Genomic DNA, 144,179 nt, shown 5'->3' with positions numbered 1-144,179 from the left:
ACTGGATGGTCCAAAGCATTAAGAAACTCATCAAATATCAGATTAGCTATCACATTTCCATCGATTTGTTCCATCACTTTAGATACTAAAGCATCATCATTTTCTTTCAGATAATTATGAGTGAGGTTGTCTGCATTAAGAAGGGTTTTTGCTGCTGGACAGTATTGTCGCACAAAGTCACCAATAGGCCCCTCTGCAATTAACAGCGGCTGTCCAGCAAAACAAAGAGCATGCATGAATTCATTGACACAATCATGCTGTGTCCTCTCTTTCATTAAAGCCCTGGTGAAAGCTGCTGATATTGACCTGTTTATCCCAAAGCTCACTTTCTTCTTTAAGCTTCTTTGTCACTTGCTTTCTACAAACTCCTTTATTCTGTCAGCGCAAGCACTGACCTCAATGCTGCAGTCAGAGCCGGCCTTTGGGAGGCAGGAGAAGTGGAGCAGCAACGGTGTGCTCGGGGAGGGGGTGTAGCAGAGGTGAGCTGGGGTGGGGAGCCCTGCAACAGCTCCCCCCCGCTCTGAGGCATCCCCACGGCAGCTCCCCCCCCCCGGCCCGGGAAGCTATGCGGCAGCTCCCCACCCCAGCTCACCTCTGCTCTGCCTCCTCCCGGAGCATGCCGCCCCCGCTCTAATTCTCCTCTCCTCCCAGGCTTGCAGCGCCAAACAGCTGATTGGCATTGCAAGCCTGGGAGGTGGAAGAAGTGGAGCGGCGACCGCACACTCAGGGAGGGGGTGTAGGAACGCTGTAAAAAAAATTTGGGGCACTGCTTTTTGGCGCCCCCAAATCTTGGTGCCCTAGGCAACCACCTAGTTTGCCTTAATGGTATCACCAGCCCTGAGTGTACAGCACATGGTATGTAATCAACCAAAGCATTGCACTCTTTTATCTTTGCCTGCATCCCTGAATATTTCCCACTCATAGCTTTGACCACGACAAAGGCTGATGTCAGTCCTATTTTCAATGAGGAAATCAAGTAGGTACAAGGCAAGTTTGTCCCCAGTGTGGCTGGTAACATTTATGAAGGCCATGAAATGCTCAACTGGTCCACTGGGTAGCACGTAATGCAAGATGATAGTCAGCTGATCTACATGTGACACATCCAGTGTTGGGTCGATGGACACTGAAAAATATCCCACACCTTTGATTTCATCTACAATGACTGATAGCATCTTCTTTACCAGCAGTGCAATGAATTAATCACAAACAGTCTTTGATAGATATTTTGTATGGCCTTTCCCATGATTTGCATGTACATTGATGTGCTGAGCTAAGAAAGGGTCAAACTTAGCAATTAGCTCTGGTATACTAAGGTAATTGCCTTTGTGTTTCGATTCAACAGCTCCATCTGAGCCACAGAATGGCAGACCACTCTCAGCAAGAAAAACTAGATTTCAACTACGCATCTGAGAACATTCTTCCAATAAGCATGAGCTTCCAAAAAACTGGTTTTCCATTTAGGTATCAATTCTGCCACTAAGTTTCTTTCAGGCATGGTAGCTGCTAACTGACCATATATGCTGTTCACTCATAGCATGATAGGTAATGTATGCAGTATTCTTCCAATCACTGAAGCCTTTGCAGAACATTCCCCACATTTGGTATCAGGAAACAGGCAGCAATAAAAACAATACACTTTCTTTTTAGAAGGTGAATAGATGAGCTATTCTCGCTTGTCAATCTGTTTGTTACGCTTCACATATTCAAACATTGAATTGGTCAGATAATGATTCCGATTGGTGTACTCTTGCTTTGTCAATGAAAAGTCAGCCTCTAGATTCTGGCATTTCCGTAGGCCCTACTCAGTCCAATATGCAATGATATCTTGAGAAGTCATGTCCTACTCGTCTGGATTATTGGAGAAAGATATTTTTGTATTACTATCACTGGGAAAATCTTCAGAAGAGTGGGGTGAGACTACAGCTACAGAAGTCACAGGAGGTTCACTTGGGCTGGTATTCACTGGACTTCCTCACCACCAGACTTAGTAGGAGGAAAAATCATTAGGAGAGAAGGAGTACCTTACAGCACTACATCTTGTCTTTTCTGTCTTTCTTGGGCCTCCTTCAATTTCTGCCATCCTCCTTTCTTCAACATGGTTTCTATTGTCCAGTGTAGGCCTACTGTGTACAAAGTTCAGTATTGCATACCCCACAAACACTTACTTAGCCCACAAAGACAAAAATCACAATCACCATAAACTGAATTCACAATCTTGATGGATTAATTTGTACAAAGCAATATCTAATGAGACAAAGTTTCCGATAGACCTGCTACCATCGCTCAGCTGTTACTTCAATATGGAATGGAAGGCCTACAGTAGGGCCTAAAAATAGGAGGGCCTAAGGCTATAGCCTTATTAGCCTATGGATTAGTTTGGCCCTGCTTGCCTGGGGTGGGGGGGGGGGCTGAAAGCAGCCTCCTGCCCATGTCCCCACCACCCCGGTCCCCTGCCCAGGGCAGGTGGAGGGACCCAGGCTCCCCACAGCTGCCCACCCAGCTCTGTCCCCGACCCGGCTCTGGTCAGGGGGTGGGGCCTCAGAGCCGCAGCCTGGCCATAAGATATACGAGCCGCACGGAGCTGCAGCACAGACCCTCCACCTGTCCTAAGCAGGGGCCCCCCCGAGAGCAGCCCCTGGCCCGTGTCCCTGCCCTCCAGGCCCCTCGCCCAGGGCAAGTGGAGGGACCAGGCCGTGCCTCCCCACATGACTCTTACCATGCTGGGCTGCAGCTCCAAAGGCCCACCCCCTCGCCCCCTCCCCGCTGCAGCTGGATCAGGGACAGAGCTGTGTAGGCAGCTGTGGGGAGCTGGCCTGGAATTGTGGACCCTCCACCTCCACCTGCCCTGGGCCAGGCAGGGATCTTGGGGTGTGGAGACACGGGCTGGGGACTCCTCTCAGGCTCCCCACATCACGGGCAGATGGAGTTCCCACAATTGCCTGTGCTCCCTGATTGGGCTCCAGGCTGGCCTGGCTGGGGACCACAGGCGGAAGAGGAGGGGAAGGGGCAGGGTCATGGACAAGTCAAGCCTATCCCCTTTCAAAAAGTGGAAGGGCCATGGCCCACTGCCCCCCCCCCCCAATTCCAGCACCACTGTTTGAGGGTACTTGCTGTGTAAGAGACAGAACAAAACAGGGACATCCCCTTTTAAAGACTAAGTAGGTGGGAAGAAATTCTGCAGCAAGAGAAGAGCATTTCAGGAGGACTGGCCTATTAGGGAACCACAAAGTTTATTCCAGTGGGGAGGGGGAAGGGGTTATTCCAATAGTTCCCCTAAATTATGTTCCCTGGGTGTCTACCTTGCCTTTGTCTGGTGCAAGACCATTCCAGAAGCCAACTGCAATGTGAGTATGCATGGCCAACTACACTCATTAAACATCCCAATGTTCTTGTGCCATGAAGACAGAGTTGTATCCAACTATTTACACAGTATATGCAAAACACAGTTTCATTTGTCATAGAGTTATAGGAGCAAAAGCATTAACCTCTCACTTAAAGGAGTAAGACACCGTTATACTGATATACTTAAGCCTAACCCAGTAATTAAACTCCAATGGCTGAGACACAGGGAGCTTCCCAGGGATTCATGACAGACTGGAAGAGTTCACCTCAGGTCAGACATTAATCCTAGGAATGGATTAATCTTTGAGGTCTTCACTGTTATTGTAACCAACTGCATTATTATTAGGGTTTTTTTGGTTGTTGTTTTTTTAATACTAATCTGACTCCCCCTCCCCCTCCCCCCCCAACTACGCAGTTTGACACTTCTTCAGAGTCAGAGGAAACAGTAATGTGAAAGACTGATTTTTATCAGGCATCTCTTAGAGAACAGTTGTCAATCACACTGCTACTGAATTTAATACTATTCTAGTCGGATTATAATAAATATATATAAATTAAATAATTTACAGATGCTGTAAATTAATCCTCCAAAAATACACTTTTGTGAGATTATTTATCAGGTCACACCATACTGTAATTTATTTATTTATGCATCATTTCTGTAAAGGAACTCTTGGATGAGAAAGTAATCATAAATATATTTCATGTTATTTTAAGAAACACTATAGCTTTGAGTTTCAAACCAGCATGAAATGGAATGCGGAGAACCCCAAAAGATTATAATATCTGTCAGATGCAGTTTATTCCTGTTCAGGCAACTTGAAAAAGGAAAATGGATCATGCCTTTTCATTTTAAACAGCAGTCTGAAAAAATGGGATAATCAATCTAGGACTTGGAAGTGCTCACTAGTCCTATGTGACACATAAGTTATCATGTCTGGAAGTGGATATTGTAAGTGAAATGGCCTAAGCCTGTAGGAAGACAACAACATATCATAACATTGGCAACCCCCCACCCACCCACCCTCTATAGCCAACGGACAATGATCTTGCATTTTACAGCACAGAAAAGTATTTAATTTATAATCACTCACTTTTTGGTGAGGATATGAGTGACCTTTTATTTCTTGAAGGACCAAAGGTGAACCACAGGCAGCAGTTTTGACAATATTGTTTTAAGCCACCATACTTGTTTAAGTGTCAGACAATAAACCAGAATAAACTAAATCAATTAGATTTTATTAATCATTAAAATTATAGGGGTTAGATAGATGCAAAGAAACAAATGACACTCTGATCATGTATAAGATTGAATAAATCTATCATACAGCCTTTACTCATGCAAATTGTCCCATTTAAACTAATGGAACTGCTAACAGGAGTAAAGTTTGTAGGATCAGGCTCTAAATTGCTTAGTAAGTTTAACTATAATTGATTTAATAAGTGGCAGGCTCATTTTGTTACCTCATCCTCCCCTCCTTGTCCATTTCATACATCTGTTGCAGCCTGACTGACAAGTAGGCCCCCGATCCTGCAATGTGATCTATGCAGGTAGACTGCTTACGCAGAGCCATGCTGAAATCAGTGGGGCTCCACAAGGGCAAAAGATTCTTCCCATACAGAACTGAATGCAGGACCTGGGCCCATGATGTTGAGCTCTCTAGGACAGGGAGTATCTACTTCATTTGTATGTTGCCTAGCTCAATGGGACTCTAATATTTGAATATTTTCTTTTCATGTGTTGTTCAAATATATCCAATTTAAATATTTGCAATTGATTTAACTCAAGAACCCAACAAATGCTGCTTCATGAGTTTACTGTAGTAAGTGATATCAAATGGAGGAGAAAAGAGACATTTAGTTTATTTTTAAGTAGTCATTCTGGTTTACCATCCTTAAAGGTGGCTATCTGTATCAGCTTGCCAACCACGCAAATTTAACATTGCCTCACGATAATATATACAAGTTATTAGATTATTGAAAATTCATCTCTTGAATGAGAAATGGTATTTTATAATCACTTTGTAATTTGTTGACCTTTGCATGTTTTTTTTCTTCAAAATTTTTTGTCTATAAATCATGCAGGGTGATGAAACATGAGGGATTATATGGTAGTGAAGGACTTAGACATTCATTTCCAGATATTTTCAAAGTAAAGTTGGGGCAGAGAAGGAAATCAGACTAATCATGGGAAGCTAGCTTCAACTTAAGAGCAGCAAGAAGCTACTGAACTTGCTTTGCAAAGTAAAGGCAACAGCTTAATATTTTGGTGTGATTCACAAGCTCTCTCTGACTCTTCTAGGTACCTTGTTTGACAAATATTCATTTAGCTCTTTGGCGATGAAAATCTTTTGCACTGAAATTTCCTGACGTACATTTATTGAGGCTCAAACGGCTTGTCAAGTTCTTTTCCAAAGTGGTCACTAAATTTCAGGGGGAAAGTGACAAATATTGAGTTATTCAGGTAACAACTTTGATTAATGCAATGCTGCTGTCCCCAGAGAATCAGCTCTGTGCATTAACCAAACTGCTCACATCCCAACTTTGAGGGACTGGCTGCTAAAAGTGAATTTATCTATGGATGTGTACAACATATTCCAAACACAAAAGCAAAACAGTGATAGTTTATAAGTCATTTGCAAGACTATGCATGTTTTTAAATGGAAGCCCAAAATGACTGTAATTATTACCATTGAACAGACATCCATATAATTGTTAAACAGGAAGTCACTTTTACCAAAAGAGACACCTCACAATACATTTAGTTTAGTTAATACAGACCAATGCACCTCGTCACAATGTAGGTTTGAGAATCAAATCAGGTGCATGTTGTAATGGTGTGTTATTGCCCTGCTAATATTGATTAGATTAGTGTTTAAGGTATACATTTGGTTTGATTCTTCTTTGTGTTGCATCTTGTGTAGTCATTTACAGCTGTGATAAGGGAGCACAAATACTACCAATCTTATTTTATGATGTACTAAACCATTTACATGGGTGCAAGTGATTACTCAAGTCTACAAAAGCAGAGAATCAGTAAAATAGGGAATTAGGAGAGTCAACTGCTTTGAGATCTTTGGAGAAAATGCATTATACAAGCATCTGTTAATGGCCACATTAAGACCACTAAAAAGTATGAACAGTGTAACCTCGTACAGCGTAGTTACACTTCTTGAAATTGCAAGTGTCATGAAACATTAGTGACTCTGTTTTCAGGATTAAAAAGAGGGGGACATAAGGACAGACAGACAATATCTACTAACCTCTGTCCTAGGAAATCCTGAGTCATTTCTCCTCTCCCTTTCACCACTAAGTCAGGAGTAAAACCACTGGTAAAGAGGACAAAAGTACCAGGCCCTTGTGTAAACACTTGTTTTCCTTTTTGTTACAGGCCAGAAATACGGGTTGGCTTGTTTTCTTTTAAACTAAAAGCTTCAAATCAAGTGGAAATCAATTAACTAAAGTTTAACACCTAAATAAAAAAGTAGACAAAAGTCAAATTACCAGATAGTAATATAAGTAATTTCAGAACCAGCTCTTGAGCATTTCTGAAGTACTATGTCCTCCTGCCTTGAAACTCCTTTTGTACTAAAAAAAAGAACAGGAGTACTTGTGGCACCTTAGAGACTAACAAATTTATTAGTCTCTAAGGTGCCACAAGTACTCCTGTTCTTTTTGCGGATACAGACTAACATGGCTGCTACTCTGAAACCTGTCCTTTTTTACTGGCTTTTATGATCTCTCATATAGTCTCATATTTAAGTAGAAGTTACTGCATCTTTGAGTTTCCATTATCCACAACTAAGGTAGGCAGGATTTAGTAGTCACTGCTAAATAGGAATTGCATTCTCTCTCTAGCCCCAACCACTGCTTCAGGGAAAAATTCAAACAAGTCAAACTAAGAGCTCATAGAAGAGTAGACTCACAGCTGAAGTGCTCCCTCCTGGCTGGGTGCGGTGTAGCAGGCTCATTCCACTCTAGGGGCCCCTGCTGACAGCTGCTTCAGGCCTATGATGGTCTGACTCTTCTCATGACTCAGCCTTCCATCCAGCTCAGAACTTAGTTCTACATCCCTTTTTGGGTAACAAAAGTATAACTAAGAATCCCCAAACATCCCAACACAAGAGATCTGTCTGCCCCCTCCTGGCCTACTCTTCAGCCTGTCCTTGAGGCTCTATCTTCAGTCACACCCTGCTGGGTTCAGTAGTCCCTATGTCAAGCTTATATGCCCCTTACTCAAAATAGGAGAACCCAGGGTTCTATTAGACAGCTAAGCCTGTGGTTTTGCTGTTTCCCTGGGCCACCTCCTACCTCTGAACCCCTGATCTGCTTCCTATAGCTTGGCTTAACCCAGTCTCTCCTCTGGTTTCCTGGCTTCTCCTTAAGTCCTCCCAGCTCCTTCTTTCCTTTGTTGGAACTCCAACCACTCTGGAGCACCTCTCCTTGCCTTGCCTCTTTCCAGGGCCCACCACATGGATTAATTCTGTCCCTATAGCCTTCTTTAGTCTGCTTCAGTAAGTCTTCCCACAGAGAAGGCATTTCCTATCTTCTGTCTCCTGGGTGTCTCTGTCTTGGATCCCTCTCCCTGACCCTCTTTTTACTAGCCTGTGCTCCTGCCTTTATGAAGACCCGGCTGGATTTGATCATCAATTATACCTAATAATCCTTCAGCTACCACCCAGGGTGTGTCCATATTGCACTGGAGCTCAAGCAGTATAGACATTGTGGCATACCTGGGGGGCTCAGGCAGGGCTGTAGCAACAAAGAACGTGGCCCCCTCCGAACGGTGGCCCCCTCCGAACATATGTCCGGGTGGGGCCCCTTACAATGCAGAAACTGGAATGCGGTATTTATTTTGCCACTTTTAGGGGCCCACTTCCTTGCGGGGCCCCCTCTGGTCAGAGGGTACGGACGGCGCTCGCTACGCCTCTGGGCTCAGGCTAGCCAGCCAAGCTTAGACCAAAGTGTCAGATGGGCTAGAGCTTGGGCCGCTAGCCTGAGCTGCCACCAAAGCTGAAATGTCCGTGCTGCTATTTTTAGCTTGCTACCGCAAGCAAAACTGTCTACCCAGGCTGGGAATTCCACCTCTCAGCTACAGTACAGACATATCCCCACTGGCCTCAAGTTCCTGTTAAGCCGTTTAACCTGTGTGGGGTTTATACACATCACGAGAGCTCTTTTTATTGACAAATCCTCATCCTTCTTTCTGATATCAATGAATCTAGAGCTACATCATGCTACACAATTAGTCTGTCTTACAAGAGCTATGATTATTAAGAGATTTTCCTAGTTTTGGTGGAAGTTAAACATACTGTAGCATTTTAACAAGAGAAAGAAAATGTTGGCTACATTATATATACATTCACTAGCACACACACACATGCACACAGATTCCCACGACAGAAGATGAGCTAGGCAGCCAAAGAAAGACATCACCAGAGTCCCAGTGAGGGGATAGGCAAAGCTTTCAATCCAGTCTCCATCTGTTGCAGCCACATGCCTAGAAATCCTCCTACATGAAACATGCATCTTCTCCTAAGAAAATTAAGAAACCATCTTGAAGAGACAAATCTGTCATTCTTCCTTCTCCCATTCTGCTACTTTCCTGTTTTAAGAGCTGACATATTCTGTTCAAGTATTTACACATTCTTACCCCTTTTCCCTTTCCTTGTTTAAATGTACTTGCTTATAGCTACTTCTCTGTACCAAAAAGCCTATGTGTAGGAGATTCTAGGAAAAACAGAACCAACAATTAACTTATAAATAATTTGATAGAGTCCCTATAATTTAGTAGTTTAAAAAGAAAATGCATATTGGTAATTTCCCCAAGAATCTTATCGTAAGGAATGAGCCTTTGGGAATACGTACCTTAGAATTGATTTTCCACAACCTAAGGACTCTTTCCTTTATCTCTTTGAAATGCAGCTGGGAGGTCCAGATATCCATCTAGTAGAAGTGGGAATACAAAAGTGAGTCATAGGCTCTTTCTTAACAACAACAACCTGAGAAAATTCTTATAGCAGACAGGTTTCAGAGTAGAAGCCGTGTTAGTCTGTATCAGCAAAAAGAACAGGAGTACTTGTGGCACCTTAGAGACTAACAAATTTATTTGAGCGTAAGCCTTCATTGGCTAAAACCCACTTCATCGGATGCATGCAGTGGAAAATACAGTAGGAAGAGAGATATATACACAGAGAACATGAAACAATGGGTGTTGCCATACCCACTATAACGAGAGTGATCGGTTAAGGTGAGCTATTATGAGCAGGAGAAAAAAAAGCCTTTTGTAATGATAATCAGGATGGCCCATTTCCAACAGTTGACAAGAAGGTGTGAGAAACAGTAGGGGGAAAATAAGCATAGAGAAATAGCTCACCTTAACTGATCACTCTCGTTATAGTGGGTATGGCAACACCCATTGTTTCATGTTCTCTGTGTATATATACCTCTTCTTATTGTATTTTCCACTGCATTCATCCGATGAAGTGGATTTTTGCCCACAAAAGCTTATGCTCAAATAAATTTGTTAGTCTCTAAGGTGCACAAGTACTCCTCATTCTTTTTGCTTATAGCAGACAATCTCTCAATACAAAGTGCTCAAGAAAGGAAAGTTCTGTATAGGAAGAGTTCTCAGGGAAGCTCAAGTACAATAAAAACTAAAGTTCAGAATGAGCAATTGGAGAAGCCCTGCTCTGAGAAGCTATTAGAGTTGTCAGTAAGTTTTGGGGAAATAAATATATTTATTTTCTCATCTCCTCTCACCATCTGTATTTATACACCTGCAAGGTTCATATCATTTTTAACCCTGTTTATTAAAGCTCTGTTGTGTTTTTAAGCTCTGTGCTGAGCAACACTTATTACAGGAGCTGCTATTAGAGTTGTCCAAAAGTTTTTCAAACAAGTTTGTTGTTTGGAAAACAGCCTTTTTTTAATTCAAAAACTGCTGTGGAAAAGTTATCTTGAAACTTCCCTCCTTTTTTCCAACAAAACTGGAAAATGAAGTTTAGTTGTTTGGTTTTTCATAGAATCATAGAATATCAGGGTTGGAAGAGACCTCAGGAGGTCATCTAGTTCAACCCCCTGGTCAAAGCAGGACTGACCCCAACTAAAACATCACAGCCAGGGCTTTGTCAAGCAGGACCTTAAAAACTTCTAAGGATGGAGCTTCCACCACCTCCCTTGGTAACCCATTCCAGTGTTTCACCACCCTCCTAGTGAAATAGTTTTTCCTAATATCCAACCTAGACCTCCCCCACTGCAACTTGAGACCATTGCTCCTTGTTCTGTCATCTGCCACTACTGAGAACAGTCTAGCTCCATCCTCTTTGGAACCCCCCTTCAGGTAGTTGAAGGCTGCTATCAAATCCCCCCTCACTCTTCTCTTCTGCAGACTAAATAAACCCAGTTCCCTCAGCTTCTCCTCATAAGTTTTAAGTTCCATGTTTTAAGTAGAAAACAAAAGTAGGGATAGGAAGGTAGAAGAGAATCAGAAACAACCATTTTGAATAAGTCAAAAATCATTCATTTTCACAACCTACAGAACAATAATTGCTAACTTTTTTATTCCTCCCAACCCCCCACATCTTAATGAGCTTCAGCTAGTACTAAGACAAGTCACCACAATCATCCTTCCTTCCACATGGGGTGGGGCTATATTAGTTAGGAGGAGGCACTAGGACTACATACCTACAGCTGAAGCAGTGACAAATTATTATTGTTATTTATTATTTGTATTACTGTAGCACTTAGAAGCCCTAGTTGCAGACCAGGACCCCATTGTGCTAGGTCAGGGATCAGCAACCTTTGGCACACAGCCCATCAGGGAAATCCGCTGGTGGGCCAGGACGGTTTGTTTACCTGTAGCATCCACAGGTTTGGCCGATTGCAGCTCCCATTTGCCGCGGTTCGCCACAGGCAGCAAATCCCTCGGCCAATGCCGCTTCCCACAGCCCCCACTGGCCTGGAACGGCGAACCATGGCCAGTGGGAACTGCGATCGGCCGAGCCTGCAGATGCTGCAGGTAAACAAACTGTCCCGACCTGCCAGTGTATTTCCCTGATAGGCCTCGTGCAAAAGGTTGCCGATCCCTGTGCTAGGTGCTAGTTGCTAGTTGCCTTTCAGCCTTGTTTATGATGGGATTTTTCAGGAAATTTCCCACTGGGGTACCACCACCAGATTATTCTTTATCTCTTTCAGCTTCAAGTGCAGCATTATTGGTTACCTCTCTGATTCTATTTATACTCTTTTCAGTATGCATTTTGTTCTTTTGCTACCTTTCTTTCTTGTGCTGGTTTTTCCTCTCTCTCTCTCTCTCCTAGTCCTCCTGAAGTCATCTTCTTTTTCTCTTCCTCCTTTCCCCTCCCCCTTCTACTTCTCCTTTACTCCCATCCCTTTGACAGTCCCAAATATATTAGTGCACTAAGAGCAGCCATTAATCAGGCTGAGTTGCTCATGCCATACTGAACCTTGACTTTATGCTTCTCAGCTGTGCAAAGAACAGCAGATGTTTCTCCTCTGGCTATCACACAGGAGTGGGTTGGGGAACATGCTGCTAGCATCTGGCTTTGCTGGGCCGTATTTCTTTTTGTTCTTCCCATTCTCTGTAGCATGTGTTGTTGTATTCTTCTAGAACTTTTGTTGGTGCATTGTAGGGCTAACCACACCTTTTCAGAAAACTGGTAAATAAATCCACAAACATAACAATATAGGGAAACATGAGTGCATGTGCTGAAGTGGGTAGATGAAGTAGAAGAAAGTGCCAGGATTTTTTTTAAATTTTCATAATTACTATTTAGGTACTGGTATAGGCCTCATTACCATAGTATCCAACTGTCCCACAATTTTTAATGTGTTTATCATTGCAACACCCCTGTGAGGAAGAACTATTCCTAATCCCATTTTACTGGGGGACTGAGGTGCAGAGAGCCTAAGACGAGGTCTACACTAGAAACTTTTGCTAGTATAGTAATATCTGTTAGGAGTGTGATTTTTTTTTTTTTTTTTTAATGAGACAATTCCATACCAGCATGTCTTCTTAATATAGACACAGTTATACTGGCAGTGGTGCTTTCATCAGTAAATCTTATTTCGCTTGAGGAACTGGTATAAGTTATACTAGCAATAGGACTTTGCTGCTGGTATAAAACTGCATCTACGCTAGGGGCTAGGTCCACAAAGGTGACATAGTCTCAGCATTTCAACCGTTAACTTTAGGCTCCCTGCCACCCAATGCAATCCACAGTCTGAATTGGGTGCTGAAGCTCTCTACACAATGCATGAGGAAAATAAGGAATCTAAGAATGATGGACTTCACAAAAGCCAGCAAGCTGAGCAAGGAGCCACCCAAACTAGCCAATAGGAAATGCCAAAGTTTAGGCCTCAGGCAGAGGAAGTTATGTATCTTAGTTCAGATGGGAGGAGCTCCTCCCTCCACAACCATGAACCATCCCCTAGAGTTAACTGCCTAAACATTTTCTCACAAAAATGACAGTTATACCAGCATATCTTTTCTAGTGTAGCCCTGGCTTAAGTGACTTGCCTACTATCATACAGGAAGTTTGTGGAAGAGCAGGAAACTGAACCTGGGTTTCTGGCACTCTCAACTCTGGACCCTCCTTCCTTCCACAGGAAAGAAAAGACATTTGTATTAATGTGGTTGTTGTTAATTTCTTGTTTTAATGCAATAAGAAGAGGTCAGCAGAGTCTGGAGACAAGTGACAATGAGAAGCATAAGAATTAGGAAAGTCTCAAAACATATGTAGCACACTATTTTTAGACTACTGTTCAGAATTGGTTCCCACATGTTCAGTAATGAAATCATTGGTGTAAAATTCAGACAGTGAAGAGAAGAAACATATCCGTACAGAAGATAAAATACTAGAGATCTATCTCTAAGATAAGGGAAATTCAGAACTAGGTGGTTCTTTATTCTGTAAAGGGTCACACATCGCTGGCATTTATGGCACCAAATTCCATGCTGAACTTTGTATACAGAAGTTCTATGCTCCATCAATATAATACATCAAATAGCTTGGAATGATTTTCTCCAGTGTCTCCTGGTTGTGAATTGGAATCAAAAGTATTTCTCCACTAGAGGGACCCAGAATCTGTTATTACTCATTGCCAGGCATCTGAAGCAGAATTAAATGTTATGTGTGTCTCATTCCCATTTCTCTAGTTCTTTATTAATTAAGGTGACCAGAGAGCAAGTGTGAAAAATCAGGATGGGTGTGGGGGGTAATGGGAGCCTATATAAGACAAAGCCTCAAATATCGGGTCTGTCCCTATAAAATTGGGACATCTGGTCACCCTATTATTAATAGTTATTGTGACAAACAGACAGAAGCTAAAAAAATTAAAGCAATGTCCCTAATTTGAGTAGCAATGACAAATTTACAAGAACTGATGCACTTTGAATTTAAAGGCTTGTTTTAAAGTGACAGATGATGTTTAGGGAAGAAAAAGGAAGTTATTCTGTGTCTGAGCACCTCAGCTATTAAACCATAATCAGAACAAAATTATTAGAGCATAAGCTTTCGTGGACTACAGCCCCTTCTTCGGATGCATATAGAATGGAACATATATTGAGGAGATATATATACACACATACAGAGAGCATAAACAGGTGGGAGTTGTCTTACCAACTCTGAGAGGCCAATTAATTAAGAGAAAAAAAAAGGGCTGAAGGTGACAGCTAGACAGGCCCAACAAAGAAAATAACAGAACATCACTAGCTGTCACCTTCAGCCCCCAACTAAAACCTCTCCAGCGCATCATCAGAGATCTACAACCTATCCTGAAAGATGATCCTTTACTCTCACAGATCTTGGGAGACAGACCTGTCCTCGCTTACAGACAACCCCCCAACCTAAAGCAAATACTCACCAGCAACCACACATCACTGAACAAAACCACTAACCCAGGAACCTATCCTTGTAACAAACCCCGATGCCAACTCTGTCCACATATCTATTCAAATGACATCATCATAGGACCTAATCACATCAGTCATACCATCAGGGGCTCGTTCACCTGCACATCTACCAATGTGATATATGCCATCATGTGCCAGCAATGCCCCTCTGCCATGTACATTGGCCAAACCGGACAGTCTCTACGCAAAAGAATTAATGGACACAAATCTGACATCAGGAATCAAAATATTCAAAAACCAGTGGGAGAACACTTTAACCTGTCTGGTCATTCAGTGACAGACCTGCGGGTGGCTATATTACAACAGAAAAACTTCAAAAACAGACTCCAACGAGAGACTGCTGAGCTAGAATTGATATGCAAACTAGACACAATCAACTCCGGTTTGAATAAGGACTGGGAATGGCTGAGCCATTACAAACATTGAATCTATCTCCCCTTGTAAGTATTCTCACACTTCTTATCAAACTGTCTGTACTGGGCTAGCTTGATTATCACTTCAAAAGTTTTTTTTTTCTCTTAATTAATTGGCCTCTCAGAGTTGGTAAGACAACTCCCACCTGTTTATGCTCTCTGTATGTGTGTATATATATCTCCTCAATATATGTTCCATTCTATATGCATCCGAAGAAGTGGGCTGTAGTCCACGAAAGCTTATGCTCTAATAAATTTGTTAGTCTCTAAGGTGCCACAAGTACTCCCGTTCTTCTTTTTGCGGATACAGACTAACACGGCTGCTACTGTGAGAACAAAATTGTTTGCCAGGCCTCAAATCCAAAAAAAATACTATGTAATTCAACTTACCTTTATCATGCCTTGTTCATACAAATACCTGATATTGTATAGCAGTTACAGCAATGGAAATCTCTAACTACAAGGCACATATGAATTGGGGGCAATACATAAGGAGAGACATGAAGGGATAATAACGTGTTGGGGATGTGTGGATAATTTATTGGCCATGGGCCAGTGAATTTTAAAGTGCATTTTAAAAGGGGATAGGGAAATTATTGTGGTTGAAAGAGAGCCATACAGCCAGTTTCAAGCAGCTCGTGAGTTGGTTGCATAGGATATACCAGTAGCCACTACAGAAGTGATGTGAGAGGGGACTGTGAGGAGGCCAGAATGGTAGCGAAGTACTGAGTGGGAATACAGAGGTAGATGGGAACATAGATATGGAGGGACCTGAGGAAATTATGTTATAGGGGCATAATAGCAGAGGACAATTTTCAGAACAGGAATGAGGTGGTCGTATTTATGAGTACAGGTGAGAAGTTAGGCTGTATTAAGAACACTGCAGTGTAATTGCCATAATCACAGAGTTCAATCTGAGTAAAATGTTTATGGAGTAAGTGTGCAGGACTCCACAGAACCTTATCTGGCCTACTAATAAATGTACATAAGGCCATATGGACTGTTTTATAATGCACACTCAAAGTGAGACAATTATACTGGGGGAAATTTACAAATGTATCTTGCTGCTAAATTCTATATTTTTTTCATAATTTCAATAGCATTTTGCCCAAATATCAGAGAAATGTTGACAAATGTATGTGTCCTAGTCCATCTTCTGCTTGCTACTGTGATGAAGTCACAATACTGAATTTGTAATCTGGTTGGCAACAGCTGGCACAAACAGAAGATCAGGACTGGATTAGGATTAGGAAGGAGAAGGTTATTCTTACAAAAATGTCTCCCAAAATATAAATCTTCAGAAAGTTACTGGAAAAGAAAATTGCCTTTATGTAAATGTTGTTATATATATTTTTTCATCTTTACCCTGTCCCTCTTTAACATGAGAATCGTTTTGCCTTCAGGCTGTATTGTTGTATAGATTATGTGGGCTGATGCCCCAGTGCATCATCGCCCCCCTTTGTCAGACAGAGTGTTGCACAGTCTGCTCAGATTGGTAGAGTGGTCAGCCGGCCCTGCCTGTCTGAGTCTCTATGCTCCTATTCTGGAGGCAAGGATATTATTTTCTGTCCTCAGGTCCCTTAACCCTGGCAAACAGAATCAGTCCTCAACAATTCTCCTGCTGTACCCTGTGCTCTTTCTTACCTCTGTAGGCTTCTGCAGGCTGCGGCTCTGGTCATCCCTTCTTGGGGTTGTTGTCACTGTGGGACAGCTTCTCACCAGCTTGCTGGCCGGACCTTCTGCTTCTTGTCTAGCAGCCACTCCACACCTTTGCTACTCAGCTCTTTTATTCTCCTGGCTGTGATGAGCCTGCTAATCAGTATTGGCTGACAGTTCCTGTATTAATTCCTTCGTTACCATACCCACATGGGGTCTACACACCCCATGACAATTATCTAGAAATAAGAAATTCTCAAATCAGCCCTTTTCTGATACATTCATGGCTTTCCTGAGACATCTTACACAGTGAAATGGTCTTGAGAAATAAAACTTCCAGAAAGTGGAATCTTCCCATTGAGACCTGAATGCTAACAAATCTTAAAAAATGGAAATAAAACCTTCTCACCAACTTCTACCCAGGGATCAAAGTATCATGCTCTGTGTCAGGCTGGATATTAATTGTTAAGTGTGAAAGAGTTACACCTAGGAGCAGACATCTTTTTTGATGTTCCATACTATACTGCTCTAATTCTTTAGCAATAACTTTTCATTTTATTTACAATTAATTTTTAAATGAGAAGTTTTTGCTGCTGTCTGACTACTTTTTAAAATAGAGATGAGGGGAGAAAGGAACAAATTCACACATACAGAATGAGAAGAGACTGTCTAGGAAGGAGTATGGCAGAAAGGGATCTAGGGGTTATAGTGGACCACAAGCTAAATATGAGTCAACAGTGTGATGCTGTTGCAAAAAAAGCAAACATGATTCTGGGATGCATGAACAGGTGTGTTGTGAGCAAGACACGAGAAGTCATTCTTCCACTCTACTCTGCGCTGGTTAGGCCCCAACTGGAGTATTGTGTCCAGTTCTGGGCACCGCATTTCAAGAAAGATGTGGAGAAACTGGAGAGGGTGCAGAGAAGAGCAACAAGAATGATTAAAGGTCTTGAGAACATGACCTATGAAGGAAGGCTGAAAGAATTGGATTTGTTTAGTTTGGAAAAGAGAAGACTGAGAGGGGACATGATAGCAGTTTTCAGGTATCTAAAAGGGTGTCATAAGGAGGAGAGAGAAAACTTGTTCACCTTAGCCTCTAAGGATAGAACAAGAAGCAATGGGCTTAAACTGCAGCAAGAGAGGTTTAGGTTGGACATTAGGAAAAAGTTCCTAACTGTCAGGGTGGTTAAACATGAATAAATTGCCTCGGGAGGTTGTGGAATCTCCATCTCTGGAGCTATTTAAGAGTAGGTTAGATAAATGCCTAACAGGTATGGTCTAGACGGTATTTGGTCCTGCCATGAGGGCAGGGGACTGGACTCGATGACCTCTCGAGGTCCCTTCCAGTCCTAGCATCTATGAATCTATATATCTTACACTAATAAATCCAAAGTAACTTAACTGAAACCAATGGAACTACTTCAAAATTATATTGGTCCACTGAGAGCAGAATTTGGTCTCTAGACTTCCATTGCACTATGCCTTGACTGTCCATTAGCAAAATTACACGTTCTTATAATATCTTGAATTGGGTCATATTTAGCACTTCAAAAATTCACCTACAAGAAATAAACATGAATTTTGTGAATGGGAGGGGTGATGGGGGACTAAGTTACAAATAAAAACATTTAAAGTGAAATGGTGCGGCCTCTCAGAGTTGGTAAGACAACTCCTACCTATTCATGCTCTCTGTATGTGTGTATATATATCTCCTCAATATATGTTCCACTCTATATGCATCCGAAGAAGTGGGCAGTAGCCCACAAAAGCTTATGCTCTAATAAATTTGTTAGTCCCTAAGGTGCCACAAGTACTCCTGTTCTTTTTGCGTGATCATGTAAACCACTTCTGAAAGTCATACAATTTTATTTCTACATGTAAACCAAACCAAAACAACATTAACTTTAATAGCTGAAATTTCCCTAAAAAAATGTAACACTTCTAACAATGTCTGCTTGCAAACCAATACATCAGTGACTGAGAGTAGTAGTGGCTGAGTAGTAGTAATGGCTTTTATTATTAATGTCTGCAAATCCCAATTTAGGCCCATCTACCCTGAGGATTTGGGAAAATCTTCCACTGTTGCTCTAGCACTGGTCTCATTCTGTTGGTACTAGCAAGGTTTGGAGTACTCAGGTAGAGCAGCCATAGGTAGTTTTACAGCCATCGTGCCTGGAATTGCTCTAAGCAGAATTAGAAGACATTGTGGTTAAAACATTGATGTCCAGTCTAATACCAGCACTTCTACCACTGGAGCTCCCTTTCTTTGTGTAAATGCAATGCAGCTTGCACTGATTTCAAAGGCTGATTTTGTGTGAGCGAGGACTGCAAAATCTTGCCCTTAATTTTGCATACTCGAACTGTGCTCTAACGCAGTGCCTTTCAACTAGGGGGCCCCAGCAGGTTTCACCCGGTCCACCAGGCAGGGCCTGCATTAAACAGCCCAGATTGCTGTGGCCCAGAGCAGAAAGCTGAAGCCCCACTGCATGGGGCTGAAGCTTGAGGTTCTAAGCCCCACCACCCAGGGCGGAAGCCAAAGCCTGAGCAACTTAGCTTCACAGGGCCCCCTGTGATGCAGGGCCCCCCGGCAACTGCCAAGCTTGCTACTCCCTAACACTGCCCCTGCCTTTTATATCTAGAAAAAGACTTGTTGTGGCACAGGTGGGCCAGGGGCCATGTTGGGGAGGCCTCAGAAAGAAAAAGGTTGAGAACCCCTGTTCTAAAGTACTTTAGAAATCTAATAAAATTACAGCGAGAGAAATTCTGAGGTATAGACAAAGGAATAAAGATGTCATTTTAAAATATTCTAAAGCCTGTCCTGTATATTACCTACTTGTGTTTGGCTTTTAGTACGCTCTCTGGTTCAAGACAAATCAGCTCAAACAAGGAAGGGTGAAGATATATATCAAACCAGTCTGCCCATCCCTGTCTTCGAGCCTGTCTACAAAGCCATTAAGAATCTGAAACACTGTTACTTTAGCACTAGTAATATCACCAATAATAGTTCTAATAGCTTTGTACATGTCATATTTATTTTTGAGCAAACATTCAGTAAATGAACTGTAACTAACAGTAGAAAAGCTGGTCTTTAAAACATTATGCATTCTCAGGGTATCCACTGTAACAGAAATTAGGGCATCATTTTTACTTTGTCCCATCATTATGAATTCATCTGATAGTTATTGAAAGAGCTCTTTCCATAATAGCATTTTCTATTCTTATTGATGTCACATGTCTTTCCATGTATGTTTCATTTTAATTTACCATTAGTTAACCATTAGTTAATGAATGCATCAAATAAAATGTGATGGAGATTAGTACTCAGACATTAATACCTTCAGAGCCATCATCTATATAAAGAAGGGGTGGCACTAAGCATCCAGGTCTTTTTTAATGTGACCTAATCCATTATCTTGTCTTTTTTTTTTTTCCAGCCTTGAAATTCCACATTTAGTTTATTTTACATACACACCAAGAAAGAAAACTGAGAGGAAGTGAATTCTCTTGTCATATAACACAGTAGTATAATAATGGAAAGCAACAAAGGCTTTGAATAGTTGGAATTATATACCACATGTAAGTTTTTTAATGTAAATTTAGTTTTAAAATTAGTAGATTTAGGCCAGGCTTTAAATAACCTATGAATTTTATGTACCTGTAAGAAATATTGGAAGTTATGGTTTTGATTAATAATTAATAATGTTAATCACATTTATATTGTTCAGCCCAAAACACTCTTTTTTAATTTAGTATTTCATGCCTTCTTGCTAAGCAAGATCAAGGATTTGCATCACTAATTTATGAAAAGCTATTAATTGGAAAGTTGTTATTGATAAGTATCAGTGTCCCTGCTCTTGGTAAAAATAGTGCAGGGATAAATATTTGATACTGACTTTGATGTTATTTCCAGGAGTGATCAGGGCTGGCCTTACCATGAGGCAAACTGAGGCGGCCGCCTCAGGTGCCAGACTGTGGCGGGGGGCGCCACGAGGACCCAGTGTATAGAAAATTGTGTCTGCTGCTGGTGCATACTTATTCTCTCTGCTCTAGAAGCACAGAGACGGTGGAGTGCTGTGCTGGAGGAAAGAGGGCAAAAGAGACATAACAGGCAGGCAGGAGAAAAGGTGAGAGGGAATAACAGAAAGCAGCAGGAGCTGCAGGGAGAGAGAGGAGGAGGAGCCTCTTATGTACCTCTCTAGCACCCCCAGGAACCTGGACTGATTAATACCAGCTTCTCAGGGAGCTTCCTGTGTCCTGCTGCTTCCCTGAACCCACTTGAGGAGAACAGGCAGTCAACTGAAGTAGTAGGAACCAGTTAGGCCCTTAAGACGCAGATATCTTCCCTCACTCAGGCCCTGATACCAGCCTGCTTATTTGTCCCCTTCAACTGAGTGTTGAGAGCCACTATAGCTGGCACAGTACAGCAGTCATGAGTGAAAGAATGCCCCTATGGGGCAGCATTCAGAAAAAGAAAGAAAGCAAAGGAAGCTTTTCTATCTAAGCTGGAAGGAGCTCTCCTGAGATATATAGACACAAATGTTCACGGTGAGCCTTCCAGCCGCAGTGAGGATGTGAGTGCTGAGGAGATGCCTGATCTTCCAGTTACAGTGCAGGTGACCTGGCAGCTACTGCAGCATCCATATCTCCATCTCAAATGGATGTAACCATGCACATTCCTGAAGAAAAGTGTAGATCAGAGAAGAGTGTGGTGGAGGCGCAAGAAACAGCTGCTGCTGAGTTTAGTTCCTTAAGTCTAGATGATCCAGGACTGTGGACCCACTTGAGCAGTAGCCTGAGGGACTTCCTTGTAGTGCATGAGTGACAGCAAGTGAAAAATTTCATGTTCCCCAAAGACAATGAAAATAGAAGTTTCCATCCAACACATTACTGGTGTGAAAGCCCCAATGGTGACAAAGTGGAAAGGCCATGGCTTATGTACTCAAAAACCCAGAATGCTGCATACTGTTTTTGTTGAAAACTCTTCCAGTCTAATGTTCCAGCCACATTGGGTTCTACAGGAACAAAAGACTGGAAAAATCTGGCTAGAAATTTGGTATGTCATGAGAAGGCAGCAAATCACCAGAGAGCATTCCATATGTGGAAAGAGCTTGAGATGAGACTAAGGTTAAAGGCCACCATAGATGATCAGCATCAAGAGAAGATTGCATCAGAGTCTTTTTACTGGCAAAATGTTCTGAAAACGCTCATTGCCATTGTGAGAATGCTTGCTACCCAAAACAATGGAAACTTCCTTAAAATTGTGGAGCTGATGGCTGAGTTTGATGCTGTATTCCAGGAGCATCTAAGAAGAGTCACCACCCAAGAAATGTACACACACCACTACCTTGGGAAAAAAATTCAAAATGAGAACATACAGTTACTGGCAACAAAAGTCAAACAGAAGATTGTGGCAGATTTGAAGTCGGCAAGATATTACTCTGTTATTCTGGACTGCACACCTGACATCAGCCATCGGAACAAAGGACTTTAATGGTGCATTTTGTAAAAACAACAGAACCTAGTGAAAATGTCCCTGCAATGGTGACTGTCAGAGAGCATTTTCTAGATTTTATTGACATTGATGATACTATAGGAGCTGGTCTGGCAAATGTGCTTCTTAAAAAGCTGGAAGATATGGGAATTGCGATAGCTGGCATGAGAGGTCAGGGCTACGATAATGGTGCCACCATGAGAGGAAAGAACAGAGGAGTGAAGACACGAATCCGAAAGTTAAACACTCAAGCTTTTTTTGTCCCATGCAGTTCTCATTCATTGAACTTGGTGGTCAGTGATGCAGCATCAGCTTCTAGTGAGGCTGCTGTACTTTTTAATTTCATTCAAAGAATCTATGTCTTTTTCTCTGCATCAACTCATCGATGGCAAATTTTGAAGCAACATCTGGGAACATCCTCTCTGACACTGAAACCACTGAGTGCCACACAATGGGAAAATCAAGTGGAGGTGATAAAGCCTATCAAACACCAAATTGGGTATATAGATGATGCCATAGTTGCCATTATGGAGGATAATGCTATGTTAGGAACTGTTCGTGGGAGAACAGTGGCAGAGGGAAATGGAATCACCAGAAACATACATAACTTCAAATTTCTGTGTGGCTTAGTGTTGTGGCATGACATACTTTTTGAAATAAACGTAAGCAAGAGACTCCAAGGTGTTGACCTTGATATATCTGGAGCAATGGAACAGCTGGACAAAGCAAAGTCATACCTACGGTCTTACCGATTAGATGAGGGATTTCAAAATGTTCTGAAGAGTGAACAGAAGTTGGCAGAGGAACTTCGCACTGAAGCTATTTTATCACTCATTCAAGAATACAAGAGTCTCCGAAGAAGACGACATTTTGGTTACAAGACACGGGATAATCCCATAAGAGACCCCAAACAACAATTCAAAGTTGAATTCTTTAACCAGGTGCTAAATTGTGCAATACGATCAGTTGAAGAACGTTTCATGCAGCTCAAGGAACACGGCAATATTTTTGGGATGTTATATGATATTCCAAAACTCCTCACTATACCTGAAGAAGACCTACACCAGCAATGCAGGGCACTAGAGACCGTGTTGACACATGATGACATGCACGATATTGATGCAAGTGATTTAGGTGATGAACTGAAAGCCCTTTCAAGATATATTTCAGCAGAATCAACTCCAATGGCTGTTCTGGAATATATGTGCACAAATAAGATGACCACACTCTTTCCAAATGCTTTTGTTGCTCTGCACATACTTCTAACACTTCCTGTAACAGTTGCCAGTGGAGAACACAGCTTCTCCAAGCTGAAGTTAATAAAAACACATCTACATTCCACAATGACACAGAAGAGCTGGTCGGCCTTGCAACCATCTCAGTAGAGCATGAGCTGGCCCAGACTGTGGACCTTCAGGAAGCAGTTCAAATCTTTGCAACCAAGAAGACATGGAAAGCACCACTTTGATTATTCAAATAGATAAAAATGCCAGTGTTTACTATGCAGACAAGAAAAGTTACATTTGCTGTTCAGGCGTTTGAAAGTTAAGTGTTACTTAAAATTTTTGAACCAAGGCATTTTAAGTTGTTAGTTCTCCTTTATTGGGGTAGGTAGCAGAGCAGTACCTTGAGAGGAGTAGAACAGGAAGAAGGCAGAATTGAGATCTTTCAAAGTTTTGGCCCAAGCGAGGAGGCATGTGGGCATCATTTGAGCTCCCCGCCTCAGGTGCCAAAATGTTGTGGGCTGGCCCTGGGAGTGATGTAAAAAGGTATTGCTCCCTACTGTACCTGACACGTCCACAGAATGTAGGTAAATATAAATTTTTGGTTTTATTTGATATGAATCAGTCAGCCCCAGAGGCAATTCCTTTCTTACATCTGTATGTCTTATGTGTTAGTTAATATATTTAATATAGTGATTTCCATTGCAAAAGTATCCCACAGCACTTTTCAAACATAGAGCCACTGAAATGCAGCTATCTCTGGGATGGAGCACACAGCATAATATTACAGGAGGATCAATGTTGACTAAAGACATCAGGGTAAATCCCTTTTCTTTAAAAAAAATGCTATGGGATATGTATAGAAGAGATAAGACATCACTCCAAGGTCTCATCCACAACACCCACAAATAGTAAACTGCATGGTTATTAATTTATCTACCTTTGGAAGGTCAAATATTAAGTCATAGATTCACAGATTTTAAAGCCAGAAAGGACCATTGTGATCATCTAGTGTCTGACCTCCTGCATACACAGGCCAAAACACATCACCCTGTTATTTCTGCAGTTATGAGCCATGGCATATCTTCTAAAAAGGTATATCCAGTCTTGATTTAAAGACTTCAAGTGATGGAGAATAATAGCCCTAGGTAAACTGTTCCCATTCTTATTTACCCTCCATGTTTAAAGGGTGTGCCTTATTTCTACTCTGGATTTGTCTAGCTTAAGCTTCCAACCATTGGATCTTGTTATGCCTTTTCCTGCTAACTTAGAGAGCTGTCTACTATCAGAAATTTCTTCTCCATAGTACTTGTAGACTACAAGGAAGTCACCTCTTAGCCTTCTCTTGAATGAACTAAATAGATTGAGCTTCAGTCTCTGACTATAAGGTACACTTTCTAAACTTCAAGTGATTTTTATAGCTCTTTTGTAAACCCAATCTTGCTGGGATTTGATCATGTTGTGTCAGGAAGTCTAGCTGGTGTTCAGCATATTGGACAAAATTACATTGATAAACAGCAGGGCCGGCTCCAGGCACCAGCTTCTCAAGCAGGTGCTTGGGGCGGCCACTCCGGAGAGGGGCAGCAGGTCCAGGTATTCAGCGGCAATTCGGCGGACGGTCCCTCACTCCACCTGGGAGTGAAGGACCTCCCGCCGAATTGCTGCTGCAACTGTCTGTTGTCCATACACCAACAAGTCAGATGTTGTTCACACTAATGAAAACCCCACTGCCTAACATTTAAAACAGGATGAACAAAGCACTAATCAGGGATTTCCAAACTTTTTCATAGCCTAGGCTATATTTTAATAGAGAAAATGTTTCATAAAATACCTTCCCACCCATTCACAATCACACAGACCGCTTAGCTCTCCCATAGTATACAGTGTCATTATCATCACAGAATTTCTTAGAGTGAAAAAACAACGTGACTTTCACAAACTGGCTTTATTTGAAATTCAGCAAGAATACATGTCAAAACTTAGAACTTGGCATTAAAAGCACCTTTTGCTTTTAAGTTCTGTGATCTTTGAGTCATTTTGATCATTAAGTTAGCAGTCAGTGTATCAGTTTGATCACTTTTAGAAAGATTTCCAGTCAATTCATAAATGTCCCATTGAATAAAAGAGATTTTTTTGATAATTTATTTAATGAAAGCTCTGGCATTTTCTGCTTGGTTTCTCTATTACAGGCTGCCATTAGTAGATTGAATGAAACTGAATTAAAATGTTAAATCTTACAGAAAGATGTGATTATTACATTGTATTTTTCCCTAATATATATAAGGAATAATGTACAGAATGAATCCCCTTATCCAAACAGACATAAAGGCAATATTCTCTTCATTGGTCCGAACTATGGATCTCATATCCACTGCTCTGCATATATTTACTCTGCATTAGAGGTGAGAAAATAACTGATTTTTGGTTCACTGGCAGGTCTGGAAAAAAATAAATAGTTTGACACAAATCCAAACATTCTGAAAAATTCCAGAGAATTGCAGAAGTCGACAAATTTCATTTCAGCTCAGATGAAGCATTCTGCTCAACCCAAAACAAACTATTCCATTTAGTTTCTGGGCACTTTGTTAAATGCAAAGGAAATAAAGGTGAAGATTCACAGAGAAAGAGGAGGAGGTACCAGAACCTCCATTATAACTTTTAGTCCATTGGCTGGGATACTTATCTGTATGTGGGAGATTTGGTGTGGAGCAAAGCTTTGAACTCAGGTTTTTCCTACTCTACAAAAGTGTCCTAGACACTGTGCTAAGTCTCCTGCAAGTCCTCTATGGTAGTTGTTCTACTGTGTATTGGTACTTAGTCATAGGAATAGGAGCTTGAATTTAGGTCTCCACTTCCTGGGTAAATGCCCTTACTGTCTGGCTATAGTCATTCTTCCTCTAGCCTACTAACTAGTCGGATATTTTATATGGACTGGAACAGCCTCCAGACATTTTGTGAATGGTGTGTTAGTCCCAAATAAAATTTATTTGCATCAAATTCACAAATAGTTTCAGATTGACCAAAACTGCAATATTTGGCAAATAAAGTATTCATCTGAAAAATTTCATCCAGCTCTAACGTGCTCAAAACTCCTATTAACATCAGGTTCTAGGTGAACAACTAAGAGGTTTTAATAGATCTTATGAGGATGGAAAGAATCTGTTGGTTTGATATAGGGCTGGGGGAAAAATAATCCAGAACACCTTTGGTATGTGGGGTTCACATTGTATTTTAAGTAAAATCCTGTGCGCTCACATGTACAGAGAGCTGTTGTTGAATTCAGTAAATATTCCTCCAATGGTCAGATTTAGCCCTTAAGTAATCTAGACCAGGGGTCAGCAACCTTTCAGAAGTGGTGTGCCGAGTCTTCATTTATTCACTCTAATTTAAGGTTTTGCATGCCAGTAATACATTTTAACGATTTTAGAAGGTCTCTTTCTATAAGTCTATAATATATAACTAAACTATTGTTGTATGTAAATTAAATAAGGTTTTTAAAATGTTTAAGAAGCTTCATTTAAAATTAAATTAAAATGCAAAGCCCCCCGGCTCAGTGGCCATGACCCGGACAGTGTGAGTGCCGCTGAAAATCAGCTTGCGTGCCATCTTCGGCACGTGTGCCATAGGTTGCCTACCCCTGATCTAGACAAAGCTAAAGGACTTGTTGATCTCATCTATGCTTGCTTTTTGCCCTAATCCTGCAATAATATCTTCACCAGATGATCTCTCCTGTACAGTGCCCCATTGACTTTATTTGGGGTCTATGTATGGAAAAACATAATAGAAACATGCAAATAATAACATATTTGCAGACACCGACTTAATGCCCTTCATTTCTCTTTTTAATAATATCTTAATTTTTAATATCTTAATATTTTTAGAATAATTAGAGCTATGCAAATAACTGATTTTTTGGTTCTCAGGCAATCCTGAAAAAATGGGAAAAAATCATTTGGGGTTTGTCAAAGTCAGATTCAGGACTCACAATTTGTCAGACCACTCTGTTTATTAGCGAAGCACTTTGCTAATACACCCAGATAATGTGAGCCCCATGCAAGACTCAAACTATCTTATTTATACAGATAAAAGGGCGCAAACTTAACAAGATAACAAAAGGAAGCAGAACTGATAAGTTTACCTGGGGCTAGATATACATATCTTATTTCCTTACTAACTATTACCAATCTCCTGTTAATGTCCCACCATTAGCTTAAGTGGACCCATTGTTTCATACCTTAATGTTTCTCTTCCTGACAACTATATTTCAACATTCCTTATTCCTGCTTAAAGAAGCATACAGCATTTCTTTAATCCATTCTATTTTTACAATATAATTCATTCTACTTTCACAGGTTGAAATGAAAATATTTTAAATTTTTTTTGCCAAACCGAAAAAAAATGTCTTTTGGTGTGATTTTGAATATTTTCAATTTTATTTTTAATACATTAAAGGACATTTTGAAAAAAAAATTGTTTCAAACAGAAAATATAAAATCTTTCAACAATGTTGCAACAAAACACTGTGATTTGGAGGGTTGGAAGTTTCCAGCTGAAATAATTCAGCAAAACTGACACAAATTTGAGTAATGTTTTGGTTGATGAACATGTGTTTATTGTTTTTAAAAAAAAAACTGGGTGAAAATTGTATGAAAATTTCACTTAGCTCTACTTTTAAAATGCTTCTAACAAATGTGTAGTTTTCTGTAGTATCATGTTTTGCATTGCAACTAAAACAGCACTGGTGACTTCTGTGAAAGCTGAAATTTAATAATACATGATTTCTAACTTATTTGAAGTCCATTAGCTTTTATCTAGATTACTTACAACAGCATTCTCCCCAGACTGTTGTTCCTCCCTCCCAAAGTTATAAATCTCTTTAAGCATATCTAAAGGGATATAATCCTTGCACTTCAGAGAGACGGGGTGGGGGACTGGACTACAAGGAGAAAACAAAAATCTCTGGATGCATTGCTGCATATTCATGTCTAAACATCCTAGCATTTTCTTGAAGGTAAAAATGGAAGATGAGGAAAAGACATTTGTACTACAGATCAATTTTCATCAAGAGAATGGCCTTGTTGTCACTATGTATTTTTAACAGGCGTTAGTGTAGGGAAGTTCACTAGGGAGCCAGCAGGCCTAATGGGCAGGCTGCAACTCAACAATCTCCTAGACTCGTAGGATGGCCTTGTTGATCAGTCTGAGACCCTGGCAGTCAAGTTACAGTCCTTTATCCACCAGTGCTCCCTGGGTTCGCTCAGTTGGCCAGAGGAGGAGGGAAGGGTAGGGGGACCTGGGTCATCCTTCTCCATTGGTCTCAGCCCAGGGTCCAAGGAGGAAGAGGTGAGGAGAGTCTCAGTCCCCTCTCAGCTGATACACCAGACCTGCCTCCTCAGGGCTACTTCCTACCTCCCCTGTTCTCCCTTCAGTTTGGGGCATGGTCCAAGCTGTCTGCTTCTTTCCCACCAGAGGGTTGCTCACACAAACTCAGCAATTCAGGTAGTCAGCTGGGGTTTATGCAGTTCCCTTTAATATCTGGTTGTTCCCTCTTGTCAGGGAGAAGAAAGGCAGGCGGGAGGGAAGAAGGGACTCAGGCCCCTGGCCTTCTAGTCAGGTCTTACCCACAGTCCAGGCCCTTCTGTAGGTCACTCTGTCACGGAAGTTACAGCCTGGCTGCCTTCCTGCCTTCATAGCATGCAGCCATTGAAGGGATGCATGACCTGTCACAAGATGTAATGGCTGGAGTGCTTTGATAGTTCATTTCACTGCCAAGTCCTCATTCTCAATTACTGAGTACGCAGCTTCTCAGGAGAACAATTTCTGGCTGAGGTAAAAGATTAGGTGTTCTTCTCCTTCCATATTCTGGGACAATACGACCCCAGGCTGATGTCATAAGTGTCCATTTGCAAGATGAAGGGTTTTGAAAAATCAGGATGGAACAGAATAGATTCCTGAGTCAGTTGATCCTTAAATTTTCTGAAGACTGTGGCACAGTATTTAGACCACTGGACTTCCTTGGGGGGCCTCATCCTTCACTAGGTCCATCAGTGGGGTCACAATTGTGGCAAAATCTGGAATAAACCATCTATCCCTGGAAATGTTATTCCTGCCTCTTTGTTGTGGGCTCGGGCCATTCCACTAGGGTGTAGGCACTCACCAATGGGTGTAGGCACGCACCTCACTACCATATAGCCCTGGTATGTTACCTCCCAATTAGTTACGTGGCACGTGAATGGGTTAGCTGTAAGTACTGGGGTTCTGAGGGCCTGCAACACCACTGCCACATGCTTTAGATACTCATTTCAGGACTTGCTATAGATGGTGATGTCATCAATTGGGGGGGAGGGATAGCTCAGTGGTTTGAGCATTGGCCTGCTAAACCCAGGGTTGTGAGTTCAATCCTTGAGGGGGCCACTTGGGAATCTGGGGCAAAATCAGTACTTGGTCCTGCTAGTGAAGGCAGGGGGCTGGACTTGATGACCTTTCAAGGTCCCTTCCAGTTCTAGGAGATGGGATATCTCCATTTTGGTCATCAGGCTGAGGCACCTTATCAGCCTTTGGAAGGTAGCTACAATGCCATGTAAGCCAAAGGACATTGTCTTAAACTAGTAGAAGCCAAATGGCATGTAGAAAGCTATTTTCTCCAGTTTCTGGGGTCCAGGGGATCTGCCAATAACCCCTGATAGGCTGAGGCTGGTGATATAACTGGCAGCCTCTAACCACTCATCCACACTTTGCATTGGGTAGGCATTGAATTTTGACACTACATTGACTTTTTGGAAGTCTATGCAGAATCTGGTACCAATGCTATGGGACTTTGCCGCTCCCTGCGTGGCTTCTTGACTATTCTGAAGTAGTGTAGCCTGCTGCTCCTTCCACGCTGTTTTGCACACGTGTCTCAGCAATGGTCTAAAACTCTCTCACTTTTCCCCCTGGCTCAGTATTTATGTGGTGAAACAACAGGTGAAAAGCAGGTGAGCCTGTCCAGGCACTGCAGAAAAGATAACAATGAACAACTGGGCAAGTTTTCACATCTTCTTCTTTTGTTCTGTCTACAAGTCCTCTCTCACTGCAGCTTGGTCAGAACTGGGGGCTACAGAGGCCTGTGGTCCAGGTTCTAGTTCTGGGAGAAAAGGTGTTACCTGGAGCCCCTCCCAAGCTTTCCAGGCATTTAGCAGGTTGACATGGTATACCCTAGAGTCCTCCCTCTTACTGGTTGGCAAATCTCATAGTTTACTGCCCAATTTATCTGATCACTTAAAAGGGGCCTTGTGATATGGTCAACAGTTTGGATTCTGAAGTGGGGCGCATAAGTAATACCTAGTTCCCTAATTGGAACTCCCAGATGCAGATTTCCTTGCTGTAGGCTTACACTTTTCTCTATTGCACCTTCACTAGATTCTCCCTCATGAACCACCAAAGGTGTTTAATTTCTTCCTCAACCACAGTACATACTGTACCAAGTTAGTGGCTTTGGAACTTTGTTCCTCCCAGGTCTCCCGAAGGAGGTCTAGTATTCCCCTTGGCTGTCTTCCGTACAGTAATTTGAATGGAGAGAACTCTCATGATGTTTGCGGAAACTTGCAGATGGAGAACACAAGAGGTGGAAGCAATTGGTCCCAGTGGTGAAATTTCAGAGGTACAAACTTTCACAGCGTATTTTTCAGAGTCTTATTAAATCTCCCCACCAAACCATCCAATTGGTCATGGTACACTGCCATCCTTAAGAATTTTATTTTCAACAAGCCACACAACTCCTTCATAATGTGGGACATAAAGTTGGTACCATGATCCATAATTATCTCTTGAGGGATCCTCACCCAGGTGAATATTTTCACGAGCTAGGGGAAAGGGCTGCCACCTTTTGGAGCAGAGCGGAATTGCCTTGGGGTACCGTATGACATAGTCTAATATGTGCTGCACTCTTCTCTAAGGGGCCCATTAGGTCCATGCTGATCCTCTCAAATGGTATCCATACCACAAGAAGGAATATCAGCAGGTCCTGGGGTACCTTCTCTTGACTGGGCAGGAGGCGCAGTATTCTTGTACCACCTTGTGGACACCTGGCCTATAGAAGCTAAGCATCACTTGATCAAGTATTTTCTCCCGACCAAGAGATCTCCCACAGAGTATTACATGTGCCAATTGTAATATTTCCCCGCAGTACTTCTTTTGGATAAGAAGTTGTTTCCAATCTGATGACGTTTTATTTCCCTTTTAACTCAAAGGGCGGCCATTGCTTCAGGAATTATTGTTCCACTAACTCCCTGTTAACCCACATGAGCTGTTCATAGGCTTGGCTTAACATTAGGTCATTTTTCTGCTCTTCCACAGAAATCAGTCTTGTCTGAATAGAGATCAGTCTGCATTACCTTGCTTAGTCCCTCCTGTGATTCATCTACCCTGAGAGAAGTTTGGCCTGCCCCCTAGTGGAGGTATTGTCTGAGTATTCCGATGTTCCTTCCCCTGGGTCCTCATCCTTCGCTTCACCCAGTATAGCTTGAACTCCCACTGCCCGTCATCACTGGCATCATTGCCTGTCCCATTCTCAGGCTTTATTAGATCTCTAAAAAACCTCCAATCCCACCTGATTATCAAAGGGTATGCATGGTTCCAGGCTACTCCCATGCAGCTTTACTCACTATAGTGCCGCATCCTCAGCTTCATCTTCTTCATAGGGTAATGGTGCACATCCCTGTGGATGCACTATAAATAGGTGGTGCCAGTGGAAATTGTTTCCCACCGGACTCGTCCTCACCAGAATTTGGCAGAAACCTAAATCTATCAGTCCTAGCACCTTCACACCATTGACTAGTATGGACACTAATAGTTCCTTCTGCCCCTACTTACTTGACCAAAAAGACACTCTGTGTATGGGCAGTTTTGGTGGAAGTTGCCTGCATGCAAAGCAATCCCATCATTGAGGGGGGCTCAGCTTGGTATCCTGTACCTGCTGCCAGTTGAAGGAAGTGGCTGCTCACAAAGCCAACCACACTCCCTAGGCCCGGACACTGGTGGGGGAGTGTCCATCCACCACTCTTGATCCACAGCTCTGTCCTTGCTGGGATCAGGTTGCAATTCCTTCTCACATCCCCTTTTCTTGTTCTCCCTTCCACTGCCTGTGTCAGCTGAGGCAGAGTCACACTACTTGATGGAGATGCTCTGCCATAGGCCTCATAGTGGGATAATTCTCAGCTAAAGTGATGGCCTCAGATGGGGGATTCAGAATGGTGTTGCATCACCCACTCCTGTCCCCTGGCCAGGAGAATCTGGGTAAACTGCTCAATTGGACTATTCTTTTGGTTACTTACTCTCCTGTTTTCTCATCGGGCTGAAGCCATCACCAACAATGTTCTCTCAGGCACTGGGCCACCGTCCGGGGTCATGCCCCATCACTGGTGGTGAGTGTCAGCCAAAATATTGAAGGTGTCTAAGATGGCCAGTAAGTTGGGGGTAGACTTTGTTCAGCCATCACATTGAGACTCCAGTACACAGTCTGGGCTGTTCCTGTTAAGTAGGGGGCTAGCAGAGTGGCCCAACTCTCCACAGGCCAAGGGGCCATCGTAGCAACCCTTTCAAAGGTTACCAGGAATGCCTCGGGGTTATCATCTGGCCCCATTTTTGTTAGCTTCAGGGGGAGACATGGAGTCCTGCACTATCCACAGCTGAGTCATAAATACCCACAACATAGTTTACTGAAGAAAGAAAAGAAAAGAAATTACAACTGTATATTAGATTAGCACATGAATCAAGTAATTCTAAGCAGATGTTTAAAACATGCCTCAGTTGACAATTTTCATTGTACTTTAGCATTAGGGTTCCTTACTTTCCTGAAAGAAATCCAGGACGTTGGCCTCAATACAGTCCTCAAAGCCATTTTAGAAAGTGGATAATAGGGTCCTCTGACAGGATCTTCAAAGCTTTATGGGTCAGATCATGTCCTACACCAAAAAGACCTGCAGAAGACTCAAAAAACACTGCAAGTTTCAACTCACTCAGGTTCCTTCAGATCAGATCAGATCTTGAGCTATTCTGGAAAAGTAAAGTATTTATTAGAAGTCACAGTTTTTCCATACTACTTCCTCAGACTCCTTTTCCTAATGATAGTGTTGACCCCTTTGAAAAGGATAAAAACACATTCCCCCCTCTCCCCACACCGGTGAGGATGATATACTAAAGCTAAGAGGGGGAGCAGAATTAATATTATTCTTTGTAAGAAAACTCTTGCAGAAACTTTCCTCTGCCCTTGTTTACAATGTGGTTCAAAGACCTGAGCTGAACTTTCCCTAAGAAAGTTATAAAACTGTGTTTTCCCATCCACACTGGCAATAAACATTTGTATTATTTATAACACAAGCTCCTTTAGCCAAGGCAAAGAACTATGTGCTCTCATACTCATTCTTGTAGCGTAGGTGGGCCCTATGCTTTCTAAAAATATCAAGCATGTTGTCAGTGTTGAATAAAAAATAGCTTTCATGAATAATAAGAGTTAATAGTTCTTGTTTGGAGGAAGAGAGACAAGAAATTACAAGGCATTTTATCTTTACGCAACCCACTGTGGTAAGCTGCCTCCCTTCCTTGATCAGGTTGTTACAAAACAATGTCTCATCATTCTCCGAAGTCACAATTTGTACATGGGGTTGAGTGGGCAGCAGTGGAAGGGAGTTATTTTCAGTTTTAGTCTTTATGGGAAGTTACTGTGGGCTTTTTTATACTTTGGCCACTATAGTGGCAGAGCTACGGTGCTGTAGCACCATAGTGTAAATGCTTCCTACAGCGACAGAAAGGGGGTTGCCAACACTGTAGATAATCCACCTCCCTGAGTGGTGGTACCTAGGATGATGGAAGCATGCTTCCATCAGCTTGGCTGTGTCTATGCCAGGAACTAAGTCGGCATAGCTACAGCACTCAGGGATGTGAATTTTTCACACTCCTGAATGACATAGCTATGTTAATCTAAATTAAGTGTAGGCCAGGCCTGTGAAAATATTGCATCCAGAAACTTAGTTTAAAAAAATCTGATTTAAAAGTGGGGACATTATTTTAATTATCTAATTTTGAAGCTAGACTTCTACTCTCTTATGAAAAACACTTTTTCTCATCTAAAAATAGAAATTGAAAAGACCATCCCTCTTCCTTTCTGGATATAAGTGACTGACTTCATAAAAATCTTCAATGTAAGGATTGGGAATGAGGTACTTAGAAGAGGTACGTAATCAGAGAGGAAGCATCGTCTTGTGGATAAGCTTCTAAGGAAATCTGGATTCAGGTTCCAGGTTTGCTGTAGACCTCCTGTGTGACCTTGGGAAAATCACTTAAGGCCTTTTCCTCCTTTCACTTACATTGGTGAAAATTGGGAATTACTTCACTGAAGGCAATTGAGTGTCACTTGAGTAAAAGTCAGGTGAGAATCAGACCCATTATCTGTCACATGGAGATAATATTAAATTTGTCACACCTAGAAATACTCAAAAAATGTCAAACGTTTTTTATCAACATTCTTTGTTTTGTTTCAAACTTCCAAATTTTTCATGAAAAATTGTCCATTTTAGAATTTTTTCACAAAATGTTTCATTTTAAAAATAGTTTAACGGTTTTTATTTCTCTTTGTTTTTCTTTTTTTCCAAGTCATTTTCAAGAAACTTTTTTTAATGATTTGGGGGGAAGGAAAAAGGAAAAATTATACAAATTTTTGGGAAAAAAGCAAGGGAATTCATTTATTTTACATGAAAAATAAATAATTTTCAATCCTGAGAAACAAAAACAATGTTGAAATTTTTCACAAAATTGTTTGTTCATTTTTTGACCATCTGTATTTCCGTCCTTTGTCTGAGCTAGTCTCTGCTACAGAGGCTTTGCTGATATAGCTATTCTGGCTTACAGGGCTGCCCAGAGGATTCAGGGGGCCTGGGGCAAAGCAATTTCGGGGGCCCCTTCCATAAAAAAAAGTTGAAATACTATATTCTTGTGGGGGCCTCTGTGGGACCCGGGGCCTGGGACAAATTGCCCCACTTGCCCCCCTGGGCAGCCCTGCTGGCTTTACTATATCGACAAAGCCCTGTAGTGGAGATGCTGCTCCTAGGGGCAAACAGTTATTTTGTGTGCACACTTAAACCCCTTCCCCAAACAACATAAATTACTCCAGTAAAAGGACATACCACTAACCAGCGTAGTTATGTTGGCAAAACTTTGTAGTGTAGACATGGCCTCTTTTTGTCTATTTAGGCCCTGATCCTGCAAAGACTTATGCCAGATCTACACTACAAACTTTCATCAGCATAGCTAAGTTGGTCAGCTGTTTGAAAAAATGTGATTTGTGACTGACATAGCTGCACTGGCAAGTGTAGATGGCTAAATCACACTTTTGCCAGTGTAGCTTATTTTGAATGGGGGGTGGGATAGGGGTTAAGCTTTGCCAGTACAAGCTGCAACTACACAAGAGCATTTGTCAATATAGTATACTGTTATAGCTATGCTGGCAAAGCCTTCCAAGTGTAGCCCTGGCATTATACATGCTTAACTTTATATGTTGTGAATAGTCCTATTGAAGTCAGTGGGACAGCTCACAGAATGTAAAGTTAAGGACATGTGTGAGGACTCAGCTACATGTAAAAGTTACTGCTTTAGCTCTACCAGTATAATTAAAGCAATACAAGTCCCCAGTGTGGATGTAGTTATATCAATATAAAAGTGCCTCCCTGTATAAGCTTATTCCCTTAAGGCAAGGGAAATAATAATACTGGTATAAATCACCTTTATACCAGTATAACTGTCCACAGTAAGCCTTTTTCTGATATAATAATTCTCTAGCCAAAATAGTTATAGTTTTAGCATTTTTAAGTGTAGACCATGCCTAAGTACTTGCAGGACTGGGGCCTTAGATTGTAAAACTATTGTCACAGTTTAAGGCAACTACACCTGTATCTTCCCTCAGTGGTTCAGCAAGGGCAGCCATTCTCAGGCTTCCAGCTCCCTAGCTGTTGCCTTTTTGGATAAGGAAATGAGTCTCACCCTCTCACCATGGTATTTTCAGCCTAGGAAATCCACTTCACGCATATTGTTCCACAAAGACCCTTGAACTTCCTCAGATCTTCCAGAGATTGCATTAATTTTGTCTTCTGCTAAAGAAGTTCCGTACAAGCTCACAATAGTAGATAAACATTTGCCTTTCCAACAGAATGTATCCCTAAGGTATTAACCCTAATTCATTAAGGTTTAATTTAATTCAAAAAGGCTTGTTCAGGATATTACAAGATACTGTCAATCTGTCACAACCATCACTAAGGCTATGTCTACACTACAGAGTTAAGTAGATGCAAGTTACGCCGATGATAAAAAAAAATGATATAATTACATTGCTTGTGCATGTTCACACAATGCTCCATCTGTCAGTGGAGTGAGTCCACAGTTGATGCTCTAGCATCGATAGTGAGAGCAGTGCACTGTGGGTAGCTATCCCCCTATGCAACTTGCCACCTTCTGCAGCTAGGAGTGTGGGAAGGTGGAGTGGATGGCAATGCATCATGGGTGTGGGATCAACGTCCCATGATGCAAAGTCCATGGACTTCGGACTACATTTTGTGCCATTTTTCAATGGACCCTGTTTACTGTATGTCTGCCATCTCTGCCTCAAACGATGGATCCTGCACTGCTCTCTACTGTTGTGGTCAGTGTTATAAACACAATGCGACTGATCATGCAGTGTATCATGAGCTCCAAATCTGAACAGGAATCTGTGGTGCCTACCCTGCTGTGTGTCATGGAAAGAAACAACAACAGTTATTTTTGGCACCTATGGAGCAGCTGCACATGGTGGACTGTCGGTAATAGGCTCAAGAAACAAGCACTGAATGGGGAGATCACATCATTATGCAGGTCTGGGATGATGAGCAGTGGCTGCAGAACTTCTGGATGTGCAAAGTCACCTTCCTGGAACTGTGTGCAGAGCTTGCCTCAGCACTGCGATGCAAGGACACCAAGATGAGAGTTGTCCGCTCAGTGGAGAAGCGTGTGGCGATCGCTATGTGGAAGCTGCCAACTCCAGTTTGCTACCGGTCAGTCACAAAGCAGTTTGGAGTCAGGAAGTCCACCGTTGGGGTTGTGTTCACGCAAGTGTGCAGGGTCGTTAATCACATCCTGCTATGAAGGACTGTGACTCTTGGAAATGTGCATGAAATAGTGGATGGCTTTGCGGCAATTGGATTCCCCAACTGAGGTGGGGCGATAGATGGCACACATATCCCAATTTTGGCCCCTGACCATCTTGCGATGAAGTACATCAATAGAAAGGGGTACTTCTCTATGGTATTGCAGGCACTTGTGGATCACTGGGGTCATTTCACTGATATCAGCACAGGGTGGTCAGGGAAGGTGCATGGCACATGCATCTTCAGGAACACTGGCCTGTACAGAAAGCTGCAAGCAGGGACTTTCTTTCCAGATCAGAAGATTCCAATGTTGGAATGCCATAGTGATCCTGGGAGATCCAACATACCCCTTATTCCCATGGCTTATGAAGCCTTACACAGGAAACCTGGACAGCAGCAAGGAATCCTTCAACAATAGGATGAGCAGATGCAGAATGACTGTTGAATATGCGTTTGGTAGACTAAAAGCTCGCTGGCACTGACTTTATGGCAGGTTAGACCTAAATGAGGAAAATATTCCTATGGTTATAGCAGCCTTCTGTACACTGCATAATATTTGTGAGGCTAAGGGTAAAAAATTTCCCCAGGCATGGAGGCAGATCACCTGGTTCCTAATTTTGAGCAGCCAGATACCAGGGCTATTAGCAGAGACAATGGGGAGTTATTTGAATCAGGGAGGCTTTGAGGCACCATTTTGACAATGAGCACCAGTAATGTGTCTTTCTATAAAGCATTCTGCCATGCTTTGTTAACTTGCCCCCTTGCATGAAAATTGGGATGATTGCTTCTTGACTGTGATTTGTAGTCTGCAAATGTACCAATTGCCACTGTTTATTAATTCCAGCAGCAACCACTGTGTGTAGGAGACAAATAAAGATCGATTATCTTTCAGAGAGTTTTTTTTTTACTAAATAGCAATAAAAAACACACACAGAAAACATTTGGTTGAAAAGGAGATAACACTGAAGGGCACTCCCCCAATGGAGGTTCTCATAGCTGGGTGTAACTCCAGTTATCATTTTGGAAGCTGTCTAAAAGGGTGGAGTGAATGGGGTACTGCAATGGGCTGGGAAGATGCAAGGAATGTGTGGGAGGAGTTTGGGGAGGGCATGGAAAGCAGTCCTGTATGGGCTGCGGGGCATGATTAGGGGCTTCAGCATCTTTGTTTTCTGCTCCATCACTTTTATCATCCACTGCTGGTGCTCCTTCCTCTCCTGCCTATCTATTTTAAAATGTTCATTAACTGTCTCTCTTCATGCCCTGTGTTCTTGTTTTGCAGAGTCAGAGGATTAGAAACATGTCCTCCTTGCTTCTTCTCAGTCACTTCCTTATCTGGCAGAGGTGCTCGACCAGTGTGTAGGGGGTTCCCCTGAAGGCCACAGGTACAGAAGCACCAGAAACAGTAAACAGAAGCATGATTGTTAGTGCATTCGCAGCATTGAATCATAATAGTAAAATACACCTCTTTCTCACTGTCCCTTGGCAAGCACACAGCTCGGCGAATGCCCTAAACATGGTGAGTTTGGCCCAGGGAAAGAGGGGACGTTCAAGATAATGCAAAGAGTCTTTGTGGTTTTTTAAGGGGATCACTGCAAGCGACTAGGGACAATATCGTAAATTCTGCCACCATTTTCCACAGATTGGGGTCATTGAAGCTGATATCTCACTCCTGTGATTAAGCAAGGATGCATCTTCTACATGCCTGATGCTTCAGACTGGGTCCCTATGCTGCTCGCCTGTGTGCCGCTTTGGTCCCTGCTCAACAGATTGCCAATTGGCACGGGAAAGTTTCCTACAACAGGGAAAGGAACAAAGCAGTTCTGCCAAGGAACCATAGGCATAGGATTGGTGAGTACCTCCAGGAAAGTTTCCTAGAGAGCTCTCTGGAGGATTCCCGTGAAATCTTGGTGTACATTAACACACTATTCTGCCTCACTGCTTAGCTGTACAGGAGAATGTGAAGCAGATGCAAACACAGCTAGTCTTGTACATTTCTATCTCTTAACCCATTTCTAGTATATAACAAAGCAAAGAACAGCTCTACCTCATGTAACCGAGCAGCTCAAAATGAAAAATCACTCAAAATGATCATTTATCAGAGCTCCCATTCCTATATCCTGCACACCAGAGTCAGAGTGCTGGGACCGGCATTGGGGTTGAGAAGAGGTCTTGGCTTGCCACAGTACCGGACAAACCTGTCGTCTGTCCCATCTCATCCTACAACTCCACTTCCTCATCCCACTTTGTCCTCGGGGTTCAGTCTGCGGGCTGCTGTTCCAGCCCCTCCAAAGTGTCCATGGGGCTCTTGGTGGTGGAGATGGGGTTGCCACCGAGGATGGCGTCCAGCTCCTTATAGAAGCAGCAGGTCTTTGGTGCAGCACCTGAGCAATGGTTTGTCTCCCTTGCCTTCTGGTATGCCTGCCTCAGTTCCTTTATCTTCGTATGGCACTGATGCATGTCCCGTTCATAGCCCTTATTGAACATGCCACGAAAAATCTGACCTGAGGTATCGAAGTTCCTACGGCTGGAGTGGAGCTGGGACTGCACAGCCTCCTCTCCCCACAGACCTAGGAGATCTAACAACTCTTGCGTGCTCCAAGCAGGAAAGCATTTGCTGCATGGAGCTGCCATGATCAGCTGGGAAGATGCAATGTGAATTCTCCACACCCAGTAAACAGGAAGTGGAATTTCAAAAATTCCTGGGCCTTTAAAGGGGGAGAGGCAGATGCCTGTGTACCTGGGTGCATTGCAGCGGAGTTCAAGCTGTTGACTAGAGTGGTCAGAATGAACATTGTGGAACAACGTTGGAGGCCATTTACAGCAACGTATCGAAGTGCAATGTCTACACTGACACTTTGTGGATCTAACTTTGATGCAAAAAGCTCTATGTTTCTTGTTGAGCAGGAGAGTTTTGTTGGCGGTAGGAGCATTGTAGTGTGTACACATCCACTGTTTTATCAATGATAGCTGACTTTTGTCAACAAAACTCTGTAGTATAGACAAGGCCTTACTATGTGTCTGTATAGTGCCTTGCAGAAGAGGGCCCTGAGCTTTATTGAAGTCTCAAGCACGATAGTAATACAAATAAACAATTTGTTTTATTGTTTCAGAGTAGCAGTCATGTTAGTCTGTATCCGCAAAAAGAACAGGAGTACTTGTGGCACCTTAGAGACTAACAAATTTATTTGCGCATAAGCCACGAAAGCTTATGCTCAAATAAATTGTATTGTTGTTAGACATACTAATTATTTAATAGTTTAACAATAAAATACACAACTTGATGTTAGCCAATGTCTTTAACACCACATTTTGTTTCTGTTCCTTCTTATTTTCCTTACAGATGTTACATTATCAGAAAGTTAGTATTTCATTAGCTTTTCATAATAGCTGTTTTTTCCAAATGCTCAGCAAGTGAGTAAGATGTGTGAATGTGCTGTGATAGTTTGGCACATTTTTCCTCCATCAATCAACATTGTATGGTTCTGTAAGCCATTCCTGAGTTTTAGGAGGTTTAAAGGTTAGCATTTTTCCTGTGATGTGATCCCCAGTGGGCCCAATCCTGAGTTAATCTTTCTTTCCTTTTTTATTAATGATATTCCATATCATTATTACCCAATAACATATGAACAAAAGTAAGTGGGAGGGACAGAAGCAACTATTTATATATATTCAATATAGCCTAATTTTTGGTAGTAGTAGCTGATCTTTTCTCATACTACATATTGGTAAATGGAGAATGTGACATTTATTTTTAAAGGGTTCAGTGTAGCGTTTGAAATAAAAATAAACACTTAGGGTATTCATTTTGATTACATAAATTTTACCCAGCAATGATGGAGTAACTTTCCCCAATATCCGTTTGTTTGCTGCTTCTAATTCAAAGAATAGGAGAGACTGGCTGAGTTTCATTATCAGGAATTTTATTACAGCAATCACCATTTTCTTTGATATTTCAGGATCAATTTTTCTTCTGTCTCAGCTGAGGACTAATATTTCAGATTTGTTGACGTTGAGTTTTATAATCTGATATTTTCACAAATTCTGTCCAAATATAAAATCATAGGGAAAGTGGATGGTAGATATTCCATATATAAAGTTATATATGTGTATTTGAGATGTGATGGGATTTCTCGTTGATTAAGATGCCTTCTTGCATGCACATTTTCTGGGTCAGCAGTTCTGTAAATCTGTGACTAGTAATGGTGAGTCAGTTTGTAATTTTTATTATTAATGTTGTAGGTCAGTTTTTTACAACTGTAAATATAATGACAGGTTTCAGAGTAGCAGCCGTGTTAGTCTGTATCCGCAAAAAGAACAGGAGTACTTGTGGCACCTTAGAGACTAACAAATTTATTAGAGCATAAGCTTTCGTGGACTACAGCCCACTTCTTCGGATGCATATAGAGTGAAACATATATTGAGGAGATATATATACACACATACAGAGAGCATGAATAGGTGGGAGTTGTCTTACCAACTCTGAGAGGCCAATTAAGTAAGAGAAAAAAACTTTTGAAGTGATAATCAAGCTAGCCCAGTACAGACAGTTTGATAAGAAGTGTGAGAATACTTACAAGGGGAGATAGATTCAATGTTTGTAATGGCTCAGCCATTCCCAGTCCTTATTCAATCCTGAGTTGATTGTATCTAGTTTGCATATCAATTCTAGCTCAGCAGTCTCTCGTTGGAGTCTGTTTTTGAAGTTTTTCTGTTGTAAAATAGCCACCCGCAGGTCTGTCATAGAATGACCAGACAGGTTAAAGTGTTCTCCCACTGGTTTTTGAGTATTATGATTCCTGATGTCAGATTTGTGTCCATTAATTCTTTTGCGTAGAGACTGTCCGGTTTGGCCAATGTACATGGCAGAGGGGCATTGCTGGCACATGATGGCATATATCACATTGGTAGATGTGCAGGTGAACGAGCCCCTGATGGTATGGCTGATGTGATTAGGTCCTATGATGATGTCACTTGAATAGATATGTGGATAGAGTTGGCATCAGGCTTTGTTACAAGGATAGGTTCCTCGGTCAGTGTTTTTGTTCAGTGATGTGTGGTTGCTGGTGAGTATTTGCTTTAGGTTGGGGGGTTGTCTGTAAGCGAGGACAGGTCTGTCTCCCAAGATCTGTGAGAGTAAAGGATCATATTTGAGGATAGGGTGTAGATCTCTGATGATGCGATGGAGAGGTTTTAGTTGGGGGCTGAAGGTGACCTCTCAGAGTTGGTAAGACAACTCCCACCTGTTCATGCTCTCTGTATGTGTGTATATATATCTCCTCAATATATGTTTCACTCTATATGCATCCGAAGAAGTGGGCTGTAGTCCACGAAAGCTTATGCTCTAATAAATTTGTTAGTCTCTAAGGTGCCACAAGTACTCCTGTTCTTTTTGTAAATATAATGACTCTGTGATCCTTTGCATGGCTGTTAAAGATAGTGGGAGTGCATTAATTGAGTGTGCTAATGAATTGATTAAGAAGCAGGGATGATTTAAAAAAGAAATGAAGCTGCAATTAGGGAAGGAGGTCTTGTTATTGTGCTCACTTTCTATGCCTTCCCTACAATAAAGGTGTATGAAAATGGCTATCTTGATGTCAAAATGCACATTTTGCAGAGAAGAACATAGCCTCTGATGAAGAATGGAATTTGCTAGGCTGCAAAACTCTATTTCTGTGGCAGAATTAGGAAATGGAAAGGCTGTGATTCAGTGTATATTTTAATTGCATTTAGGATAGAGCATTATATCTAATTACTTACCAAAAACTGCTTTAAAAGAACACTGAGGCTGCAAAGTCAAGCACTCAAAAGTTAGGAAATGTCATAATTAAGGTTGCTTGTTCCAGTTTAATTTGGTCTCCTTGTGCGTATGGATTATCATACAGTCTCTAATTTCATGATCACACACTATTTTTGTTACAGGACCCCTGCCTCATTTAGTGCACAGAATGGATGGTGCTCAATGAATGAGCACTTATTCAGAATTCTGTTTTATCCTCGTTGTTCAGTGTGTGCTTTGTGCCTTATGTACAGCACATTTTCTGCTCTGAATACAGAATTATTAATTTCCCCAGGGGCTCATCCTTATAGCATCTGAGTGCTTCACAAATATTAATTAAGTTGTCTGCACAAGATCCCTGTGAGATGCTTATTACTGTAACATCTGAGTCCTTCACAAATATTAATTAAGTTATCTGCACAAGATCCCTGTGAGGTGTGGAATATTATTATCCTTTTACACATGGGGAACTGTGGCACAGAGAAATTAGGGTCAAAAGTATCCACTAATTTTGGGTGCCCAAACTGAGATGCCTATGGCCTGTTTTTTCTTAGCATTTTTATTTGTACAGATTACAACAGCTCTCCCTGTGACTGCAGTTGCAATTGTGAATGAGAATTCTGCAAATCAGACCCCAGATGTCTCAAACTGGGCACCCAAAAATGGTTAGGCCAGGTCTATGCTACAGACTTCTGCCATTATAGTTTGTTGTTTCTATTGCTAAGTGCTGCTGTGTAACTCCTGTGTAACTCTCACCAGCCGAGGGCAGTGTGTTGATTCAGCAGATCTCAATGTTACTCATAAGGAAAGACTACAGGCTTGGTTCGATGGCAAAGGTATTAGGCCAACATGGTATTAGTGCCCTGGCTCAATGATTACAGGTACACTGACACATGTATGTCTGACACAAGTGATTTTTCAGCTACTCTGTTCTGTATAAGGCAGACAGCACTAAGCGCTGCGCTGCCACCACTAGCTGAAAGAGGGAGAGATTGAAATTAAACTTGTTTAAGATAAAAATAGGGTAAAGACAATGAATCATAGTGTTAGGGTATGCTTAGATATTGATAGTTGTTTATAATTATAAAGCTTTAATAATTAATATAGTTTTAGGTGGTTATGGCTAGCAATGACAAGATGGCAGTGGCAAGCACTCACAGTCAGAGAAATCCAAATTGGAGGTCTCAGAGAAATTTAGCCAATAGCAAATAGGCCGAGGGGAAACAAGGATCACTCCAAAACCTGAATGGAGGGGTCAGTTAAGCATAACACAGGTTCTCAGTCAGGTCCAGCTTCTAAGGTGCAGGTTTTCAATCAGATCCAGTTTTGATTGACAAATAGAGGGCTTAAACCTGATTGGTAAAAATGTTCAGGATTGAAAAAATAACCAATCAGAACAGGCCAAAAATCTGTACATAAGGAAGAGAACTGACAGGCTTTTGTCAGTCTGTGTCAGAGGAAGAAACTGGAGTGAGTGAACATTACAAGAATCATCAGGAGACATCAGACACTGAAGATAAGAGCCAAAATCATTGAAGAAAGAAGAATAAAGGCAGAAGCAAAGAAGCAGCAGCAACAATAACATCAGTCCTGACAGATCAGAAGGATCTAGAGAGAGAAGAGGGACAGAAGACTGTGGAGAAGCAAGCATGATGACTGTCACATAAGGAATATCTAGAATGTATGAATGGGTGTTTTTGAGATTATAAAGCTGGATGATTGTGTGTGTATGTTTTGTTGTTATATGCATTGTCTTTAATGTTTAAGAACTTGTCAACACCAGCACTGGTCATTGCAAATAAAATGTAACCTCTTAAAGCTATTTTCTAATTGTAGGATATTGCAATTAGAGGTACTTAAATGTGTATCTGTGCTAATAGAATTTTATGTCTTTGTTAAAAGAATGTGTGGTTTTATTTCTTTTATTATGTTTTAGATTTGCTGTGTTTTCATAATATTATGGTTTAGATGTACTATATTAAGAAATCTCATGTAAAATAAAGGTTATTTTTGTTTTTGAAGAATTGCTGCCAGGGTGTCAATCCTTTGAGTGGAAGGCTGTATCCATGTCCTCCTGCGGTTAAGAGAATTAGTCTAAGTTCTCCACAGCTTGAAGGGAAGCCCCCTGCCAATTTCTCTAGGGCAGGCTTACCCCATTTCACTACCAAAAACAGACAAACTGAGCATTAAATTACAAATATAGGCAGGCCACTATAGGGGTTCCTGAAGTCTGATTTTTTGGGGGTAACATGCCCACGACAAGGTAGTGACTCAATCAACATAACATAATGCTGTCCCTTAGGTCAGTATAAAGATGCCCATCCTTCCACTCTCGTTTTATATACTGATACAAGTTACATATTACATTCCATATGCTTTTTGTTAATATCCTGTGCCTTGTACCTGCTAATTTGAACAAAATATCCTCATCCATTATCCTGTCATTCCATACTTACCTTGCAAGGGGTCAGTGTGGCCCTCTACCATCTTTCAGGAATTTGTTTACATAGTTACTTGAGAACTCTGGGTGTTATTCCATCCTCTCAGGTCAGAAATATGCTTACTGAGTTAGCTAATACCTGGTTTGTTACCATTCTGCAAAGGCCAGCCTACTTTGGTTCACACAATTCACCATGCCTAGGGTTCCAGCAAGGTCTACATAATTATGTCAATCAGGGATGTGAGGAAGTGTGATCCCTGACTGACATAGCTGTACTGGCAGAATTCTGCAGTGCAGATGCAGCCATACTGACAAAGCTGTGCTTTTACTGCCATAGCTCGTTACGCTTGTGGGAGGTGGTCTTACTAAAACAGTACAAAGCAGTTTTGCAGTATAGGTGCAGCCACACTAGGAATGCTTTGCCATTACACTTTATAGATATTCCTGTACTGGTACAGTGTTCCTAGTGTAAACGTGGCCTTTATAACCCCCTGTGAAAAATTTGGTTTAAGTGACTTGCCCAGAATCACATAGGAACTCTGTAGCAGAGGCAGAGATATAATCCACTTCTCCGGGGCTACATTAAACTGCATTAAACGTGAGACCATTGTGACAATCAGAGTCCACACAACCCAAGGGGAGAACAGAAGGTTTAAATGCCCAAAATAAGCAGTGAAATCAACTGATTGTATACAATGTTATTTGTACCTTAAAAATATATTGAGTAAGATCTTTTATGAAAGCTTGTAATGTTCTAAACTAAGTAATCATTATGAGATATGTATAGAGGCTATGGTTATGAATGTATGCATTTGTGTATATAGAGAACTGTGCTCATAAACTTCAACTCCACCTCACAGCATGGCAGTGCATGATCAGACAGGGAGAGGCACCTCCCAAGCTAAGTGTTTACACAAAACTGGACTCAAGTAATGATCCATTGTACAACCCAGGAAAAGACAATGATGGACCATTAGAGTTAATGGAAATATATTGAGATAACTGGAAATTTCCCCACTTTGAATGTCTACAGTGACTAGGAAAAAAAATGCAAACCCTTGTAAAATGGAAGGGGTTTGACATGAAATCTATCCAGAACCTGATGGTTAGCATCTAAGCAAGAAGCTGTCTGTGAAACACTGAATCCCCCCTATAGCTAGGAGGTATGCTGGGAAACTGTTCAAATGCAATAGATATTGTATTAGAAGGGATTTTATCTAATACGGAAGTGTAAAGCCTGAAGTGTGTCTTTGTTTATTTTCAGTATAACTTGTATATGTTTGCTTTCCCTCATTATTTCATCTTTGAATCAGTGTTTTTTCTATAAAATAAACTTTCTATTTTTATCCCAAGCAGGTCTCTAGTACGTAAACTGTGTGGAGTGTGTGCGCTATAGTGAACTGATGACTGGAGGGCTGGTTTCATACCTTCAAGGTGAGGAACCAGAGAGGAATGGTTCAAGTGTCTGATAATTAAGAACTCAGGGAGGATGGATTTGGGAAGATTCGAGACTGGAAGAGCTATTAGTGTCATCCTGCAAGGAGTACTAGGTCCATGAGAGCCAGGGTGAGACCTTGTGTTTGTTGGCTGGCTACTGGAGTCAGCATCTGACCCATAGTCACACAGCACCAATGCACCCTGAAGTTACAGGGCATGTGGTGACAGAATCCCTTACTGAACTGGATGATCCCCAAAATATCACAACCATCCTTTCTCTTCCTGCAATCGTCTGCCGCATTCACTATTGCCTGTGACTTTGTGGCTTGCCATTGCTGCTGTGGCTGCTGCTGAAAGAGGAGGCTGCTGCTAGCATTGCTGCTGCTGGTGAGTGGGAGAGCTGGATGGAGCCCTCCCCATATTTCATCCACTCTTGCTCCTGATGTTGAAGACCATCTGCTGGCCTACTTCCTTGCCAGCCTCCACTCACCTATCCTGGGACTCCTACTGCAACAGGGACTCTTATAACAAGCACATGTGGATGCACATGCCCTCCCTTGGATTTTCCTTCCCCTTCTCTTCCCACAGTTTGTATTTGGCTGAGGGGCCGCCTTCTCCTCCTTCTGTCCATGCCTCCACTGCCCTGCCCTAGGCCCTCATTGCTATATATTTGCCTGTTCCTCTTGCCCCACACAGGGCCCCCTTTGCTATTTTGTTACTTGCCCTGCCCAGAGCCCCTCCTTCACTGTTTGATCCCTGCCCCACTCAGGACCCTTCCCTTTGCTGTCTGGTACCTGCCTTACCCATGCCCCCACCTCATGGTTTTGTACTCACCTTCCAAACCCAGCACCCTCCCCTTTTGCTATTTGTTCCCTGCATGACCCAGCCCCCCCCTTGCTGTTTGTTTCCTGCCTCCCCTGCCCCATCAAGCCCCACTTGCCCCAGGCACCTGTGATTGCCCCCCACCATTTTGTTTCATCTGCACTCCCTCACACTTACAGCTGCCACTAATCCAGTGCAGTCAGGAGTCATTCCCCCCCCCCCCCCCTTGTGCTCCATTGCCCTCCTTGCTTTATTTCATTAACCCCTCCAGTTTGTTTGCACCCTTCTCCCCCACCTATAGCCTCTATTTTCCTTACCCTGACCCTTCCCTTTATCATTTCTACCCTCCCTTCCAATGGCTGTTCCTGCCACCTGCCCTCAATGGTGAACACTGACTCAGCCACGTGTGTGACTTCTGCTTCGGTGGCCTCATCCATGGGGAGTCTGAGGGAGGGGGATCCCTGGCCAACCCTTATAGCATGGCACAGTAGGATACCTACCTGTGGTGCACCACACTTTATAGCTACCCAAGTGCTGCTGGTGAGTATGCACAGCGCTGACACAAGTAGCCAAGTATTCATATACCTAAGCAATACAGAAACTTTGGTGGCTATATTTCAAAGTAATTTATGTTGACCAAACTTTGTATTGTAGACATAGCCACACTATCAAGATTGCTGAACTCCCTGGAACCATAGCAGGACAAGTCAGGGCTGGTCTACACGGAGTTTTTCCACTCATTTAATTAACCCAGTTTAGTTGAAGTGGACACACTTCAATTAAAGTTGTTTTGTATCAGTGTAACTTATGTTGGTAAACCAGGATAAGGCCATGTCTACACTATGGCAACTATACCGGCACAATTATGACATCATAGTGAGGGAGGCATATATTGTGTTTTTTATTTAGATAAAAATAGAGCCACACCATTCACTCTCTGTGCATGACTGATCATATTTCTTATATTTTAATAGATCCCATAGCTATTTTTAGAAGAGGAAAAGGTTTTTCCCTGTTTTTGGCCAAAATGTAATATTCCCCACTCCTCAGTACTGAGCAGTTAGGCCCTAGATGAGAAGGGGAGTCCAGGGAGAAAAGTGAGAAGAGGCTTGAATGGCAAGAAGGGAAGCAATTGAAAGGACTAGGATAACAAAGTAAATATGAACGATAGAGAGAAAGGTAAGAAAGATGAAATACTTCCATACAATGATAAACACCTAGATAAATTACCATTGTGGAGCTCCAATGGCTATATAAAAGAAAAGAGAACGATGGTGGAAACATAGAATGCAAGACTGAATATAATAGCAACAGGGGAATAGAAGACTGACAAGAAAATAGACAATGCCTTGTTTAAGGCCATGTAGACCAGTGGTTTTCAAACTGTGGGTCGCGACCCATTACCGGGTCGCAGAATGTAAGGCACTGGGTCATGGCGGCTCTGGTCAGCACTGCCAACCGGACTGTTAAAAGTCCCATCGGCAGTGCTGCTTGGCTAAGGCAGGCTACTGCCTACCTGTTCTGACACCACACTGAACCCCAGAAGCGGCCAGCAGCAGGTCTGGCTCCTATGCAGGGGGCCCATGGGGCTCCGCGTGCTGCCCCCGCCCCAAGCACCGGCTCTGCAGTCCCATTGGCCGGGCTGAGGGGGGCAGTGCCTGCGGGCGAGAGATGCCCGGAGCTGCTTGCGCACCTCTGTCTAGGAGCTGGACCTGCTGCTGGCTGCTTCCAGGGTGTAGCGTAGTCTGCGGTGTCAGGACAAGCAGAAAGCATGCCTTAGCACCCTCGCTGCACCGCTGACTGGGAGCCGCCCGAGGTAAGCCCCCGCTCCAACTCTGTGCCTCAGCTTTGAGCCCCCCCCCATCCAGAGCCCCTTCCTGCACCCCAAACCCCTCATCCCCAGCCTCACCCCAGAGCCTGCACCCCCAGCCCAGAACCCTGATGCCCTCCTGCACCCCAATCCCCTGCCCCAGGCCAGAGCCCCTCCCATGCCCCAAACCCCTCATGCCCAGCTCTGTTGGGTCACAGTCATCAACAATTTTCTTCAACTGGGTTGCCAGAAAAAAAGTTTGAAAACCACTGATGTAGACAAGACTTTTTACTTAAACTGTAAGCTGTTGGTGATAGAGACCATCTTTTTATACTTGTATTATGTGTAGCACAATGGGACTTGAGCTTTTAAGCATTACCATAACACAGATAATTAATAATAAAAGAGATGTAATAAAGAAATGGAGGCACAACTTTTCAAAGAAAAGGGACAACACTAAACTAATGGTGTTAAACATCTGGCCCAAGGGCAGGTATACTTATTATTTGTATTAGCTATTTATCTCACCCCATGAAAGACTGCAGCCTTTAAGCCTTAATTTTTAAAATAAAAAAGTATTTTTGCCTTTATGATTACGAAGAAAAGCTCCCAAATATGAACTGACTTTAAATCAATGCAAAATGGTCTTTCTTCATCTGCAGATAGTCTGAGAAGGGTGAACTGGCACCTTTAATATCAAAAAGATAGTACATTTAAATAACTTCAAGAGCCAGATTTTAAAATAATTTAAGTATTAAGTGCAAATCTGTGCCCCTAATTTATGCAATACATTGACAATGTGTGTGCAAAACATGCAATAACATGCTAACGATCTAATAAACAAAAGGCAGAAATAGCCCCTGGTTTTAGGAACTTTGTATTATTTTTCCTAATGAGTGATGCTGTATGCAAAAGTAACATCATTAAAGTCCTGATCCTGGAAACACTTAGCATGTGACTGCACAGGAAAAAAGGCATGTTCTTAGGTCCTATTAGAACATACATGGTAACACAAGTCAAAATCCCAATGAAGACCAGGCACTTTGTAACTTTCACATGTTAGCAAGTTAAGGTAAAGACTATGGGGGGGCATTTTTTCCCAGTGAAGACAAGGCCTTAAGCATTCAGTGAGACTACTCACTTGCATGAAGTTATGCACTTGCTTAAAGTATTTCTGGGCTAATGCTTTGATCCGTCAAAGAAAACTTCGCAGGTGCAGCCCCATCAGCTACAGATGGTTCTTTTTCCAGGATTGGAATTTACATGAAGAAATTTAGATCATGTGTGACAAAATCATAATATTTTTACTTTTGTTGGAAACTGTAATTTTTTCCAATTAATGATGGTATGGATTTCTAAACTAATCATTTTATTTGGAAACAGTGCCTGATTTCCATCTCCTCTATATGACTCTGTCATCACTGTAGATATAACTGTGGATTTAAAAAAAATATTGTTTGGCAATAGGGATTTATCCAGTGTCTTTAACACACACCAGCTTTGAATTTATTTAATTTTAACTCTCTTTTCTATTGATAGCTAATGCTTTTCTACATATACACTTCTGATTTGGAACAAACAGAAATCTGTTTTGTTTTGGATAATTAGGAGCATATGAAAGATTTTAGAACTGAGATGGGAAAGTAGGATTTGTTTGACTAGCATTTGGTATCTTTGGTGGCATTTAGAGTTTGGATGCTTATTAAAAGAGCCAACTGTATCTGTAATTAAGTAATTGAAGTTGTCTTGGTTATCCACTTTTTGTTGTTGATATTGGTAGGAATTTGTTTTCTTCCTTCCTTGGGCACTTTTGATATATCTTTGGATTAGACACAATGCAAGAACTGCTTGATGCCTACAGTCCCTTTTTCTTTAGTGGATACCTTTTATTTCCTTCCTCTGCTTTTATTTAGGGGTAGATGCATTTCTGAAGGTCTGCTTACTTTCTCAAGGTGTTCATAGTTCTGTGGACCATGTTTGTTTAATAGACATGAACACATTTAAGGCTTGTTATTGCACCATTTATGCTGGGGCAGTTTTGCAGCTGACTTCAGGGGGAGCAGGATAAAATCCTTTGCAAACCCATCATCATGACACCTGAGACCCTCACAAATTTATCAACTGTACTTGCACAATTCCATATTAATAGATTTTAAGGGCAAAAGAACCATTATGATCATCTAATTTGACCTCCTGCATAATACAGGCTATAGAATTTCCCCAGTAATTTCTGCACTAAATCTATAACTTCTGGTTGAACTAGAGCATATATTTTAAAAAGACATCCAGTCTTGATTTAAAGACTTCAAGTAAGGGAGAATCCAAGTAAGTTCTTCCAATGGTTACTTACCCTCACTTTTCTTTGATAAGAAGTTCAATCTATTTAGCTTAAGTCTCTTGTAAGGCAGATTTTCAAGGCCTTGAATCATAGTTTTTTGGGGTGGTTTTTTTTTCTGAACACTTTAAAATTTTTCAACAAATTCCTTCTCTCTTCCCTTCAGGGGCTGGGCTTTCTTAATTTTGTTTTGTCTTTCAATGCTGTTAGTGTAGTATCACTGTAAGGAAAAGGCAAGGTGAAAAAAAAAGATGGGTTGCAGTTTCTCTAAGGTTGTGAGGAGTGGAATGGTGGCTGCCCCTTCCCAAGTCTCTATCTCTACTTTGAAACCTCTTTGGTTGAGGTGGCAGCTTCATTATAAGCTACAGCCAGTCAGACACCCCAGTTCCAGGATCAGCTCTAGAGTTCTAAAGAGGGGCTGTTGGAGATCCCAACTGTCACCTCTGTGGATGGTGTCCAGTCCATGCAGTGGAGCAGCCAGGGCAGGGCTTTCCAGCTTCCAGCCACCACCCCTTCACTTCCTGCCCCGCCACCGCCTGCTGCCTACCCTACCCTTCCCATCCAGCCGGCTGTCACCCACCCTCCCCTCACCTGCCATCACCTGCAGCCTACCCTCCACTTCCCTTCCCTGCAGTTGCCTGCCACCTACCCTCCTCTTCCCTGCCATCGCCTGCCACCAACCCTATCCTCCCCTGCCAAGGCCTGCTACCTACCCTACCTCTCCTGCCCAGCTGGCTGTCACCCACCCTCCACTTCCCTTCCCTGCCATTGCCTGCCACCAACCCTATCCTCCCCTGCCAAGGCCTGCTACCAACCCTACCTCTCCTGCCCAGCCGGCTGTCACCCACCCTTCACTGCCATCGCCTACCCTCCACTTCCCTCCCCTGCCATCGCCTGCCACCTACCCACCCTTCCTGCCCAGCCAGCTGTCACCCACCCTTCCCTCGCCTACCCTCCACTTCCCTTCCTGGCTGTCACCTACCCTACCCCTCCTGCCCAACCAGCGGTCACCCACTCTTCCATGCCACCAACCCTATCCTACCCTTCCATCACCTGTCACCTACCGTACCCTCCTGCCCATGTGGCTGTCACCCATCCTTCCCTTCCCTGCTGTCGCCCACTTTCTCCTGCCCAGTCGCTTGCCACCTATCCTTTTCTTCCCGGCCATTCCCCACCGCCTACCCTTCCAGAGAGGTAGCAGCCATCAGGTACGTGACAAATATCTGACTCCATATATTCAGTCTGAAAGGTTCTTTTGGCATTAGTTGCTGCTGGCTCAGGCTGTGCTGCACTTCTGCTCTCCAGACCAATAGAGCCCCAAAAGCAGGGAAATATTGTATAACTTCTTCATTCCAGTTATTCCAATAATCTGGCAACTCTCTTCTAGTACCCACTTCATGATACTTCCCTTTTGCTATCTTCCTGTAAATGAGCAAACAATACATTCTTCTGACCCTGCTCAACCCTTGAAGGGAGAGGATAGAAACTCATACCTCTGGTTACTAAAAATCTGGTAACACTATGAATGAGACCTTGCCTTTAAGGATTTGTGATGAAGGTTTTAATAGCTGTTACCACAATTGTCTTGTGGCGCTGACCCAGTAAGTAACAACCACTAGGTAAGTAACAACAGGAAGATGGAGTATTACAGAATATATATCTATACAAGTTTTGAGGGTACAAAATGGCAGGTGAATATAGACAATGGCCAAGTCTGCACTAGGAATACTGGTATACTATCCCAAGATGTGGGGACTCTAAAAAAAGATTTGGGGGTCATGATGGATAATCAGCTAAACATGAACTTCCGATGTGACTAAAAGAGCTAATACAATCCTGGGAATCTTGAGTAGGAGTAGAGAGGTTATTTAATCTCTGTATTGGCAATGGTGCGACGGCTGCTGGAATACTGTGTCCAGTTCTGGTGCCCACAATTCAGGAAGGATATTGATAAATTTGAGATAGTTCAGAGAAGAGCCATGAGAACGATTAAAGGATTAGAAAACATGACTTATAATGATAGACTCAAAGCACACAATCTATTTAGCTAAAACAGAAGGTTAAGGGGTGACTTGCTTACAGTCTATAAGTACTTACAAGGGGAACACATATTTAATAAATGAGCTCTTTAAGCTAGTAGGGAAAGGTATAACAATGTCCAGTAGTGGGAAGTGAAGCTAGACAAATTCAGACTGGAAATAAGGCATTTAATGGTGAGAGTAATTCACAATTGGAACAGTTTACCAAGGGTTGTGATGGGTTGTCCCCCACTGACAATTTTTAAATTAAAATTGGATTTTTTTTTAAAGATTTACTCTAGGAATTATTTTGGGGGATTTCTCTGGCCTGTGTTATATAGGAAGTCAGATTATATGATCACAGTGGTCCCTGCTGGCCTTAAAATCTATAACTCTTGCCTTGCTATGTAGGAAGCAAGATTTAATGGCTGGGATTGGGGAATCAATTGGAATTCTGATGTGTTTGGTTTGGGAAAGAAGTGGCTGCCGAATGGAAGATATATAAGATGTACAACAGAACCATTCTACATGTAGTATATTACATAGAAATATATATATATATATATATATATATATATTTAATTAACAATACTGAGAATGTAATACCCTGTTTCCCCGAAAATAAGACAGTGTCTTATATTAATTTTTGCTCCCAAAGATGCGCTAGGTCTTATTTTCAGGGGATGTCTTATTTTTCAGAAATGAAAAATGCCTTATTATCGGTGGATGCCTTATTATCGGGGAGGTCTTATTATCGGGGGGATGCCTTATATTACAACGAGAGGCAAAACTGTAAGTAGGCCTTATTTTCGGAGGATGTCTTATTTTCGGGGAAACAGGGTAGTTCTTTACAAATATTTAATCCCTTTGATTTCACCCCATGTTTAATAACATTAAATAAATGATCCATTTATTCATCAGTTCCATGAAGATGAGAACAGCTGGAGTGAGAGGAAAACAATCTTCCACTAATGTACCTAGGCTTCCATGCCCCTGGAGAAGCATGGCACTGTCCTCTATTCTAATGCGTATAAATAGGGCCCTACCAAATTCACGGTCCATTTTGGTCAATTTCACAGTCATAGGATTTAAAAATAATAAATATCATGATTTCAGCTATTTAAATCTGAAATTTCATGTAATTGTAGGGTTCCTGACTCATAAAGGAGTTGTGGGGAGGTCACAAGGCTATTGTAGGAGGAGTTGCAGTACTGCTACCCTTACTTCTGCGCTGCTGCTGGAGGGGCGCTGGCTTCAGAGCTGGGTGCCCAGCTAACAGCTGCTGCTCTCTGGCTGCCCATCTCCAAAGGCGGCGCAGACGTAAGGGTGGCAATATTGTGACCCCCCCCCCCCAAATAACCTTGTGATCCCCCTGCAATGCCCTTTTGGGTCAGGACCCCCAATTTGAGAAATGCTGGTCTCCCTCATGAAATCTGTATAGTAGGATAAAAGCACACAGAAAACCAGATTTCGTGGTCCGTGACACATTTTTCACAGCCTTGAATTTGGTAGAGCCCACATATAAACCCAGAAATGGTGTGGGAACTAATCACCTTCCTGTTCTAGTGAGGTTACTTGCAAACCTGGAAGAAGACAAACGGAGATGAACGATTTTAAGCTTGTTTTTAAGGTTCTTGGTAAAAAGCAAAATTGAGCCATGATTTTTAAAATAAGTGAGGTTCACAGTCAGAGCAGATTACGATTACTTAAATCCGGTACATTGCAGCAGGCCAAGCTTTAAGGTTCCCTTTCCTGGCAGCAGCACTCGCTGTTTCGCGGGTCGGCTGGTGCTCTGGAGGTAGCAGGCCCAACAGTGAATACCCCCCTGACTTTACCCTGCCCTGTGCCCTTCTTTCTGATCCTCAACCGCCTTGCCGCCCTGCAGAGTCCGCCACCTTCTCCCTTGGTCCCCGTCAGGCCGCCAACTTCCTCCCGTCGCTCGCACTCCCGGCTGCTGAGTCCTGCCCCCCTCACCTAGCTCCTCCCTCCGCTCACACTGTCCCAGGGCGCCGGGCTGACATCACGCCCGGGGTTTCCATCGGGCCGAGGGAGGGGGAGACTTGACTGTACTGAGCGGAGGTAGCGTGATGGCGGCGGCCGGGAGGACCTAAGCGGTGGCGGCAGCGGCGCAGCGCGCACCCTGGTTCTCTTCCCCTCCCGGTTCGGGCTTCATTGTGCGAAGCGCCGCGGGCCAGCCCGCCGTGTAGGTCAGCAAGGGGCTCAGTGCGGCCGGCGGGGAAGAAGCGGCCCAGGCCCGGCGGCGGCGGCCGGAGTAGCCCCCGAGCCCGGGCTGCAGGCAGCACTTTCCTCTCCACTGGGATAACGCTGTGTCCCGACAGCGCGGCCCTGGGGAGGCCCGGCCGAGACACGCGCAGGTAGGAAGCGGCCTGCCCGGGCTGGGCTCCTTAGTTTTTCGCAGGGCTGGAGCTGGACTCACTGCGGCTGCCGGGGGCTCGGGCGCTGAGTGGGAAGAAGCCGGGATGGGGCCTGTTTACCGCTTCCAGGCGGGCCGGGGGTGATGAGCGCGAGGAAGCTGGGCTCGCTGTGAGCCACGGGGGGCTGAGCTCGATGGCTCCTGGCGGGGGAGTCGGCCCTCGCGCTGCCTTGGCGATGTGAGGACCGTGCAGCGCGGGGGCTGAGTCGGCCGGGAAGCCGTGGCCAAGAGCGGCGCCAGAGCAGGCCGCGCCGGGAGCGGGGAAGTGTCCACGGAGGAGGAGGGAGACCGACCGACCATTGCCGGGAGGGGGCGGAGGCCGGGGCGGTTCTGACCTGGGCGCTCCTGGAGGGCGGGTGGTTGGGAAAGTAAGAGGCCGCTGCGTTTCGGGGATTACAGCCAGGGAAGCTCTTTGGCCCGCGGGTCCCACAGCACAGCAGGGAGGTGCATGGTGGGGAGAGGGAGCTGCGACCACCGGGCTGGGCGGGTAAATTTGGAAGCTACTGAAGGCCGAATGACTGGGATGGGGATGCCGCGGAGCTTGGCCCGCAGCGGGTGCTAGGCAGGCCTCCTAGCGGGCAGCTTTGTTGACCCACTAGACCCCACAGGTCTGTAATCGATAGGGGCGCTCCCACCACGACAGCGCCTGGAAGTGCTTTAGCGATGGGCCGCCCCACGGACGCGCTGTTCCCCTTGTGAGCGGCCTGTTTGTCTCCGATTCCCAGTCGGGTTGGGCTTGTGGCTGGGTCAGGATTATCGGGCTCCTTGGTAGTTCATACCCTCCGCCATGTCCTTTGTGTACTGGCCTGGATGAGAAACTGTGATGCCTGAGAGGAGGAGGAGTAGTCCGAGGGAACCCCAGCAGGACAGACTCAGTCGGATCACTGTGGGCAAACGAGGAGGGGCGGGCGGGTGAGCTGTGTATGAAACCCTCGTCTCATTCACATCCATTCAGTGCCTTCGGGGCACTCTTCATTTGCTGATTTGTTAGGAGGTTTATCCTTGTACTTCTGCTGTAGGACACTTACAGTGACCCCGGACGCTTCGGATACTTGAGTACACACAGCTCTGATTATCCTGGTATGTGAAATATTGACCATTTCAGCTGTGGGATCTTGAGTTAGATTTGTTATTGGATAACTCTTGACAAGTATAACTTTTTAAATGTGTGGCAGTTATGCTGGTTGATAATTAGAGAAAATGTTATGTTTGAACCTGGAAATGCTTTTACAGTATGTTTTTATAGTATTTATTTACTGATTTGATTATTGTTCCATCAATTGAAATAAAATACTTGCCTTTTTAACCTATACTTGTTTAAAGTTTATTATGTAGTAGAGCTTAAAAGCCAAGTAGGTCTAGATCAGGGGTTCTCAAACTGGGGGTTGGGACCCCTCAGGGGGTCATAAGGTTATGGGGGGGGGTGTCAAGAGCTGTCAGCCTCCACCCCAAAGCCTGCTTTGCCTGCAGCATTTATAATGGTGTTAAATATATAAAAAGTGTTTTTTAATGTAGAAGGGGGCTCGCACTCAGAGGCTTGCTATGTGAAAGGGGTCACCAGTAAAAAAAGTTTGAGAGCCATTGGTCTAGATCACATTGTTCAGCCCTTGATACATACAATAAATGACAGTTCCTGTCCCAAAATGTTGACCAGTAGTACCTTCTCACTTAAATAAAAGTGTTTTTCTAATTTATAGTATTTTCAGTTTGTGTACTTTGTGTTTGTCACAGTACTTTCAGTGTAACAGTTCCTTTGTATAGCCAGTCATACTCCGTTCTTTGTGTGGGCCTTTCACAGAGCAATGGGAAAGAGAAATGTTCTTTAAACAGGAAAGTGTGATTACAAAACTATCAGCAATTGCAGTGGGTAGTGCCAGAAACTCCTTTTCACTTTTTTTAATGAAGTAGATTTCATATTTGAGCCTTTCAATGTTAGTTTGTTAGGTCAGTTATCTTTAGCATCCTTAAAGGTTGTATGGAACCATGTAATATTTAAAATCATATTCTTAACACTTTTGTATGTCTAACTGTGTTTTAGGTAATTTGGGAAAGGATCTTGAATACCTTCAGTGAACAGTTGAACAAACAAGTCACCTGTAAAACACGTGGAGTACAAGGAAGACTATAAAGGGAACTTTTAATATCCATCTCAAAAACTGAGTGGACTTGTATTTTAAACTTCTGAATATTTACAATGAATGGGCACAGTGATGAGGAAAGCATAAGAAACAGTAGTGGAGAATCAAGGTAAGCACTAATTATTTCAAGTCTCTGCTATATGGTCTTGTTTGAAGACAGCTTGAATTTATAACTTTATTGTGGGCAGCTGAAACTCTTTGGCATAGATGTAGAACATAGTTTTTAGGTCTCATTCTGTCCTCTTCAGATCCTTATATAATGCCTGTCACTTTGGTATCTTAATGCATGTTGTATTATAAGCATACAGTTAGTTTATTCGTATTTAGCCTGTGCTATCTGCATTTGGGGAAAAAAACAGCTTGCTTGGCATTATTTAACAACTGTCAGCATTGTTTTATAAAAACTGTAGACCTTAGTAAAGGAAGTTATTTTAGTGTGTTAAATTAGTATTTAGGTAATATAGTTGGTCTAAGAGAAGAGCTTTACTGTTTATGAAAATGATTTTTGTTCTGTCTAATAAATTTGAAGATGGAAAAATGTATTAAGAATATCAAAATAAGCCTTGGATATTGGAAATGCAACCTAGCACTCAGATACCATGGTGATGGATGCAGTATAAAAGCCCAGCCTAACCTATCAGAGGAGGTTGATCTTTGATTTTGTTACGTAATCTGTAGTTTTCCTTAGTTGCTGAGCTACAAAAGCTTTGGGGGCTTCACCAGTGTGACATAATCAGGTAACAAAATTGCCTTCTCAAGTACGGCCATTGATTCATTGCCATTTTGAGTTATTTAACAATCTGTAATCTAGAAGTTACTAGTCTCAAACTTTGTTTTGGTGCTCGAGAATGTATACTGCTTTTAGTTGTTTAGAAGACTTTTCTCTTACTATAGGGAAGTTTTAGTATAATACAGAACTTGTCTTTCAAACCAAGCAAAACAGTCCTCATGGAACCTCAAAGGCTATTTTTTTCATAAATGGGGGTAAGAAAGATAAAACTTTGTGTGTATAATTTTTATAAATTGTGTAAATTTAGGGTCTCGCTGGATTTCTGATAACTTCCATGGCTGTAGAAAATACAACTTCCATCTAAAAGATTCTCTGCTTGGTTGCAGAGAATTTGACCAAATTGTTCCATTTTTTTTTTTTTTTAAACATCTTTAGACTGAAACAGTTGTAAAGGAGGTGTGAACTACCTCTTTCTTTCAATGGGATGTTAGTTCTCATTCAAGCTTCAGTGTGTAAATATTAACTATTTAGCTAATCAATTTACCAGAACCTCCCAGTTAATGTATTTAAACACTATGGACAAGAATTAAAATTTGTTATCCTACAAATGTGCTTGGTATGGTGTGCTTGGGGATTGGCCCTGCTTTGAGCAGGGGGTTGGATTAGATGACCTCCTGAGGTCCCTTCCAACCCTGATATTCTATGATTCTATGATTAACAGCTTTGTATGACTGTAAGAAGTTCAAAGATTTCTATTTAAATTAAAGTAATATAATGCGTGCTGCACATGGGATGGGACAAGACATCCAAAAATGTATTTACACAATAAATACAATCATGCCTCTGTGTAATGAGAACTTCAGTTATACCTAGAATTAATAATGTATATGCATTTTAAAATGACAAGTTTCAAATTTTTGTTTTAGTGCTTGATAATGATAATGATTCACTCTAGTGTTTCTGAAGGCTTACTTGATGAGTAGACAATTATCTTGCTTTTATTGGAAGCAGCAAGGTTATGGAATTTCAGCTGCAGTTTAATACCATAATGTTGCACAAGTTCAGAGCTATGCTTATTTTCACTTTCTCAGAAAAAAATAGCATCAACAAAGCTTGTCCTCCTGAATTTCAAAATGTTGTAAATCAAAATTCAAAAACTGTGGCTAACTTGTCTGGAACATCTCACATGTTTTTGCAAATGTATGGGATTGCATTGCCTACTTAAAAAGAAACACAAGCCATCCTAATTAAAGATAATGTAGGAAGAGAGATGCCTCATATCAAACTGAAACACTGCACCTGCTGCATAATGTATATAGAATAGCAATGTATGTGTGTTTTCTTGTTTAAAAAAGATAACATACTGTATTTTCTGGCGTATAAGACTACTTTTTAACCCAGGAAAATCTTCTCAAAAGTCGGGGGTCGTCTTATATGCCGGGTGTAGTCTTATAGGGTGGGTGCTGAAACTTCCGAGCCGGACTGGAGAATCTGCGGTCGCCGCATATGGTGGGGGGAGCTCAAAAATGGCCGCGGCCACATCCCCGCCCGATGACGAGGTGAGGGGGCGCCTCACCGGGAAGGTGTAAGTGAAGGGCAGAGCAAGCTGCAGGCGTCCGGGATGCCCGGGGTATGGAAAAAAGAGAGCGGCGCTGTGCCCAGAAAAACACGCCTCTTTCACCCGTCTGGCCCGCCCTTGTATCCTATTACCGTACCTCCTTCTCTGCCTCTCAGATCTCGCTCCTGAGGACTGCAGTGAAGTGGCGCAGGCGCGCATGTGCGAGATCTGAGAGGCAGAGAAGGAGGTAATAGGATACAAGGGCGGGCCAGATGGGTGAAAGAGGCGTGTTTGCCCTACCGCTCTGATAGTCTTGGAGACAGGGAGGGCTGGGCAGGCAGGGAGAGCTGACCAATCCAAGCAGGCTTTGTATACAACAACCAGCCAATCGCCGGTAAGATACATCGCTTGCCGTGATTGGCTGGTTGTTGTATACTGAGTACCACATACAGTACAGCACCAGTATCTGTACCTGTTCATACAGTATAGCACCAGTACATACAGGACAGTATACAAATGTCCAACAGTCAAAACCCCATCATGGCTCCACCAGCAAGAAGAAAGAAATATGAAGCCAGTTTCAAACTTAAAGTTGTAAACTTTGCCATGGAACATAACTGCGCTGCTGCAAGACAATATGGAGTAACAGAAAAGATGGTTCGGGACTGGAAAGCAAATGAAAAAGCATTAAAGAGTATGCCAAGGGGTAAGTGTGCATTAAGAAGAGGCACTCCACATTGGCTAGAACTCGAAAAACATGTAGCAGACATGGTGAATGAGCATCGCCAAAACGGTTATGTAGTGACACGAAATAAAATACATTTGTTTGCACTTCAGTGGGCCAAATCTAACCCAGATCACAGCAACAGATTTAAGGCCACTGTATCCTGGTGTACTAGATTCATGGGAAGGCATAATATGGTACTGAGGCAAAAGATGAAAATTGCCCCAAAATTACCTGCAGATCTTGATAGCAAAGTAAATAGTTTCCATCGATACGTAATACAACAGCGCACTAAACATGGCTATGCGTTAAGTAGTATTGGAAATATGGATGAAACTCCAATGAATTTTGATATGGTTGGAAATAAAACTGTCCATCAAAAAGGTGAAAAAACAATTTTAATTAAAACAACAGGACATGAGAAGTCCAGTTTTACAGTGGTACTAGGATGCACAGCTGATGGCGCCAAACTGAGACCAATGATTATTTTTAAAAGAAAAACAATGCCGAAATTCAAGTTCCCTGTTGGTTGTTTTGTACATGTGAATGAAAAAGGCTGGATGGATGAAGAAGGGGTAAAGCTATGGCTTGATAATGTATGGAGCAGGCGACCAGGTGGACTTATTCAAAAATGTAGTCTACTGGTGTGGGATATGTTCAGGGCTCATTTAACTCCCAGCACCAAGCAAATGCTTGCAAGACTAAACACAGATGCGGCAGTTATTCCTGCAGGATTGACATCGTTGGTACAGCCACTGGATGTGTGCCTAAACAAGCCATTTAAAGATCGCATTCAAGAACAGTGGAATGAATGGATGGTTAGCGGCGAAAAGTCATTCACAAAAGGAGGAAACATGCGTGCTCCACAGTTGGATGTTTTGTGCAAGTTTGTCATAAAAGCCTGGAATGATATTGATGCAGAAACAGTAATCAAGTCTTTCAAGAAGTGTGGCATATCAAATTCATTAGATGGTATGGAGGACGACTACTTGTGGCAAGATGAAGAGGAAGCCGAAGCTGAGACCACACCATCTGATACGGAATTCGATCCATACGATGACTGCCTTACAAATGTATCACAAGATGTCATTGATGTACTTATGATATCAGATGACGAACAGGAGGATTTTGAAGGCTTTTAAAGGGAAACTGTCACACCAGGAAAACCTGTAAAAATACCGTAGCTTGCAGTTATGATGGGCGTTGCTAACTCGCCAGGGACTTGCCCGGCACTTGCTCTCTCTCTTTTGTTTGTTATCTTCCTCCTATCATCATCAGTTCCAGTTTGGTTGACAGCTTAGAAAACAAACAGCATGGCAGCTCCCATGGGTTTATTGTCTTTTCCTTCCTTTCAGCTTTAGAGTGAATTAGGAAAAGTTTAATCCACTTGCACTGTTTTATGTTTACATGTTTGATGACAAACAGCCTTATGTTTATAAGTGACAGTTTTCCTGCTAAGTACCTGCATGTCATAAGCATTTGAATTAAAATTACCATATTGAAATCAAATCTGATGTTTTTTTAATTTTTTTTTGGTGTGCGTTGGAAGAGGGGTAGTCTTATACGGCGAGTATATCCCAAACTCTATATTTTAACTGGAAAAGTTGGGGGTCGTCTTATACGCCCAGTCGTCTTATACGCCGGAAAATACGGTACATTAAAAATATTACTATTAAATAAGCTGTTACAAGTATTTCCAATAACCTGATTAAAAGTGAATATCAAGTAGAGATTCTAATATACTTAATCAGATTGATTATTAACTGTGGAGTCACTTTTCATTCTGCATTTAAACACCGCTTCTTTAAATGTATTGTTTATTAACCATATAGCCTAATAATGCATGAATAGAGCTTAAACAATCCACCTGCCTACTTGCAAGTTGCAAGCAGGAAGCTTTCCTTTGTGAATGGTAGATATACATTTTCATTCTAAAGTTTTGAGCCCTAGTTGTGAAGGTAATCTGAACTGAATGTAAATTCCAGCAGTACTGTTTAGCTAAAATCTAACAAAGGGTTCTTAAATGTATGGTCCACCCATGTAATTTTGTTATACTATAATGCTTTTCAGAGTCTCCAGAATCTAAGCTTTTTTAAAAAGGGCATCTAAACCTCATCATTGCACAGTTAAGCTTCCAAATGTAACCAATGCAGTGATATCTGCATTCAGCCCATAACCCAGAGATATGAACTCCCATGTTCCCTTTTAATCTGACTGGAAGATCAGCATTAAAGCCCAGTGATGACACTTCACTGTCAACATTAACTATTTAATCACAGATCACTGTGGATGGAATGGGGTTGGGAATAGGAGTGAAGCACACTGGGTAGGTAATTGGGAGTTGCTTCAGGGAAGGAAATGCAGAGAAAAGGACTGAGGAAGCACTCAAAGACAGGGAATGCGGGAGAGAAACCGATAAAAAGAGGTTGGGGAAGGAAGAGAAACAAAGAACAGAAATAGTGGTGAATCTAAAAGGGTCTTTTATCTTTTTGGTGACAATCCAACAAATAAGGCATATTCTTCCCTTGAGCCCTGTACAAACTTTGTGATATTGCTGTGTGTTGCAGGGAATATGTAGACCTCAATGTATATCCTGGTCCATGGATCGTAATTAAACATAGAGTGCTGTTACTGGTTGAGAAAGTTGAGCAGTGACTGAGGACAACTGGACCTAAAATCAGAGGGGTAGCCGTGTTAGTCTGGATCTGTAAAAAGCAACAAAGAGTCCTGTGGCACCTTAAAGGCTAACAGATGTATTGGAGCATAATACGCACTTCGTCACCCACGAAAGCTTATGCTCCAATACATTAGTCTATAAGGTTCCACAGGACTCTTTGTTGCTGCACCTAAAATGGAGCTTGTAAAGTAGCAGCCAGGAGGTTGGGTAACAGTAAATCATCAGATAACTTCTTTTGCTGTCTATCACAATAATTAGAAAGCTCTGGAGTGGGAGGAGCAGAGAGAATTCAGCTTCTTCCCAGTAGAGAAGAGGGCTGGGGGAAACATTAGCTGCGGACTTCAAATTTCACACACTAGCAAGTTGTTGCAAAGGTGACGCTCTCAAAGATTGTTCCAGCAGCAGCCTGGTAATGGAATTCCAGCTGTCTTCCATTTCCCTCCGTTGGTGATGGGGAAGGAAGGAAGCAGGGATCTTGCTTTTGAAGAGTGCAGATCTCCCTTACTTTTGTGTCCAGTCTCCACCCCATTCAGAGGCTGATTAAATTTATCATCTGGCTTTTCTATCCCTGTCCATCCATAGCAGCTGCCAGTTAGGAAAACTTTATTTTACCACTTGTGAAAAAAAATCTAACTTATGTTCATAGTCCAAGCGTTTGCCAAGTATTGCATATGAACCTTGTCTGTGGTAGCAGCCTTTGTGCTTATAATTTACCGCTGATGCTGGCAATGGGGGAAGCTGTAGGTTGGACAAGACTAAATATCCTATCATCTAAACCTGCTTTCTGTCATCCCAATGTTCTGTTACATAATTATTATGGAGACTTCTTTTCTTTCTGCTTATTCCAGTATGTAAAGACAATATCACAGGATTATGGAATGTGTCCAGAGCAGTTAACTGTAACATCACAAATTGTTGTTCCTCTGAGTAGGAAGGAAGCACGAACAGATAAATTCAGTAACAATAATACTGTCTTTGTGCAAATGGCCTTTGCTATAAAGGAGGAAAGAAACTTTTTCAAGAAGACCTGATTCAAACAAAGTTTTCCTTTGGGGAGTGGTAGCTCTTTATGTGGGCTCAGCTACAATTGCCTACTAGTTAGTGTCAAGAAAAGCTTAGTGAGAAAGTTAGCGCAGCCCCTCTGGGGAAATTCAGTACTGTATTACTTACTCCTGAATTGCATAAGGATAATATCAACACTCATGGGTTGAACAGAGGGTTGCTGTGATCTGGATTCCATTTTTCTGCTCTTACTGTGTGCTTCAGACAGAACAGGGCAGTGAAACATTGAAGAGTGCATGGAGGGGGGAAAGGAGAAGTGTTCATTCTCCCCGCTAGTAATCAAGAAGTGACCCTGGGTAGTGTTGTCCCCAAACCCTCTATGTATGAACATTGCAAACACTTATGAGCCAGAGAACTAATTCTGATAAATGAGATGCCCTGCTTAAATTCTACTTTAAAGCCTAGCCAACTCATTCCCCTGACCCAAACTGGAAACCCATTTTTTGGGGAAATGGGGGAAACAAAACACCTTTTACTACGGACAGACATTCTGTGGAGTTCCAACACAAATCAGAAGGTAAAAGCAGTTTGTGGCACCTTTTCATCAAAAGATTTAATATTTAAAAAAACCTCTGGAAGAAGATGCCCTAAAGCTAAGGGCAGCCTATGGGCTTCATGGACCCTGCTGAGTTTCACCACAGTCCTCCACACAGGGGAGAGACTCTTTCTGTGTTGCCTATATAACATTAGTGTTAGCGAACGGAATTTAAAGTGTGTTGGTGAGAATTAGTATTTCTGTTCAAAGAGCCTCTAAGTTTCAAGTGTACTATCACAAATTGTTTTGTTTTTGTTTTTACACTCCACTACAATAAAGCTAAATCAATGAGAAATTCCCCATATGTCATCTGATGCCAGAGTTCTTTTTTATTTTTCTAGGTTGGAAAAACTCAGACTGGGTATTTGAGATACAAAAGTTTAAAACAAAGTGAGTTTTTCACTTCTGAGGTATTAGTAATGTGTGGTAATGCTTATCTCAAACAATCAGAACTGGCCCTTCCAATTATATTTAATTGTGTTGGATTCAGTAAGGACTGGAACCACTGTCTAGTTTAGGCGTTTAATTTAGCTATTGCACAATGTATTCAGCTGCATTTGTTCTGATACAGGTATTCTAATCCTGTGTAGTCATGATCTAACGCAGAGGTGGGCAAACTATGGCCCGCGGACCACATCTGGCCTGTAGGCCCCTCCTGCCCGGCTCCTGAGCTCCTGTCCTGGGAGGCTAGCCCCCAGCCCCTCTCGTGCTGTATCCCCTTCCCTCCCCCTGCTGTTTCCCCTCCCCAGCAGCCTCAGCTCACTGCGCCACCAGCGCAATGCTCTGGGCGGCGGGACTGCAATCTCTTGCCCGGCAGCAAAGCTGCAGAGCTGGCCTAACCCCGTGCTCTGGGCGGCATGGTAAGGGGGCAGGGAGCAGGGGGGGTTGGATAGAGGGCAGGGGAGTTCAGGGTGGTGGTTGAGGTGGGGGTGTGGATAGGTGGTGGGGCGGTCAGAGGGTGGGGAACAGAGGGGTTGAATGGGGGCAGGGGTCCCTAGGGGGGCAGTCAGGAAAGAGAAGAGGGGTTGGATGGGAAGTCCGGGGGGCAGTCAGGGAGAAAGGGTGGTTGGATGGGCAGGGACCCGGGGGGGAGGGGGAGGAGGCAGTCAGGAAGGAGAGGAGGGGTTGGATGGGGTGGCAGGGGGCAGTCAGGGGTGGGGGGTCTGGGGGTGGTCAGGGGACAGGGAGGGGTGGATGGGGCAAGGGTCCTGGGGGGAAGAGGGGGCATCAGGGAACGGTGGGGGGGGGGGATGGGGCAGGAGTCCCAGGGGGGCTGGCAGGGGGCGAGAAGCAGGGGGGGTTGGATAGGGGGCGGGGGCTGGGCCACGCCTAGCTGTATGGAGAGGTACAATCTCCCATAACCGGCCTTCCATACAATTTCAGAAACCTGATGTGGCCCTCAGGCCAAAAAATTTGCACGCCCCTGATATAACGGGGGTAGATTGTGGGCCATGGACTTCTCGTGGCCATCTTGTGAGCCGATGCTCTTCTTCATATACGGAAGGCCAATGAATCTGATCAGGGTGGCAAATGGATGGCAAGGAGCCACATGGAATAAGAGTTTAGTGGGGTGCGGTGGGGAGGAACTGGGAAGCACAAGAAGAGAGCCACATGGGGTTTTTATTGGTTTACATGGAAATGCTATGGAATTTTTGAAGTATATGGTTAAGAGGGGTAACAGAATTGGGAGGATATCTGTAGGGAGGAGCAACAGAGTTAGTGTGTCTGCATAGGAGCAAGCAACAGATGCTCAGTATAGAAATTATTCACGCTGTCATATTTATTTTGGAAAAAGTTTAAGGTTGAACATTCTTATTGGTAATTTCAGGGGAATGGCTTAAGGATACTGCTTTTTTTTTTTTACGTTAGGAAAATCAAACTTAAATTTACACTTTATTTTTTTAAAAAACATTGGAAGTATGGAAGTGGACACTACTGCCTTGTTCCCTTTGTGCCAGGATGCCAAATCTTACGTAATGTACTTTCACGCAGATAAGTTAATTTCAAAACTCTTATGGAAAAAGTTTCTAGATGAGTTTTCAATTTTTAAGCTGCATATGTCTGCAAAATTTTGTCTATGAAATTATGTCAAAGTAGTGGCTCCATCATACTCACGTTTCAGATTTCAGTTTAACAAGAATGTAGTAGTGGCTTAGTTAGTCTGGCTATGGGTGTCTCTACTCCCTCTGTTTACCCTTCCTGAGGTCTCTAATAATAGTATGGTACTTGTCATTCAAGTACATTCTCCTTGGGATTCTAGTTTATTAAAATAACAGTTCAATGTGAATGAAAGTCAAAACCTGTTTTTCCCAGATCCTACGTTCTTCAGCCAATTGCTGTTTCTTTTGATTCTCACTCCTGTCTGAATTCAGGCTGCCCTTGTATTCCCCAGCAGACCTGGCTTCTAGTCTCATACTCCTGTCAGGTGATCATTGTGCGGAGTGGTAAACTAAGTCATGAGTGAGGCAGAGCCCTGGATTCTCAAAGGGCAAGCTCAACCTGTGACAAGGAGTTGAATCTCATTGAAATGGCAATTAAAAAAAATGGAATGTAAACTGAGTACTATTTATTTTTCATTATAGTTTGATGAAAAATGGATGGACACAGAAAGAATAAATTAAATCTGCCAACTTTTCACTAGATTGTCATGCTTTTCTTTGTACCAGTTTTGTGCAAGAAATCTAAACCACTCTGGGAAATGTTTTTTTTCCACACTGTTGCTCCTCATGCTCATTCTGAAAATATCAGTTATACATGCATAATATTGTGAAAGGTTCTTTTCAAACATTGAACATGAAATGAAACTTTTAAACTATACATTGTGAACTTGTGCTCCAAGCTCCATTTGATGACATACCTGCTGCAACAGAAATGCAGTTACTCCCTTAGGGGTGGGGGTGGGAGGGAGAGACTCCCTCATAAAGTATCACTAACCTCCCTCTGATGGGGTGGACTAGGCCTAAAGGCTCCCTGCTGGAGGCCACAGGATTCTGCCACACCTATCCCAGGAAAGGAGCAGTGGAGAGGTCCTCCAAGCAGCCTAGAGTGGTTGTGAGGAAGCAACCAATCAGAGGGGCTGCTGGCAAGGCCCATTGGGCCAGGAGGGTCCTATAAAAAGGAGCTGCAGAACAGAGTAGTTTAGTAGCTTCTTGAAGCCAGAGGAGAAACGACTGTGTGCTTGGCTGGAAAAGCAGCAGGATTACAGACAATTAAGTGGGGGCAGGGACTAGGGGTGCGAGAGGCTCCTGGCTGGCTGCTAGGACTGAGCCTAAGACTCTTTGCTAGCAGGGACCAGGGGAGCATTGAGGGAGCTCCTGGCTGGCTGTGGGGACTGAGTAGGGACTGAGCCCTGGGGATATGACCCCATACCAGGGCCGGGACTGCTTACTGAAAGAACAGAGACACACCTAACCAGAAGGGGTGCTTGTGAGAGGTGGGTGCTGACCCCGTTACACTCCCCTTTAAGATTTCTCAATCTGCCAACATGTGAAAACTACACTGTACTCAGCTAAGGTTTTTACCTGGTGAGTTATTATGTATTTATTAACATGAGGTAAGAACACGCTATTTTTCATGGAGAAGACTCATCCAGTGTCTGTCAGCTCTGTTGCAGTTGTTTGCTTGGAGCAAGACTTGCCACTCCTCTAACTTGCATCAGGACTGAAAACAGTGGCTTTGCAGCTGACCCATTGCTATTTGTCCTCCCTGCATAGTCCCACAGTGCCCCTAAAACTATTCTGTGCATTGCTTGTGTCTCCTGTGCTCTTGGTCACTTTTTTGTTTTGAACTCCTGTTTAATAAAGTGCATGCATCTTTAAGTTTTTCTTAAAAAAAAAAAAAAAAAAATCAATGCTGATGCAATTTAATTTTTCAGAATAAATGTTTTTATGTATCAAAAATGTTCATTTGCTTGGCTCACTTTTTTTTTTAATGTTTGTATAATACCTCTCCAAAGAATTGCAATTTCTGTGAGCCCATACTTTAGGCACCTCAAGTGTACTGTTACTAAGCTGTTGTCCAACAATTAGTTGCAGCAGATGCTTGGCTGCCCACTTCCCACACAGCTGTCATTAACAGTGCCTTCTTCCTATAGTAGCTTAATGTGTCAGTGAAGAACACCAAGAACTTCTAGGCTGGATGGACTCACTCCAATATCCCTTCCTTTCCCTGTATACCTTTGGGTTCTTAGTTTCTCTTAATGGGGTGGATGGCCCTCCCCTTAAGAGTAAATTAAGAATTGCCACTCCTCTTGTGGGTTTCAGGACTAGCTGCTCCAAGAAGCAGTCATTTAAGGTGTCAAGAAATTTTATCTCTGCATCCCATCCTGAGGTGACATGTACCCAGTCAATATGGAGATAGTTGAAATCCCCCATTATTAATGAGTTTTTTTTATTTTAATAGCCTCTCTAATCTCCCTGAGCATTTCAGAGTCACTGTCGCCATCCTGATCAGGTGTGGGTAACACATCCTACAGCTATATTCTTATTATTAGAGCATGGAATTACTATCCATAGAGATTCTTTTTGGTCTCAGTAGATGAGACTGACATATACCTTGTTTCACTCTACTGCTATTGTGTTTAAGAGCAGCTGAAGCAAAGCTACAATCCTCTGCATTGCTGCTAGGAGTTCTCTGAAGTGAGGGGGAGACAAATGAACAAACTGCCCATCACCACACCTCTTCTTTCCCCTCTCCTTCCTCACATAAGAACACCTCCAGCAGTGGCAGCGGATCACAATCCCAGCAAGAATAATAGAATGAAAACTTCAGGTTCAAGTTAATTTCCTGATTTTGAACAGCATGAAACGGATATGATCCTGGGGCAGTAGGAGAAGAGTTGAATCCAAATAGAAATTAAGGGAAGAGGCAAACATGGAGAAACTGCATTGGTGAACTAAGGCATATTCATTTGCAGTAGTTCTATTCAAGGATATTTATCCAGGTGTCAGACTTGGTCTCTTACTCTGTGGGCAAGCACGTACAGTACTAGAAACAGTGATGACAGCATTTTGAGCTCCTGGGTGAAGGAATGTATCAGTGGTCTCTTGAACTATGAGAATGAGGGTACAATTTTGGAACCTTAACTCATAATGAGCAGTAGCCATTAAGTCCATTAATGGCTATTAGCTAGGACAGGTAAGGAATGGTGTTCCTAGCCTCTGTCTGACCGAGGATGGAGATGGATGGCAGGAGAGAGATCACTTGATCATTGCCTGTTAGGTTCACTCCCTCTGGGGCACCTGGCATTGGCCACTGTCAGTAGACAGGATACTGGGCTAGATGGACCTTTGGTCTGACCCGGTACGGCCTTTCTTATGTTCTTAAGTACCTGTTCAGGTGAGTATTCCCATACAGCTCAATAGGACTGCTTGCATGAACAGGTAGTATTCATTGTGAGACAGGGTTGCAGAATTTGGCCTAACTAAAGAGGCAGAGTTGATAACAGTGAGCAATATCCATCACTCTTCAGCTGAGAAAGGGAGTGTCTGGCATAAAATGCCTTTGGAGAAAGTGGGGGGGGGGGAGAGAGGAGGAAATAATATATTGAGGAAGGAACCCTGCTTTTAAAGCAGAGCAAACCTCAAGCAAAGGAGGCGTTAAGATATGACTACATTTGCTTGCAGCTATCAGTTTGGATTCACATCTTAACATGTTTGTCACAAAGGGAGCCCACATACTGTTTTATTGTAATGTTTACTTGACTGTCATGTTGTCATGTTGTAGTTCTCCAGTAAAACAATTATTTTAAAGGTCAGGTTTGATATAGTGTGAAACACTACTAGTAGTAGTTGAGTTAAAAATGAAAGCTTGTAATGATTCTTTCCTTGAAACATATTGATCACTTCCCTTCTAACATCACATCTCTCCTTTTCCACTTCAAGAAAGATTAAACCACTTCTGGCACTGTCACACAACTTAGAGAGAGAGGGGTCTTTTAATTCCATAAATCCAGATTGTCCATATTTAAACTTTTTTTTTCAAACTGATTTAGATTTGGGAATAGTTTCCTCTTTCTCTTCTGTAACTAAAACTGTTGGAACAGGAAGTAGTTTGGAGGATGAAGTAAGTCTCATTTGTGGCACTAGAAATCTGGGTGATGGATTTCTGATTGATCTGATTTTTTTTGTTTTAAGGAAGCTTAAATGCTAAGTGTCTTCAGTCACTCAGCAAAAATTTTGAAAATCCATTCAAAAATTGAATGGATGCACTGCTTTCCTAGGATCAGTCGTCAGTGGGAATGTTGGAGATGGGGGGAAAAAACACCGTTCTAGAACCATATTATGTCAAGTTGATCAAGATAGGTCTTGTATGCACTAGGAAAACTTCAGTTTTAATCACTCTGTGGATCACTTAGCACATATGTACACCCAGGTGTACATAAATAAAAACCACTTTTTGGATGGGAGTTAGTGCTATCCTAGAATGCCTTTACTCATTCTTCCCTGACAGTTTTGATAGCTCAGACTACTGCCTCTATCATCTGTCAAGCTGTCTACAGCTAGACATGCAAACTGCTCAAACCCAGTCTTTCTGTCCCAGTTCAGTGTTTGCCTGAGAGCAGCCAAGATGGAACTCTGCTGAAGTTGGCTCCAGTTGGCTTCCAATGGATACATCTCCAATTCCATCTTACAGAGAAACAATGAAGGGCACAAAAATAGCTTGAAGTACAATGTAATTTAAACCTGTAACTTCTTGTATGTATATTTTGTTCATGGAATTCCACCTGGAAACATCTCTCCTCATGAAATGAGTATTTAGTCTGAATTACACACGGACTCCCCCTCTCCCTATACAAGTGGGGCTACTACAACTTCCAAGTCTTTCTCTTAGGACCATCTCCCATAACCCTACACTCTGAAAAACAGAACAGAGGCTTTAATGTATATGCCCCAGACTGTCTTTTCACCCTTCATCACTGACTACAATCTCAGCCTCTCATTTGCCCATTTCCTTTCCCCCACCCCCCTTCTCTGCCTTCCCACCTAAGGCAATGGAGGAACTGGGTGGGGTGCATGGAACGTGGTCAGCAGAGGTTTAGGCTTTTTGTCATGGTATCTGCTGTAAGTAGGAGGGCATAGCTTCTGCCTGTCAGCATCAGATGACCAATTCTTCATGCAGAACAGCATCATTCAAAAGTGACAACTAAAACAAAAGTATGTGAATAAATGCACATACATACACTTTAGAGACTAACAAATTTATTAGAGCATAAGCTTTCGTGGACTACAGCCCACTTCTTCGGATGCATATAGAATGGAACATATATTGAGGAGATATATATACACACATACAGAGAGCATAAACAGGTGGGAGTTGTCTTACCAACTCTGAGAGGCCAATTAATTAAGAGAAAAAAACCTTTTGAAGTGATAATCAAACTAGGCCAGTACAGACAGTTTGATAATAGGTGTGAGAGTACTTACAAGGGGAGATAGAGTCAATGTTTGTAATGGCTCAGCCATTCCCAGTCCTTATTCAAACCGGAGTTGATTGTGTCTAGTTTGCATATCAATTCTAGCTCTGCAGTCTCTCTTTGGAGTCTGTTTTTGAAGTTTTTCTGTTGTAATATAGCCACTCACAGGTCTGTCACTGAATGACCAGACAGGTTAAAGTGTTCTCCCACTGGTTTTTGAGTATTTTGATTCCTGATGTCAGATTTGTGTCCATTAATTCTTTTGCGTAGAGACTGTCCGGTTTGGCCAATGTACATGGCAGAGGGGCATTGCTGGCACATGATGGCATATATCACATTGGTAGATGTGCAGGTGAACGAGCCCCTGATGGTATGGCTGATGTGATTAGGTCCTATGATGATGTCACTTGAATAGATATGTGGACAGAGTTGGCATCGAGGTTTGTTACAAGGATAGGTTCCTGGGTTAGTGGTTTTGTTCAGTGATGTGTGGTTGCTGGTGAGTATTTGCTTTAGGTTGGGGGGTTGTCTGTAAGCGAGGACAGGTCTGTCTCCCAAGATCTGTGAGAGTAAAGGATCATATTTGAGGATAGGGTGTAGATCTCTGATGATGCGCTGGAGAGGTTTTAGTTGGGGGCTGAAGGTGACAGCTAGTGGTGTTCTGTTATTTTCTTTGTTGGGCCTGTCTTGTAGGAGGTGACTTCTGGGTACTCGTTTGGCTCTGTCAATCTGTTTTTTCACTTCAGCAGGTGGGTATTGTAGTTTTAAGAATGCTTGATAGAGATCTTGTAGGTGCTTGTCTCTATCCGAGGGATTGGAGCAAATGCGGTTATATCTTAGAGCTTGGCTGTAGACAATGGATCGTGTGGTGTGTCCTGGATGGAAGCTGGAGGCATGTAGGTAAGTGTAGCGGTCAGTAGGTTTCCGGTATAGGGTGGTATTGATGTGACCATCGCTTATTAGCACAGTTTTTTTTCCCTTAATTAATTGGCCTCTCAGAGTTGGTAAGACAACTCCCACCTGTTTATGCTCTCTGTATGTGTGTATATATATCTCCTCAATATATGTTCCATTCTATATGCATCCGAAGAAGTGGGCTGTAGTCCACGAAAGCTTATGCTCTAATAAATTTGTTAGTCTCTAAGGTGCCATAAGTACTCCTGTTCTTCTTTTTGCGGATACAGACTAACACGGCTGTTACTCTGAAACCTGTCATACATACACTATATACTATAGAGATTATACACCTGTTGCAAAGTGCTGTGCTGGGAAATGTGGAATAGGTACCCAGAGGGGGAGAGATGCATCAGTGGACAGAACACTGGTATGCACCTGGGGCAAAAATGCAAAGAACCTACAGTTGAAATAGCATGACTGATGTGAACTCACTGCATTGTTGGTACTTATGCGGTGCTGGTTCGCTTACCACTGCTTCACTTACACAATGCCTCAATTCTTTTTTTGTACATGTTGCTTAAGAGAGGAGGTACCGGTTAAAGAGAAGACTGGAAGGCCAGGAGCTGGTGAGAGTGGAGTAGGGCATATCCTCCCAAGTCCACATAGACCTGGGGGAGGAATGCCAAAACCCTGATGTTCTACTCCAGTCTAACCATCCCAACTCTCTGAAACCTTTCCAGTGCACACAGGAACACACACACACCCTCTCCCCCCCCAAACCCCCGACAAACCCTCCAGTCAACACACTACTTTTTTTCCTCCAGACAACCCATCCATCTTATGATGACTTTCTGGCTCTTGGAAAACTTGTTAACTCTGCTTTGCTACAAGGGTTATTTCAGGATTAAATGAGGTACCCCATGAACACCAATGTTTGTTGACACAAATTACACACTGTTCTCAGACCCTACAAGCCTATGGAGAGGGAGTCTAGGCTAGAACTATTTCTTTGGACAGGTTTCAGAGTAGCAGCCGTGTTAGTCTGTATCCGCAAAAAGAACAGGAGTACTTGTGGCACCTTAGTGTGTTAGTCTCTAAGGTGCCACAAGTACTCCTGTATTTCTTTGGAATGAGATGTGTAGAAGTTTATTTTTAACCTTATTAATAATTCTGAATGGTTGGCTCTTCATTATTGATACTAAACTACAGAAGTAGATGAAGTAGACTTTCAAAGTAAATAAAAAAAAAACAAATCCCTCTGACTTTTGCCAAACTTTCTAACTTAATTCTGTTCCTCTCATTTCTTCTGGTGATACAAATGGATTCTTCTCTCTCTTCCACCCACCTTTCCTTTCCTCTTTCTTTTCTCCATCAGCTTGGTTAGGAAGAACAAATCTCCCAACAAGTGTGTGAGCTTGAGAAAAATAATTACTGTCATATTTTAGGCAGAAGCTGTGAATTTGAAATATGGATGGAGTGTTATGCTTCCTAAGATAAATTCCTTCCTTCCCTCTCACCTGCACACACAAAGTAAATTTTATAACTTAAACTTTCATAGTACATTCATATCTCAAAGCAATTTACAAATGTAACCCTTTCTGGATGTGAAGGATATTCTACCATCAAAAGAGAACTTGTCAGGCTTCAGTAATCCGATAGAACGCAGGGACAAAAAACAAAAGCTCATTTGGGGCTGTAGTATCAATCCAAAGGGATGCTACAGTGGTCCATGTTGGCATAAACTATTTATCAGTTCTTCAGTGTACCAGAGCAGAGTGATCCCCCTGTTAAAGTAAACTGAAAAGGGGGAAAAAAGGGTTTGTCCATTCATATTTTTTTTTACATTATAAACTTAGATCCACCCCGGAGGACTGCCTCTGTTGTGTGTTTTGTCTCATGTTTCCCATCTAGGAAATGACAAGCCCTTGATCAGGGAATGGGGACATTTCAGAGCAATCTCAATGCCTTGTTTTCTTTCCTGGGCAAGGATGCGGAAGCTCAATAGCATGTTTCTCTACACGCCCACTTCAGGGCACTCAGGCCTGGTCTGCACCTAAAACTTAGGTCAACCTAGCTACGTCGCTCAGGGGTGTGAAAAGATGCATGGCCATGAGCCCAGAGCCAGGGTCAACTGACTTAGCTTGTAGGGTTTATGCTGCAGCGCTAAAAATAGCAGTGTAAACGTTGGGCTTGGGCTGGAGCTTGAGCTCTAAGCCCCTCCCCCTCACCAAGTTCTTGAGCCCCCAATATCTGCACTGCTATTTTTAACCCCACAGTGTGAATCTAAGTTGACTTGGGTTCTGAGACTCACCACCTCTTTTTTTTTTTTTTTTTTTTTTTTCCCCCTTGCTGTGGAGACATGTCCAATGAGCACTTCATAGAAATCGTTCATTGGTCCTCTAAGTAACAGAAACATTGTTTCTCTCCCACTGGGCTAGGCAAAGGTGGGAACAGAGGTAGCTTTTAACATTGTCATTTAGACTTGCTCCAGGATTAGAGACCAGGAGAGAGAATGACACTGTTGGGCTTCACAGCTCTTAATGGGGCAGTTGTAGATAGTAGAGCACTTCCCTTCATATCCACAACAGCTACAGCCAGCTACATTAAGAATACTTTACACTGCATATGCAGTATTGTTGTAGCCATGTCAGTCTCAGGATATTAGAGAGACTACGTGGGTGAGAAAATTATTTTTTATTGGACCAACTTCTGTTGGCAAGAGAGACAAGCCACACAGAGCTCTTCTTCAGGTCTGGGAAAAGTATACTGAGCATCACAGCTAAATGCAAGATGGAATAGATTGTTTAGCATAAATAGTTAGCTCATATTCTAAGGGACCATTCAAGGTAGAGTGGCCTGTAAACACCTCTGTATAGGACAAAAAGAGGGTATTTAGTGGGTTACAGATTGTTATAATAAGCCATAAATCCAGTGTCTCTGTGGTATGTTGCATATGGCACTTTTAACTGAGGATATCAATATTTGTTTTCCTAAAGATGGGTATTGTCCCCGTTTAGACATGGAAAAAGTAAGGCGCAGAGGTTAAGGGCCAAATTTTACAAGATTGCCTCAATTTTAGGATGTCTAGTTTTTAAACGCTGAGGTGCTTTAAATTCAGAGGTGCTGGGCATGCACAGCTCCCATTAACTAATAACTAGTTGTTTAGTGCTAATATTGGAATGCTTTCTTGGCATCCATGAGGGCATGATTTTTTTTTTCTTAAAGCACTGCTCCAACCACATTATTTTATTATAGAAAACATGCTCTTGATAAATATCCAATTAGATTAGCGGCTTTGGTGTTTTGTTTTGTTTTTTAAAATAAAGCTACTAGTAGTCTTTAAAACAGTTACTGCATGCTTTGTAGTTTTATGTATTCATCAGTCATTGATAGAGAGGCGCACAACTTGCATACATTGGTTCAAATAGTTTTAGCACAAAGGAAAGTTCGTTTAAAGTTATATAACAATTTTTTTAAACATGTGTGATGCAACTGAAAGTCTGTTAAGAGGGTGGATTAATTTTTGGAATAGTTTATTTTTTTTGTATTACCTGTTGTTCTTTATCAAGATGCTTATTTACAGTCCTGGTATACATTCGTTTTAAATTATTCAGCTACTTTAAAGGCAATATTGTCCCTATAATGCTTTCCATCAAGATGTCTGTTTAAAAATATTGGGGCTTCTATGTTAGATTAATATTGTTTTTTTTTTCAAAATCTGAGACTTTAGCATAGGTTATAGAGAAAATTGTTTTGAGAAACCAGATTTGTTTGTACAGTATCTTGAACATATTTCCTGTATGATGCTGATGGCCTTCAGGCCTATTGCACGATCTGCTGCTCAGGGAAGACTCTGCTAATGTGCGATGATCCAACTTGTAATAGGACGGTTACCAGTCGTAATACACCATCTACTGCCAAAGGGCAAAAGGCAAAGGGCTGGTGCAATGCAGCCCCACGGCTGCCAGCCCCACAGCTGCCAGCACCCAGATCGCCGATGAAGGCTACCAGTCATGCTCCACCGTCTACTGCCAAAAGGCAGTTTCTGCATTGCACCAGCCCTTTGCCTTTTGCCCGTAGATGGTGTATTACGACTGGTAACCGTCCTATTATCTTGAACATAGTTCATCATATGTGCATATAAAAATATAGTTGCAAAATGTTATGTACACTAATTCATTCTTTTTAAATTAAATTATTTGAAGTGTGATGTAACTAACGGAGGAAGAGAGAGAGAAGGGGCAGTTAGTCATCTCAAGCATAACTATGTACATAGGACAGGTGACTTCCTGGGTGGTCATGCAATAGTTTAGTGGGAGACTCAGGGCTTTTCCAAATGGGGAATTTTACTGGCATAAGAGTATCAACATGGGGAGTTATATTTGGATAACTATACCAGTAAAATCATGTTAGTATAATTACCTATCTAGGCGAGCCCTCAGGAATGGAATCCAAGGGTCCTGATAACCCTGTCTTTGTATAAATCACCAGGTCCAGATTTGCAACACAAGGCGTGAAATGTAACCTACAAAGGATTTTGTTTAAATTGATGATTTGTCATATTTTGGTTTCTTTATGAAATTGTGTGGTTTTTTAAAAGTTTTGAGGTTTTTTCTTTTTACTTCAAAAATATTAGGAAAGACAATCTGATCTATCCTGCTTTTGCTGGAAGACCTCTTTGCAGTCTTAGAGCATATTTATTGTTCTCTGTCTCACCTGACAGTGATGGGTGATACTGAAATTATATAGATGTTACTTAAAACAAACAGCTACATAATTGAGATGGGTGTGAAATGCAGTGCCATTACCATTCTGCCTGCTTGGACTGTATGCCCTGATCATGGATGACCTGTCCTATATTAGGGTGCTGTCCCTGGTCTTTGCTTGAAGTATAAACTTTTCTATAAGGTTTGGCTAATAGCTCTGAGTTTATCAGACCCCTTTCTCCTTTCCTGTTGTCTGGCTGTCTGGAAGGAGAAGAGGCTATCTCTTTCTTTCCATCTCAGTTCTGCTTTGTGCATCAGCTGTTAATTAATTGCAGGGTGAAAATCGTAGTACATGTCTCTATCCGAAACCCATTGTATAACCTACACTGGACACGAAAGCTAGAACTACCTGTCCCAAAGTTGAACTTGATGGAAGTTGGGTGTAGGGCTTTCACAATAGCAAGCTGATCATTCTACAGTTTCCTCTTATAGGGAATATCTCTCACCTTGAATTTCGCCCTATTTATAAAGATAAGCAAGGCATGTTTGTTTTGCCCATACCTTTGAATGAAAGTAAAACTGTGGACATTTAATCAACTGGCAAAGTTTTTTTTCCTCTCTCTTTAAAACTGTTGGCTGCAGAGGAGCATAGTCTATAGATATATTGTTAATTGACCCAACTTGTGAAGTGCTCCCAGTTATCACAGCATGGAGGTCCTATAAATGGATGCAGTGTGTTATTTAAGAGTAGGCTATTATATCCATGCTTGGCTAATTTCACGATTAATTTTACAGGTGAAACTAAATTATTTCTAACTTCACTTTGATTTTATTCTACTATTCAAAATGCTGCATAATATTCTTTTATGTCTAATTACAGCCAGTCGGATGACGATTCTGGTTCAGCATCAGGTTCTGGATCTGGTTCAAGTTCTGGAAGCAGTAGCGATGGAAGTAGCAGCCAGTCAGGTAGCAGCGACTCTGACTCTGGTTCAGAGTCAGGCAGTCAGTCAGAATCAGAGTCTGACACATCTAGAGAGAAGAAACAAGTTCAAGCAAAACCACCAAAAGTTGGTGGAGCTGAGGTAAAATGCACAAATAAACATTCCAGTGGAAGATATTAAACTTTGTGTGGTTATCTCCTGTAGCTATTTTCACTATAGATAAGAACTGGAATGAAAGACTTGTTAAACTGTTAGGTTTTGAGCTTGGATTGATTAGTAAAATATCTGCATACCATGACTGGAATATCATGGAAAATATTAAGGCCAAGATTTTCAGAAATAGATACATGAAATTATGCTCCTAAATTCTTACCAGGGTACCTAAATAAATAGCCTGATTATCAAAAGCGCTGAGCACCCAGCTGCTCCTATTGATTGTAGTAGATTGATAGTCCACTTTTCAAGATCAGGCCACTTATTTAGGTCCCTAAGCCACTAAATCCTTTCTTAACTCTATTCATTTTTGAAAATCATATCTGCATACTTTAGCTTGCTGTTATCTGATAAACTGGAACACTTCAAATTTGCATGTAGTTAGTCTTCTATGAGGAAGAAGTTTGCAAAATTTCAGAAAAAAATCTAAATTGTTTAGAAAATGTCTTCTGAGCATATCCAGTGGGATTAAATAACCTCAAATTTGCTCTAGTTGCTTCCATGTGTAATATATAAAATTTGTAAAGTATTATGACTCTCCTTGAATGAAAGAAAGTATAATAAATGTAACAGAATATTAATTAACATAATTCTGCTTAAAACTCAGTTTTTCCTCTTCATTTTTTAAAGTGTTGCAATGTTTTCATATGAAGCAAAATTATTTGACAATTGTACTATTACATTCCTCATCGGAATTATGTGAGTTATAACAACTTAAAATTGAAATGTGTTAGCAATGGCTATAGCATATGTATTCTTTTGTGTTAATATAATTATTCTTAAATTTACTGTAAAGCATGCTACATTTTGCATTAAAATGCTGTAACAAATTGAAACATTCTCCTCAGTCTTTAAATTGAAAATAGTTAATTTTACTAGCAAAACTTCAGTTAGGGGATTTGACTGTCTTAAATCATTGTAAAGTTCCACTGTTTTTGACTGCATGACTCTTCTATTTGAATTCCGTTTCAGTTTTGGAAATCAAATCCAAGTATTTTGGCTGTACAGAGATCAGCCATGCTCAGGAAGCAGCAGCAGCAGAAAGCAGCTTCGTCAAACAGTGGGTCAGAAGAGGTGAATAACTTATTTTGAATCTATGCTTTAAATGTAAACGTAAAGGTTTCATAGCTCACTCCATATGTATGTGTGAAAGTCTGTATGAAGGCAATAAGCATTGTGTACACACATCTCAGGAGAGAATTTTGCTCTTTTAGAGAAATGTTGAATCATTTTTAATTTCGTATATTTGGGTAAGTGTTGCAGAAATTACCTTTCTTAGAAAGCACTTTAACCAGGTGTTGTCAAATTGTGATCCATGGACCAAGCTGGAAAGTCACGTATTACTGGCTCTCATCTGTGTTTCCAGCTTCTAAATTACTTAAAAGCATAAAAGTACTTTCCAAATATTACTTTTCCATGTAAGCAATGGCTGTCATTTCTGAAAGTATGTTATGCTGTAGTGAATGGGAGGAGATGTAGCTCCATGCTAATCCCTATGAGAATATGGTCCACACTATTTAAAAACAAACAAACAAACAAAAAAAGTTTGAAAACCTTGGCCTAAACTTGTAATCTCTTCCAAGGCATTACATTTTCTTGTTGTAGTGATTTTGGAATTATTCAAATAGAAGGTTTTAAAGTCTCAACAGTTGATTTTATTTGAATCTAGGATGCGAGCACAGGTTTAAAAGGGATACTATTGAGGTTGAGAGGGTGAAAGTTTATCTGTTAATCAAAAAAGTTTGTGGACATCTCTCCTCACTTCTAAAGAATAATTAAACAGTATGGTCAGAAGTATCTTCTCTCATCATTTCTCCATTTTCTTCTTCTGTTACCCTGGACTTCTGTTTTTGTATGATACAGTTGTTTTTCATTTTAATTGTTTGTTTAGTTTTATGGTAAATGTAAGTTAAGATTTTCTGTGTAAACACTTAGAAAATCTTAACTTACAGCTATTGCTAAATGGTTCTTTCTGAAAGTTTCTTTTCGGGATGAAATTTTTCAAGAACTGTTTTCTGCCTGAGTGAGAATTATTTTAGGGAAGTCTGAGTTGATATGGTCCATCCATTTTTTTTTTGGAGAGTAAAGGTAGTGAGGAGTCAGATATCTTTTTGTCTTTCTTAAAAAACAGTTTAAACAGTTCTAGGGCCTGAGTGGGTTAAAAGGTGATATTTGGTACAGAGCTTATCTTTAAACTACAGCGGAGATTTTCAGTCTCCTGATGGAAGTTCATTTTGACTAACTTATGACAGTTTTAAAAATGTACTTCATGCAGGCACAGTAGTCTTTAAATAGATATTCCAATAGAGCACCGTGAATGCATAAACATTTGTGATGGATTTTGAATCATACTAAAATGTGGAAACCCTAGTCATATTCAGTGCATCATGTACTGAAGGAGACCGGTAATCAAACATGAAAAATAAATTTATACCAATTCAAGAATGGAAGCCAGACTGCTAACAGTTGCACTGCTCTTTTAATATTTGATAATAAATTCTATATATTCTTTGCTTTCTCTGCAGGATTCCTCTAGTAGCGAAGACACTTTGGATGACTCATCCAGTGAGACCAAGAGGAAAAAACATAAAGAGTAGGAAATTTTATATATAAGAACATTATATAAAAATGTCCTTCCTACTTGCATATTTTAGTATTATATATACTTCATCTAATATATAAAAGTATTTCAATTCTACCCTGACTTCAGGTTGGTTTTTGGACTTGATTTTGTCACTTCTCACTTTTGATTAGAATGTTGGGATATTTTCTAATACATAGATGTTTAGATGCAACATATATTTCAAGTTGAGTCCTATATGTAAAACAGGACTTTAAATTCCCCAGTTCGTAAAATACCCAGCACCAGGTACACTTGTATTGATAGTGTCTGTTCAAAAGCACCTCCAGCAATGCTTTGTAGAATCTTACAGTGCAGCTTTTTAGTTGTAACATACTTTTCCTGCTCAACATCCTATCCTGAACATAATCTATATATGGCCATGGTAATTGGGCATAAGTTATATAGGTCATTTTATCTCCAAATCAATAGTTGGAATTAAGCAGTTAATGACAAAGTTGTTATAATTTGACATCTTTTTGAAATCTCAAGGGCAAAAATGACCATCATGTTTGACACTAATTGGAAGACTTATTGATCTCAGTACAGCAACCAAGGATTGAATGACCTATGGAAATTAAAACTATCCTATCACCCCGAGAAACATGCCCTTCGCCTGGTCAGAGTTGAGGAATGTTAGAGGTGCAGCATAGGGAAGCTTGTACTGTCATTGCCTGTCTGATACAGTTTCTGTGGAAAATAAACCAATTTCTAGGACTGTCAATCTCACACTTCTCAGGAACTCTTTTATAATTAAAAAAAAAAAAAAAACCTCTTTGAAAATTAGTGTGTAATTTTGTATGTTTAGTTCTTTTTGGTTGTGATTGACAAAAGTTATTTATTTTTTTCCTATCCTTTGTAGTTTAAAAATTCACAGAACTCTATTAAAGTATGGAAAACCAAAAACTGTTGTTGAATTTTATAGATCTAATTATTTTGTTCTAAGAATATTTTAACTAGTGCATTAGTTGGTAATTATCTTACCAAATATGCAGAAACCTCTGTCCATGTTTCTTGAAACAGAATATTGAGCCCTAAAAGACAAATTTTCATAGCTGTTGCCTATTTGTCCAAATACACCTCTACCCCGATATAACGCTGTCCTCGGAAGCCAAAAAATCTTACCGTGTTATAGGTGAAACCGCGTTATATCAAACTTGCTTTGATCTGCCAGAGTGCGTAGCCTCGCCTCCCCGGAGCACTGCTTTACCGCATTATATCCAAATTCGTGTTCTATCGGTTCGTGTTATATCGGGGTAGAGGTGTAGTTACTTGCCAACCTAAATATCAGTTTGTCAGGATGCCCCAAATTAATATCCAAGGAAGAAACCCTGATTATAGTAGGTTCATGTAACACTATAGCATTTACTGGAACACTGAACACTAAAAATATAATCTTTCTTGTATCTGTAAGAGGTAAAGTGAAGGAAAGTGTTTCTAGCATCATTCTATTACTTCCTTATTTACAACTTAATGAAAAGGCATCTGGTATGTTTTTTTGTTGTTGTTGTTGTTTTCAGAAATTCGATGGTATTCCATGTTTCCAGATTCAGTATCCATGTTCATGACAGTAGAGATATCAATGAGTTTCCATAACATTTTCTATCTGTTCTTAGTAATTTTCTTTTTAATGGCACTGAATTATTAGCTGCTTCAATGCTTATTTCTGTTTCCGGCGTTCATATATACGGACTTCACTGTAATGCTGAATATTCTAATTCTTGACTTCTCTGCCTTTTAATATATGCAGTGAAGACTGGCAAATGTCTGGATCAGGATCTGTCTCTGGGACTGGTTCAGATTCAGAATCAGAGGAGGATAGAGAGAAAAGCAGTTGTGAAGAGAGTGAATCTGACTACGAGCCAAAAAATAAAGTGAAAAGCAGGAAACCTCCAAGCAGGTAAGAATTCTGGAAATTAAGATACTTTATTATAAGATTTCTGATGAGAATATGAATGTCTTTTTTTCTCTCTCTCTCTCTGTCAGCTCAAGTCCAAATGTAACTATCTATTAGTAGAGTTCTGTATCCTAAGAGTGGAAGTTGTTTTTTGAAATTACAAAAGATGTTATCACAGCAGTGAGTCATAGTAAATGTTTTTCCCTACATTATCTAATTGAGTGTGGTACAGTTGAACAATCGCTGTGAAATGTTAATATTATGTAAGAAATGGCAGAACATTTGTGGGTATTTCTGTATTGAAAACATCTTTGTTTTGTCAACTCTTGTTCTTTTTAAGAATTAAGCCAAAAAGTGGGAAAAAGAGTGCAGGACAGAAAAAGAGGCAACTTGATTCATCCGATGAGGATGAGGATGATGATGATGATTATGATAAAAGAGGCTCTCGTCGCCAGGCAACAGTCAACATTAGTTACAAAGAAGCTGAAGAAACAAAGACAGATTCAGATGACTTGCTGGAAGTCTGTGGAGAGGATGTCCCGCAACCTGAAGAAGATGAATTTGAAACTATAGAAAAGTTTATGGATAGTCGTGTTGGACGAAAAGGAGGTATTTTTGACCTAGATTCTCAAAATACTACTACAGTGAATCCACGAGCAGTTTTTACAACAAATAATTTGTTTCAGTTTCTGCAGCATCTAAACTTTCATTTAAAAACCAATTTCTAGCTCAATAAATGCAAAGATAACCTAATTTGAATTCAGAGTAAACAAATGAAGTATTTTTGCTCACGCGTGCGTGCTTGCATACATGTTGGATGTTAGCTCCAAAGTGTAATGATAATGGCTTATGTATCTGCATTAACTGTTGAATTGCTTAGTAGTTGGGGGGTAAAATGAAGAAGGGTGTAGGAATGAAACCATTGGAGGTGGGAATTTGGGAGTTGCTTCAGGGAAAGAAATACAGGTGTTGTCTTGGCTACTATGTTTTACCATTAAACCATTCCCTCCATAAACTTATCCAACTTAATCTTAAAACCAGACAGGTCCGTCGCCCCCACCGTTTCCCTCGGAAGGCCGTTCCAATATTTCACCCCTCTGACGGTCAGAAACCTTCGTCTAATTTCAAGCCTGAACTTCCCCCCGGCCAGTTTGTATCCATTCGTTCTCGTGTCCACATTAGTACTAAGCTGGAATAATTCTTCTCCCTCCCTTATATTAACCCCTCTGATATATTTGAAGATAGCAATCATATCCCCCCTCAGCCTTCGCTTTGTCAGACTAAACAACCCAAGCTCCTCTAATCTCTTTTCATACGACAGGTTTTCCATTCCTCTGATCATCTTAGTCGCCCTTCTCTGCACCCGTTCCAGTTTGAGTTCATCTTTTTTAAACATTGGAGAAAACCAAGCAATGGTACATGAATAGCATAATGGCCAACAAGGGTCAGGCTAGAGACTCTTGCCTATATGCTCGGGGTATTACTGATCGCCATATTTGGGGTCGGGAAGGAATTTTCCTCCAGGGTAGATTGGCTGAGCCTCTGGAGGTTTTTCGCCTTCCTCCGCAGCATGGGGCAGGGATCACTAGCAGGAGGGTCTCAGCCGATTGAAGTCACTAAAACACAGGATTGGGGACTTCAACGGCAGAGTCCAGGGAAGGGTATTGCGGCCTGCAGCATGCAGGGGGTCAGACCAGATGATCATAATGGTCCCTTCTGACCTTAAAGTCTATGAGTCTATGAGTCTTCACTACGAAAAAATGTCTTTTTTAACGTGTGTTAACTGGTCAAAGAAAACCCTAGTCTCAGCCCTAGGGTTGGGGTTGACCTCAACCAGCTAACATTTTAAAACCACAATTTACCCTGTCTATATTAGGATTTTAACATGTGATAGTTAACACATGCTAAATACACCATTCTTCCCAGTGTTGATATGGCCATGGGGGGGCGGGGGAGAGAGAGAGAAAATGAGAAGAGAAAGTTAGAAAGAATGATGGTCGTAGAGGTGAGCATACTTCCCCACTGGGTGATGCTGAAATGTGGCAATAAGATAATGGATAAATAATAATAACTAAGACTTTAGTTAAGACAACCTATGGCATGCGTGCCGAAGACGGCACGTGAGCTGATTTTCAGTGGCACTCACTTTGCTGGGTCCTGGCCACTGGTCTGGGGGGCTCTGCATTTTAATTTAATTTTAAATTAAGCTTCTTAAACATTCTAAAAACCTTATTTACTTTACATACAACAGTGTGCTTGCATACATGTTGGATTTTAGTGCTTTGCTGGCACTCTGCTTTTGCAAGCATTGTTTATTCCAGTCCTCCTGCCCCACCATTTCCAAGCAAAATTAATATAATTTTGCTTGTATAACTCTATCTGACCTAGAGGCTTTCACCAGCACAGCTATCTTGGTCGCAAATTGCACCTCCTCGCTCTCTGGGAAACATAACTGTCCCAGTGAAAGTTTGTAGTGTAGACGTGGCCTTGATATCCCAAATAATGAAGCTTTTATTTCTTCTGGTATTCCAGAAAGTAGGGCTTTGTCTTCTCAGGAATGTCATTTACCAGTGTAGCTGCATTGGTCCATCTTATCTTGGTGTAGATTTTGTTGCATTGGTGAAAATTTTGCCTATATAAGAGGTGAAATCCTTGCCTTACTGAAGTCAATGGCAGAATTTACCCCAATGAGTAAAATCCCAGTATAGACAAGGTCTGAAAGATCTCACCATTAGAAATTTTGTTCCTGATTTTTTTTCCCCCCATCTCATTATTATCATTATCATTCATCATTCCATTACTCCAGGACTTTAAAAGGGCATCAACAACATGGAATCTAATCAGCTTAAAACAAACTAACAAAAAAGTTAAAAGTAGTTTCAGGTATTAAACATATCCATGAGTCCCATTGTCAATGTTTGTTGTTTAATAACAGTTTTTGATTTTTTTAAATGTTTTTTATCACCCCCTATTGGTGTGAGAGAAACCACCAAACAGAAGGGGAAACAGACTGACTATATAGGTGAAACAATGAAATTAACTATTCACAACACAATGACAAATGCAAAGAGGAAACAAGTGGAATTTTCTGTTATCTTTTTCAGTTATAGGTAGCTTTAGGTGTTAACTTGTAACAATGCTAGGTTAAAAGTTTCAGACAAAAGTGTTTTAAAACTGACAGTGCCCTTTTAAATAAGCCTCGTAGAATATAGGGAAGCTTCCATGGTCAAGTAATGGGAAGAGAATAAGAGGACAGCTGCTGAGGAAGGAGTTTAAGGGGAAGCTAGTTCAATGCCATGCAGATGAGCTTCAGATTGTGTGCTGCACTGTATGCACAACTAAGTAGCTTCCTACAAACTTAACCCCTTTTCAGAAGAATGCAGAAAGTTGACTAAATAGGACATTTAATCAGTGACCAGTGGGATGGTATTGGTGGCAGTAGGATTATCATGCCACCGATTTCTGACCTCATCGATGCTATACTGGTGGAGATTCAGATGGCGGAGGACTACAGTGTGGTTTGCATTTTTCAAAGCAAGTTGTATGCAAATGGTTGTGTGATCAATGCAAGTATGTACCCAGGTCCTGTGCTAACATGTGCAGCCCATGTTGAAGCCACCATCACATCTTCACTGCAATTTTTAACCTTGTTTACTAGATTAGAGCTAGCATGGGTGTTTCTGTCTCAGCTGCAGTCACATCTTTGATTGCACTGTAGTTGTACACTGCAAAGTCAGAATAAACAAGTGGGCATTGGTAGAATTTGACCTTGTCAGCTCTTCTTGGTTCACCAGAATATCTAGGAATGTGGTGTTGCTGGAATTTTGGTAGCCTGCAATAGGTTGGTTATGATAATTGCTCCCTCTTTAGCAATGCCATAAAAAAGCCCGTTGAGCAGTGGGATTGATGTTCTCTTACATGAGATGTCAAGGCAAGCTTGTCAGTTTATTTTAGATATTTGTAAGGTGGCTGTCCACCCCATCTTTCATCCACTCTCCTTTCACCTTCAGTTAATTTAGATGCTCAGTTTTATTGGTTAAATTGTCTTATTATTAAATCAAGTCTTTGAGACTATTTATTGACTGGCATATACTTCTACAGCAGAATTATGCAAGTAACACTAGGTGGAAGAGAACTACAGAAGTAATTGATCATGTGTTGATAAATGCTCATATTATAAACAATTACCAATTTAATTATATTAATATCAAATTCATTGTTAGGTGATTCACCGGTACTTATGCTCTATTAAAAATTATGTTGTGATTTCCTTTTCAGCCACTGGTGCTACAACCACCATCTATGCAGTTGAGGCAGATGGTGATCCAAATGCAGGGTTTGATAAATCGAAGGAGCCAGGAGAAACACAGTATCTGATTAAATGGAAAGGCTGGTCCCATATCCATAATACATGGGAAACTGAAGAAACCTTGAAGCAGCAGAATGTTAAAGGAATGAAGAAACTGGACAACTACAAGAAAAAGGATCAGGAAACAAAACGATGGTGAATGTTATCAATAGCCATCTTTCATAATACAGATTATTTTACCAGCATTTGTGCTTATGTAGTATTGCAAGGGGATTGATCTCCGTATGAGAATATATTTCCATAGTGTATGTTCAGCAAGAAGATAATACATGATCTTTTTATGTTAAAACCACCTCGACATTTTAACGTTTTGCAAGGTATACAGCATGCTCAACTTCATTCCATGGAGTGAATGATGATGTGTAGCATCTTGCAGGATCATGCCTTTAATAAATAGCTAAGTCTGCTTGGAAGTTATTTTTCTTAAATGTTTACAATTCGCATAGTATAAATAAAATATTTACACAATAAACAGTATGCATTGTTTACTGTTTACTCAAATGGCCTACCATTTGCTTTTCTTGACCATTGTACTTTAAGCAGAACTGTTCATTACATTTGCCACAGTGATACTTAAATCTTTTTCTTAGAAATTTACCTAAATTCTGTTACTATAGCTTTCTAGTTCTACAGTCTCATTTTTCTGCCCATTGTCTGGATCAACAAGCACTCTCTATCGGTGTTGTTAGAAGTCCTGAACTAAATGTTTGGAGAAAATCTTTACCTTCCACTGCCCTCTTTTGATACTGGTTTCCAGTGGGTTATTCACTGGCCTATATGAAAAGTTGTGGTTCTTGTCCATTACTTTTAGGAATGGTTGAGATGGATTTCCCTGGATTTAACTCTCTTCAAGTGTTATTCTCATTAAGTGAAAAAAGTGTCCTACAGAGTAAAATACTTTAACTGTTGGGAGTGGAAATTCTGTATTATACATACATTAATTATTTTTTATCAGGTGTAGCTGCCACTAGTACAGTCTCTCAGTAATTTTCCTCAGCTTCTAGGCAGGAGGGTACCTAATTCAGATAAGGAATTTTTGGAGCAGGTGTTTTTTCTCCACTGAGATATCCCTTAGTTCCTTTCTCAAAGAAGCTTTCCCTGCAACTTTCCTCTGGTGCTTATACTGAAAGCTTTAGGACTGTCAGATTGTTTCATTCTAAAACTAAAACAATGTGATGACTATTTTCATAATTTACATTCCAGGCTGAAAAATGCTTCTCCAGAAGATGTGGAATATTATAACTGCCAGCAAGAACTTACAGATGATCTGCATAAACAGTATCAAATAGTGGAGAGAATAATTGGTAAGTGACAAATTGGAGACTAGAAAAAACAATAAGGATAATATACTGTCATTGCTACTATTTTTATAGATTCCTAAAAATGTAGAGCTTGAAGCAATCTCAAGAAGTCAAGTCCAGCCCCCTGTGCTGTGGCAGGACCAAGTAAACCTAGACCATCCCAGGTGTTTGTCCAGCCTGTATGATGGAGATTCCACAGCCCCCCTTGGAAGCCTGTTCCAGAGCTTAATTACCCTTGTAGTTAGCGCGTTTTTCCTAATACCTAACCTAAATCTCCCTTGCTTTAGATTAAGCCCATTACTACTTATCCGACCTTCAATGGACATGGAGAACAACTGATCGTTGTTCTTTTTATAACAGCCTGTAATGTATTTGAAGATTTACCAGGTCTCTGTTCAGTCTTTTTTTCTCAAGACTAAGTCTGCCCAGTTGTTTTGACCTTTCCGCATGAGTCAGGTTTTCTAAACCTTTTATCATTTTTGTTGCGCTCCTCATTACTCTTTCCAGTTTGTCCCCATCTTCCCTAAAATGTAGAACCCAGAATTGGAAACCGTACTCGTGCTGAGGCCACACCGGTGCCGAGTAGACTGAGACAGTTACCTTCCATGTCTTACATATGACACTCCTATTAATACACCCCAGAATATTAGCCTTTTTTGCTGCCACATTGCATTGTTGACTCGTATTCAATTTGTGATCCACTAAACCCCCAGACCCTTCTCAGTAGTAGTACTATCTAGCCAGTTATTCCACATTTTGCAGTTGTGCATTTGATTTTTTAATTCCTAAGTTAAGTATTTTGCACTTGTCTTTATTGAATTTCATCTTGTTGAATTCAGACCCAATTCTGCAAATTTTATATCTGTGGATAATAAATTTATTAGAATTCTTAATTATTTTACTTTCAAACTAAAATAATATGGATATAAATTAGGATGAAGTTTAATCATGAGTTCTTTAATTCTGAGCACTTTGTCCCTTGATTGTGTCATAAAAATGAATTAAATGTCTCATTAAAATCAAAATTATTAATGAAGTACCTCAAATGTATTCTACAGCTCATTCAAATCAGAAGTCAGCAGCAGGTTATCCAGATTATTATTGCAAGTGGCAGGGTCTCCCTTACTCAGAGTGCAGCTGGGAAGATGGTGCTCTCATTGCCAAAAAATTTCAGTCATGCATTGATGAGTATTTTAGCAGAAATCAATCCAAGACAACTCCTTTTAAGGACTGCAAGGTGAGTGAGATTTAAGATAATTTTCATAGACGTCTGAGAATTGAAACAATAAAAATGTTTGTAGTTGGCTGTATTGTTCCTGGATTAGGGAACAATATAAACCTTATAAAGTTTTTCAGATCACAGAATGAAATATTAAAATTGCTTAGGTTAGTAATGACTGTTAAGCTTGTCAGTGGTCTTATTAGTTCTAAGTAGACAAATGTCCCCATCATAATTATTTTCACTCAAAAGTGGAATTATGTTAGCTTTTAGAAGTTAAAATAGTAATGTATATAAACATAATTTAAATTATTTTCCGTTTTGTCCTGCAACTTCAGTAAAATTATATTTAGAATCTTAAAACATTCAGTAATAGGGCTAATGTTCAATTTCACTTTGATAGGTTTTAAAACAGAGGCCGAGGTTTGTTGCACTGAAGAAGCAACCATCATATATTGGTGGGCATGAGGGTTTAGAGTTAAGAGACTATCAGTTAAATGGACTAAACTGGCTCGCTCACTCCTGGTGCAAGTAAGTACGTTTTGAAAGTCTGATGCTTTTCTATTACTTATAAATGATAGAAATTCATAAAACTTTAGCAGAATGGATTATTTTGTCATTGGAGTAGTAAATTGTAAAGTAAAGATTTGAGAGAGATTCCTTTCACCTGCAAATACATAAATTTAGCACATAGTTGATTTGTACAGGCAAGACTTCCATGGTTTTCCTTTTTTCCTCTGGTGCTTGGAGGTGAAATAGAAAATAAACTACATTATCCTCAAATGTCTCACATTGAAGTTTATTTTTAAAATTCATGCACAAGATCTATTTAGTAGCTTTATATAGAACAAAATTTATCTTGGGTCCCTTTTTACCATTTGATTAATGAAGGATTTTCAAACTGCAGCAATAACAGTAATTAAGATTCTTCTTTGAATGATTGCACATGTCCATTCCACTGTAGATGTCCATGTGTTCCAGTGCACATTGTCAGAGAGTTTTGCCCTCTGAGGTCTCGTGCACCATGTGCAGGCATAAAGGGCTGAGCTGTCCCTGACCCCCCTCAGTTCCTTCCTGCAGACCACGTTGGTTGTCAGAGATCCTTTTCCTTCTGCAAGTCTGTAGTCAAGCACGTAACTGGTACCTGTTATAGTTCTGTATTGTTAATATAGTTTAATAGAGTAGTAAGTAAATGATTTTTTTTTTAATTTTTTTTTATTGTGAGTTTGTGTGGATCTGGCACCCTGTCTGGATACCGTGGTACCGGAGATATGTCGTGCTCTCTGGGTTTCAAGCTTTGCCACTCTTGTGGTAAGGCAATACCTAACAGTGACCCTCATCCCAGCTGCATTAAGCACTTGGAGGAGGCTCATTTGAGTGACAAATGTGCTGATTGTAAGGGCTTTAAGCCCCGCTCCAAAAAGGACAGGGCAGCTACACTGAAATCTGTTGCTGGAATCAACTCTATCTCAACCATCTTCCTCAATCCAAATACCGTCATTGCTCAGCACCAGTAGCACATTTCTGGCATTACCAGCACAGAGAGGTAGATCGGCATTGCTGTTACCAAGGGAGAGGCACTGTAAATTGGACTTGGTACCAGGATCTTTGAAGGAAACAGAGAGGTTGAGGTCATCTAAGGACTAGGGAGGGTGCTAAGGACTCTAAGCAGGGTAGTTCATTGACTCCAGAGCCCAGTATGGGCCTGTTGAGACTGGCTCTCGAAGCATCATCATTGGGATCACCTTACTCCCCAGTATTGGAGAGTACTTTCCCAGAACCATCTACTCCTGAGACATTTGAGGCTGTGAGAGCGTTGTTGAACCTCTTGATGCTGCTGTCACCGGCAATTCAGGAGTCTTGCCTGGCACCAGTGCCCAAGATACTGACATTAGCAGCTTTACCTCTGCACTGGGCAGATCCAGCTGATTTGGCCATCTGGGTACCAATCAAGATGGTACCATCTAGGGAAATCAAGGTGATCTCCCAGGTGATCTCCCCAGGTCTGAACCGTCCTCTCCGGTACCGAAGTGTACGGCCTCGCCATGGTCTCAGGAAGAGTATTTTTCTTCATCAGACTCTGCAGTGGAATCCTATGTGTCCCTAGGTGGTCTCACCATCAAGAGAATACCACCTGCCTGCTCTGGTTTCAGCCTCAATTTCAGCAAGGAGTTTACAAAAAGGACCCAAATACACTTGGGGGTCAGGGCCATACCAGGGGCCATTTTGGAAGCAGTGGGGATTCCCCCCAAATCAAATGTGTCCCCACATCCATCTTAGCTGGCTCCATCTACAGGCAATCAGGAGCATCCATGCCACAAACATCCTAGCGCTGGAACCAAGCCTGCACTGAGCACATTCAGGACCCCTCTCACGAGTATCCTCAAGAGCAGTGGAAACTGGACCAGTCCCTGGTATTGTTGTCATCCTTTTCCTCTATCCCCTGATGAGGCAATTGTGGTAGAACCTCTCTCTGCCTCCTGATGACTTTGACTCATCAGGAGTTGTTGAAGAGGATGGCTATGGTCCTGGACATTCTCCCTGAGGAGATTCAGGAAAAATCCATTGAGCTGGTAGACATTTTGGCATCTGCAATCTCAGCTAGAATATCTCTCCTGTGCTGTTTTAGAGCCTACCAAAGTTCTTTGGCAGACCCCAGCTTCCCTGCCACTGACTGCAAAAAGACTGGAGAGGAGATAATGTGTCCACTGCCAGGGATTCAAACACCTCTATAATCATTGCCCTCTGGGCTCACTTTTAGTGTTGGCAGCCAATGAGAGAGAGTGATAAGGTCATCAGACATCAACCCCAAAAAATGAAGAGGCCAAAAAGCTGGACTTATTTGGGAAGAAGCTTTATTCTACAGGTGGATTACAGCTTCATATTGCATACCAGTAAGCTTTCTAGGGCACTACGTTTTCATCCTGTGAGATACAGTATCAAAGTTCCAGGACAAGCACCCAGATGATGCAAAATAGGATGTTACAGACTTTGACAAATTGATTGCCAGAACAGCTCTGCAGGAAGATGCAGACTCTACAGATGCAGCAACCTCTACAGTCAGGGCCAGATTAACTCTCTTTTGGGCCCGGGGCTACTAAATTTTGTGGGGCCCCTGTATACAAGTCTTGTTCCTAATTTAAAACAAAAATATCACAATTATGGCATTGAGGTTATTAACGCTATACTAAACTTGCCTTTTAATTAACATAAAGTCGTTCTCTGGTTACATTTCAGTCTTAAAACATGTAGAATATAGTTAAGTTAATTCAAAATAGCCAACTTCTTACCTTAGAACAGCTGTTATATTAATTTCTTTCTGGAGGGAGTTTGGGTGCAGTAGGTGGCTCCAGGCTGGTGCAGGAGGGGGTGCAAGGTGCAGGCTCTGGCCAGGAGGTGCTTACCACAGGCGGCTCCTGGCTGGCAGCGCAGCAGGGCTCAGGCAGGCTGCCTGACTGCCATAGCCCCACGCTGCTCCTGGAAGCAGCTGGATGCTGGCACGACTCTGCGCACCCCTGGGGGTGGAGGGGGACAGCATGCCTCCGTGGGCTGCCCGCAAGCACCACCCCCACAGCTCCTATTGGTTCCTGGCCAATGGGAGCTGCAGGGATGGTGCTGGGGGTGCAGGCAGCGCACAGAGCTGTCCCCCCCTCTCCCCCCCGCCAGGGGCTGCAGAGACATGCCAGTAGCCGGCCGCTTCCGGGAGCGGCATGGGGCCATGGCATGCAAGCAGCCTACCTGAGTTCTGCTGCGCTGGAACCCCCCTTACCCGCCTGGGCTGCAGCCCTTAAAGCTCCTGCATTAATCCAGCCCTGTCTACAGTCATGGCATGGCCTCTGCCATCAGGATGAGGCATTCATCTTGGTTATGCTCTTCTGGCCTCCCTCCAGAGGTGCAGGACCCCAATTTGAAGGGCCATCACTCCTATCACAAAAAACTGATGAGAGGAATCCTGAAATCCCTGCACATGCAGTGAAGCAGAGTGTGTTCTGTCCTCGCCAGTCCCAGCGTTTTCAGGGGTTGTTCCTTGAGCCTAGGATCTGCCAAAGAGAAGGAGCAGAGGTTACAAAAGACACCCACAGCCACCATCTGCTTCTGCATCTGCCAGTTTATTAAGGCAGATGGCATTATCCATTATGTTTATGCTGAACAATCTCTCTGTGACATGGATCAACCTCTTATCACCAGTCATCCAGGTAAGGAAAGACATCCCCTGACCACCAGAGAAATGCTGCTACCACCGCCATACACTTTTAAAATATATACAAGGCAAACAAGAGACAAAGGGGAGCACTGGGAACTGATAATGGTGATTGCTGACAGTGAATCTCAGAAATTTTCAGTGGCTCTGATGGATTGTCACATGGAAGTAAACGTCCTTTAAGTAGCGAGCTCATTTTGATGGGTGGGTCGAGAGCAGCCTACCACTTCAAAAAATGCCATTTTTTTTCTTCCCCAATTTTTGCAAACTGCCTGTCCCGTTTCCATCATTCTTGGGCCCACATCACAACAATTTGGTGAGTTCTAAGTGTGGTGGATATGCACTCCAATTTATTCCCACACACTCCCTTTCCTCATCCCTCTTCATGGACCTCTCTCATAAGGCAGTTTTTCTTCAAGATATACAATCACTTCTCCTTGTAGAAGCTATAGAAGAGGTCCCTCTTTTGTTCAGGGGAAAGGGGTTTTTACCCCCGATACTTCCTGATTTCGAAAGCAAAAGGGGGCCTCCGGGTTATTTTAGATCTAAGGGAGTTAAACAAGTTCCTTAAAAAAAAAAAAAAAAAAAAAAAAAGGAAATTTCAGTCACTCTGGCCTCCATAATACCTTTACTGAGGCCAGGGGACTGGTATGCTGCTCTCGATTTAAAGGACGTTTATTTCCATGTGACAATCCATCAGAGCCACTAAAAATTTCTAAGATTCACTGTCAGCAGTCATCATTATCAGTTCCCAGTGCTCCCCTTTGGTCTCTTGTCTGCCTGGCATATATTTACACCCACAATCCGTCTTCTGCCCAGATCAAGCAGGATGAGGCCAGTTTTACACTGGTTGCCACTGTGTGGCTTTCACAGCTCTTAAACCTCTCAGTTAGTCCCTCATTGTTATTCCCACACCGTGCAGATTTGATTTCATAGAATTGCATCTGCCTCTTCCACTCCAGCCTTCAGGCCCTTCACCTGATGGCCAAGAGGTTTCATGGTTAACTTAGGCAGGAGTCCTGCTCTAGAAAATTTCAGAATATGCTGCTGAATAGTAGAAACCATCCACTAGAATTACTTACTGGCTAAATGGAAGAGGTTTTCCACCTGTTCCAGACAGAAAGTGATTTCCCCCTGTTCTTGCTGTTCAGCACATACTGGACTACTTTCTGTTCCTGAAACATCAAAGATTAGTGATTAGCTCAATTAGAGGACACATAGCATCTATCTTGGCATTTCACTCATCTGTGGGTAACCGTTTTCTTTTCCAGCGTGATGGCTGTACGATTTTTTTAAGGGTTTGGACAGACTGTTTCTGTAGGGGCCTTCTTTCTGAAAGGTCGGTAAGAATATTGCTGGGTTAATATGAAAAGTAATAGTAAGTAGTAAAGGGGAGGAGAGACTACACGTTCTGTCTGGATGATAGAAGAGCTTTAGCATTTTAATTGGGACAGATCTGAAAGGCTTAGTCTTTCTCCCTATTGTTCATTACATTTGCAGACAGAAAGAAGGGCATTCCTGTGTCCAGACCAAGGATTTTGTCTGTATTCGACTGTGTTATCAGTTGGTTATGAAGCTGTTAGATAGTGTGTTGGTTCATTTGACTAGATCCCAAGTGACCTCTGTGGCTTTTCTGGCTGATATGCCCATATTGGACATTTGCAAAGTGGTAACCTGTTCATCATGTCACACAATTGCCTCTCACTACTCTGTCCCTCAGTAATCTAGAGATGATGCTTTTTCGACGAGTGGGCCTCCAGTCCCTCTTCAAATAGACTTTGAAATCACTTCCAGTTGAGCCTGCTTGTGAGTTACGTATAGTTGAATGGACACGTGCAGTCACTTGAAGAACAAATGGTTACTAACTTTTCCATAACTGCTGTTCTTCAAGGTGTGTTGCATATGTCCATTCCATGATCCACCCTCCTTCTCATCTCCATCCGAGTCTTTCGGTAAGAGAGAGCTGAGGGCAGTTTTGGGTGGTTTGGCCCTTTATGCCTGTGCATGAGGCAGCAGAGGGCACTTGTGCTGCCCTGATGGGTGCCGCTATGGGGAAAATTCTGACAGCTGGGCACTGGAGCACATAGACACCTGCAGTGCAATCCATCTCAAAGAACCACCATTACAAAAAAGTTTGTAACCATTTTTTACTGAATTGGTAGTATGAAAACATTCTTTGTTGTATTGCTGAATATACAGTCATAAGCAATAGTCCTCATAATCTGTGAGCTAATTACATTTCCTCAGAGGATATTTGTTTGAAAAACCTTGCAAAACATCTTTGAACTTCTGTTTACAAATCCTTAAAGGAATGTAATTTTTATCCTGGTGATTAGCAGTATGGTACTATATAAACACTTTTACATTTCTTTCATTTTGCAGAGGGAACAGTTGTATTCTTGCAGATGAAATGGGTTTGGGTAAAACAATACAAACTATTTCTTTTCTGAACTACCTGTTTCATGAACATCAGTTGTATGGGCCTTTCTTGCTGGTTGTGCCACTTTCTACTTTGACATCTTGGCAAAGAGAAATTCAGACATGGGCTCCTCAGATGAATGCTGTGGTTTATTTAGGAGACATCAATAGCAGAAACATGGTGAGTACATTTAAACAGTAATGAAAAGCACAGTGCTATAAAAGGGGTTCTTTCAAACATTTGCCTGGTATTAATCTTTTATGTGTTTGGTTTAAAATTAGAAAATGTGTATTTGCCTGAAATACAATATTTAATATGCAAATTTAAAAGTTTAGATTTTGGTGTAAAATAATTACTTATATATGCTCTTTTATTTCCTTCTTAGTCTCTGCTTACTACAGTCAGGGAGTTTGTTTAAAAAAATCTAAGCTTCCATTTAAAAATAAATTTTTCTCTTGCCCTTGTGGTTGAGAAGATAAAATTTAAAATTGTGAACAGAATGTGAAGTAATACAATGACATCTGTCTAGGTGCACAGACAGTATAAAACAATAACTTTAAAAAGTGCAAACTGACCCTATTCACATCAAGGGATTGTTAACTAAATGTCATAGTTGACTATTTCATTGCTGGTCACAGCAGTTACATAAGATCTGATGTGAGTGGAGTCACAGGGTTGTTGAGCTTTGTTTGTGACCAGAGTTTGGAAGAGAACCATTTTTTCCCCTTCCAGTTCAACCTCTGGATGTAATGTTATGGGTTGTGAATTTCTTTCAGAATGGAAGTTTAAAAAACAAGAACCTTTAATTTTTCATGTTAGCTTCTTCATCTCCCCAAAAATTCATAGAATATTCTATAAGTAAGCACTGTCCACATATCACCTGTTACTTTTTCTCCTTTGCAGTTAAGGAGGCTTTAGCCAGTTCTTATTTTACTAAAGTAACAATGAAGTAGCCAAGTATTGTTTAGCTACAACTTTTTTTAGGACACAGATTAGTGATGCACGATGAACATACAGGTTTCAGAGTAGCAACCGTGTTAGTATGTTCATCAAAAAGAACAGGAGTACTTGTGGCACCTTAGCGACTAAGGCATTTATTTGAGCATAAGCTTTCGTGTGCTCCAGTCCACTTCTTCAGATGCAGAGAATGGAACATATAGTAAGGAGATATACATACATACAGAACATGAAAAGGTGGAAGTAGCCATATCAACTCTAAGAGGCTAATTAATTAAGATGAGCTATTATCAGCAGGAGAAAAAAAAATTGTAGTGATAATCTTGATTAATTAGCCTCTTAGAGTTGATATGGCTACTTCCACCTTTTCATGTTCTGTATGTATGTATATCTCCTTACTATATGTTCCATTCTCTGCATCTGAAGAAGTGGACTGGAGCACACGAAAGCTTATGCTCAAATAAATGCCTTAGTCTCTAAGGTGCCACAAGTACTCCTGTTCTATTTGATTAACATATTATAACTTTTAAAATAATTTTTATAATACTAGAATAGATTCATTTCAGGGAAAAGATTTTATGAGTTGATTACTGAATGTTTACATGAGAAATAAAATCATTTGATGGCCAAAAATGACATTAAAGCTTGTCTAGGTTATTATTTTGGAATAAATTGCTAATGTATCTAAAATGTTTTTGTAGACCAAAGGTGGCATATACTTCAAAATGGAAAATAGTTGACCAATTCTTTCTTCACCTTCCTCCTTCAAATGTTACTTCTCATTTTAGAGGAGCAAATTACCTTCCTGGTTTTCTTTGATCACTTTATGACATTGCCCCTATATCTAACAAATTACTTTTGAGTGTTTATCATATATATTATCCTACTTCTAAGTCTAATGCTTTCCTATTAGTGATTTTTTTCTGTTTTGTGCTTTTTTAAATAATCAGAAAATTGTATATTATTTAACATTCATACTTCTGTTGCATTTAAAGTTAATCAGGTTGAAAATGACCATCCCAACTTTCTATCTTAAATTTCTCACAAATTTATAATCTTTCTTTGGATAGATAAGAACTCATGAATGGATGCATCTACAGACCAAGCGGTTAAAATTTAATATTCTTTTGACAACTTATGAAATTTTGCTAAAGGATAAGGTAAGTCATAATTTTAAATTATTTTATTTTCCATTAATAGAGATCACCGTTTATCCTGTACCACAACATATAGAGTTGTACTTGCCATTACGTTTATTTTGGTTCCTGGAAATGTGCATACTTTATTTTATAAATATGATAGATTTTCTGTAGCAGTTTAGATTTGTTTTTCTTCAAAGTTCTGAGAGACATTTGTTTCTCCAAGCTATTAATGCTACTACTACCCACTGCTGTTCTTTCAATTTTGATATTGAACCTTGAGGAGTGACATCAGAGTGCCACAGATATGGCACAATATTCTGTAATTCAATTGCAGTGTTTGGTCAATGTGTGATGATGATGTGCAGTGTTTTCATATATCAGTTTGAAGGCACTCCAATTAACCATGTGGACTTCAGAGCACTTAGAACTTCATAGTTGAGCTTTAAACAAAAAACTGGTTTATACCTTAATTATCAATACAAACATCACAACAGCATGTCAGAGCATCATGCCACAATTATTTTGTGGTTAACTGACAGTTTTTTCTCTTCTTATTCTCCCTATTCCTAGCACCACGTGGTGTGTTCTCTCCCCTTATTTTCTGTTTTATATATTCTGGGAAGAAGGACCATGGTTATTTCTTTTTGTAGTGTACTTTGTACTGCCTCATGTGTGATAGATAGCATGTAGATAGCATTCCTGTGAATTCTTGCAGAACCAGAGGAAAGCTAATTGAAAGTCTGAGCTAATGGAACCAGAGGAAAGCTAATGGAGGCTAATGACATGTTGAGGCCTGAGTTTTTGTTGGTATAGCTCACACTTCAGCTAACTATAATATTTTAACAATTAAGAACTCTTTTTCTGCTGTTGATCCCAGCCAACTTAAAAGACATACTGTAGTTCAATATTAAAACACACTGGTGTCCATATACCATTTATTTAAAGATTTGCTAACAAACATTATATGGTTACTCTGCTTCCTGTTTGGCGTGTGAAAAGGGACTGGCAGAACTATCAGTCAGTTTTATAAGATTTGAATTTTATTTATTTGTTTTAAAAAATAATATAATATGGCCTTCATGATTCTAACTATGAAATGATTCTTTTACATAATTTTCTTTCATTTTTTTAAGTCTTTCCTTGGTGGTCTAAATTGGGCATTTATAGGAGTGGATGAAGCTCATCGTTTAAAAAATGATGATTCCCTTCTATACAAGACGCTAATAGACTTTAAGTCGAACCATCGTCTTCTTATCACTGGAACTCCTCTGCAAAACTCCCTCAAAGAGCTCTGGTCTTTGCTGCACTTCATCATGCCAGAAAAGTAAATACAATTTTTCAGACTTGTTAATATAGTTATAGTATTCTTAAACAGAAAATTTCACAGTGAAAAATATTTTAAAATATTTTTAATATTTAAACATGTAACAGATGCACTTATTTTTCATGCCACGTCTGACAAATAACTTTGATAATACTTTTAAAACTTTTCTATTTTAGAAAACCATTAAAATAAATGAATTCATACTGGAAACCAAATTCCTTAATATGGATTAGAACCCTGACAATATGCCTCACCTTGTTTTGGAGGATAGTCTTTACAGAGTTAATTCTCAACATCCTGTCAATCATTGTCTTTGAGACGCTAATAAGGTTATCAGTTACTGTCAATTATGTTTGCATAGCAAAGACCTATCTGTCACACAGTCCTCTAATAAAGCTTATTTTTGTCCATAAAATACAATGGGAAATTCAATGTCATTGGTTCCTATGTAGAAGTCCATATTGATTCAGAACCAGTGATGCTATAATCATTGCCTAAACCCCTCCCGCCCTGCCAAAACTACATTTACATAAAAATGCAAGCAATCTGAACAGTAATTTGGTTTTCCCTGTGCTGTTAATATATTTGCGTTTCTCTCAGAGCCGTTTGGGAGTTTTCCATTGAAATGGTTTTCTCCTGGAAAAAGCAGTTTCTGCAAACTCAAACTTTGCTACTGTGAAAAATTCAATTTTGCTGAAATATTTTGATTTTCTGTTGGGAAACTGTAAATGAAATATTTCATTTTTGGTCAGCTTAACCCAAATTGGATTAATCAATGTTTTGTTGAACTGATCTGAAATCAAATGAAACTGCATTTCCCTTTCAGTGCATTGCTTAATGGAAGTTGTAGTTCTGACCCCCATTCTTAACTATGGGCTGGGCTCCTCAGAGGACGTATGTCTCCCATAATGCAGTGTGGATTTGCCTCTGAGCTGCATGATGCATTATGGGAGAAATGTGACTGGATGAAGTACAGGAAATGTAGTCTGGGTCAGGGAACCTGACCCATAGAGGAAGACTAGGAGCACCAGGTTCTCGTACTACAGTTCCCATGAGGCAATGTATCACTATGAGCAAATACAGTTTATTTATTGAACTAACTCAAAATGAAGCATTTTCGGTCAGTTCAATAAACCAAAATTAAACATTTTAGTTTCCGGAATATCAAAATGTTTCATTTCTTGATCAAGCGTGTCAAAAAGAAACATTTGTGTTTCCTGATCAGAATTTCCTTTCCACAAAAATTTTTGAAATTTCAATTTTTCATCCTAATTTGGGATTAAAACAAATGTTGAAAAATTAGCATCTTCTACAGGAGGATATTGTAAGTGCCGATTATAATAGGCCCGGGGAGACTAAGCCTCCCCTGCGGTGCAGCCGCTGACCCCTGCCTTTCAGAGCACAGATGCCTTGAGCATCTGCACTCTGCCTCTTCCCGTCCCTGCTCCACCCCTTCCCCCAGGCTCCTATCACTCGCCCCTGGTTGCGTTCCTCCTCTCCTTCACCTCCCTCCCCCGTAAGGCTGTTTTCCCCCCCACACCCTCGCTTGGCATGACCCTCCTCCTGCTAAGTAGCAAGCAGCTATTAGGTGTACCTGGGAGCAGCGAATGCTTCCCCCCCCCCCCGCCCTCCAAGTTTTTGTACTTATTCAGGTCAAGGCAGGAGGAGTGCTCGAGGGAGGGGTGGAGAACGTGAGCTTGTGGAGGATGGGGGTGGAAGAAAGGAGGGACTTGGCCAGCAGCAGGCAAGGAGACCTAAGGGAGGGGGCGGAGCAAAGGTGGATAGTGGATGGGTTCTCTGGAGAGAGGGCTGAATGGGCCTGGGGTCTCAGGGCGGAGCCCCCAGTCTTTGGGAGATTCCAGCGCTCAGGATAGCCTCCCCAAATGTGAAAGGAGAATATTCTGAATTTTGCTCCAATCTGCTCTTAGTTTGGTTAAATGGCTAGTCATTTTCTTTTCTCCATATATTCACTTTCTAGTCCACGTCCCTCTCAGGTCATCCACAGTGCATCAATGCTTCATTTTTCAAACATTACAGAGGAATAGAAAAACTTGATACCACTAAAATCTTTTATGTTACCTTAAGGTTTTCTTCCTGGGAAGATTTTGAGGAGGAGCATGGCAAAGGGAGAGAATTTGGCTATGCAAGTCTTCACAGAGAACTTGAGCCATTTCTGTTACGGAGGGTTAAGAAAGACGTAGAAAAATCTCTACCTGCCAAAGTTGAACAGATTTTGAGAATGGAGATGAGTGCATTGCAGAAGCAATATTACAAGTAAGTGGGCTCCTATGAAATAGTCAAAAAAATCCAACAAAAAACCAAACACATCCACCTCCTGTATAAGTGTGATTGCCATATTTTATTGAGTCTTTGCATGATGCTAACTGCTAAACATATTTTTCAGCATGTAATAAAGTCTTGTAAAAACCGCTTAGGTAAAATCCTGGTCTTATTCAAGCCTTTGTGATTTTTGTCATTGACTTGAATGGATCCTGTATTTCACCTTCAGTATGTGCACTCTGCTTTTCAGATTTGTTTTAGTGGAATTAATATTAATTTAATTCCTTTCAATCAGTTTGTCTTATATGGGATACTTGTGAGTTTTATGTTTGGAGCTTCATTCTTTTCATGCAGTTACTGCATATTTTAATAGCTGCCTGCCACCTTTTTTCTCCTCTTTGCTCCTTCCCTATACCCCCTAAAAAATCTGGTTAAGAATTACACTACATATTCTCTATCATAGGTGGATTTTAACCAGGAATTACAAAGCCCTGAGTAAAGGTTCAAAGGGCAGTACCTCAGGCTTTTTGAACATCATGATGGAACTCAAGAAGTGTTGTAACCATTGCTACCTCATTAAACCACCAGATGATAATGAATTCTATAATAAACAAGAGGCCTTACAGGTAAAAACACTTTTTAAATAAAATTGTTCTCTTAGTTTTCTTTTATTTCTGAAATAAGTGGTTTATACAGTATTTATCAGATGTCTTATTGAAGTATACTGTGTAAAGACTTGAACTTGATGTGTATTTTGTATTATAGATAGGTAATTGACTAGATTTTGTGTCATAGTTGTGATGTTTCCTTTATTTCTGAATAAAAATAGAGCTGATTTGATTAAATTAAAAGGGAAGTGGTCTATTGGGTTGAGAATTTGGGAATGTGTTTTGAACCAAAGCAAAACTTGACAGATTTTAAATCAATCTGAAATAGAACAAATGAAAAGACCAAGATGTCTCTGTAATGACTGCTTTCTAATGCCATATAAGTATAATCCTATGCGAATTTGTCGCCAAGTAGACCATAGAATAACCAATGACAAATATAGCATTCTAAACAATTAATACAGTACACCCTTGCTATAACGAACCCCTGGAGATCCAAGCCATTTGGTTGTTCTAGCCAGGGGTTCGTTAAAGGGAAAGAGTCCTGCTGTGGGGATGAGGGTTGTGGCTGACACCTCAAGCCCTGCAGCGGAGCTGACGGCTCCTCTGGCCCCATGGCTAAGGCAGACAGCTCCTCTAACCCCTGGGCTGTGTCTGAGGCAGACAGCTCCTCTGGCTGCAGGGCCTCAGGAGGACTCTACCACGTGGCCAGAGGAGTTTTTGCCAGGAGTTTTTGCCCCAGCCCTGGGGCCGGAGGAGCTGTCAACCTCCAGCTTGCAGCCCTGGAGCCAGAGGAATTCTCAGCCCCCCACAGCAGTCCCGGGGCTTGAGGTGGGATCCATGGACCAGGTTCGCTATAACCCAAGGTTTGCTATTGTTATAGTCAGGGTGTACTGTAGTGTAGTGACAGAAGTGGCAGCCTTTTTTGTATGTTTCTGAAGATCAGACAGGAAAAATTATTCATTGGATCTTTTCTCATTTTAAATGTTTTTCCCTGCAGAAGTACTGAATTCTGCAGTGTAAATCATACATAAATCATAGGCCATATTTGTCAGAAATACTGCTTCATTCATCGTTTTAGTAGATGCATATTCAAAGTGATAGCTTCCCTGTTCCAGTTTAATAAGATAATGAGTTAGCATTAATGAAAAACTGTAAATGATGTGCAATTTCCATTTTAATTTTACCTTTGGATATTTCTTATGCCCAGATGATACAGACACTTACACTTGTGCTTAAGTGTATGTAGCTGAGTAGTCCCATTGATTTCAGTGAAGCTGCTCGCATACTTATAGTTAAGCATGTATGAAAATGTTAATAGGATTAAGACCTCAGCTGATCATACCCATGTGTAAGGTGCCATTTTCACTGTATAAATATTAATTTCTAATGCATGCATCTTTACTAAGTACAGAAGATAATGGTGGTCAACTAAATGTGCTACTGTACCTAGGGGACAACACACTTTTTGCAGGAACTCAGGAATACCCCACATACCCTCAGGCCAGTAAACTAAAATTTAAACAAATCCAACTAGTTATAGCATAATTTTTTTTTATTTTATTTTATTTTATTTTTATTTTTATTTTTTTTGTAAAGGGAATGAAAGGATTCGATGTGAGGAGAGAGGGGAAAGAGAAAGTGTGGGAGGAAAAATATTAGATTGTTTTACTTCTAAGGCACTTTTATATTGTTTCAAGTTTCACCATGATATTGTTTCACTTTTAAGGCATTACATTGTTTTACTTTTGTTTTACCTTTAAGGCACTCAAATACTATAGTGACGTTCTAAAATACCCAGATAACCTCCCCGTTACCTGAACATCACCTAGGGTAGTAACATATTCCTGTAGCAACTGTATTTAGCTACAAAGGTAACTCTGTATAGTCAAGATCTTTTAGTTTTGGTTTTTATTTTGTTTAAAATTTCCCAGAAAAATATCAGTATTTATTATAAAAAATTAAAAACTGGGAAAATTGGTGCCAAATGTTGATTTCCCAGTTCTCTGGATAAATAATGGGCTTAATATCAGGGGACAGGAAGGCAGAAAAAATGCAACAAATAGAGTAGAAATAAGAGTATTGAAAGGAAAAACAGTTTAATGCAGTGGTTGTTTATTTAATGAAGTGTATTTAGCTGCATAATACAATATTAGTGTACATACTTCTTCCTGAAAAGAGAGGAATCTTGGTACCCCTGGGGTCAGGTCAGATCAGATTACCAACGCTGCATCTCTCCTTCCGTAGCAGGGAGACAAGTCCAGAGAATTCCAGCACTACTTTTCTTTAGGACTTAAGCACTGACATAAACACAAATGGGATGTGTGTGTGTATATGTGTGTATATGACCCTATGCTGCCTTATTTTAACAGACAGCCTCACATTTACACTTAAGTTAATATTAACATACGCATATCTACCTAATGTAATATATAGGATTTTCTTAACATAATCAATATTTTAATGTACTTGAGTGGTCCAAAATTCAGGTGAAAATTGTTTACAAAAGAAGAATAGCCTTTGTAAAACATGGGGATTTTTTGATAAAAATCAGTTTAAAAAAATATAAAAATTAAAGGGACCTTATGTATAGTATACCGAGGTGAATGAGTTCCTTAGTTGGAAGTTCCAGTGAAGTTTTATATTAAAATAGCACGAACATTCTTCTGACTGCTGCTACTGACTAGGGCAGCCCAGCAAATTATATTTTGGAGAGTGAGGAGTCATTTTAGATTAAATGTTTAAAGTATCAAGAAGTTGCAAGTATATGTATGATGTGAAGGGTCTCATCAGCTGCCTAGCAATCCTGGCTCTCTCTGCATACCTTTGCCTGATTTAGGTAGGCTAAATTCATACTGTCCTCCTGTTATACTGGGGTGGAATTGAATATAATATCCTGATTATTTTGTTCACTGATTATTCAACTTTTGATTCATGCACATGGTACACTGTCTACAATATAATAAAAAAGTATTCTTCTGATCACAGAATACTAATTTATGTGTATTCATTTTGTAATAAAGACTTTTAATATTCCTGCAGCATTTAATCCGTAGCAGTGGGAAACTAATCCTTCTTGACAAGCTACTGATTCGCCTAAGGGAGCGTGGCAACAGAGTTCTTATTTTCTCTCAGATGGTGAGGATGCTGGACATCCTAGCAGAATATTTGAAGTATCGTCAGTTCCCCTTTCAGGTAAGAGTTTATTCTTGTTTTTGTACTGGCCTAAGGAGTCTACATTCTCTTTTATCATTTAATGTCTTAATGTCACCTTTATTTAGCAGAAAATGCCTTGCCAAATGATCTTTACAATTTTACTTAAGAAAAATTAATCAGTGTTATATATCCTTCTTGAAGACTGAACTTATGAACATAAGACTAGTAATATAGTCTAAAACTTATTTTGAAACTTCATTGCTGGATTTAGGGGGAACATGAGGTGGGTGTGAGATTTCAAGTTACTGTATTTTTTTATGGCTGTACTTTTGTCAGATCAGAATTCAATTTTACTGTAATTAGTGGTACATTGTAAGGACTAACCTTTATGCACACTTGTATTTTAACTGGAGTGTTCACCCTTTCTAGAGACTAGATGGATCAATAAAAGGGGAATTGAGGAAGCAAGCACTGGATCATTTTAACGCAGAAGGATCAGAGGTAGGCTACTGTGTGTTTTCATTTATGGAATTTACTGTGTCTTTTTCTATTATTTATATTTTGTTTCTTGCTATTTAATAATTATGATAAAAACCATTACAGTAAAAGCCAAGATTTTAGGGCTTAAAACCAAGGAAATTTAGCACTAGGATTGAAATGTCATCCTTATCTATCTGGAACATAATGTTTACAACTGTTAATAAATCTTCTAAGTAAAACTTATTATTGGAAACATTGACAAAACAATTCATTATAGTGTATTGGCCATATCATAATATCTCACCCTTCTCCAGCACCTTCCATCCAAATATCAAAACACTTAACAAACATAAAGAGTTAAACCTCACGTGTGTGGGGTATGACTTCTAGTTCTGTGCTTTTGCAATAAGACTATGCATCTTCTTTTATTATTTGATTACTTGTGTAAAATAATACTTACTTCAGCCTTAAGAAAAGTATATACTTTTAGACTAGATCTGAATGATATTAGTTGGATTATCCTTTTGTTATATAACAAAACACTATAAAGTGATTCTTATAAAAATAGGATTTTTCTTACATTGAATAGAGTTTATTTCCTTTATTGGATTTTGCTGCGTACATAACAATTCAATGTGTGGAGTAAAGTTCTGTACTTGGGAAGCTGTTTCCCCTCACCTCACAACGGAACCAACAATTTGTCCAGAAAAGTCTATTGCAATATTGTTCTAATTAGATTTCTAGGCATGTAGCTAAAAATTCATTTGTTAAAAACAATTTGGATCATGAATCTTCTACTGTTTCACATCTGTTTGTGTATACATAAAGTGCCCATGATCATATTATTTAGGTTTAAATGAGACCTACAACTAATTTTATCCAAATGGTCACAAATACTCAGCTTCATAGTTTAACCATTTCATTTATTCTTTCTGTTGGTGTCTACCTTCTAGAATTCTGGCTCCTTTTGTCATCCAACATTAGGAGATAACCTGCACCAAGAGATGAATCATCTAAATTTAGAAGACAGGTTCACCCTTACCTTTTGCAGTAGGGAGTCCCACATTCTTGGGACTTCGATCAGCATGAAAATCTACCTTAACATTTACTTTAAAAAAAAATACACTTGAGATCAGTACTTATTAGTTATTAATTATATTGCGGTAACAGCAGGAACAAGCTCCAGTTATGGATCCAGGATCCTACTATACTAAGCATTGTACAAATACACAATCTAAAAGATGGTTCTGCCCCAAAGAGTTTACACAATCTAAATTCATTTAAGTTCAGATTGATTTTTGGCTGGATTTTGACATTGTATTTATGATGCATTTCTTTTTTTTCTCTACTTTCAGGATTTCTGCTTTTTATTGTCTACAAGAGCTGGAGGGCTAGGTATAAACTTGGCATCTGCTGACACCGTAGTTATATTTGATTCTGACTGGAACCCACAGAATGATCTGCAGGCACAGGCTAGAGCTCATAGGATTGGCCAAAAGAAACAGGTATGTATTTCAGCTTTAAGCCCCAAACCTGCAATGGGGTTCTGTCAGTTGCAGGATTGGAGGCCATAGATAACTCTCAGTATAATGTGTTTGTATATTTTTGTGTATAATACATATAAAATCTGTGTAAGTTGGGTGCTGACTTTAATAACAATAACCATGTTAGTTGCTAAAGAATTTTCATTTTGTAAAATACACATTTAGAACAACTAGAGAGACAAGGTGGGTGAGGTAATATCTGTTTTTGGACCAACTTCTATTGGTAGAGAGATGAGCTTTCTTTGTCTTTCTAATATCTTGGGACCGACTTGGCTACAATAGCACAACATTAGAATACAACAGCATACATTAGAACAATAACAGCTCTATTGAGAAAATAATTGTGTAAACAATCTTTTTTTAGCTAATGCTCATTGTCACACTAGTAAATTTGTAATAGTACATTCATACTGCTGTGCTCCCTAAATCAAATATAATGTGAAATTTCTGCCTTGCAAGAGCTTAACTGAGCCTTATATTGACTAAAATAGGACTTTTTCATTGAGCAGCTGGAACTTGCTCCTTCATGGCAATGAATACCAGATGACAGCTGCAAGTAGTATGGAGGAAGCTGTGGGTCTGCCACAAGTATAGTATGATTTAAGCATGAATTGTTCATGGATGTAGTTCTAGAAGATAGCTGAATCTATGTGCCTCATCACTGGAGTTTGATTAAAAGTTCTGGAATTACACTATTTTATGATGAGATAACTGGCTCTGTGGATGAGGGGAAAGCAGTGGATGTGTTATTTCTTGACTTTAGCAAAGCTTTTGATACTGTCTCCCACAGTATTCTTGCCACCAAGTTAAAGAAGTATGGGCTGGATGAATGGACTGTAAGGTGGATAGAAAGCTGGCTAGATCGTCGGGCTCAACGGGTAGTGATCAATGGCTCCATGTCTAGTTGGCAGCCGGTTTCAAGTGGAGTGCCCCAAGGGTCGGTCCTGGGGCCGGTTTTGTTTAATATCTTTATTAATGATCTGGAGGATGGTGTGGACTGCACTCTCAGCAAGTTTGCAGATGACACTAAACTAGGAGGCGTGGTAGATACACTAGAGGGTAGGGATCGGATACAGAGGGACCTAGACAAATTAGAGGATTGGGCAGAAAAAAACCTGATGAGGTTCAACAAGGACAAGTGCAGAGTCCTGCACTTAGGACGGAAGAATCCCATGCACTGCTACAGACTAGGGACCGAATGGCTAGGTAGCAGTTCTGCTGAAAAGGACCTAGGGGTCACAGTGGACGAGAAGCTGGATATGAGTCAACAGTGTGCTCTTGTTGCCAAGAAGGCTAACGGCATTTTGGGCTGTATAAGTAGGGGCATTGCCAGCAGATCGAGGAACGTGATCGTTCCCCTTTATTCGACATTGGTGAGGCCTCATCTGGAATACTGTGTCCAGTTTTGGGCCCCACACTACAAGAAGGATGTGGAAAAATTGGAAAGAGTCCAGCGGAGGGCAACAAAAATGATTAGGGGTCTGGAGCACATGCCTTATGAGGAGAGGCTGAGAGAACTGGGATTGTTTAGTCTCCAGAAGAGAAGAATGAGGGGGGATTTGATAGCAGCCTTCAACTACCTGAAGGGGGGTTCCAAAGAGGATGGAGCTCGGCTGTTCTCAGTGGTGGCAGATGACAGAACAAGGAGCAATGGTCTCAAGTTGCAGTGGGGGAGGTCCAGGTTGGATATCAGGAAAAACTATTTCACTAGGAGGGTGGTGAAACACTAGAATGCGTTACCTAGGGAGGTGGTGGAGTCTCCTTCCTTGGAGGTTTTTAAGGCCCGGCTTGACAAAGCCCTGGCTGGGATGATTTAGCTGGGAATTGGTCCTGCTTTGAGCAGGGGGTTGGACTAGATGACCTCTTGAGGTCCCTTCCAACTCTGATATTCTATGATTCTATTTAGGAAACTGCTTATGAAGAGACTTGAGTGAAAGAGCTGACTCAGTCTCTAAACTGAATTTAAATCTGGAAACACATAACAACAATCAGGACATTGAAAACAAAGATTTGATATCTTTATTTTTTCTTCCCCTTTTTGCATAAGTTTTTTGTTAGTCTTAGATTAATTTAAATGTAGTTTTAATGTGTAACTTCCAAATGTTTGTCAAGTTTTTATGTTTTTGTGCATAGGTTAATATTTATCGGCTAGTCACAAAGGGATCAGTAGAGGAAGAAATTCTTGAAAGAGCCAAGAAGAAGATGGTATTAGATCATTTAGTAATTCAGAGAATGGACACTACAGGGAAGACTGTACTCCACACAGGTGCCACTCCTTCAAGGTATATTGATACACAATCCAGAAAGAGTGATAACTTTTTAATATATTGACATCTAATTAAAATCATTTTACTTTTTTAGATGTGGAGTGAGGAAGTATTTCTAGTGAACTTGTAAATGTAAAATTTAAAGAATTCTTAATTCTGATTCAGAATTACTTTTGCTACCTTCAAAAACCTTTTTTTCATATTGCATGTTAGATGCAACTTTTTCTAACCGTGCACTGAGAAGAAAACTGGCTTGAATCATGATGAAGAATTCTGTCTCACTAATATAAAGTTAAGGTGTTTTCTGTAAATAGTAGACAATGAAATTTAATTTCCTGTATTTTCAGCTCTACTCCTTTTAATAAGGAAGAGTTGTCGGCAATTTTGAAGTTTGGTGCTGAGGAACTTTTTAAGGAACCTGAAGGAGAAGAGCAGGAGCCACAGGTAAGCAGGGCTAACTTTCTACATATGCTGGACACATCAATCTAATCTTGTTTTCAGTCTTTTAATGGTAACAAGAAATGCCATTTTTTCAGGAAATGGATATAGATGAAATCTTGAAGAGGGCTGAAACACGGGAAAATGAGCCAGGTCCATTAACTGTAGGAGATGAGTTGCTTTCCCAGTTTAAGGTACTGCTCTCTATTTATTTCTGTTAGTGGCAGTTTCCTTTACAATATTTGTTAATTTACAGAAATACCTGAAATATCCATCTTATCTTTATTCATATGTAACAACCATATCAAATTAAGGAAATTTACTAAACTTTTTTTCTCAAATCTCTCTTCACATGCACAAGGTGGTTGTCTCCAACATGAGGTTTTTAAAAAAACCTAAACTTGACTTACTTAATGTCTTACTGATCAGGCAAAATAATTCACCTGCTGTCCATTCAGTTGCAACTTTACTGTTATATCTATAAGCTATTCATGTCAAGATTGGTATATACATCTAACGTTATTTAAAAAGGGTGTCGGGGTAGTGTTCAGGTCTAAGCTCTTTCATACCAGTGGGAGCTGGTCACAGCCTCTAAATTTAGGTTCCTTAATGCATTCATTTTTAAAAGCTTCTTGTGGTGGTTTGGAGAAGCTTTAACACCTTCATTGCTTGCAGCAAGCCTTTGAAGTTTAGCATGGAGAAAGCCCTTGGGCTAGAGAAGTGTATTTTCTTTGTTGAAATTCCACTCCAGTTTAGCTGAATTATGAACAGTTAAAATAACCATTTGCCAGTCTTGGTTGCATTCGTGAGGAAAATTTTGGCAGTGTGTCAAAATAATTCCTGAGGAAAAAGCTCCATCAAAATGGAGTTAGGCTTGAGAGAAAGTATCTGTAGTTTAAGGGTACAAAACATTACAGGGATGTTGTAATTATCCCCAAATCAAGCATTAGAAGGCTAAAAAATACAGAATCACACTTAAAGTTCAAATATATTAAGATAAGAAACGTACAATTAGGGCACCAAAACAACCTTAACTCTGCCTTGTAGTGATACCATGAAATGACCAAATGACTATGATTAAGGCTGAGATTTTGTCATGCATATTTTTAATTAAAGTCACAGAAATATCACAGCAATAAAGAAAAATTCACGGAAGCCCGTGACCTATCCGTGACTTACTAAAAATATGCGTGATAAAATGGGGAGCTGCAAGTTCCCCACACCACCCAGGGGTTCCTGGCTCGGAGCTGCAAGGTCCCCACACTATTAGTGGCTCCAAGCTTAGGGCACCCCCACCACCTGTGGTGGCTCTGGCTTGGAGCTCCCGGGCACCCCTGCCGCCCACAGCAGCTTCGTGCTCCGGGGCACCACCACTGCCCACGGTGGTCAGGAGCTGCGGGAGGGTCCACAGTGGCGGGGAGCTGCGAAGCAACCCCACTGCTCGCAACGGCTGGGAGCACCTGATTCTCTCTCTCTGTGGCTGAGAGCTTGGGCCCCGCAGTTCCCAGCCGCAAGGGGTGGTGGGGACCCTACAGCTCCTAGGCGCTGGGGCTCAAGTCACAGAGGTCTCTGGAAGTCATGGATTCTGTGACCTCCATGACAGTCGTAGCCCTAACGATGATTAAGGCATTTTAATGTTTGTACTCCATATTTTTTTTCATACCCACCCCACCACCACGCAGTGTCACTACAAGGTAAATTGTTGTGTGTCATGCATGCACATGTGAAAAAAGAGTGCATAATGTATACATTATACCTAGGCATAATTGGAGTGAGTTGTAAATATAAAAGTATGCGTATGCTGTCATGAATATATGAACCATATTTTCCTAATATTATAGTTTGTGATGGTGTAGAAGTGGATTCCTCTACTCTTATTGGCTCTTAAATGTGTTCTGCTTTACAAGGTGGCCAATTTTTCAAATATGGATGAAGATGACATTGGGTTGGAGCCTGAACGAAATTCAAGGAACTGGGAAGAAATCATTCCAGAGCTCCAAAGGCGAAGATTAGAAGAGGAGGAAAGACAGAAGGAGCTCGAAGAAATTTATATGCTTCCAAGAATGCGAAACTGTGCAAAACAGGTATCTTTGAGTTATGACAAACTTTTCCCTTTTTTTTTTTTTTTTTTTTTAGTTACAGTGTATTTTAGATAAACTGAGAAACATTTTATTATTAATTTTGGTTATGTAACTTTATGTGACTTATTCCTTTTCAAAATTCCAGATTAGCTTCAATGGAAGTGAAGGGAGGCGTAGTAGGAACAGAAGATACTCTGGTTCTGATAGTGATTCTATCTCTGAAAGAAAACGACCCAAAAAACGAGGAAGACCACGCACTATTCCACGAGAGAATATTAAAGGATTTAGTGATGCAGAGATTAGGCGGTAAGATGGGGTGGGGGGAGGGGAAACTGCTTGTTTATAGTTGTGAAATGAAATTTCATCAGGTTATACTTTAACACTATGTAACAAAGTCAATTTTTACTGAATTTGGATTAAGAATTTTTATTGTAGGCATTTGGGTGTTCTCCTTTAAGTACTTATATGGTGCTGACATAATGGACTATTAATGCGTACACAATGAGATCCCATTTTAATATGGTATAATATTAAGTTGAGTATGATGCCTGATTGACTTGTTTCATAGTATGTACAGCTCCTAATTCCTGCATTCCCCCGACACTGCACTTTCAAAAAGCAGTTGTTACAATGGTGAGAAAATTTTATAAAATATGTATGCGTAGGCTAAATATTTTCTTTTTCATAGTTATTTAAATAAAACCGTGGATGGAGAAAGAGCCTACAAATTTTTGTGGGAAGACCTACAAGAAGTTGAGTGGGTTTTGTTTTGAATTTCTCACCATTTGTAATTGAATTCCTGTGACATGATGCTTAAAGTTTTTAAAACCTTAAGAAATCACTTAAGCTAAGGGATCTTTTGACATGATCCCTTCAAATAGTTGGGTCGGGAAACAATGTTTGGCATGAGGGAGAATAATAATTACTTTTTTTAATCTTACCTTTTCAGCATTTCATAAAATGCTGATTTGTTTCTATAATTTAAGTATTTAAATTTATCTCTATTAAACGACTAACACTTGAAGAATATTTTGGGTTATAAACATAATTTTAAACTTTAAGATCCTCATTCTCTCTCCATTTCATCTAGCAACATTAATGGATTGCTGCATTTTTTTTCAAGGGTCCTTTTGTGACTACAATAGTAACTCGGATTCTGATCATGTGTGAAAAGGAAATTAAACTGCTTTGTTTCCCCTCTTTATCCCAGATGTTTCATATTTCTTAATAACCTACCATCCACATGTGATTCTTTTAATTGCAATAATATTCCTTCTCCTTTCTGCCATGTATCTTAAATCCTAATTGAAATAATCGGTCTTGAATCATTACTCCTTCTTAACTACACGAGGAATAATCTCTGAATTCACTATTTACTGTAAATCCACATTTGATCTTATGACTAAACTCATCTAGTTGCTTTGAATATCTGTTGTCTTGTGAAACTAATAAAGTAATTTCTGAAATAAATTGTAGCTTCTATTGTTTTATTTATATTATCTAATAAACTTAATGGAGCACTTGTTTTTAAATGTGGATTATTTAAATGTGGATTATCTTGATTCATTAAACTGCCCTAGTGATTTTTCTTTTTAGCATTATCCATATAACTTGTTTTTTATATTGCAATAAACATATTATTCACTGTAGTTTTTAAACCATGATTAGTTAAGCTTACACTTAAACAGTGCAATTATTTTCTGTTGTTAGGTTTATCAAGAGTTACAAGAAATTTGGTGGCCCTCTGGAAAGGTAAACGTATTTGATTATAGTTACATAGCAGTTTGGAATTTTATAAGATTAAACATCAAAACAATATACCAAGAGTCCATATCTTGAAAAGAGAACACTGTACTAGTCTGTTACCTTAATAATAATAATAAATTATCTGCATATTGTTTATTTTTCTTTTTTCATATGTACTGAATGCCAAAAGGACACCTCAGGTCATTTAATCTGATCCTTTGCATTTTGCAGGACTATGTCCTTCCTAGTACAGTGTTAAGTCATCTTCAGTGATGGCTATTCAGTCACCTCATTTTGTAAGCTATCATAAAGTCTGTTCAATGCCTATTGAAGTTTATGAAAAGACTCACAATGGTCAGGCTCCAGTTGCCCAGTTAGTGTTACTGTTAAGTATGTTTTTCTAATGTCAGTCGTCATTTTTCTTCTTAAACTGTGTTACTCTGCATTATGTGAGCAATTCATCTTTCTTTCTGTCCTTCTTTCTATAGACTGTGGGGTCATGTTACCAACCATTGTCGATGTGGGTGTGTCTGTCTCAAACACACACCATGTACACACTCCAATACTGTATAAGTAAAACTAGCTCCTTTGTTGTTCCAGTTTGTCCTGTTTTCTGATCTCTAGAGCACTTTTATTGACATTTTTACAATTTCTCTAGTTTTTCTATAGCATTTCTAAACTGTATTGATCAGAACTGCACACAACATACCAGATGTGCATGCAGTAGGATGAATGCAGACTGACATTACTTCTCTAGTTTCATATTTTGAAGGAGTCATTAACAAAGTGTCAAAGCTTCAGAGGTGTAAGAAGAACTTGTGTTTTATTACAGGCTAGATGCTATAGCTAGAGATGCTGAATTAGTTGATAAATCTGAGACAGACCTTAGGCGATTGGGGGAACTGGTACACAATGGATGCATTAAGGCTTTAAAGGACAATTCCTCTGGACAAGAAAGAGCAGGTACAGTATGTTTGAGCAATACAAGATGAAATAAAAAGGACTTATCAAGAATAAGTTACATAAAGCAGTTAAGTATAATATCAGAGTTATTAATCTGAGTCAAACTATTGCAGATACACTAGAAACATCAAACAGGTGGATTGGGCAATGAATACCAGTGTGTGTAAGGTTTTTTTCTGGGTGAATTATAAGGGTAGACAATACATTTTCACTTTATTCAAAAGTTTAAATTAAATCTGGGTATCAATAATTGGCAATACTTGAGATTCTGGGGGTTGATTGGAGTTTTGTTTAACCAAAGTTAATTTGAGTAGATGAATAAAATGTTAAGGTGCACCACTGCATGACGGACATTTAAAATAAAAATCTGGCTTATTTTTTCTTTAAACTTGCCACTAGATAAAATACACTTTCATTTATCCATTTTATGTACAAGATATGTTACATTGTTATGGTTCTTAATTCAAGGGGGCAGACTTGGAAAAGTTAAAGGCCCAACATTCCGAATATCAGGAGTACAAGTGAATGCAAAGCTAGTCATCTCTCATGAGGAAGAGTTGGCACCATTGCACAAGTCTATTCCTTCAGATCCAGAAGAAAGGAAACGGTGAGTAGTAGTAATTGTTTTTAATATGAAAAATAAGCTATTTTCTGTTAACTTATTGTATTTAATGCCTTTATATACTGATCTATGCAAACATTTTTAGCACCCGGGCCTGATTAAAGCAATCTGGATTTTAGGCATACAGGGACCTGAGGGGGGCTCCCCTGTGGTTCCTTGTCCTCTATTTAGAATGGTGGTGGAGAGTTCCCTTCTTTTCCCTTCCAGAAGTGACAACAGGGGGCCCCTCTCTTTCCCTCCTCCCTCTCCCATCACTGAAGAAGCATGGGGTATGGCAATACTTACCCTGGCTACTGGAGTGTATCTACTTGGATGGCTAAGATGGGCACTTATCTCTAGCCACATGCTGAAGCTTTTTCTCGGGTGGTAGTGGCCGGGCCTCCCAAAGCGTGTGGCTTTTGGGTTAACTCATTGAGATTCACACCTCTTGTAGCTATTGTTTTAGCTGTCTGCAGACACTGCATTGGTTATACTTAGGTCACGTTTTCAAGCTTTTATTCACAGCTACCTGAAGTTAGAAACTTTTTAAAATGAGTCCTGAGAATGTAATAAGTCACATGATTCCAGGAACGATGGTCCCAGATACAGGCCTTATAGTGCCTCTTATAGTAATCTTGGCCTGTTTAGCACACAGATCACAGCACTAATTTAATTAAATAAAATTGTTGTAAAATGTTTTTGAAAACCTTAGAAAATGTATCTGAGTTACTTTCTCAGCAAGTCAAAACCTAATCTTTTCCCACCTTTTTAGTTTTCAGAAATAAGAATAGTTTATTTGGCTTTCTGATTTCTTCCCTCTAGATATGCCATTCCATGCCACACCAAGGCAGCTCATTTTGATATAGATTGGGGCAAAGAGGATGACTCCAATCTTTTAATAGGCATCTATGAATATGGGTATGGTAGTTGGGAAATGATAAAAATGGATCCTGACCTCAGCTTGACACACAAGGTATGTCCTGCCATCCAGCTGGTGAGCATATTTTAAATTTCATTTTGCTTAGTTGGTAAGGAGGAGCCATTGAAACTGTTTATTTTATGGTAATTTGAAATCTCACAAAAAGTATACGCTGACTCTGCTTTATTGGAACCCCTCTTGTGGTTGACTGGTAGATGTCATGGCCATCTTTACTCCATTGTGCCATGTCCTGGTACAATGTTTATCTTCCTTTTTCAGACCATTAGCACTCTCCTCTTCTATTATCTCTCATCCCCTTTCTTTTTTGGCTGTTTGCATTCATTTTTACTCTTGCTTTTTGCTCCCCATCCCTGTTTGCTCACCTGACTCATTTCCCCCACTCACTAGAAGCAAGTATGCTATTTGAGGTGGAAGTTCCATCCATTGATGGCCATGTGATGCAGGAGCCCAGCTTCTCCTAGCTGAATTATGTGTTATGAGAGCAGAAACACAAAATCAGGGCTGGTAACTTTTGTGTTGGAGAATTGCTTTTGAGGCTCCTGTATTAGTGTGCATAGTGGGAAGGAGCAAAAAGTTGAAAGTGGGTTTCAAGTTTTCCACACCAGCACATTTACAGTGTAGTGTCAGAGTGGATTCAGAATCATGCCGTTTTTTCCCATCTCCAGTGCTCTTCTCCTCTGTATTTCTGCTACTCCAGCCTGCTGCTGCTTCTCCATTCTGGCATCTTCCAAATTGGAAACACTGGTTTTCATACTTGATTATTTTTATTTTCCTCTCAGATTCTACCAGATGATCCGGATAAGAAACCCCAGGCCAAGCAGTTGCAGACCCGCGCAGACTACCTCATTAAATTACTCAATAAAGATCTTGCAAGGAAGGAAGCACAAAGACTTTCTGGTGCAGTAAGTGAAATTTCAGATCTTTAACAATATGATGAAGTAGTAATCTGCTTGTTAGCAGATCATCATCCCCACCTCCTCCAGTTGTTCGCCACACTGATGACCATTTAATCAGAGCATGTCTGGCTAGCTCAAATAATGATTTATAAGAGCAGATTACTTAGGGTTTTTGTCTTTAGTTTGTATGTGCTCTTTATTGTCAGGCTGGCTCCCTTTCTCATTTCTGGTCTAACAAGGTAACTTATATATATGAATACCATTTAATAAAATCAACTTCTATTTAATATAGAAACAAATCTTTCTGAATGGCTCGTGGCAATGAGGCATTTCAGTTGACAGAATTAAAATGATGATTTTGTATTCAGGGAAACTCAAAGAGGAGGAAAACAAGAGCTAAGAAGAATAAAGTGGTAAAACTTGCAAAAGTTAAAGAGGAGATAAAAAGTGATTCTTCTCCACTGCTCTCAGAAAAATCTGATGAAGAGGAAGAGGAGGATAACAAGGTGGGTATTTTTGAAATGTGTTCTGTTAAAGGAAACATTTCTGTAATTCAGTTTGTTCCATCTCACTTAAGTATTGCTTTTACACAAAGTAGTTAGAATGGCATTCTCCTAGCAAATGTTTAACATTTGAGTTTTTCATATTTTCTGTGATAGCTCTTGTTAATCTTATGTTAGTTAAACATTATGGAGTAGGTTTAATCCCTTTTAGTTTAATTATAAATAGGATCCTACCAAATTCACGCCATAAAAAATGCGTTATGGACCGTGAAATCTGGTCTCCCTCTGTGAAATCTGGTCTTTTGTGTACTTTTACCCTAAACTATACAGGTTTCACAGGGAAGACCAGCGTTTCTCAAACTGGGGGTCCTAATCCAAAAGGAAGTTGCAGGGTGTGTGTGGCAGCATTACTTCTGTGCTGCCTTCAGAGCTGGGTGGCCAAAGAGCAGCAGCGGCGCCCTCCCAGCAGCAGTGCAGAAGTAAGGCTGGCAATACCATACCAAGCCATTCTTACTTCTGCGCTGCTACCTTCAGGTTTGGGTGGCCAGAGAGTGGCAGCTGCTGACTGAGGGCCCAGCTCTGCAGGCAGCAGTGGAGAAGCAAGGGTGGCAATACCATATCATGCCATCCTTCTGCGCTGCTGCTGGTAGCAGCTCTGCCTTCAGAGCTGGGCTCCCAGCCAGCAGCTGCCGCTCTCCAGCTGCCCAGCTCTGAAGGCAGCGCCACCGCCAGCAACATCAGAAGTAAGAGTAGCAGTACCACAACCCTCCCTACAATATCTTTGTTACCACACACACAATTCCTTTTTGGGTCAGGACCCCTACAATTAAAAAACTGTGACATATCAGATTTAAATAGCTGAAATCATGAAATTTACAATTTTTAAAACCCTATGACCATGAAATTGACAAAAATTGACCATGAATTTGGTAGGGCCCTAATTATAAAGAAAACTGCAGATGTGGCAGTATTGATGGGATTCTGAGTTTTTACATAATAAACTGTGATTATAGTCTGAAAAATGACATTGTGTGATTTCAAAGGTTCCCCACCCATGACTTAAAATTTGCTAGCAATACTAATCCAGCATTGGAGCTATAGATAAAGCTGTACTGCTTTGTGCCTAGGGCATCATTACTTTTTTTTTTTTTTTAAACAGTTATGTTGGTGCCTGAACCAAACCCTCAAAGACAGCCAGTTTTAGCACTTGAAGCATTTTCAGTCAAATGCTCAGTTGGAAAAAGTGAGGCACAGCAAGGTTAAAAGAACAGGAGTACTTGTGGCACCTTAGAGACTAACAAATTTATTAGAGCATAAGCTTTCGTGGGCTACAGCCCACTTCTTCGGATGCATATAGAATGGAACATATATTGAGGAGATATATATACACGCATACAGAGAGCATGGACAGGTGGGCGTTGTCTTACCAACTCTGAGAGGCCAATTAAGTAAGAGGAAAAAAAAAAAAAAACTTTTTAAGTGATTACTTCAAAAGTCTTTATTTATTTATTTATTTATTTATTTCTCTCTTACTTAATTGGCCTCTCAGAGTTGGTAAGACAACGCCCACCTGTCCATGCTCTCTGTATGCGTGTATATATATCTCCTCAATATATGTTCCATTCTATATGCATCCGAAGAAGTGGGCTGTAGCCCACGAAAGCTTATGCTCTAATAAACTTGTTAGTCTCTAAGGTGCCACAAGTACTCCTGTTCTTTTTGCGGATACAGACTAACACAGCTGCTACTCTGAAACACAGCAAGGTTAAGTAACTTCTCACACATACCTTCCCCACCTCCCAACCTCCAGGCTTCCTTGCTACCATTTGTTTGTTTTTAATGTATCATGTAAACCAATAAAAAAAGATAAAATGTATTTAAAGTCTAAGGCCTTGTTGCACATGTTTAAAGATGTGATTTGTAAACCAATATTGAGATAAACTGGTGCATTTATGGGATAAACTGGTGCAATTCATTTTGGTTTGAGTCAGGGTTATTTTGGTTTAATTTCAGTAGATTAGGAATTGTTTTAAACTAAACTGAAATGAGCCATCTTTAAATTGAAATAAGAGCATCCATGTAGGGTTTCTACCAGTTAAACTAAGCTAGTTTTTAAAAAAAAAAAATGTGTTAAACCAGTTCAACTCTCTTGTGTAGATCAGGACTATATACAAATACAACAACAAAAATGGATGTAAAGAAAACCAAGATTATTTATTATAAGGATCAATACTTAATTTTAGTTAAGAATTCCTGTATGTATTCCCTTTTGATTATAAACAACCACTAAGACCACGTATAAAGCTTGTTTTTCTCCTCCTCCAATCAGCCTTGATATTTTAGAGTACGGTCATGCTATTGCATAGCCTCAGCAGCTTAACCTGCTAAATTACTTTCTGGGAGGATCAGTGGAATCCTAAAGCTAAATAATGACTCTTCAGTCCACTCCCCAGATGAGCCAAGCAAAGGATCCTCAAGACTGCCCAACTGACTTTTCTATTTCCTTCTCAAGAAAAGTTCTAGAATGTGGTTCCCTTGTGTTCCCGTAAAGCTGGTATTGACCAATTCATCGTTCTCTGGCACATGCCTATTAAATTTCAGAAGTGTAATTGTTTTTACATTATCACTGTGTGATTTAGTGGCAGTTTATAGGTATTAAAGTTTTTAAAAAAATCACACTTTGAGGAAGAATGGTATATTTTTAATCTGACTACTGTAAAATTTGTAAAACTAGGAATTGAGTTTGCAATGTGATGCCTATACTTAAATATTGCAGGATGAGATCGCTTCAGTGAAACATTCAAATAAAAAAATAAAAGCAGAAAAAGAAAATGATGAAAAATCTGAGCCAGATATTGGTATAAAGAAGGAGGTTGAAGAAAAGAGAGAAACAAAAGAAAAGGAAAACAAGAGGGATCTGAAAAGGGAGAAAAAAGAAAAAGAGGATAAGAAAGAATTAAAGGAAAAAGATATGAAAGAAAAGAGAGAAAGCAAAGTAAAGGAGTCCACACAGAAAGAAAAAGAAGCAAAGGAAGAGAAGGTAATTAGACTTCAGTATATTATATAATACAATTAAAAAGAAAAAAAAAATAGGCACAGGTTGGTTTTGAGGTAGACAGGCATTTCAGATCACTTAATGCTCTTTCATTGTTACTGCCACATAGTTTAGCTGTCTGAAAGTGCAAGTGGGATAAGAAACGTTCACATTCCTTTCCGCATCCCTAGGCAAAAAAAGAAAGAAAAAATTAAATATATGTAAATGGTCAATATATGTAGTAAGATTGTGTAATTGTAGAACTAAACTGCAATTCCCTTTTCAGATCTATTTTAATATTTTATTTATAGATAAATGAAGTCAAATCTGACAACAGAGACAAAACCAAGAAAGCTACATTAGCAGATACTCCAGTTCATATTACTGCAATTAGTGAGCCTGTTCCTATATCTGAAGAATCTGAAGAACTGGATCAGAAGACTTTCAGTGTAGTAAGTTCCTTGTGGCTATCTTAATGCTGCTATTTAACACAAAAAGAATGACATTCTGAATTAAAACTGCTTCTATATGCTCAGTTAACACCAATGTGCTTAGGGCATTGTGGCACTTGATTCATTGCCAGTGAGGTCTCAGAATAGCGCACCAAAGGTATTCAATATGTAACTCAGAAGTGTGTGTGTGTGTATATGTGTATATATATATATATATATATATTTTAAAGGTTCGGTTCTGTCTTCATGCAGACAACCATTACAGAATTTCTGCACAAGCCCAATAGCAGCTTTTTCAGATGTGTGTTTGCATTTCTGAGTTACATATTAAATATGCACTCTCCTTTTTAGTGAGGTCCTATGAAAACATGACAGTGATCTCCCAATGATATCATGGAGCCTAAATATGCTCTAATCTCGTCACAGATCGTTTGATAGGCATATGTCCAGCAACATATAACATTTAAAAATGTGAAATCCTGAGATTTGTGTGCATCACAGACAAGATAGGTTAGAATCAGTTTGGATTGTTGTAGGCGTATGTGAGGATCCTTGTTGTAGGTCTATGTGAGGAATGGACGAATGTATATTCGAAATATTGCATCTTTTGTTTCATCTTGTCTTGATCATAGAGGTTCTGCCTATGCTGAGGGAGATGTGGCCTGCAATATATAAGATGGGCCTGTCTGTGTTCAGGAGGGATGGATGTACTGTGCCCATTGTTTGGCCGTAACACATGCATACTGAAACACAATATACCATGTTCATTCAAACCAGCCATCAGGTTCATGCTCAAGAAGCATTTCTTAACACTGACTATCATGCTGACTGTCACTCGGTTTCTCATCTTACCTTAATAGAAAATGTTAATGGGGAAGGTTGTGACAGATTACCTTAGATGCATCATGGAGCTCTCAGACTGCCTAGACTCCGAGTTGAATTTTCAGTCTGGGTGTAGCACATGTCAGATTCAGAGATGATTTACATCTTTTTTTGCTCTCTCTATATATACTGTACCAGTGCAGACTTTGACTAACATCCATACCCAATTTACCAACGTGTAGTTTACACCCCCTTTTACATTCCTCCTGAATTGGGCTCACTGAATCTAAAAGAACCCAGATTGGTTTAACTCATAGTTGGGGCCATAAGAGAGATAGGTAACAAGAAAATCAACTCACCCCTTGGGTCTTTTTTTCCTCAAGACTAAACATGCCCAGTTTTTTCAACCTTTCCTCACAGGTATATTTTTCTAAACCTTTTGTCATTTTTGTTGTTCTCCTCTGGAATCTCTCTAATTTGGTCACATCTTTCTTAGAACACCTGTGCTAAGTGGTGTGGGATAATTACCTCTTGTGTCTTAAATATGATCCTTCTGTTAATGATCACACCAGAATATTAGCTTTTTTCACATTGTTGGCTCATACTCAATTTGTGATCCATTATAATCCCCCAGATCCTTTTCAACAGTGCTACCACCTAGACCAGGGGTAGGCAACCTATGGCACGCGTGCTGAAGGCAGCATGTGAGCTGATTTTCAGTGACACTCACACTGTCCAGGTCCTGGCCACCGGTCCGGGGGGCTCTGCATTTTAATGTAATTTTAAATGAAGCTTCTTAAACATTTTAAAAACCTTATTTACTTTACATACAACAGTAGTTTAGTTATATATTATAGACTTATAGAAAGAGACCTTCTAAAAATGTTAAAATGTATTCCTGGCATGCGAAACCTTAAATTAGAGTGAATAAATGAAGACTCGGCACACCACTTCCGAAAGGTTGCCGACCCCTGAGCTACACAGTTATTTCCCACTGTGTATTTGTGCATTTGGGTTTTTTTCCTTGTAAGTGTAATATGGAGATTCCACTTAATAGCAACCTGGATATTAACAACTGCCAGTTAATAGCAACATGTTGCTGAGAACCAATCCCATCCCATTGCCTTTTATGTTAAGGGGCTTCAGATATTGGCATCAGCACGCAGCTTATTAACAAGTTAGCAACATTTTTTGGAAGAGAGACACCAGCTGTAGCTAGGGAAGAAAGTGCTGGAAGAACGTGCCTTCTCTGGCTGTCGCCCCACAAAGCTGCCTGTCGCAGTGCTCAGCATGTCCCAATGCTTCTTTCTGGGACTGCAGCCCCACAAAGCTAGGTCATGGGGACCTGCATGAGGTCAGGCTGTGGGCTGGGAGGGGAAGCTGTGGGCAGGGCAGTAATATGGAGGGGGGCTGCAGCTTGGATGTCAGACCACTCCCTGACTCTCCTGGCTTTGCCTTGTCGGGGACTGCACGCAGGGAAGAAAGCACTTGGAAATGCTGAGCCCCAATCCCTGGAAAGCGTAGGGATGGTATCATACAGCTCTGTGGTCCCTCAGCACCCCCTGTTTCATATAGAAAGCCCCAGAATCTGGGCTTCAGTCCCCCCCCTCCCCACTGGCTGCCCTAGCTGCAAGAAGATCTGTGGCCAGGGAAGGGACATCCAAGCACTTCCTTCTCCAGCTGCAGGCTTGTAAACCTGCCTTCTGCTTATTGGCAACTGCCAGATAATGGCAACTTTGCTGGCAATGGAGGGGTTGCTGATAAGCTAAATCTATTGTACTTTGCACTTCTCTTTATTGAATTTCATCTTGTTGATTTCAGACCATTTCTCCAATTTATCAGGGTCATTTTGAATTCTAATCCTGTCCTCCAAAGTATTTGCAATCCTTCCCAGCCTGATGTCATCCACAAATATTATAAGCATACCCTCAACTCTATTATCTAAGTTATTAATGAAAATATTAATACCACCAGCCCAGGACTGATCTTTGTGTGGCCCCACTAGATGCATCCTCCCAGATGGACAGTTGAACCATTGATAACTACTTTTGGACTACAGTCTTTCAGTCAGATTTGCATCCATTTAATAGCAATTTCATGTAGACCACATTGTCCTAGTTTTCTTATAGGAATATCATATGGGACTATGTCAAAAGCCTTATAAAAACAAGATTTATCATGTCTGCAGCTTCCCCTCCATTCGCTAGGCCAGTAACCCTGTCAAAGAAGGGACTTATTTTGGTTTAGCACAATTTGTTCTTGACAAATCTATGCTGGCTATTGCTTATTATCCTATTACCCTCTCGGTGCTTATAAATTGATTGTTGAATAAAGAGTATCTGTTGAATGCTCTGGCCGTGTGAGTTTTTTAAAAAAAAGACACTCTTCCCCATATTCGTCATAATAAGAAAAAGATAAAAGAGTAGTCCAGGTGCTTTTAGAGCTCAAGACACTGAACAGGTTGATGAAGGAGACAAAGTTGTGATGGAGATCATAGCACTTTTACTGCAGTCTCTCTAGAAGTCCTTCTGATATCAGTGAACCAGGCAGGAGCTTATCTACATAGTCCAGTCACACCCTGCTTTTGACAGTTTCTCCTATTCACCTACTGAAAGCATCACTTCATTATAAGATGTTACAGTTCAGTTTGTCCTCTTCTCCCCCCTTCTCTGTTTTCTCTTAGAGAATCAAGATAGGTACAAGGACAGCCAAATATCCCCTTCTTTCCACTTTTTCTCACTGGTTCATGAAGAAATGGGTGTTTGGGAGGGCTGGATATGGGACAAGGAGAGCCAGCCTCTTCCACATGCAAGGAAAGCTTGAACTGAGTTTCATCTGTATGTCCATACCAGCATCTCCTTGGTAGTCTTAGCTTCATTCATAGGGATCAATCCACTGGCAAGATTTTCTGAGAGAGCGCTGCAGAGATTTTTCTGAAGGGTAGGGAACCACGCCCAACAAGAGAGGAAGAGGAATGCAGATCCTTTCCTGAGTGGAATGTCACTTTGCCTCTAGGCTCCAGTTGTTTTATGGAATACTGTCATTATGGTCTTGACACTGAATTTGAATTCCACAGGATTTATGGAATACTGTCATTATGGTCTTGACACTGAATTTGTATACAAGTTTCTTGAAAGTAACACAGGTCTAGTATTGTGTATTTGTGCTGAAAGGTCAAAAAAAAAAAAAAGACAACAGATTAGAATTATAATACCTAGAGTCATCATATCTGTTTGTAATATCCTATTTCTAAGAAAAATATTTTCTTAAATCTTAAATACAATCTAATGCTTTTATAAAGAAGCTAATATTGCAGCGGTTTAAATTATAACTTTTCCAAAGGAAACCTGTAGTAAAAGAGAATTTTAAGAGCTGTGAACCAGAGGCTTGATGTTTCATTTGGCTTAGAGTAGCACTGTCTTTTCCTGTGTAAATATCACAGTAGTAAGGTGGGTCATGTTGTAGAATTTAGTTTTTTTTCCCCTCCCTCCTGACTTATATATTCCTTTTTCCACTTTACAGTGCAAAGAAAGAATGAGGCCTGTTAAAGCAGCGCTGAAACAGCTGGATAGACCAGAAAAAGGTCTTTCAGAAAGGGAACAGCTGGAGCATACTAGACAGTGTCTAATCAAAATTGGGGATCACATCACTGAATGTCTAAAAGAGTACACAAATCCTGAACTTATTAAACAGTGGAGGAAGTAAGTAATTCTACATTTTCATGAACAAAAGGGAAAAATCCATCACTGTTTCTATTAACTAGAGTGATTTCTGTCCATTTTTGTTGGCTTCCAACTCTCACATTGTTGAATCTACTTACAGATGTTTTAAAATACAATATGAGTACCTATAAAGAAAAAATTTGAATTGTGTAGTGGATTTTTGAAGCCAGATTCATGTTCCATATGCTGAATTGTGTATCATTGTGTAAGCTAGGGATAGTCAATAGGCGGACCGTGGGCCAAATCTGGACCGCCAGATGCTTTTTAATGGACCCCGAAATCTATATTTACCTCCTCTTATCATTATTGTTATTATTTTTGTATTATTTTCTCTGGAGTCTGGACATTGACTATATCTTGACCAAGAAATTTGGACCTTGACAAAAAACAATTGACTACCCCTGCAAGCTGTACTTTGTCCACTAGGTGGAGCCTCCTCCCAGTTTTAAAAAGGACTGGAAGTGAGCAAATCATAAGTTCCTGAGTAATTTATAAGTAACTTTCAGTGGCAAAGAACTTTTATCTGTAAAGACGGAAGATGGCATCTAATTTTTAATCTTGATTATTGTATTCATTATGCTTTCATAGTGAACACTTCTGAAATTTTGCCTATGTAAATTTGCTTAGAGCCTCCATTCTAGAAAAACACTAAAATATATTGTGAAACTAGATTGCTTGTCAGCTATGGCTTTACAATGAAACTTTGGCCCCATATAATAGGATGTTTTACTTATTTAAAAAAAATTACTTAATTTTTATTAATATTGGCATTAAAATTTCAAACGTAATGGCAAGAAAGGATCAGAAAGAATCTCTGAATATGTTTTTGTGCTTAATTATAAACCAAAGACTTCATTTTACCTAGATTATACTTTCAAATAAAAAGTTAGGGTGATATTTTTCAGCATTTCACACAATTCTAAATAGATTTAAAAAGTCCTAAGTCCTCAGTCATTAATTCTAATTGGAAAAAATAATCCTCAACTTCCAGAATGCTGCTGCTCTTACTCAATTATTGTATTCCAACATTGTGTTAAACACTTTAGACAAGTATGAAAGCAAGATCAATGCCCCAAAAACCATACAATCTAAATAGACAATTATAGTCTATTTTTAAGGGGAAAAAATTGATAAACATTCACATTTAAGATCATCCATGCTACCTTATATCTACTCATGTATCACTGCCATAAAAACTACCAGAAAATGTTAAGAAATGTTATCTATCCATAACATGCATGGTGTTTTTGGTAGATTACCTTATATTTAATCATACAGTGGTTATGCAAACTCTGGCTTCTTTTTGGCCATACATAGGGCACTGAAAGACAAACTACACCAATATCTGATTGGACAAACAGCATGCTAAAGACAATCATTCCCTACAGTTCTCAGAGATTCCATGTGTGACCGATTATACAAGTGTCATTAAACACAGCTATTGTACGTACTTAAGTAAAGCTCTTAGGCCAAGGTAGTAATAATTAATCACTTGCCAGGAAAAAGCAAAGTTTAGTGTGCTGAAGTAGTAGTAAACTAAGCACTGAAGATGTATTTTGGAACCCTGTGAGAACATCAGTGAATGCTCTGTGGTTTGTGTTTTCAGCACTACATCGGCAAACTTCACAAGTACAGTGTCTTCTCCAGAACTGATATGTATGACCATATGTATGACCTTTTTTTAAAAGGATTCTTGCCTCTCCACAAGAACTTGGGCTGCACCTCATTACTTCCTTCCAAATAGTGTTAGGTAGTTCAAAATAGTTCCAGGCTTAGCCTTGCCACTTCCCCCTCTATTTCAAATTTCTCTTTCAGCCATGAAAATTAAAGTGGCAGTTTAACACGTCTACATTTTATGTTGCAATCCTGGCTTTTAAAGTTGAATTGGGGACAGCAGCAAGGAAATTTCTCTTTCCCACTCCCTTTTGAATCCATAGGGGGCTTGAAATTTCAAGGACTTTGTTCCCCACATGGGACCTCCCACCAAACTCTTTATCACCAATTGTTCCCTCTCCCAGTCTGGACAAGGGTCCAGAAAATGAATTAGGATTAATTTCCACTAGTATCTTTGTGATTACTCAGTTGTGAAAATTCATCTGGTTTCAAGGCAGTAGATGCATGACCAACCCATGGAATTATATGGACTATCTGCCTCTGCTATTTTCAGGAAATTAGGCATGTGGCACAAAAGTCTTGCACTGCGTGAAAAATCAATCTTGGAAGTTACATCATTGAGTAACACAGTTTCCATTTTAGAGGGGATTTTCAAACAAAGGGGGCTTTTTGACCTTGAAGAAGAGATCAGAGCTCAAAAGTTTGTCCAACACTAATGATTGGTCCAACAAAAGATGATATGTCACCCATGTTGTTTCTCTTCAGAGAATTGAGCACTCAACTCCTATTGTAAAGTCAGGTCCATCCACCCTTAACTAGCAGCGTTTTTACTGATGTCAATTACTTCTTCATGGTCATATCTGCATTCTAAACTAATTATTATAAACATCACACAGCAGTAAAGAAAAAGAGAGGAATTAATAATACATGTGTAGCATTTAGTGCTTTATATCTTCAGAGAATTATGCAAAATTGTTGGTTGTATTGCTAGATATGCTACCTTCTCATGCGATGAGACCTGATTCACCACTGCAGTACAACTCCATTGACTTCAATGTTGTTACACCAGTGTGGCACTGAAATATCACAATGATGAATCAGGCCCATTGTATACAAAGTGGCATAAAGGAAAACCAGTGTATGCAGGAAGGCTAACCTGCCTTTTTTTTTTTTTCCTTTCTCTAGAAATTTGTGGATTTTTGTTTCAAAGTTTACAGAATTTGACGCCAGAAAGCTGCACAAACTATATAAACACGCAATCAAAAAACGCCAGGAATCTCAGGTAATATATTGTTTTCTATTTAGAGACCTTCTGAAAGGATTTTTTTTTTTTAAGTATTAAAACTTGTTTTATGAGGGTAAAGTGTTAATGGATTCTGAATTTACCTTTTACAAATGAAAATGTCTGATTTAAAGGATATATTTTTGTGTGTTAATATCACCTTTTTGATCAGATGGAATGTTTTAGCACTTAGTATTTGTAATTTTGAGATTTAGTAATGCCAGTTGTTGTATTTTTCTCTTAGCAACACAATGACCAGAATATCAGCAGCAATGTGAACACACACGTGATTAGAAATCCAGGTAAGAAGTTCTGCATGATGGTGTGTTGAAATGTTTTTGAGTAGGGTATTTGAAATGAAATAAACTTCAATAACTCTGAAACCTTCTAAAACTCCTCCTAGCATTAAGTGAACTTGTCCCTACAGATAGAGTTACTTAGTGAGACCCAGCATACATACTTTTGCTGGTGAAACTGTGTCAAGCACAAATCCAACTGCAGCTAGTGTTTTTAACAGTAATTTGCTATTTGGCAATCCTTTTTATTAGAACTCATTTGAAAATACACTTTTGTGTTTAATTATGTTAAGAAAGAGAAACACTTGATGCCTCTAGACTAGTTCCAGGCTCCAACATGGGTTTTTTTCTTTCTTTGTTTTGTTTTTGTTATGGGCTTTTTTGTTTAGTTTTTTGTTTTCTTGCAGTTGTTGTAATCACTATCATGGATTCTAAAGTCTTCACTTGAAGCAGGGACCAGCAATCTATGGTGTAGGATGCAATATCCCTTTTGTCATTGACAGTGACATTATCCTCCCAATCTCATGAGCTTGCAGCCACAATGCAGTATTTGACTTTTTTGTTTCCTCTTTCACTATATATATATCCAATCACTCATGAAGCTATGGTACTACTTCCTCTGAATTAAAATAAAATGCCATTGTTTCATTAGTTGCACTACTAAAACTTTTGTCCAGGCCTTGGATATTTCTCACCTTGAATACTATAACTTTCTCTGCTCCCTCTGCTACTGTTCAAAATTCCACTGGTAAAGGCAACATTACCCACATTGACCTCTCATTGAAACACTTTGTTGGGTTCCTGTCCTTTAATTAATCAAATTGAACTTTTCATCCATTCATCCTAGATCCTACATAATCTCTATCTCTCCACCTCTAAATTCCACTCTGCATTTCTACTCTTGTTTCTGCCTATTCAATCCCAACTTTTCTCAATTCACACATTTTTGCTCCCATTGTTAGCTTCTGTTACAAATCGTATTTCTCTGACACAGTTAAATCTAAGAGGTTGAAGTGTTGTCTTGTACAATAATCCTTTCATACTTTTCAACTCGAAATTTTGTGGTTTATGAAATTCCCTTACGCAGAAACACACATTCAGCATAGCTATCTATTTTATTAAGCAGATGTGGAAAGACTGAAAGAGAATACAAACCATGATGACAGTAGCAGGGACAGTTATTCCTCTGACAGACATTTGTCACAATACCACGATCATCACAAAGACAGACATCAGGGAGATGCTTACAAAAAAAGCGATTCTAGAAAAAGGCCCTATTCTGCCTTCAGTAATGGAAAAGATCACAGGGATTGGGATCACTACAAACAGGACAGCAGGTGAGTTTTGCGAATAATCCATAGAAATCTGGGGGAGGGATGTTTTGTTTTGTTGTTGGTATTGTTTCTGGGGATTTTTTAATTGCATTTCAGTTAAGTATGTGGTTCATACCAAAAACAAGTTGCCAGTTTAAGTCACTGTAGATACTTATCCAACATCTTCTCACAGTTGATTAGAATACTGTGCTATAATTAAAATGTGCCTTCTTTCTTACTTACCCAATAATGTAATGCCTCTCCTGAGTTCATCCACAAGACCACCTACCCTCTGTGCATTTAAATCCCTCTTGAAGATTGTTTGATTTTGTGTGTGTGTGTGTGTGTGTGTGTGTGTGTGTGTGTGAGAGAGAGAGAGAGAGAGAGAGAGAGAGAGACTTTATTTTGCCAAGATGCAGTTAAGCATCATTTTGAAACGAGTTATTTCAGGATCAAAGCAATAAACTGGACACCTTCATTCCCTTATGCATCTACATATACAAATCCTCTGCTTCTGTACTACTTCCCCTAACCTCTATCTCTTAGATTGTGAGCGCCTTTCGTCAAGGACTTTGTCTTCTTTTCTTTTGGAAAAACACCTAGCACATTATGTGTTCTGCTATAAACTTATCATAAATAGTAATATAGGTAAGATTTTAAGTCAGTTCAAGGAATAGAAAGTTCTGATAAAGAGTGAATACTGTGACCCTACAAAAAAAAAAAAAAAAGCAGAAGACGACAACATAAGACAGGATGGCTGACAATGGAAGTGATAGGCAATCAAAATGAAGGAAATTGTGTTGGATGGGAGGAAAAATTGATATTCTGATATCATAAGAGGTAGACCTATTTCAGTAACACTGGACAAGTAAGACATCAGTGATGATGGGGCATGAGAGCATGGAATGAAATATGTTTACCAGGCTTGTTGGAATCTCTTCATTTTATAACACTTTCATCTTTTCTAATTGAATTTGACAAAGTATATATCATCTGTTTTTATATCTATATGCTCCCTTTGACAAACACAAGAATATCCAAGTTTCTGAGCACCAAAGCTTAATTTTTTGTGTATAGTGCAGAATTTAAAAGAATGAGCTCTTAAAATAATTCTGCTAGATTGCCACCATTTTAACCCTTGTTTTTATTACAAAATAACAATTTATCCTATCTTTCAGATACTACAGTGATAGTAAACATAGAAAGCTGGATGACCACAGGAGTAGAGATCACAGGTCAAGCCTGGAAGGAAATTTAAAAGACAGTCGGTCTCATTCAGACCACCGTTCCCATTCAGACCACCGGATACACTCAGATCACCGATCTAGTTCAGAGTACAGCCATCATAAATCTTCCAGGGACTATAGATACCACTCAGACTGGCAAATGGACCATAGAGCTTCCAGTAGTGGCCCAAGGTCACCACTAGATCAGAGGTCTCCTTATGGCTCAAGGTCTCCCTTAGGACACAGATCTCCATTTGAACACTCAGCAGATCACAAAAGTACACCTGAACATACATGGAGTAGCCGGAAAACATAACAAAGACTAACATTTTCTGGACCTTCTTTTAGCCATATACAGTAAACTAACACAGTAATTGCCTTACATGACTTGAAAGACATGGACTGGATATTCTATCAGTAGCAGTATTGTTACTTCTTTCCAGGATGCAAGGTCTATTATCCCAACAGAAGAAAAAAATATTTTTGTATTTAAAGTTTATGCTGCACTGTGCTGCAAATGTTGTGGCACTTTTTTTAAGAAATGGAAGATGTTTACTTTTACAGGGACCTCAACACTGCCCCATTCAGACTGGATCTTATAAAACTCTTCATGTCAAAGTGCTTTTAGGCTGAATACAGTTTAAATTATGTTTGTAAATGAACTTTTACACACTGACCTGTGAACGTGTATCAGGAAGGAATGAGGCGTTTGGGTTTTATTTTGTTTTATTTTTTTTAGTAAAGAACTCTCAAGGACCTTGTTCACTTTCCAAAGCTACTTGTTTACATTGTACACTGCGACCACCTTGCCGCTTTTCATCACAAGCTTGAATATTTAAATTCTGTACCTAGAACTGTAAAATAGCCAGGATTTCTCCTGTTTGTGATCAATTGTAATGCCTTTTTACAAAAAAGAGCTGTAAATTATTGTAAATTAATTAAATGAGCTTTTTCCCCTCTCAGGCTTTTTTTGACTGTTCCTTTCCCCACCAACTCAGGCCTTCTTGTCACAAGTATGAAACAAAATCAGTGTATTACATTTTTGAATAAAATATCTTGATGGAATCACTGTTCAGAATGTAAAATTGGGGGAAGGGAACACTTTATTTCATTTAGTGCTCTTTTTTTTTTTTTTAAAGATACTGTGTGCGATACATGTTTTGTTTTTTCTATTAAACTGTCTGTGTTGTGATTGTTGTAATGAAGTGGTGAGAAATATACAACTAAATTAGGCTCTAAAACAATATTTTTAGGTGTATTTGCTTTAAAAGGAGAAGGAGAGTTCAACACATGAACCCTTCAGAATCCATATCAGCCAAAATTTATTGTAAATCCATTTGTTTTCCCTCTTCAGTATAGGCAATAATGTCAAATGTGCTATGCAGCCAGTTAATATTTTAGAAGATTTGAGTGACCTTATTAATAGAAATTGTTACAATACACACTGATTGTAAATAGATAACTTCTATCTGACAAATTAAATTTAACTAAAGGATATATGGGCTCTTGTAGTTTTCTGGTGATGTTTTCCTATGATGTTACATTCCTTATTAGTTAAACATTATTAAAATGTTTTACCCTGAAATGTATACTAATTTTAGTGATTATATCAAATTTCAGAATATTGTAGCAAAATCATATTTTAAAATGTATGGCAGGAGGAATAATTTAATAAGGTTAAAAACCCACTGACTTGATGAAATACTTCAAATTGTATCTTTAGGGTGCTTAGATGATATTTTTGTCTTTATTTTCCATGGTGTTTTTTTTAGGCCATATATCTAAAACCAGGATCTCTGTTGTTTAGTTAATTTACTTCATGTTCTGTGATCCCTGCCTACAATTTGTCTTTACGGATTTTTGTTTTTTACATTTTTACATTTTTTACATCATCTGAATAGCAATTATTTGTGAGGTCACAAATAGAGGTTATGAGTCCAGAAGGATAATAAGCAGATGCAGTCTAAGAAAAGTCAAAGATCCCAGATGTTTATACAAATGTCCCTAATAAAATGCAGAAGACAAATTACAGAAAAAGGTATGCAGGCAGAATTTTTTCCCAAACTTTTTCCTGAAGATGAGTTACTCATTTTTGTCTGTTAAAATTTTATCTTCAAAAATCCAATATACTTAGAAACAAAGTGAATAAGATAAGGTTGAGATCTTGGCTGTGTGTGTGTGTGTGTGTGTGTGAAATGTAACGACACATTTAAAACAAATAATAAAAAATAATTGATAGCTGCTCTATTTTTAACCCAAAATCTGTCTGTCAGCTGGCTTTGTTGGAACAGAATAAATCTAGAAAAATAAGGTTTTTTTCCCTAAATAATTTGATTGTTTTATAGAGCAAAAATAAAATTGTAATATAAAATACCTCAGAACAGTTAGGTCTGGTTTGGTAATTGTGTGTGACACGGAATTTATCATCCCTACATTTCAGACTAATGTCAGATTAATTATATATTACTCAGATTTCTCATTCTGATCTCTAATTGTATAATATAAAACTTTCCAATGTCTGAAAATATTAAAGTTGAAATAAAGGTTCTTCAAGAATTGGCCCACATGGATCCCCCTGTAAGTTTGTGTACCTTGTGCGTGCAAATCTGGAATCTTGTTGCTGACAGTCTTTTGGGGCCCCATATTCCTCCTATACATCTTCGTGCCCCTTGCAGTAAAAGTACAAAAAGCAGAGCAGCTCCAACCATCACTCAGTTCCTTCTCACCATTTGTGGTAGATGCTTGATTTTTAAAGCCCATCTGGAAAAGCTGAAAAGTGAAAGCATGGACTAGTCTTATCTGAAAACCCATGGGTTCAACATGAGGTGTTGATGTCCACATTCTTCAAACACAGACTGGGGCACTGTATACTCGACTGCTGAACATTGAGCACCAGTATGAACATTGCGCACCATTAAACTGTTTTAGAACATTGCATGGCAGATACTGTCATCTCTTACACCTTCGGAAAAGAAGAGAAACACAATGAGACTGTGGTTACCAGTCATGAATTATGTACCAAATTGTAAATCAGTGCCCCTCAGTGGCACTGATCATTTGTCAGTGGCCTCTCAGACTTACAAAGACATTCCTGAAGCTGCCCACTGACTCGCTAATCTGGACTTCATTATTTGAATGTTGCTAATCACCTTGCCATACATTTAAAAAAAAAAAAATAAAAGAGGAGGGGCTTCTGTGTCCTGCTTCCTTTGTAGCTTAGATGGTATTAGCAGTAGTTTAGGTTTTGATTATTTATTTATTTTATTTATGTACTTTGGCTATTGATTTTTTTTTTTTTTTACGTTTAGTCTCACCATGGTACTGAGAACTAAGGCCTGGTCTACACTACTAGTTTAGGTCGACTTTAGCAGCAAATCGAATTAAGCCTGGACACGTTCACACGACAAAGCCCTTTCTTTCGATTTAAAGGGCCCTTTAAACCGGTTTCTTTACACCACCTCCGAGGGGATTAGCGATAAAATCGGCCTTTGCGGGTCGGAATTGGGGTAGTGTGGACAGAATTCGACGTTATTGGCCTCCGGGAAGTATCCCACAGTGCTTCATTGTGACCGCTCTGGACAGCACTCTCAACTCAGATGCACTGCCCAGGTAGACAGGAAAAGCCCCGCGAACGTTTGAATTTCATTTCCTGTTTGCCCAGCGTGGAGAGCACAGGTGACCACGCAGAGCTCATCAGCACAGGTAACCATGATGGAGTCCCAGGATCGCAAAATTGCTCCAGCATGGACCGAACAGGAGGTACGGGATCTGCTCGCCATATGGGGAGATGAATCAGTGCTAGCTGAACTCCGTAGCAGTAAAAGAAATGGCAAAGTATTAGAAAAGGTCTCCAAGGCCATGAAGGACAGAGGTCATAACAGGTATGCACAGCAGTGCCGCATGAAAATTAAGGAGCTACGGCAAGCCTACCACAAAGCCAGAGAAGCAAACGGAAGGTCCGGGACAGAGCCGCAAACTTGCCGCTTCTACGCGGAGCTGCATGCCATTCTAGGGGGTGCAGCCACCACTACCCCAACTGTGTGCTATGACTCCCTCACTGGAGAAACACACAGGGAAGAGGGTTCGGGAAACGAGGAAGATGAGGATGGAGGTAGCTCACAGCAGCAAGGAAGCGGAGAAACCGGTTTCCCCAACAGCCAGGATCTGTCACCCTGGACCTGGAACCAGTAACCCCTAAACTCACCCAAGACCCTGAGGGCACACAGGGGACCTCTGGTGAGTGTACCTTTGTAAATATTACACATGGTTTAAATGCAAGCATGTTTAATGATTAATGATTCATTTGCCCTGGCAATCGCGGCCAGTACAGCTACTGGAAAAGTCTGTTAACGTGTATGGGGATGGAGCGGAAATCTTCCAGGGACATCTCCAGAAAGCTCTCCTTCATGTACTCCCAAAGCCTTTGCAAAAGGTTTCTGGGGAGGGCTGCCTTATCCCATCCGCCATGGTAGGACACTCTACCACGCCGGGCCAGTAGCACGTAGTCTGGAATCATTGCATAACAAAGCATTGTAGCGTATGGTCCCGGTGTTTGCTGGCATGCAGACAACATCCATTCCTTATCGCTCTTTGTTATCCTCAGGAGAGTGATATCATTCACGGTCACCTGGTTGAAATGGGGTGATTTTATTAAGGGGACATTCAGAGGTGCCCGTTCCTGCTCTGCTGAACAGAAATGTTCCCCGCTGTTAGCCACGCGGTTGGGGGAGGGGTGAAGTGATCATCCCAGAGAACTGGGTGTGGGGGGGGAGGGCGGTTAGTTGGGTTTGTGCTGCATGTTAACCTGGAAACCGCAGCCCCTCCTTTTACATTGCAAACCCATTTTAAATGGCCAACACAATTCATCCTTGATATGGGAAATGAGGGCGCTGCTGTTTGAAACCATTCCCACATGTTAAGAAGGTTAAAGCCAAAAGACTGTGGCTTACCATGGCTGCCTGCAAGCCAAAATCTGTTGCCTGGCACTGCGTGAGTGATCTCTCACACGAAACCGGCAGGCCCTCACTATAAGAGGAAAAATGCAACCTTGTAACAAAAGAGTGTACCCATTGTTCTCTAAAATGTCTTTTTTAACCACCTCTCCCTTCTCCTCCACCAGCTGCAAATGTTTCTCTTTCACAGAGGCTAGTGAACATTAGAAAGAGAAAATGGAGGACGCGGGACGATATGTTCACGGAGCTCCAGATGTCCTCCCACGCTGAAAGAGCACAGCAGAATGCGTGGAGGCAGTCAATGTCAGACATCAGAAAAGCACAATATGAACGAGAGGAGAGGTGGCGGGCTGAATCGTGGGATGAACAGAGCAAGTTGTGGGCTGAAGATGATAGGTGGCGTCAGCTTGCAGACAGAAGGCAAGAGTCGATGCTCCGGCTGCTGGAGCATCAAACTGATATGCTCCGGCTGCTGGAGCATCAAACTGATATGCTCCGGCTGCTGGAGCATCAAACTGATATGCTCCAGCGTATGGTTGAGCTGCAGGAAGGCAGCAGGAGCAGAGACTGCCGCTACAGCCCCTGTTTAACCAACAGCCCTCCTCCCCAAGTTCCATAGCCTCCTCACCCAGACGCCCAAGAACGCGGTGGGGGGGCCTCCGGCCACCCAGTCACTCCACCCCAGATGATTGCCAGAACATCAGAAGGCTGGCCTTCAATAAGAGTTAAAGTTTTAAAATGCAGTGTGTCCTTTTCCTTCCCTCCACCCCCACCCATCCCGGGCTACCTTGACAATTATCCCCCTAGTTGTGTGACGAATTAATAAAGAATGCATGAATGTGAAATAACAATGACTTTATTGCCTCTGCAAGCGGTGCTCGAAGTGGGGAGGGGAGGGTGGGGTGGTTGGTTTACAGGGAAGTAGAGTGAACCGGGTGGGAGGGGCGGAGGTTTCATCAAGGAGAAACAAACAGAAGTTTCACACCGTAGCCTGGCCAGTCACAAAACTCGTTTTCAAAGCTTCTCTGATGCGCACCGCGCCCTGCTGTGCTCCCCTAACCGCCCTGGTGTCTGGCTGCGCATAATCAGCGGCCAGGCGATTTGCTTCAACCTCCCACCCCGCCATAAATGTCTCCCCCTTACTCTCACAGATATTGTGGAGCGCACAGCAAGCAGCAATAACAATGGGGATATTCTTTTCGCTGAGGTCTGAGCGAGTCAGTAAGCTGCGCCAGCGCGCTTTTAAACGTCCAAATGCACATTCCACCACCATTCGGCACTTGCTCAGCCTATAGTTGAACAGGTCCTGACTCCTGTCCAGGCTGCCTGTGTACGGCTTCATGAGCCATGGCATTAAGGGGTAGGCTGGGTCCCCAAGGATCACGATAGGCATTTCAACATCTTCAATGGTTACTTTCTGGTCCGGGAAGAAAGTCCCTTCCTCCAGCTTTCGAAACAGTTCAGAGTGCCTGAAGACACGAGCCTCATGTACCTTTCCCGGCCATCCCACATTGATGTTGGTGAAACGTCCCTTGTGATCCACCAGGGCTTGCAGCACCATTGAAAAGTACCCCTTGCGGTTTATGTACTCGGTGGCTTGGTGCTCCGGTGCCAAGATAGGGATATGGGTTCCGTCTATAGCCCCACCACAGTTTGGGAATCCCATTTCAGCAAAACCATCCACTATGGCCTGCACGTTCCCCAGAGTCACTACCCTTGATATCACCAGGTCTTTCATTGCCCGGGCAACTTGAATCATAGCAGCCCCCACAGTAGATTTGCCCACTCCAAATTGATTCCCGACTGACCGGTAGCTGTCTGGCGTTGCAAGCTTCCACAGGGCTATCGCCACTCGCTTCTTAACTGTGAGGGCTGCTCTCATCCTGGTATTCTGGCGCTTCAGGGCAGGGGAAAGCAAGTCACAAAGTTCCATGAAAGTGCCCTTACGCATACGAAAGTTTCGCAGCCACTGGGAATCGTCCCACACCTGCAGCACGATGCGGTCCCACCAGTCTGTGCTTGTTTCCCGTGCCCAGAATCGGCGTTCCACGGCATGAACCTGCCCCAGTAACACCATGATTTCCACATTGCTGGGGCCTGTGCCTTGTGAGAGGTCTACGTCCATGTCAATTTCCTCATCACTCTCGTCGCCTCGCTGCAATCGCCTCCTCAGCTGGTCCGGGTTTCGCTTTGGCATGTCGTGGCTCTGCATATACTCCAGGACAATGCACGTGTTGTTCATAGTGCTCATAATTGCCGCACTGATCTGAGCGGGCTCCATGATCCCAGTGCTAGCTATGGCACCTGGTCTGAAAAAAGGCGCGAAACTAGCATCTGACGGACCAGGGGAAGGAAGGAGGGAGGGAGGGCCGAGTGACGACATGGCGTACAGGTACAGGGAATTAAAATCAAGAAAGGTGGCTGTGCATCAGGGAGAAACACAAACTGTCACACAGAATGGTCCCCCCAAAGATTAAACTCAAAACCCTGGGTTTAGCAGGCCGTTGATTTCACAGAGGGAGGGGAAGCACATGAATACAGAACAAATCTATTTTTTACATCTTAATCTGGCAGCCAACAGTGCAGCATGACTGATAGCCACTGCAGTACGACGACGATGGATATCAATCGTAATATGCCATCTTCTTCCAAAATGCAGCCCCACGTCTGCCAGCACCCAGATCGCCCTCGGCCTCTTCTGGGTGCTTAGCAGACAATACTGGGCGATTGGCAGAAAATACCATACTACGACTGATAGCCATCATCATCAAGACAGTTGCATGTCTGCCCAGGTGCCCATGATTGACAGCCACTGCAGTACGATGACGACGGATACCAGTCGTAATATACCATCTTCTACCAAAAGGCAAGGGGCTGGTGCAATGCAGCCCTACGGCTGCCAGCCCCACGGCTACCAGTCATGCTGCACCGTCTACCACCAAAAGGCAGTTAGCTGCTACTGCTGTGTAGCAATGCAGTACCAAGTCTGCCGGCACCCAGATGAGATATGGTGACGGTGAGCTGATCTGAGCGGGCTCCATGCTTGCCATGGTATGTTGTCTGCACAGGTAACCCAGGTAAAAAGGCGCGAATCTTTTGTCTGCCGGTGCTCTGACGGAGGGGGAGGGGCCTGACGACATGTACCTAGAACCCCCCACGACACTGTTTTGCATCATTCAGGCATTGGGATCTCAACCCAGAATTCCAATGGGCGGCGGAGACTGCTGGAACTGTGGGATAGCTACCCATAGTGTAATGCTCCAGAAGTCGACGCTAGACTCGGTACTGTGGACGCGGTCCGCCGACTAGAGCACTTAGGGCATTTTATGTGGGGACACACACAATCGGCTGTATACAACCGATTTCTATAAAACCGGCTTCTATAAATTCGACCTAATTTTGTAGTGTAGACATACCCGAAGTCCAAAGGTGGAGACCAAGTCTACAGGTTTTAAAATCTGCTCTGCTTGTGAGATTGCTATGCCTGCTTAATGATGTACATTCTAATTGCTTATTTTGTTCAGGGGAGTCTCATATCCCCTGTGTGTAATTCTTTTTCAGAGTGCACACATAGGGCTTATGCTCATTTAAATTTGTTCCTAATGGAAAAATCTACGTGGAGTGTGCCTAGCTCAGAGGTACCCCCTGAGCAGCAGTCTGTTCCTGCTTTAAAGCAGGTTTCATTAAGTGCTTTAGCTACCAGTGATGCCAAACTAAGCGGTAAGAAATCTACTGGCTCTAAGGGTACGTCTTCACTACCCACCAGATCGGCGGGTAGTAATCGATCTACTGGGGATCGATTTATCGCGTCTCGTCTAGATGCGATAAATCGATCCCTGAACACGCTCCCCGTCGACTCCTGAACTCCACCAGGGCGAGAGGCGGAAGCAGAGTCGATGGGGGAGCCACGGCCGTCGATCCCGCGCCGTGAGGACGAGAGGTAAGTCGATCTAAGATATTTCGACTTCAGCTATGCTATTCTCGTAGCTGACGTTGCGTATCTTAGGTCGATCCCTCCCCCCCCCCTTCCTCTCTCCCTCCCTTCCTCCCCCCAGTGTAGACCAGCCCTTAGAGTCCTCATGCTGCTAGCAAACACATAGCCCTTCTCAGGTCAGTCAGTGGCTCCTGCTGCCCAAAGCAGGGAAGACCAAAGATCTCTTAAATAGGGCTCAGTACCATTTACTGTCCTGGTCACAGCTAAGAAAGATAAGTGTCTTCATGATGGCTCTTCTAAAAATACCTCTTAAAAACCACATCACTGCCCATGAGTCTTCTAAGGCTGGGGGGTTACATTCCTTAGAGTCAGTACTATGCCTTACACCTTGTAACAGACATAACTTTGTTACCTTTGTCGTCAGTACCGTGTACCTCAGACTTATCAGTATCACATCTGGACAAGACTGTTTCTGGGACTTTAGTATCAGTATCAATCATCTAGGTACCATCATTGGTACCGTCTCCATCCACTAAGTCTCCTTTCATATCACCCCCAGACCTTATGATTATTCAAGAACTGGAGCCCGTTTTTACTTGATCTCTCTCCATTATCTACTGTATTCAGAGCTTTGTAAGTAGTGGAGCTGAAGGTACTGAAGGTGAAAACTTCTACCTGCCCTCAATCAATGGTACCAGTGCCACAAGAGTCGTGGACTAATTCTAGAGGATCTTTACACCATCTCCCCTCCCTTTGGCACTTGTCTTTCCTTTTTTGCATATTTATGGAATACAATTACCACTTATCAGTGGGTTTTAAAAACCCGACTGAAAAGGATACGCAATTTGATTTTACTCTGCCTACTTGCTCCACACCCTCCTACCCCATCCCTCTTCAGGGACCTATCTCACAAAACCCTGCTGCATTTGTGCTATTCACACTGCTTCCTCCTCCTGAAGAAGAAAGGAGATTAGAGGGAGATCTTAGGATTCAGACATCTCAAGTTTATCCATCACTTCAAGTTTTGGATGGTCACCCTTAATTCTATAATCCCTTCTTTAGATCATATGAACTGGTTTGCAGCTCTCAACTTTCAGTATGCCCACTTATGTGAATCTATCCATTTTATAGGAAGTATCTGCATTCTGTGTTCAGCAATCTTCACAATCATTTCAGAGCCCTATCATTTGTCCTTCCTACAGCTCCAAGGGTATTTATCAATTTCCTGGCAGTGGTAGTATCTCACCAAAGGAGACAGGGTCTGCATGTGTATCCATATATGAACAATTGGCTGATTTCAGGGTCAGTCAGCTAGGCAAACCAACAGAGACTTTCGTACATTTCTACAACTGTTCTCTAAGCTAGGCTTCAATCAACCAAGACAAGTCTGCTCTCATCTCTACTTGATAGATAGCATTAATAAAGGCAGTCTTGGAGTCTAATTAAGCAAGGGCGTACTGTCCTTGATTCATTGTGGGGGGTGGGTGGGAGGGAATCATTTCATCTCGTCTTTGATTTCACTCAAGAACCACAGTGACTGTGCACCTCAGCTTATTAACCATATGGCAGCTTGTGCTTACCTGTCTGTGCGTGAATGGTTATGTCTTCAACCCCTCCAAGGTTGTCTGAGGACTATTTATCAACTAAGTAGACACAGCTTGGACTACCTGTACAAGTTTCTCTAAAGGTAGTCTCATTTCTCTTC

At 40.9% G+C, this 144,179-nt stretch overlaps 1 protein-coding gene across 2 annotated transcripts; it reads left to right on the top strand.

The window, feature by feature from the left end:
- Positions 1-55,888: 55,888 nt before the first annotated feature.
- On the top strand, positions 55,889-134,653 carry CHD1 (chromodomain helicase DNA binding protein 1). Of its 2 annotated transcripts, XM_034773652.1 has the most exons (38): positions 55,889-56,218; positions 57,297-57,357; positions 58,316-58,524; positions 79,599-79,803; positions 80,848-80,949; positions 82,401-82,468; positions 84,246-84,395; positions 84,733-85,001; positions 88,671-88,896; positions 89,965-90,065; positions 91,121-91,299; positions 91,685-91,812; positions 97,865-98,081; positions 99,929-100,018; positions 101,134-101,324; positions 103,410-103,598; positions 104,068-104,230; positions 107,255-107,407; positions 107,798-107,869; positions 109,204-109,353; positions 111,526-111,674; positions 112,007-112,103; positions 112,196-112,291; positions 114,005-114,181; positions 114,324-114,484; positions 115,889-115,930; positions 116,757-116,887; positions 117,356-117,494; positions 118,311-118,461; positions 119,208-119,330; positions 119,693-119,830; positions 122,604-122,867; positions 123,173-123,313; positions 127,658-127,836; positions 130,657-130,753; positions 130,998-131,055; positions 132,176-132,386; positions 133,541-134,653. In XM_034773652.1, exons 3-38 carry the CDS (start codon positions 58,472-58,474, stop codon positions 133,902-133,904), a joined length of 5,424 nt encoding a protein of 1,807 aa, XP_034629543.1. In that variant the 5' UTR covers positions 55,889-56,218; positions 57,297-57,357; positions 58,316-58,471; the 3' UTR covers positions 133,905-134,653. The 2 variants fall into 2 exon arrangements, with proteins under 2 accessions (XP_034629543.1, XP_034629544.1); XM_034773653.1 differs by lacking the exon at positions 57,297-57,357.
- The last annotated feature ends 9,526 nt before the right edge of the window (positions 134,654-144,179 follow it).

The sequence above is a fragment of the Trachemys scripta genome, chromosome 6, assembly GCF_013100865.1.
Source record: "Trachemys scripta elegans isolate TJP31775 chromosome 6, CAS_Tse_1.0, whole genome shotgun sequence".
In the NCBI taxonomy this organism is placed as follows: Eukaryota; Metazoa; Chordata; order Testudines; family Emydidae; genus Trachemys; species Trachemys scripta.
Note: the sequence above shows the minus strand (reverse complement) of the source record. Positions and strands in the feature narration are given on the sequence as shown.

Excerpts from the sequence above, each read along its gene's own strand:
- CHD1 (XM_034773653.1), top strand. The coding sequence starts at position 58,472 with ATGAATGGGCACAGTGATGAGGAAAGCATAAGAAACAGTAGTGGAGAA. Across the intron at positions 103,599-104,067 it reads TTGCAGAAGCAATATTACAA|GTGGATTTTAACCAGGAATT; the intron begins GTAAGTGGGCTC and ends TCTCTATCATAG. Across the intron at positions 119,331-119,692 it reads CACAAAGACTTTCTGGTGCA|GGAAACTCAAAGAGGAGGAA; the intron begins GTAAGTGAAATT and ends TTTTGTATTCAG.